The sequence below is a fragment of the Perissodus microlepis genome, chromosome 23, assembly GCF_051167445.1.
Source record: "Perissodus microlepis isolate ML-2025 ecotype Zambia chromosome 23, ASM5116744v1, whole genome shotgun sequence".
Classification (NCBI taxonomy): domain Eukaryota; kingdom Metazoa; phylum Chordata; class Actinopteri; order Cichliformes; family Cichlidae; genus Perissodus; species Perissodus microlepis.
In genome coordinates this window covers 6,427,032-6,557,636 of record NC_140482.1, presented here as the reverse complement: position 1 = coordinate 6,557,636, position 130,605 = coordinate 6,427,032, and the positions used below count along the sequence as shown (strand labels likewise).

At 41.7% G+C, this 130,605-nt stretch overlaps 12 protein-coding genes across 20 annotated transcripts in view; 8 read left to right on the top strand and 4 right to left on the bottom strand.

Moving 5' to 3' along the window:
• The first annotated feature begins 9,112 nt into the window (after positions 1–9,112).
• Positions 9,113–19,876, top strand: LOC146360889 (ATP-binding cassette sub-family B member 6-like). 4 transcript variants are annotated; one of them, XM_084921991.1, is made up of 21 exons: positions 9,113–9,440; positions 9,627–9,645; positions 9,799–10,322; positions 11,145–11,285; positions 11,389–11,578; positions 11,773–11,865; positions 12,000–12,192; positions 12,344–12,465; positions 12,629–12,738; positions 12,846–12,911; positions 13,485–13,610; positions 13,728–13,804; positions 13,903–13,966; positions 14,066–14,151; positions 14,244–14,301; positions 14,393–14,497; positions 14,715–14,889; positions 15,137–15,249; positions 15,317–15,411; positions 15,515–15,583; positions 17,864–19,876. In XM_084921991.1, the coding sequence occupies exons 3-21, from the start codon at positions 9,807–9,809 to the stop codon at positions 18,021–18,023; spliced, it is 2,559 nt and encodes an 852-aa protein (XP_084778117.1). In that variant the 5' UTR covers positions 9,113–9,440; positions 9,627–9,645; positions 9,799–9,806; the 3' UTR covers positions 18,024–19,876. The 4 variants fall into 4 exon arrangements, with proteins under 4 accessions (XP_084778117.1, XP_084778114.1, XP_084778115.1 ...); XM_084921988.1 differs by lacking the exon at positions 9,627–9,645; XM_084921989.1 differs by having other exon boundaries at positions 9,627–10,322.
• A 3,293-nt stretch (positions 19,877–23,169) lies between these two features.
• Positions 23,170–32,934, top strand: LOC146360888 (ATP-binding cassette sub-family B member 6-like). Of its 3 annotated transcripts, XM_084920921.1 has the most exons (20): positions 23,170–23,386; positions 23,699–24,222; positions 25,140–25,280; positions 25,393–25,582; positions 25,758–25,850; positions 26,786–26,978; positions 27,186–27,307; positions 27,478–27,587; positions 27,709–27,774; positions 28,697–28,822; positions 29,143–29,219; positions 29,395–29,458; positions 29,557–29,642; positions 29,737–29,794; positions 29,886–29,990; positions 30,202–30,376; positions 30,937–31,049; positions 31,126–31,220; positions 31,320–31,388; positions 31,607–32,933. In XM_084920921.1, the coding sequence occupies exons 2-20, from the start codon at positions 23,707–23,709 to the stop codon at positions 31,764–31,766; spliced, it is 2,559 nt and encodes an 852-aa protein (XP_084777047.1). In that variant the 5' UTR covers positions 23,170–23,386; positions 23,699–23,706; the 3' UTR covers positions 31,767–32,933. The 3 variants fall into 3 exon arrangements, with proteins under 3 accessions (XP_084777047.1, XP_084777049.1, XP_084777048.1); XM_084920922.1 differs by lacking the exon at positions 23,170–23,386 and having other exon boundaries at positions 23,556–24,222; positions 31,607–32,934; XM_084920923.1 differs by lacking the exons at positions 31,126–31,220; positions 31,320–31,388; positions 31,607–32,933 and having other exon boundaries at positions 30,933–31,046.
• Positions 32,935–33,201: 267 nt separating this feature from the next.
• Positions 33,202–39,485, top strand: cnppd1 (cyclin Pas1/PHO80 domain containing 1). The gene is made up of 8 exons (XM_084920927.1): positions 33,202–33,566; positions 34,062–34,164; positions 34,459–34,540; positions 34,645–34,765; positions 34,888–35,016; positions 35,110–35,171; positions 35,291–35,408; positions 36,273–39,485. Exons 1-8 carry the CDS (start codon positions 33,504–33,506, stop codon positions 36,915–36,917), a joined length of 1,323 nt encoding a protein of 440 aa, XP_084777053.1. The 5' UTR covers positions 33,202–33,503; the 3' UTR covers positions 36,918–39,485.
• A 110-nt stretch (positions 39,486–39,595) lies between these two features.
• prkag3a (protein kinase, AMP-activated, gamma 3a non-catalytic subunit) lies at positions 39,596–45,357 on the top strand. The gene is made up of 13 exons (XM_084920928.1): positions 39,596–40,834; positions 40,938–40,977; positions 41,178–41,278; positions 41,397–41,478; positions 41,565–41,623; positions 41,944–42,004; positions 42,093–42,147; positions 42,231–42,357; positions 42,447–42,612; positions 43,862–43,899; positions 44,004–44,150; positions 44,248–44,436; positions 44,561–45,357. The coding sequence occupies exons 1-12, from the start codon at positions 40,817–40,819 to the stop codon at positions 44,362–44,364; spliced, it is 1,011 nt and encodes a 336-aa protein (XP_084777054.1). The 5' UTR covers positions 39,596–40,816; the 3' UTR covers positions 44,365–44,436; positions 44,561–45,357.
• Positions 45,358–45,742: 385 nt separating this feature from the next.
• Positions 45,743–55,741, top strand: retreg2 (reticulophagy regulator family member 2). The gene is made up of 9 exons (XM_084920924.1): positions 45,743–46,081; positions 46,519–46,622; positions 47,223–47,253; positions 47,617–47,746; positions 50,181–50,265; positions 50,375–50,512; positions 50,810–50,898; positions 51,418–51,553; positions 52,900–55,741. The coding sequence occupies exons 1-9, from the start codon at positions 45,828–45,830 to the stop codon at positions 53,664–53,666; spliced, it is 1,734 nt and encodes a 577-aa protein (XP_084777050.1). The 5' UTR covers positions 45,743–45,827; the 3' UTR covers positions 53,667–55,741.
• Positions 55,742–55,846: 105 nt separating this feature from the next.
• On the bottom strand, positions 55,847–59,772 carry mdh1b (malate dehydrogenase 1B, NAD (soluble)). 2 transcript variants are annotated; one of them, XM_084920926.1, is made up of 10 exons: positions 59,679–59,772; positions 59,473–59,585; positions 59,257–59,391; positions 59,028–59,170; positions 58,778–58,868; positions 58,361–58,703; positions 58,120–58,261; positions 57,626–57,798; positions 57,375–57,514; positions 55,847–57,254 (listed from the first exon to the last, which is right to left on the bottom strand). In XM_084920926.1, the coding sequence occupies exons 1-10, from the start codon at positions 59,698–59,700 to the stop codon at positions 57,216–57,218; spliced, it is 1,341 nt and encodes a 446-aa protein (XP_084777052.1). In that variant the 5' UTR covers positions 59,701–59,772; the 3' UTR covers positions 55,847–57,215. The 2 variants fall into 2 exon arrangements, with proteins under 2 accessions (XP_084777052.1, XP_084777051.1); XM_084920925.1 differs by having other exon boundaries at positions 58,778–58,946; positions 59,679–59,771.
• A 312-nt stretch (positions 59,773–60,084) lies between these two features.
• fastkd2 (FAST kinase domains 2) lies at positions 60,085–70,103 on the top strand. 3 transcript variants are annotated; one of them, XM_084920798.1, is made up of 12 exons: positions 60,085–60,250; positions 60,497–61,146; positions 61,246–61,349; positions 61,449–61,557; positions 61,776–61,899; positions 63,200–63,339; positions 63,460–63,632; positions 63,913–64,070; positions 64,145–64,381; positions 67,926–68,022; positions 69,528–69,642; positions 69,978–70,103. In XM_084920798.1, the coding sequence occupies exons 2-12, from the start codon at positions 60,526–60,528 to the stop codon at positions 70,101–70,103; spliced, it is 2,004 nt and encodes a 667-aa protein (XP_084776924.1). In that variant the 5' UTR covers positions 60,085–60,250; positions 60,497–60,525. The 3 variants fall into 3 exon arrangements, with proteins under 3 accessions (XP_084776924.1, XP_084776923.1, XP_084776922.1); XM_084920797.1 differs by having other exon boundaries at positions 60,085–60,262; XM_084920796.1 differs by having other exon boundaries at positions 60,085–60,275.
• A 1,363-nt stretch (positions 70,104–71,466) lies between these two features.
• On the bottom strand, positions 71,467–74,157 carry LOC146360882 (uncharacterized). Its single transcript, XM_084920799.1, has 4 exons — positions 73,820–74,157; positions 72,703–73,008; positions 72,470–72,618; positions 71,467–71,577 (listed from the first exon to the last, which is right to left on the bottom strand). The coding sequence occupies exons 1-4, from the start codon at positions 73,908–73,910 to the stop codon at positions 71,467–71,469; spliced, it is 657 nt and encodes a 218-aa protein (XP_084776925.1). The 5' UTR covers positions 73,911–74,157.
• Positions 74,158–102,001: 27,844 nt separating this feature from the next.
• On the top strand, positions 102,002–118,391 carry LOC146360881 (ras-associated and pleckstrin homology domains-containing protein 1-like). The gene is made up of 11 exons (XM_084920794.1): positions 102,002–105,439; positions 105,650–105,727; positions 109,060–109,219; positions 109,426–109,547; positions 109,876–109,941; positions 110,048–110,191; positions 110,645–110,755; positions 112,934–113,032; positions 113,133–113,253; positions 113,743–113,879; positions 113,968–118,391. The coding sequence occupies exons 1-11, from the start codon at positions 105,407–105,409 to the stop codon at positions 116,590–116,592; spliced, it is 3,696 nt and encodes a 1,231-aa protein (XP_084776920.1). The 5' UTR covers positions 102,002–105,406; the 3' UTR covers positions 116,593–118,391.
• A 3,582-nt stretch (positions 118,392–121,973) lies between these two features.
• On the bottom strand, positions 121,974–123,354 carry spp2 (secreted phosphoprotein 2). The gene is made up of 6 exons (XM_084922072.1): positions 123,234–123,354; positions 123,024–123,151; positions 122,825–122,947; positions 122,412–122,525; positions 122,270–122,318; positions 121,974–122,155 (listed from the first exon to the last, which is right to left on the bottom strand). The coding sequence occupies exons 1-6, from the start codon at positions 123,283–123,285 to the stop codon at positions 122,052–122,054; spliced, it is 570 nt and encodes a 189-aa protein (XP_084778198.1). The 5' UTR covers positions 123,286–123,354; the 3' UTR covers positions 121,974–122,051.
• A 1,490-nt stretch (positions 123,355–124,844) lies between these two features.
• alg11 (ALG11 alpha-1,2-mannosyltransferase) lies at positions 124,845–128,819 on the bottom strand. Its single transcript, XM_084922070.1, has 5 exons — positions 128,690–128,819; positions 126,915–127,136; positions 126,460–126,831; positions 125,786–126,351; positions 124,845–125,697 (listed from the first exon to the last, which is right to left on the bottom strand). The coding sequence occupies exons 1-5, from the start codon at positions 128,734–128,736 to the stop codon at positions 125,414–125,416; spliced, it is 1,491 nt and encodes a 496-aa protein (XP_084778196.1). The 5' UTR covers positions 128,737–128,819; the 3' UTR covers positions 124,845–125,413.
• Positions 128,820–129,107: 288 nt separating this feature from the next.
• The window catches only part of cpb2 (carboxypeptidase B2 (plasma)), a 4,080-nt gene continuing 2,582 nt past the window's right edge, over positions 129,108–130,605 (top strand). Inside the window, exons 1-4 of the mRNA XM_084922071.1 lie at positions 129,108–129,237; positions 129,462–129,537; positions 129,622–129,746; positions 129,833–129,941. Coding sequence (XP_084778197.1) covers positions 129,161–129,237; positions 129,462–129,537; positions 129,622–129,746; positions 129,833–129,941 — 387 coding nt within the window. The 5' untranslated portion in view covers positions 129,108–129,160. The remainder of the gene's footprint in view (positions 129,238–129,461; positions 129,538–129,621; positions 129,747–129,832; positions 129,942–130,605) is intronic.

Below are 130,605 nucleotides of genomic sequence, written 5' to 3'. Positions count from 1 at the left end.
CTAATTACCGTTTTTGCAATAGTAATCCCTTACTTTACTCGTTACTTGAAAAAAGTAATCTGATTACAGTAACGCGTTACAAGTAACGCGTTACTGCCCATCTCTGGTGGAGACTGGGACCACCTTGGAAATGTAATCTCCATTAAATGGTTCAGTGTCTTTGTTTACCACTTGAGGGGTGTTCAGTTTAGTGTTTTTGTATTTGCATCTTACAGCATCTTACATCAGGCCGGGGTCTTTCTGTGTGGAGTTTGCATGTTCTCCCCGTGTTTGCGTGGGTTCCCTCCGGGTACTCCGGCATCCTCCCACCGTCCAAAGACATGCAGCTTGTGGGGATAGGTTAATTGGATAATCCAAATTGCCACTAGGTGTGAATGTGCGAATGAATGTGAGTGCGAATGGTTGTCTGTCCCTGTGTGTTGGCCCTGCGACAGACTGGCGACCTGTCCAGGGTGTACCCTGCCTCTCGCCCTATGACAGCTGGGATAGGCTCCAGCGCCCCCCGCGACCCTGAAAAGGATAAGCGGAAGCGAATGGATGGACATCTTTAAAATAATTATTATAGTTAGTAGAAAGCTGAAACAGACTATTGCTTCTTGCAGGAAAGGGGTTCATTAGATTGATTCTGCTACTTGCTACAAAGCATTGACTATGGCTACAGTATAGTCTCCAGTGAGTCTTACACAATAATATTTATTCTACTGTTTGTCATAAAATCTTATGCATAATGCATGTCAGCCTTGAGGTTTGAGTGCATAACACACACGATAAGCCATTTCATTGATTAATGCTCTGATAATCTGCATATTAAGGAAGCTACATGTGTTGCCCTGTTGCCACAATCTGGGACTGCCCCTTGTGGTAAAAGGACTCTAAAATGATTTTTTTAAAGGTGCCTGTCAGCATCACAGATTGCCATATACATCATTTTCAGCTTAGAAACCACGTCTAAATATGCTTGCATATCCATCCATATCTTGCATATCCATGTGTTTGTGTGTAGGGGGGTGGAGAAACAAGATCCTGCTGTAGTTTTTCATTCCGTTGTACCAGGAATGTGTAAACAGACTACTTCTGGGATTGTGCATCTTCTCTAAAGATGTCTCTGCCTCAACCTGTTTGTCACTGTGTCTCTGACAGATCCTCCACACTGTTGGCTCACTGTAGCTCCTTTAACCTGAGTTATCTTTCACACAATGCCTCTCTCTCTGTCTCTCCTCTGTCCTTCTCCACCACTTCTCACTCACACGCTGGCTTCCCCTCCCCCCCTCCCCATCCACCCTATCCACCCTATCCACCCTTGCCTTAAATAGAGGACTGTAGCTAGGGTTCAGTTCAGTAGCAGTGGAGTGAGTCCCTTTGTGTTTGTCAAGAGCAGTTTGACAGCAGATCTTATCCTCTGCGCTGTTCTCCTCACTGTAGAAAAGGTGGCTGAACTGCTCTCAGTGGGCCGCCAGGGTCAGATAGTTCAAGCTCAACCTCGGAGACACAATGTCAAGCTCAGTCCAGGTCCTTCCAAGTGGAAAGCTCTTTTTCGAACATTGCTTCCTCTGAAGGTCATCAACCCAAGTGCTGGGAAGCTAGTCATCTGTGTAAAAGGCTTGAGCTACATTTATAAAGCATCAGAAAAAAAATGACAAAGAATCCGTGACACGAGCAAACCACAACTCAGCACAGAAACTGTAGGCGGGGACGTTCGCTCAAGTACCACAGTGAGGGAGCAGGTTGAAAACTTCATGAATGGAAAGTTCCCTTTTTTCCCTGCAGACTAGCGTCAGCAAGGAAGCCTCTGGACCAGATGTTTTAACCAAAAAAATAAAAAAACTTGGCACGCTTGTCTTTTCAGGGAGAAATTCTGCATGTAAATGGCCTGTAAATGGCCTGTATTTGTATATTTGCATGTGATTTTTAACTGAGTGTTGGTTCTGACAGAAGTGCTTGCCTCTTTAAAAACAGGCTCATAGTCATCAGGTGCTGTAAGTATATAATTTGGAGTAAGTACCTAAGCACCTTGCTGAAAAGCAAAGTAGATGCTTGCCAGACTAAATCCACTATATGAAGAGGCTGTCTTGGTTGCCAGTCCTGCCACCCAAATAGATCACGGGTGATATGTGAGTATTAAAGGTAGCAAAGGTCATCTGCCAGTGAGCACAAGGCAAAGAACAAACTCACAAAGCACAGTCCTTCAGTGAACGCTGCATTCAGCAGACCCAAAAGCTTTATTGATCGCCCTTAGTACTAATGAGATCGGATGTAGCACTCCTAACACCACCAATATTCTCTTCTCACTAAATCAACGGATTTAGATTGGCATACACATCCGTCTTATCCCCGCCTGTTACAATCCATACGTGTCAGGCAGCCTCTGGCAAACAAAGAAGAATAAAGGAGAATGAGAGAAAAGGTAGGATTTAAAAAAAGAAAAGACACCTAAAGGACTTATAGGACTCCAGCTGAGGGCTGTATGCGCGGGTCCCCACAAAAGGGGGAGAGAGATGAGGTTTGTGATGGGCAGGCCATCACATCCACCGAAGGACAAAAGAGCGGGGTGACAAGCTGCCAGTGGACAGAAGGTCCATTTCCACTCGCTCAAAGGGACCGGGGAGATGAAGAAGATTAGCAGCTCTTTATGCCCATTGTGAAGGTTCTAAATGATAAGATTTACCCCTTTTTCATCCTCTGCTCCATGTGTGCGTGTGTGAGTGTGAGCCCCAACCAAAATATCACTTCACATCTTTTTTGCTTTCTTTTGCAGACTCCATCAGGAAATCCTTTTTTTCTGCGTTCATATGGGGGTACACACACACACACACACACACACACACACACACACACACACACACACACACACACACACACACACACACACACACACACACACAGGCCCTTATTCTTAAGAGTCTTCTATTCATCCCCATAGGAAGGTCACAAGAGCCAGGTGGATGTTTAGGGACTCCTCCACTTTTTATTAAATTCTGAATATATGGCAGGAGGAGAAAGACTCTTTACTTTGACCCTCTCATCACCACAAGATGTTGCTCCTTTTTAAAGTATTAAAGTTTCACAATATTCTTTTAGTCTGAAGAGACATGCTGACATAATGCCATCAGTCACCCAGTATCTCCCACAAAGTGTTTTTTCACTCTATGTGAGCATCATCATCGAAGTTTTGAACACTTGATGATGCGAGCTTCCTGATTATACCTTTGTATTTAGTGCCATCTACTGACCACCCTGTAACATTGCAGGAAATCATTCAAATCTATTTAATGTGAGACACGCTCAGCATCTGGAAACCATGAAACAGAGTTTCTAATAAAGGTTACTCTCCTATCCAAGTCACATACTGAAAACATCAAAAACTGTTGCTATTTTGGTGTTTTGTTTGTTTATTTGTTTTCACTTAGTGTGTCATTTTCACGTCGACCAATCATGTCATAGTTTTCAATAATGTACGAACCACTGAGCATGAACTCCAAGAACGCTCTCACTTTAGAAAGGCTCAGGGGAGACTTCTGCTGCTGTCTAATACAGCAAATATGATGATCTCTGTGTAAAGACTCCTGCAAACAGCTGTAAGCAACAGACAAAACTTCGGCTCCTGCTCGTGATTTGTCATGAATGTGTCAACATTCGGGCTTAACTTGTAAGAAAGAAATGAGTAAGACTCCTTGAGTACCATCGCCCAGGCTGTCCTGTAATTCACAGAATATGTTTTTGTTTTTGTTTTTTATGTGGGGCCACTGTAAAAAGTACATTAAAATGTTAAAAAAAAAAACAAAAAAAAAACAACAACAACTGAAATTTCTAGATAGTGAAAAAACATTTTTTAACTGTTTTACTTGTGTTTTAATTGTGTTGGCATATTAAGAATAGTCATGGGGGAAGGTCTTTATCAGTAGGGAAAGCTGTAAAGCTTATAAAAATACAGTCAAATGTCCAAAATTTATGCCCTCTTTCATATTTTTCAAAGCTGTCCAGTGGGCCAGATTGGAGTCTTTGTCAGGCCGGGCCAAGACTGGGCCTTATGTTTCCCATCCCTGCTCTACACTGTAAAAGGATGCATTAGAGGGAAACGATTTTTTATCCCTCTTGGATTATGGTGACAGAAATATTGCTTGTAATGTTGCTTTTTTCAATTGCAGCTCATAAGCCTTTGTTATGACTGCTGGTTATGACTACACTATTCATGATAGTTTTGTCTGGGTCAAGGCTCTTCCTCTGTGGCAGGTTCAGAGGGATGGCGTGGCAGCATAGACACTCACTATTTTTACAAGGTTACCTACTGATTCTCTACTTTGTTGCTGCCTTTCAGTGCAGACATTTATCTAACAAGGTCACATGATAAGATTATGTTGCAACTGCTTTCATTACTCACTGCACACGTAACCTGGCATAATATAAGAACGCAAGAGCTTGCCTCTTTGGAGCAATCTGTCTTGTAATTTTATTTCTTTCATTTCCAGGTGTGTCTCATCACCTCCTAAGCTTTCTGATTTGTATCTCCTGGTACAGTCCAATGGTGGTGATCAATCGGAGACCAGTGTGAACAGGGGTGAATGCTCTCATTTGCTCATTTTTAAAAAATCCCCAAAAAATAGAGTGAAGACTTTTACTAAAAGGATTTGGTCAAAATATGCAAACTACAGTAGCACTCCTAGCCTTTTAAGATTATCAGGTAAGCTAGGTTTATTTGTCAAATGTTGATCTGAAAGTGCACACCTATATGCATCATAATAATGAAATCTGTCAGTGTGTGTTTAAACGGTCTTAATTGGTCAAATGTTCTTTATTAAAAGCCTTTATAAAAGTGTCCCCTGTGGAGCCTCTCGTCAAAGCTGGTACAACCTGTCTTATGTATGAAGTATCAGCCCAACAAAGCAAATCAAAGTGTGATGCAAAATAAGCACGTTGGAGCCTTTTTTACTGAGTCATTGCTCTGTCTGACTTTCAGGTCCTAAATCCCTGTTAACCAATCAAATCAGAGGACAGGACCTTAGTCCCTCAACACTGAGTTCCAAGCCTTAAGTGAAACCTGAAGGTTACATAACTGTAAGCATGATTTGTAGTTTATGAGTTGTTGTTTTTCTACTGTTTGATTTTTCCCATGCTCATAATGCTTTTACTGTCCCATATTGCACATCACACACATTATGAGCATTGCATTAACATCTGTCCTCTGTTAACACGCGGTTTAACTGCTGTTCTGTATCTATACAGATCTGTGTGTGAACGTCTCTGAACCCCTGAGGTGCTGTTGTTCCTGTAGCTAATGCGCCTGCTTTTCTGCTCTTCTGGTCTCAAAGCTCCGGGCTTGCCAAGGAGATGAAGACGAGCGGGAGATATGTAGCAGACAGATAACAGTGGACAGATGCCAAGTTAATTGTATTTTCATTGCTGCTTTACTCTGTCTAATGCAGTTTTAAGCACTAATATGTTTGTGACAGGGCCTGTTGGGAAGATCAGAAGAGAACTAGTCTACCTGGCAGGGTTTTTGGGAGAAGGTACCTCTGATTGTTCCCTACAGTTTGGCAAACGTGTGATTGTTCATGCAGTTGAGGCAGAATTAAGAAGATAAATCACTCCACCAACTGGCTGGTTCAAGTGAATCTGTTAGCCCACCTGCACACCCTTTCTTTGTGCTGGTATCTGGGATGTAAAACTGGGGATGTACTAGAAGGCAGTGACCATGGTACCTCTTCCAATAATGGCTAAGATGGCCCTGGAACAGGATAATACATTTGTGTGAATGACAGAAGCACCTTGTGCTGGGAGTTAATGGCAGTTGCATTGACTATCATGGCTGGAAGCTAAATGATGAACAGACGCAGAAGCTGTCTTCATGTCAGTCAACCCAAGGGCCTTTTTTAAAAGAAATCTTATTTAGGAGCAGTTTCTGTAACAGCCACAAGGACGGCAGCAGACTCTGACTCAAGAAGATGGGAGGTGTCAGTGAAATTCAGGAAGGTCAGGTGACTCAAACCTGTCCGACTTTGTTTGTAGGCTGTGATTCAGAAACAATTTGTAGAGCAGGAAGTACATTTTTTGATTCAGGAAGAGATAAAACTGCAGCTAATTTAGAAACAGTCTTTGTGACGGGGGCCTGGGGCTGGTGTTGAGGCAGAGACTCAGGAACAGGCCAAACAGACTCAACGTGGTGCCATTAAAAGGCAGTGCCAAGTGCAAAATGAGAAAGGCAGACAAGTTAGCCATTCTTAGACTTGTTTAAAAACTTAGGCGGAAATGTCATTCACTGTATTGTTTACTGCAAAGTCATCATGTGACACGCTGAAAAGCAGTGTACAGCAGCTGTGCAGGACAAAGATTCAACAAGACTATAATGCGATGTGGCAGAAAAATAACAGAAGAAGAAAAAAAACATATTCTGTCTTAAAATGTCTTCTTTGTTGTTTAAAATAAAATTGAAAATACAGAAAAAATGTTAGTAGCACAGATTGTCAGGTGTATTGGTGTTTACTAAAGTGCTGTGATTTATTTTCTTTTTCGAATACAGAGCCATCTGTCATTGATATGGAAAACATGTTCAAACTTTCTGAAGAAGAACAAGAGGAGCATTGTTAACAGACAAGCAATGTTTTTATTTGTTCCTTTGTGAAGGATTCAAGATGAAGTACATGCGGGGAATCTCAGCTTTAACAGGGAAAATGAAGCATTTTTGCATTTTGATATTGTTTTAAGGCAAGGCGACTCTGAAGGAACAGTGCAGGTGTTTGTTCTGCTCTTCCAGGGCAAACAGTTGCACACTAATGCACCCCCATACCATCAGAGACACTGATAACAAGCCGGATGGTCCCTTTCCATCCATATTTTTTAAAAGGAAATTCACATCACATTTGTCTGACACAGAACACATTTCCACTTTGCCTCATTCCATATTAAATGAGCATTAGGCTGGAGAAGATGGCTCTCTTTCTGGATCATATCTTCCGATGATCTTCTGAGCATTTGTTGATGTTCACAAACAGAGCATTCCTGAGCCCATGCAGCGATTTCCGTGACAGAATTCCTGTTTTTACTGCAGTTCTGTCTGAGGGCCCAAAGATCACAGATACAACACTGATTTTGACCCTGTCCTGTGCGCACAGAGATTTCTCCAGATTGTTTTCTGAATGTTTTGCTGATATCGTTCACTGTAGATAGTAAGATATACAAAGTCTTTGCAATTTTACATTGAGGAGAATGCAGAATGCTAAACCTCTGCCTGTCTCTATTTCTGAGAGACCATAGCACGTTCTTGTGTTCACTGTACAGTTAATAGGTAAAACCATTGTTTTTGGTTTTTTTCTATTATACAAAGCTGATAATATTTAAATATAATCCAAGTCTCTCCAAAAAATGTATTTAGAGTTTTCAAAGTGAATGTGCAATAGCAGGTTATGGAGGAAAGTAAAGGTGCTTTAATTAAGGAGAGGAGATGTTAACAATCACAAAAGGTGGGAATGAATAAATGAAAAGCTTCACCTAAAGGATTTAAAAGGCTCCAGCTGAGGCTGTAAAAGGAGAGAGATGAAGGTTGTGGGTTGGCCACAAAAGAGGTGGGGGGGTTACAAGCAGCTGGTGGACAGGAGGTCCATTTCCACTTACACAAAAGACCTGGGGTAGATGAAGAAGATTAGCATCTCTTTGTGCCCATTCTGAAGGCTCCATTTGATAAGATTTACCTCTTTTTCATCCCCTCAGCCATCCTTTTTCTGTTCTGTGTATGGCTGTACAAGTATAAGCTCCCACAAGTCATCACAAGCTCTTTCTTTTGCACACTCCAGCAGGATATGCTCCATATTTTTTCATCATTTCTCTGCAGATGTATTGAAAGTTTTATTTGGTGTCATGTGGACTGTTTCCTTTTGAGACTTTTCTTTTTTGCTGGACCCTATAAGCTTTTCAGACCACCTTAAACTACACTTTCAAGTGAAATAAACACACTTGTTGCTGCTGCATAGTATGTTGATATTAATAATGTGGCACGTATTGCTATTACGTGCCGTTTCCAGGGTCAGCTCATCCTCGCCACAGTACTCATGAAAGCTCTTTTTGTACAAGACAAGGAGTAGTTTGTTAATTTTCTCATACTTTAGCTATATTATTCTCAGAGATGTACATTTTCGTGGTAACTTTCTGTGTTTGAATCATTACACATAAGCTAAACCTAATGGGGAATTTCTACATTTCTTATCAATTTTGATTTTAGTTTAGTTTAGTCTTATAAACAGTTTTTTTAAATGTGGTTTATTTTAATTTCAGGTTCATTTTGTTTTGTTTTGGTTAAAAATTGTATAATAGCTTTCTTTATTACATACATGTTGTGCATTTCGAAGAAGTACAACTGTACTGAAAAAAGGTTGTTCATATTATTTTCACATTTTTAGACAGAACTTTAGATTAGGGATCAAACTCATCCTAAATTGTGGTTATGAGCCACATACAGTCCACTTTAATATTAAATGGGCCAGACCAGAGAAATTCCCCTATGTCACTGTACAGAAGTTTAAATACTAATTTAATCCCAGAGATAGTCTTGATATAAGACAAGGAAGTGCAATTTCAGCATTTTTTTTCTACACTTAAGATTGAGAAATGCTGATGTAGTAAATTAAAAAAAAAAAAAACATTGTATTTAAAAAAATCAATCAATCAAAATAAAGAAAAAGTTCTGGTAGCTCACTGTCCAGACTGTCCTGTAATATTAAAACTGAAAGTTTTAGTTAATTAAAAGGAAATGTCCTTTTTTAACTATTATTATTATTATTATTATTATTATTGACACGCTACACAGTGAAAAAACACTTCCATTTTTTTAGCATTTATTTGCTTATCTGTAACTTAATTATGTTGATGTAGTATGAATGGTCATAGGAGAAGACTGTATCAGTGGTAAAGGTGTGAAACCTATGAAAATACTGGGCACAGTGCAAAATTTATGCCCTTCACATTTTCCAGAGCAATCCAGTGTGACGTTTGACACCCCTGCTGTAGCCATTTAATACTTGCTAATTACTTGAATATCTCAAAATATCATTTTAAGCTACTTGATACAGGTTAAGCCTGTCGTTCCCCTGTTGGTCTGCATGTTCCGTGGACGTCCTCTGGGGGGCGCTGAGGTTCAGGTAGAGCGAGCAGGTGCTGTTGTGTAACGTAATGCTGTCGAGTCATGGTAGCGGTTGTTTAACATGTGAACACATTACAAGGACAACCGCTTTGTAAGTATGACTACACACAGCTGGTGGTAGTAATGACAGACACATAGCTGTGAGTTATTGTGCTCTGGGTGTCATTACTAAAGGTCGTTTGAACTACAGTTAGAGACGATAAGCAAGCTAATAACAGCTCGGAGGACTCGCTCGTCTCCCTGGAGTAGCCTCGGTTACTAACAAGTGGACTGTGTACAGTGTTTGGACTTCACAGCTGCCTGCCTGGGAAAGGTAATGTTAAAAACTAACAACAACAGCCGACTGTTTTATCTCTAGACCCTCTGAAATGTAGTCTAATAGTTATAAGTTTCCTTTTCTTGTAGCTACATTAGCTTCTTGTGCCACTGAGCTGGTGCGCTAACCATTCACACTTTGTTTTCTCTTGTGTTTGCGCACTTTTCCGCCTACAATATTTAGCGCAGTAACAGGTACTGCGGTGAGTTTTTTACTACTATTGCACAAATCAGTGCCTAATGTAACAGAGCCAAAGCAGTTCCTCTTTCTAGGTATACTATAAAACACCTCGTACAGACGGGATGTCTTTGTTAGGATTTGCTGCTATGATTTTAAAATGATTTCTCTCTCCTAGCTGCAGCCATGGTGTTTGTGCAGAGCTACTGTGAAGCAAATTCCTCCATCTCCATAACCTGGGTGGATGAAGGCATCGCCCCCTGCTTCTACTTCACACTGGTCCCCACCATCCTGCTCTCCCTCTCCTTCCTCCTTGGCACCATCCACTGCATATGCTACCAAAAGTATGGCACGCAAATGGAACGCAAGTTCATTCCTCGCTCCTGCCTCTATGGTTTTCAGCAGATCCTCCACGTCTTTCTGATCATCCAGTTTCTGGGTGGAATGATTTGGAGAGCCACTAATGCAGATGAACTTCCAGGGTATGTGGTGCTGTACAGCTGCTTTTCCATCCTGGGATGGGCCTGGGCTATGGCTCTACTCAGGGTGGAGAGGCGCAGGGTCCTGGTGTCGGATCGGACAAGAGGACACAGTGCCGTCCTGCTGCTGTTCTGGGCTGTAGCTTTCTGTGCTGAGATCCTGGCTTTTATCTCCTGGTACAGTCCTCAGTGGTGGTGGGGCCTGGAGAACAAACCACAACAGGTGAACGCTCACATAAGATATTTTTTTAACCATTGTGTTCCAGGAACCTAACAAAGAAGTGAAGACTACTTTCAAAATATGTGTGCTTACACTTGCATTTACCTTGCATTATGCAGTTTATCCCCATTCCTACCCATTTAGGGTTAGGTTGATCTTAGATTGTAGGTAGAGTGCATTCCTGTATACAGCATTTTAACTGTTTAAACTTCAGTGTGTGTTTAAACCTTTATGAGCCAAAGTTTAAAGGTAAGTCTGCCTTCGGAGCCACTACTCAGAGCAGTGCAGTCTGACTCATGTATCAAGTTTCCGCCCAGTAAACAAAGCAAAACAAATGGGCAGTAAGCATGCTACAACCTTTTTTGCTAAGTCACTGCTTGTCTGACTTTCAGTTCCTAAACCCTGCACTCTTAACCAATCAAATCAGAAGACAGGATCTTGCTCCTCCCACATGGGGTTGAGTTGAGTTGAAAGTTTTTTGACTACATAACTGCAAGCATGACTTGTAGTTTTTGTCCTTTGCAAAGTTTTTTAATGTAGTTGTTGATTTTTCCTAAACTTAAAGTGCTTTTACTTTTACTTGCTTTGCAAAATGTTATTGTATTGCATTCTTCATCCCATAAAGTCAACATTATGAGAGCGCTATTTTAATAGTAAATGATATTATAATAGTAAACTACCTAGATATATGGTAACTGTTCAATAAAACACTTAACAGTCTTCAGCATATTCACATTACTGTGTTATTAGCATTGTGTTACCATTGTGTTAAACGCTGTTTTGTATCCATGCTGATGTGTGTGTAAACATCTATGAAAACTTCAGGTGCAGTTGTTCCTGTGGATGATGCGCTACATTAGCACTGGGCTGCTCTTCTTCATCGGTCTCAAAGCTCCAGGGTTGCCAAGGAGACCTTACATGCTACTGATAAATGAAGATGAGCGTGACGTAGAAAACGGTAGACAGGTAGTGACAGGGCACTTCCACTGTATATTAAAACACACGAGCAGCTTTGCTTATATACTCCATTAATGCTTTTTTAACGGTTTCATATCTTTCTCTGGGTCAGAGCCTGTTGGGAAGATCAGAGCAGAACCAGTCCACCTGGAAGGGATTTTGGAAAAAGGTCCGTCTGCTTGTTCCCTACATGTGGCCGCAAGGCAACAAGTTTCTCCAGCTGCTGGTCCTCTTCTGTTTGGGGCTGCTGGGAGTGGAGAGGGCTATTAACGTCTTTGTACCCATTTACTCCAAGAATATTGGTGAGTGATGTGCCTTCGTCATCATGCACTATAGACTCAAATGTTCAGTCACTCACACTGATGGTACTGCAGTGACATTGTTGCAGTCAGATTAAAATCTCATAATACTTTTTATTTATTCATTGATTTTTTTCACCACAGCTTGAAAGCCTGATTTTGTCTCCTTCTCCTTGATGTCTGTGTCCTTTTTTCAGTGAATGAACTGACTGATGGCAGCAGCTGGCACACTGTAGCCGTTACAGTGTGTATTTATGTCCTGCTTAAGTTCATGCAGGGTGGAGGAGCAGGTAGGACTTACTTCACGGATGCCCAGTGAACATTGTAGTACCACAGAGAGCTGCACAATGAGCATCAGCCTCACATGCCACACTAGCATTAAGCCTGCTCCATTATTTTGACCACCAACCTCTCTTCTTTTCAGGTTCCTCTGGATTTGTCAGTAACATGCGCTCTTTCTTCTGGATCCGCGTGCAGCAGTACACCAATCGACTGGTTCAAGTCAATCTGTTTGGCCACCTGCACTCCCTCTCTCTGCGCTGGCATCTGGGTCGCAAAACTGGTGAAGTACTGAGAAGTATTGATCGTGGCACAGCTTCCATTAATGGCTTGCTCAGGTAAGATGGCATCAAACAGGATCACAATAATTATTAACAATTAGTAATAACTCAAATAATGATTCTGTTAGGCAATGTTTTATCCTTAAATGCTCCTCTCATGTTAGAAGCTGAAGAAAAATTAAACTCAGTTATTGGTGTTTTTCCACAGCTACATAGTGTTCAGCATCTTTCCAACCATTGCTGATATTATCATCGCCATCATCTACTTCAGCACTCTTTTCAATGCCTGGTTTGGCCTTATTGTCTTCATCTGCATGACCCTGTATCTCAGTAAGTTATGCATGTTGAAGCTCAACTAGCTTCACTTTGACCCAGTTTAATAATGAAAAATAAACTTCAAGTGTGCAAAACATTTCTGTACTTCAGCATTGGCTAAGATAGATTTCAGATCCTCTTTGACTGTGTAGTAATTCCTTATTCAAATGTTTGCCAGCCTTGACGATCATCATCACTGAATGGAGAACCAAGCACAGACGAGAAATGAATCAGATGGATAACACTGCCAAGTCCAGGGCTGTGGACTCCTTGTTAAACTTTGAGACGGTAAATTAAATAAGTTTGTGGTTCATAAAGAAGTTTACTTTTCTTTTTATTATTCTTTCATCTTAAAATGCACTTTAAAATACAATTTGTTTTTTCTGGTTCCATAGGTAAAATACTACAATGCAGAGAACTATGAGGTCGGCCGGTTTGAGGGTGCAATCTTAAAATATCAGGTAAGTGCATTTATCAACCGGTTTTGGCATTCCACGGCTTGCCATGCCTTCCCCTGCTGTTTTGTTTTGTTTGTTTTTTTCCCTAAGCTGGTCTTTGTTTACTTTAACAGGAGTCAGAATAAACCTGCTCTCCTACAGTCTTTCTAGTTATTGCTACCTTTGAGATAGCTTTTAGCATTAAGATGCTGAGTGGAAGCAAATTTATGTCAGGTTTGACTTCAAAACAAAGACAAAATGAAATAACTGGATGTAGGAATTCAGTGGTTTTTGTGTGATTTTGCTGCTTTGATTTTCCTGGGACAATATTTAGTCAATCCATAATATTCTGCTGCTGAGGACTACCTCTAAATTCTTGGACATCGTTAGGTGTTATGTCACTAAATCATGGCTCCAAAATAACTTGCTAAGAGACATTTAACTAACTATTATTGGGTTTGCATGTAGATATTTGTTCCTGTATTTCACCAAAACTAAAATTGAGACACTGATCACAGAGGTAGAGAAAAATGTTTAATTTAGTATTCTCAGGAATGGAGTCATATATTTAATTGTTGTTTCCTTCTCCTGTTGTAGGAATCAGAGTATAAAACCCAGGCATCTCTGGCCTTACTCAATCAAACACAGAACGCCATCATTGGAGCAGGACTGCTGGCTGGTTCCTTGCTCTGTGCATACTTTGTCACAGAGGGAACGTTTCTGGTATTGACTTTGTAATAATGGTTTGCATTATGCCTCTCCACATTTCCAAAACTATGCAATTATGTTATTATTGTTATTATATTATTATAAGTGTCATAAAAACAACTCTAACCTCAGGTTGGAGATTATGTTCTCTTCGGTACCTACATCATCCAGCTGTACACCCCACTCAACTGGTTTGGGACATACTACAGGTAAAAGAAATAGAGAGATTATGTATTGCTTTTACCAAAACTCTGTTTGACTCCTGTTCCTTTTGCCAACTGTTGGTTTCTCTCTTCTTTCCCTGCAGAATGATCCAGACTTCCTTTATTGACATGGAAAACATGTTCCAACTTTTCGAAGAAGATCAAGAGGTATGTTTATAGATGGGTAAATATTTGCAGCGGTGATATCAGTGGGGGGGTTTTATGTGTTTTGAGTTTTTTATGGTCTTTATATGTTGCCTGATGCAGGTGAAGGATGAAGTAAATGCAGGAAGCCTTCTCTTTAAACTGGGGAAAGTGGAGTTTGAAAACGTTTACTTCAGCTACACAAATGGGTTGGTTTATTTTTGCGTTGATTTCTTTTATTAAAACTTCAGTCTCAGTGTGTTCTTGCATGGCTCTTATAAATTTCTTTACTGCTTTACAGCAAGGAGATTCTCATGGATGTGTCCTTCACAGTTCTTCCAGGACAGACAGTTGCACTGGTGAGTCTGAGACGAGATGTTTCCTGCTTTCCAGCATTACATTGAGCAGTTAAGGTGTTACTAACATTACGGATTATTAACATACCTTCAGGTTGGGCAGTCGGGATCTGGGAAAAGCACAATCATTCGACTGCTTTTCCGTTTCTATGATGTTCAGGGAGGCTGCATTCGCATTGATGGCCAGGATATATCAAAGGTAAGAGGTTTGGCACCAGAGCTACTGTGTGAGAAATATTTGAAAACTTCCAGTCATCCAGTCGACAGCTGTATATGAAATCTACATTATAATGAAGTCATTAATCCAGTAAAACACAAATCAGCCAATTCTCTTATTGCAGAAGTCATAAAGTCTTTTTTATTACTATAATTGCACAGACTAGACTTATTACTTTATCTTCATCATCTTTCCTCAGGTGAAACAAACATCTCTGCGATCTCATATCGGCGTGGTTCCCCAGGATACCGTGCTGTTCAACGACACCATCCGGGAGAACATTCGCTATGGTCGCACCACTGCTAGTGACCAGGAGGTGGAGGAGGCTGCACTCGCTGCTGATATCCATGACAAAATCATGACCTTCCCTGATGGTAACGTGCACATTAATCCCTCAGTTTATTCAGCATTGTGACTTCAAAGATTTGTTTTCCATACTTTTAATAAAATCGTGGGTGTTTAAATTGAATCTAAGTTTATATCTTTTAAATGTATATTTCTGAAGTTAGCCATATTTTTAAAATGTTCTGAAGTGTAGTTAGTGATGATCACTATGTAACTGCAGTCTCTTCTATATTGCAAGAAGTTTTTTCAGCCTCTTCCTGTGTTTCTGTCGGGCAGGTTATGATACCCAGGTGGGGGAAAGAGGACTGAAGCTGAGTGGAGGAGAGAAGCAGAGGGTGGCTATCGCCAGAACTATCCTCAAAGCACCACAAATCATCCTGCTGGATGAGGTATGTGACTGAACTGTCATCTCACGTGTAAACTCAGTTGCAGTTTTCTAATATTATCTCTCTGTAGGCCACATCTGCCCTGGACACACAGACAGAACGCAACATCCAGGCCTCTCTGGCCAGAGTCTGTGCCAATCGTACTACAGTGGTTGTAGCTCACAGGTAAATAAATTCATGTACTGTCAGGGTTTTTTTTTTTAAGTGAATTTATCCATCTTCATTTATTTCACCGATGACTTGTGGGTCCGTTATTGCTCTGTAATAGGTTGTCCACCATCATCGCAGCAGACCAGATCCTGGTTGTCAATGAAGGGCGGATTGCTGAGCGAGGACGGTAAGTGTGCCTGATTGTTTTGAATGAAACTCCTGCCATAACACATACAGTTGTGAAAAATAAAGCGTTCATAGGAATCTGTGAAAAGTTTACGGAGGGTCACCATGAGCATTAATGTCATGATAATTTGGGGCTAGCATCAACAAGCTTCTGGCATTATTCTGGCTTGATTTTTGCTCACTGTCTTCTTGGCAGAATTGGTCGATATCATTGAAACTGTTTAGTTTTATACTTTTAAGCATGGTCAGGGCTCTAGAGTGCGACCAATTTTTCAATGGTACAGCTAAATAAAATCCTGTCACACCGGTGCGACCAGCTGTTCCAGTTAAAAAAAAAAAAAAAAAAGAAGAAGTCCCGGCAACTCTGAAAGTCTCCGTGTTGTCAGCAACTGACAGACATCATGCCCCTATCGTGTGTCCCAATCAGAGATAGTCAGGAGCGGGACCTCTATGATTGACCGTGGTCCTGTAGTTGTCCCATAGTCCTTTGTGTGTACGTTTGAAAGTGCAGGTGGAAGAGGTAGGTGAGTAGCTTGAATAAAGCGATATCGATTCGTTAAATCCTGAATCGACTTTTAAATATAAATGTATTTTGCCAGAAACGCCAGAATCTCAGGTTAAAGCTCTCAAAACTATTTCAACAACCACCAAACAGCTGAAACAGTAAATGAGAGCAGCTAAACAGATTCCACACAAAGACGTAAACACAGAGCGCGGACCCGACGCATCAGAATCAGCTTTCTGTTTCTTGGCTTTCTCACCCGACGGCACGTACACGGACACGCCGTTGGGGCTGACCGCCGACAGCTCACTGATTCTGATGCGTCGGCGGGTCCGCGCTTTGTGTTTACGTCTTTTTTGTGCTAGATTCTGAGCTGCAGGTTTTGTCTCTCTCCAACCAAAATTCACTGAATCAGCATGTTTTCAGCATTATTCATTTGCTTATTACCCACCAGTCTACCATTGTTTGCAGCGCTTTTTTTTTTTTTTTAACTTAAATGTCCTCGGCCAAGAAAGCCTAATTTCTGCTGTTCAATACTGAAGAAATGTAAATTTTTTAAAATTTGGCTAATTAAGGTTATCTGCTATAAAAATCCAGGCCAGGAAAATCTCCTTCATGTTTTTCTGTGTTTTATTCTCAGTTACTTTGACACAAAGGCATCTGCTGTGATGCTCACACCTCTGATGAAGTCTCACATATGATCAGAGTTATAATCTTTCTGACTGTCTGAGGCAAAATTGACTCGAATTGAATCGGGACCTTGTGAATCGGGACCTCGGGTTGCAAATGCGACCAAATTTTTCAATGGTGCGACTAAATAAAATCCTTGGTCGCACCAGTGGGTGCACCTAACTTTTGTGCTGGTGCAACCGTGGCAAAAAGTTAGTCTAGAGCCCTGATAGTCTATAAATTTTCAGTTGGGCTGAGGTCAGAACTTTGGAAAGGCCATATCAAAAGCTTAATGTTTGCTTGCTTTATCCATTAAAAAAAACACCGATGTGTGCTTGGGATCATTGTTCTGCTGGAACATCAAATTGTGTCCTGTCTGTTCATTTAACGCAAAGTTGAATTTGGAGGTAGTCCATAAATTTGCTGATGAGTGGATTAGAGGAAATTCAAATTAAATTCAAACGTGCACCCAATTGTTGTGATTTAAAGTCACTAAAAATTTATGCCGTCCATCATTCTACCCTGGAAAAAGAAAAGTATTCCATGACCATGTAATTCATGCCCAAGGTACTGAGGTCATTTGGCTGCAAAACAAGCCCAAGTCATCACTGCTATGGTGCTGACAGTTGTTATGAGGTCTTTTGCCAATATTGTTTTTTGCAAAATGTGGTGTTGTGCATTATGGCCAAATATCTCCACTTTGTTTTCATCTGTCGATTGCGATTTTTTTTTTTTGTAATCACAATGTCATGAATTTTTAACATGAACTTTTAACATAAACATTTAACATGCTAACGGATGCCTGTAGAGTCTGAGATGCAGCTCTTTTTTGTGGTTTCTCTAAGCATTGCACGGTCTTACGTTAGAGTGAATATACTGCGACGTCCACTCCTTGCATGAATGGGCAGCTGTTTTGAAGGTTTTCCACTGTAGAATGATGGTTTTCAAGTTGTTTGGAAATATCCCTATAAACACTGCTTGGCAGCAGCAGCTGCTTCTTTAAGATGATTGCTGATGTCCTTCCTCCGTGGCCTTGTGTTAGCACTCACCTGAATGCTACAGACCAGCAAACCAATAAACAAATAAATATCAATCTTTTCTCCATCCTAGACACGAGGAATTGCTACAAAAAGGAGGTTTGTATGCAGACATGTGGTTGAAGCAACAACAGGCTCAGGACTCAGATTCATCATCAGACACTGAAACCAAAGATCGCCAGTCTGAGAAACTGCAGCCACCATCGACCTCCTCAGGACACCACGGGCACTGAATGTATTTGCTTTAAGAAAAATCTTTTTGTATTCTTTGTTATGGTTGTAAAAAGGCAATGTGTGATTTTAAATGTTTTGAACACTCAGCAAGGTGAAAGTGTTATTTATTGCTAGATTTTCTAAAGTGAATGTGCAATGACAGGTCAGGGTAAGGTGCCTAATGAAACTGAAGAGGTATTCACACCTTTTAGACTTTATATCCAATAGTTGTGATTCCAGCCACGGTTTTGATGCCAGGAGTTAACAAAAGATCTAAAACTAAAAAGAATTAGCACAGGAGAAGAGACAGATGATACTATGTGCTCACAAACTAAACATAATGGGGACCTGCTGTGCTTTTTCTCTCATAGATGTACTGTTACATGTGCAGATGCTCATTTAAAGACCGCCAAAGATCCAAAAGGATCAGTTTATGTATAATTATTCCTGTGAGCCAGATGTTCAGGTTGCAGACTGCTCAAATTCACAATTTGAGACTTTTTTTTTTCTTGTTGTGACTCTCTATGATGTCGAAGAGAGGGGATATCCCTAATTATCTCAGTCACACAACTCACAGTCAGTCAGCACTGAAACCCCACCCACCTGCTCCACCTGCTGGGCAGCCAGTCAGAGGAAAGTTAGATTAAAGAGTTGGACTATTGGAGCTATTAGAGTCTTAGAATACAAATATGGAGGTGCAAGAAAAGCATAATGGGTCCCCTTTGAATAAAATGTGGTGGGTTTCCCGTCTTTCCTCCACCTCTCTACCAAGTTTCATGAAAAACCAGTTTATTCGTTTTTATTGTTAATGACAAAGAAGCTATGGGGATTGTATATTTCTGCTTCTGCTGTGGAGCAATAATATGACCTGAGACACATGAAAAGTGAAATCAGTCTTGACACTGTATCTTGGTGTGCTCAGACTGTTAATTCTGAATCCTGCTGAATACTATAGAATGGTGTTAATGTCATCAGGGATTTTGTTTTGTTATTTAAAGCAGCGGTCCCCAACCCCCGGGCCTCGGACCGGTACCGGTCCGTGAGTCGTTTGGTACCGGGCCGCGAGAGTTGAGGCTCAAGTGTGAAATGTATGGTTTTCAGGGTTTTTATCGGTTTTCAGCGTTATTTTGTTATCGTTTTTATCGTTAACTCTGTTTTCCTGGGTCTTTTCACGTGTGTTATGAATAAATCTGCTTTTTTTCGGTACCGGTATTAGTTTTATTTTGTTGTATTTATCCGCGACACCTTAAAGGCCGGTCCGTGAAAATAATGTCAGGCATAAACCGGTCCGTTGCGCAAAAAAGGTTGGGGACCGCTGATTTAAAGTGTTGTTAGCTGAATTTTGAGCTGTATGTATTTGTACATTCTTGGAGCACGAGAGAGGAGCTGGTAGTGCGTAAATATATATCTCCATGTTTATGGTAGTAAAATAATGGGCATTCATCATCATTTTCTGTATTTTTTTTTTTTTTAATTTTCTTTGATAATAGCATTGTTGTGTCAGGGTTTGTTGATTGTTTTTGATCATTCAGTTATCTTTAGACATACTGATTCATGCCTGAAGTTGTACAGTCCAGCCTTCCATTGGCAGAAAGACCACAGACATTTCTCACGGCAGATGTTTCCACTTGGTATGTGGATGTAATGGGGCCAAGTTATCGATCTGCGCTTGTGCTCAGTTAGCAAGTCAAAATATCTGCATGAAAAAGAATGTCTATAAATTAAATGTCCATAGATCTAAGTACAGCCATACAATTTTAAATAAGTTATTTGCTGTCTTATATCTGCCTCACGAAAGGTATTGTTCATAGTTACAGGTTTTGAAAATACTGTTTTATCATGTAATCATGAGCAATAAATGGCATTATTTCCATCCTTTTTCTGTCTTTACATTAAAACAACATCCTGTCCAGTTTAGACTTTGAAGAAATGTTAATGTGACGGTATCTCACATCACTGATGCATTTAACAAACTATTATTTTACTTAGTCCATGGATGCAAAACTGCATCATAATGAGTTTACAATCTGAATTGTTATATCTATGGTAAGTTGTGTAATACGTGAATTTATTGGTAATAGGGATGGTCTGGTGTTAATTAATTCTGTGCATGTTTCACTTATGGGATATTAAAGTGCCGAAACCTGAAGCCATCCAGCAGTAAAACTTTAGACCTGTTGTGTAATAGCAGCAAACTGTGTCTGTAGATTGGACTGAAATACTGTTTGTTTCGAGAAGATTTGCTGAGACAGGAGATGATCATTTCACAACTCGGACCTGGATACACTGAATTTATTTATAATAGTAAGACACCATACTGGAAACTGTGTCTGTGGTGGACATTGGTGAGTTTAGACCCTTTTCAGAGGTGCTCAAGCATCCCTAAATTTCATCTTAGCACCCCTAAAAATAACTTTACTAATAGTCGGAACAATAATGTATTTTTGTATTATTTTTCATTTTCCTCTAATGCTACATATTCAGGGAAACTATCTATTGGACATGATGTTGTGCCAAAAACTCTTTTATATGTAATTTCTTTGCTTATATTTGTAAAATTAATTATTATTATTAAGGGTTATATATAAAATAAAGAAATGACCTGCTTTGCAAGTATCTTCATGACTAAAGTTTGCACTTACATTATAATCAATCCAGTCTTTTATGGCTACTTAAAATACCTTGATAAACCTGTGATGTTACATATGTTGCTATTTCAGCTGCCTTCGTGGCCAGATCTCTCTTCAAAAAGACATAAATAATAATAAAAATGAATTTAAGAAGGTAAGAAAAAAAGTGAAAAAGATTGCTTATGTCGACCGCCAGCAGTACAAGCCTGATACTCAGCTTGAATAATGCAATTGATATGGGTGGATAGGTGATATAGATAACTGAACCCTGCTTCAGTGTTACACCGACCTGTTGGATGACAGCACAAAGACTGAGAGAAGAGCCAGGCGAGAAAGAGAGACATCGGTGTGAAGATGGCAAAAAGAAACCTGCAAGTGTGGATGTGTGGCCAATGTCAAGCCGTTTGTTATAATACCAAGGTAGTTTCTGTTTTGCCAGCATTCACTGATGATGATTTCACATAAGTAAGCAGTGTTACACTCATATCAAGTGTGGATTCTCCCCAGCCTGCTTTTATAGTAACCTATGTCACAAATACTTATTTGCCTTATTAACTGATAGTGTAAATGAAAAATAATGACATGCATTTCATAGATGCTTCGTGTGCTTTTATAGCAGCACTCTTGAACTGGAATGCCTCTGTGTCTCTGTCGAGTCTTTACACTAAAATAAAGGTTTGTATGCATAAGCTTTAATGTAAAAAGGAAGCTTTCTAAGCAGTTTGTTCAGGTGTTTGGAGTGGCAGTGTGATTTCTTTTTCCGAGTGTCTGCACTGAATAATGCTGCCTCAGTTGCTTGATGCTGTGTTTAAGACTGACCGTGTCCTTGTTTCTGCTCTTATGTCCTTGGCTGCAAATTGTTCTTTAACTAACAGTATTGAGCCTTTGTCTCAGGTTTGATACCTCAAGGGTCCACCTTAAAACAGGTGCACTAATTGAAAGTAATATATTAACTATTCTTGCTTTTTAATGTATGAATTGCAGTGCACTGCAATGGCAAAGGTGTGAAGCTAAATTTGCTCCAGGCAGTGGAGAAGAAGAAACTACTGATCCTTATTAAGATGAAAATTATACTGGACCTGATTTAAAAGCTAGCGGTCCGTGTACAATTTCTAATACATTGTTTTTAAGACAAACTAATTTGATTTAAAAGGGGTTTTTTTCTTTTTTTTATTTGTTTTTGTGTGTTTGTGTGTGTTCAGTGACATTACCGTCCACACTCCGTGCAAGCTGGTAGCGTTACTCCACGGTTTCGCCAAGAAAATTTAACAAGAAGAAGAAGAACTGGGAGGACTCCGAACTAGTGATGGGATTTCCGGATCTTTTTAGAGAACCGGCTCTTTCGGCTCGCCTCACTAAAAAGAGCTGACTCTTTCGGCTCCGAACCGGTTCTTCAGGTTGTTTTGTTGCTTTAATTAATTTATTATTAACAATAATATAAAATTATGCACAAAAGGAATTACTAATGTAAAAAAAGTGGTTTTATTTATATATGTTTATATATAAATATATACAGTGGCCCCTAGAGACAAAACACATACAAACTCCAAAAAGCACGTACAAACACCAAAACACATTTCTAGTGTTAACTGAACTTCAAAACAGAGCTACCTAGATCACTTAAATTACACAATTGAAAGCATATGTGTATTGTTTGTGTATTTATACACAAGCACTCATATATATTCAAATAATTTAAAAAAAAAAAGTTCATTTACCTGTTACTACCACACACCAAATCCGGTTGTTGGTACTTGCTGGCTTGTGTAGCCTCTAGGTAACAAAAGCTCAACACTGCGCCTAGCATCCTGGAGCACTTCTGTTGTTTTTTGTACGCGTTTTGGAGTTTTTACGTGCTTCTGAGTTTTTATGTGTTTTGGAGTTTTTACGTGTTTTGGAGTTTGTACGTGTTTCAGGGTTTGAACGTGCTTCAGAGTTCGTACATGTTTTGAAGTTTGTACAAGCTGCTTTGTCTCTAGAGGCCACCGTAAATATACTTTTATTTATTCACTGCACATAAAATGTAATAAATAAATCATATAATACAAAAACCAACTAGTCACAGTTCAACTTTTAGCTATTTAAATTTTCATCTTTTTCCTTTTAAACAAATTTAAAGTGAAACAACACAAAACACTGCAAACCACAACACAATTAAATATAAATATGAAAAAATATGAAAAAAAAAAAAGAAGATGCACATTCTCTGTCATATGGGCCTGCATGAATAAACTTTCTGAATCCTTTATCATCGGCAACTGAAAATAGTTGTGGATGATTACTATACCTTTCTAATGTGACGTTGTTGTCCCTGGCTCTCTTTCTCTGTCTCTCCCTCCGGCTCTGTTCCTGTGCTACTGAGTGTAACTACCGCCCCTCCCCCCTCTGCCCAGCGCAAAGCACAAGGCAGAAAAAAGTGCGAGAGAGGGTGAGAGAAAGAAAAAAAAAAAACACAGCTTGCGATAAGGAGCCGGCTCGCGTCGTTCACATCAAAGACCCGGCTCTAAGAGCCATTTCGTTCGAGACCGACACATCGGCTTCATCAGTGTAACACACAGCTGGTGGTAGTAATGACAGACACATAGCTGTGAGTTATTGTGCTCTGGGTGTCATTACTAAAGGTCGTTTGAACTACAGTTAGAGACGATAAGCAAGCTAATAACAGCTCGGAGGACTCTCCCTGGAGTAGCCTCGGTTACTAACAAGTGGACTGTGTACAGTGTTTGGACTTCACAGCTGCCTGCCTGGGAAAGGTAATGTTAAAAACTAACAACAACAGCCGACTGTTTTATCTCTAGACCCTCTGAAATGTAGTCTAATAGTTATAAGTTTATAAGGTAATAATTATAACTGCTTACACTATTTGTTCTTTATCTGCCTACAGTATTTATCACACATTTTAGCTGTATGTCGGTATTTATTTACTACTATTGCATAAATCAGTGCCTAATGTAACAGAGCCAAAGCAGTTCCTCTTTCTAGGTATACTATAAAACACCTCGTACAGACGGGATGTCTTTGTTAGGATTTGCTGCTATGATTTTAAAATGATTTCTCTCTCCTAGCTGCAGCCATGGTGTTTGTGCAGAGCTACTGTGAAGCAAATTCCTCCATCTCCATAACCTGGGTGGATGAAGGCATCGCCCCCTGCTTCTACTTCACACTGGTCCCCACCATCCTGCTCTCCCTCTCCTTCCTCCTTGGCACCATCCACTGCATATGCTACCAAAAGTATGGCACGCAAATGGAACGCAAGTTCATTCCTCGCTCCTGCCTCTATGGTTTTCAGCAGGTCCTCCACGTCTTTCTGATCATCCAGTTTCTGGGTGGAATGATTTGGAGAGCCGCGAGTGCAGATGAGCTTCCGGGGTATGTGGTGCTGTATGGCTGCTTTTCCATCCTGGGATGGGCCTGGGCTATGGCTCTACTCAGGGTGGAGAGGCGCAGGGTCCTGGTGTCGGATCGGACAAGAGGACACAGTGCTGTCCTGCTGCTGTTCTGGGCTGTAGCTTTCTGTGCTGAGATCCTGGCTTTTATCTCCTGGTACAGTCCTCAGTGGTGGTGGGGCCTGGAGAACAAACCACAACAGGTGAACGCTCACATAAGATATTTTTTTAACCATTGTGTTCCAGGAACCTAACAAAGAAGTGAAGACTACTTTCAAAATATGCATGCTGATACTTGCATTTACCTTGCATTATGCAGTTTATCTCCATTCCTATCTGTTTAGGGTTAACAGTACAGTGATTTAATACTATTTAGTAGAAAACAAATAATGTATTTATAAATATACGATGATTACTGTGTAATTGCAAAGTACATTCTTATGAATTTAGAATGAATCCCTTCAAATCTCCATTTCTATTTATTTAGCGTTAAGATCAGTTGATCAGAGTGTGTTTGCAGCATATTAATAAAGCTCTTCGGTGTGTGATTAAATAGTCTTTATGAGCCAAAGGTTAGTTATATATTAAAAATGAGTCTGCTTTTAGCGCCACTCCTCAGAGCAGTACAGTCAGGCTCATGTATCAAGTATCTGCTCAGTAAACAAAGGAAAACAAAGTGCCATGGAAAATAAGCATGCCTGAGCCTTTTCTGCTGAGTCACTGCTCAGTTAACTTTCAGATCCTAAGCCCTGAGCTGTTAACCAAATCAGAAGACACTACTCCCAGACTGAGTCACGAGTTTGAAGTGTAGCTTTAAGGTTGCGTAATTGTAAGCATGATTTAAAATAGTTTTTAATTTAAAGTGCTTTAACTGTCCCATATTGCTTTGCAAAATGTTATTGTATTGCATCCTTCATCCCATAAAGTCAACATTTTGAAAGTGTAATTTTAATAGTAAATGATATAGTAAACTACCTAGATATATGGTAACTGTTCAATAAAACACTTAACAGTCTTCAGCATATTCACATTACTGTGTTATTAGCATTGTGTTACCATTGTGTTAAACGCTGTTTTGTATCCATGCTGATGTGTGTGTAAACATCTATGAAAACTTCAGGTGCAGTTGTTCCTGTGGATGATGCGCTACATTAGCACTGGGCTGCTCTTCTTCATCGGTCTCAAAGCTCCAGGGTTGCCAAGGAGACCTTACATGCTACTGATAAATGAAGATGAGCGTGACGTAGAAAACGGTAGACAGGTAGTGACAGGGCACTTGCAGCACTTCCACTGTATATTGAAACACATCAGCAGCTTTGCTTTTATACTCTATTAACGCTGTTTTAATGGTTTCATATCTTTCTCTGGGTCAGAGCCTGTTGGGAAGATCAGAGCAGAACCAGTCCACCTGGAAGGGATTTTGGAAAAAGGTCCGTCTGCTTGTTCCCTACATGTGGCCGCAAGGCAACAAGTTTCTCCAGCTGCTGGTCCTCTTCTGTTTGGGGCTGCTGGGAGTGGAGAGGGCTGTTAATATCTTTGTACCTATTTACTCCAAGTATATTGGTGAGTGATGTGTCTTCATCATCATGCACTATAGACTCAAATGTTCAGTCACTCACACTGATGGTACTGCAGTGACATTGTTGCAGTTAGATTAAAATCTCATAATACTTTTTATTTATTCATTGAATCTTTTCACCACAGCTTGAAAGCCTCATTTTGTCTCATCTGTTTTCAGTGGATGAACTGACTGATGGCAGCAGCTGGCACACTTTAGCTGTTACAGTGTGTATTTATGTCCTACTCAAGCTCATGCAGGGTGGCGGAGCAGGTAGGACTTCATGGATGCCCAGTGTAGACAGTGAACATTGTAGTACCACAGAGAGCTGTACAATGAATTTCTGCCTCACATGTCACATCAAGTAGAGTTAACGTTAAAAAATTCAAGGAATTACAAGTAACCCAGCAGAACGAAGTGCTCCACTTGTACTGATACTGTACTGTGAGGACTTAAAGATAAGATCAAATGAGGCCTGATAATTCAAGACCTTGTTTTTAAGGAAAAGGGTTTTAAATCTAATTCCTGATTTAACAGGGAGCCAGTTAAGAGAAGCTAATATGGTAGAAATCTGCTCTTTCTTTCTAGTCCCTGTCACTTGTCTTGCTTCAGCATTTTGGATCAACTGAAGGCTTTTCAGGGAGTTTTAAGAACAACCAGCCTAGAAGTAATAAATGCACAAACTAGTTTTTCAGCATCACTCTGAGACAAGTTGTGTCTAATGTTAGAGATATTGTGCAAATGCAAGAAAGCAGTTCTACATATTTGCTGAATATGTGCATTGAGGGAAGTATCCTGGACAAAAATGATTCCAAGATTCCTCACAGTGGTTAGACACCATGTTTCTAAGGTTTTTTAGGGCTGAGTATAATAACGCCAGTTTTATCTGAATTTACAAACAGAAAAAATTGTCTTTTAGACATTCCTTTAGTATAACTAATTTGTGTGTCATCAGGCTTCATGGATAGATAAATCCGGGTGTTATCTGCATAGCAGTGAAAATGTATGCTATGTCTTCTAATAATATAGCCTAAGGGAAGCAAGTATAATGTAAACAGATTCGGTCGTAGCAAATAACCCTGTGGAACGCCATAATTAACCTTCGTTTGTGAAGAAGACTTCCCATTAACGTGAACAACCTGTAGTCTGTTAGGCAGATATGATTCAAATCACTGCAGTACAATGCCGTCATCTTCTCTTCTTCTCAGGTTCCTCTGGATTTGTGAGTAACGTACGCACTTTCGTCTGGATCCGCGTGCAGCAGTACACCAATCGACTGGTTCAAGTCAATCTGTTTGGCCACCTGCACTCCCTCTCTCTGCGCTGGCATCTGAGCCGCAAAACTGGTGAAGTACTGAGAAGTATCAACCGTGGCACATCTTCCGTTAACAACTTGGTCAGGTGAGATAGTAACGGTCAGGATCATAATAATTATAAACAAATGAGTAACTCATAAACAAACCTGCTGACAAAATATACCAACCAACAAGGTTTACAACATAAATGCCCAAAACATTAATGCCCAACATAAATGTTTTATCCTTAAATGCTCCTCTCATGTTAGAATCTGAAGAAAAATTAAACTCAGGTATTGGTGTTTTTCCACAGCTACATAGTGTTCAGCATCTTTCCAACCATTGCTGATATTATCATCGCCATCATCTACTTCATCACTTATTTCAATGCCTGGCTTGGCCTTATTATCTTCATCTGCATGACCTTCTACCTCAGTAAGTTATGCCTGTTGAACCTTTTGAACCTCAACTAGCTTTGCTTTGACCCAGTTTAATAATGAAAAACTTCAAGTGTGCTAATCTTCTGTGTAGTTCCGCATGGCCTGAGATAAATTTTTCAGATCCTCTTTGACTGTGTAGTAATTTCACACTAATGTGTTTGCCAGCTATGACGATCATCATCACTGAATGGAGAACCAAGTACAGACGAGAAATGAATCGGATGGATAACGCTGCCAAGGCCAAGGCTGTGGACTCCTTGTTGAACTTTGAGACGGTACATTAAATAAGTTTGTGGTTCACAAAGTTTTGTTGTTGTTTTTTTTTTATTCTTTCATCCTAAAATGCACATAAATTACAGTTCGTCACTGTTTGTGCTTTTTATTCCTGTTGAAAAGGTAAAATACTACAATGCAGAGAACTATGAGGTCGGCCGGTTTGAGGGTGCAATCTTAAATTATCAGGTAAGTCAGGTCAGGCAGGTAAAGCATTACAAGGCTTGCCACGCCTTCCCCTGCTGTTCTTTCTTCAGCTGTATCACTAGAAAATGTCTTTGTTTACTTTAACAGGAGTCAGAGCAAACCTGCTCTGCTACAGTCTTTCTAGTTATTGCTACCTTTCAGATAGCTTTTAGTATTAAGATGTTGAGTGGAAGCAAATTTAGTAGGTTGCCTCACACCAGGTGGCCAACCCAGAAAATATGAGTATTTATGTCAGGTTTGATTTCAAAACAAAGACAAAATGAAATAAATGGATGTTGGAATTCAGTGCTTTTTGTGTGATTTTGCTGCTTTGATTTTCCTGGGACAGTATTTGGACAATCCATAATATTCTGCTGCTGTTTCGCCAGTAGAGCAAACCTGTTAGCTCACTGGGAAATTCTGGGCCCATAAAGCTCAATGTACATAGACAACAGCCTGTATGTGTGTGCATGTCTACACAAAAGCAGATAAACATGGACTTTCCTTTTGTCATGTTCATAAAGCTGTGCATACACATGGTCCTTTCTTTATGGATCCCAGTCATTGTGAAATTGTATGCATGTGCAAAAGCCTGATATCCATACCTGTCTCTTACCACAATTTATATGCAGTTTAATCCTTTGCATGTAACGTGCTGGCATCAGGGGTCCTTGAACATACTGATAAAAATCAGAAAAGCAGCAGCATAATTTCACCAAAAACAAAACTTACACTTGTTGTCTGATCTGGACAAAAGTGTTTTATTTAGTGGTCTCAGTTCTGGAGTTGTGTACTCAATGGTTCTTGGCTTTTGTTAGCATCAGAGAATAAGACATTTTTGCAAAGATACCAGTAGCTGTATATTGGAAGGGCACGTACTGTGCCCATTTTTGAAGTCTTGACTCATGTTTCTGATTGTTTTTAGGCTTCAGAGTGGAGGGCGCAGGCTTCTCTGGCCTTGCTCAATCAAACCCAGAATGTCGTCATTGGATTAGGACTGCTGGCAGGCTCCTTGCTCTGTGCATATTTTGTCACAGAGGGCAAGTTTCAGGTATTGACTTTGTAATAATGGCACACACTATGCTTTTCCACATTTCCATAAGCCATTAGGTTGGTAGACACTGATAATGAACATGCCCAAACTTTCAAATACTAGGATCATCATCTGTGCAAGTAAATCCTTAGTATATCGCTAATATGCTTATCTCAGACAGCTCCATCCACTCATTTGGGAGGGGCAGCCGATTAAAAGAAAGTTGTTTTAAAAGGCGGGGCAGAGAGCTGATTTGCTTATTTCAGAAAGTGGATGAAATACAATGCTAGTTGGAATTGTCCAATTCAGTTTGACCATAAAAACAACTCTAACCTCAGGTTGGAGATTATGTTCTCTTTGGTACCTACATCATCCAAATGTACATCCCACTCAACTGGTTTGGAACATACTACAGGTAAGAAAATACAGATAAGTCATTAGATTATAAATAGTTTGCTGTTTTAAAGATATTGCTTTTTTATGTATTTTTAAGGAGGATAACACATTATATACTGTAAGCTATTTAACCACACTCTGTTTGACTCCTGTTCCTTTTGCCAACTGTTGGTTTCTCTCTTCTTTCCCTGCAGAATGATCCAGACTTCCTTTATTGACATGGAAAACATGATCCAACTTTTCGAAGAAGATCAAGAGGTATGTTTATAGATGGGTAAATATTTGCAGCGGTGATATCAGTGGGGGTTTTTATGTGTTTTGAGTTTTTTATGGTCTTTATATGTTGCCTGATGCAGGTGAAGGATGAAGTAAATGCAGGAAGCCTTCTCTTTAAACTGGGGAAAGTGGAGTTTGAAAACGTTTACTTCAGCTACATAAATGGGTTGGTTTATTTTTGCATTGATTTCTTTTATTAAAACTTCAGCCTCAGTGTGTTCTTGCATGGCTCATTCTTAGATTTCTTTACTGCTTTGCAGCATGGAGATTCTCATGGATGTGTCCTTCACAGTTCTTCCAGGACAGACAGTTGCACTGGTGAGTCTGAGACGAGATGTTTCCTGCTTTCCAGCATTACATTGAGCAGTTAAGGTGTTACTAACATTACGGATTATTAACATACCTTCAGGTTGGGCCGTCGGGATCTGGGAAAAGCACAATCATTCGACTGCTTTTCCGTTTCTATGATGTTCAGGGAGGCTGCATTCGCATTGATGGCCAGGATATATCAAAGGTAAGAGGTTTGGCACCAGAGCTACTGTGTGAGAAATATTTGAAACTTCAAGACATTAACAAACAACCAGTAAAATTAATAATATAAGCAGAAGTCATAAAGTCTTGTCTTTAATATTACTGTAACTGCATGCTTATATATACATATATATATACACACACACATACATGGAGTCTAAACTGCTTATTACTTTCTCATCATCTTTCCTCAGGTGAAACAAACATCTCTGCGATCTCATATCGGCGTGGTTCCCCAGGATACCGTGCTGTTCAACGACACCATCCGGGAGAACATTCGCTATGGTCGCACCACTGCTAATGACCAGGAGGTGGAGGAGGCTGCTGTAGCTGCTGATATCCATGACAAAATCATGACCTTCCCTGATGGTAATGTGCACGTTAATCCCTCAGTTTATTCAGCATTGTGACTTCAAAGATTTGTTTCATACTGTTGAAAACATTGTGGGTGTTTCTATGTATCTATGTTTATACCATTTACATGCATATTTCTGAACAAAGCTTTCAGATAAGGCCCCGTCTTATCTGAAAGTCCTTATAGTACCACATGTCCTCAGACTCCGGGCTTACTTGCGGTTCATATAGTATTTAAAAGTAGAATGGGAGGTGGAGCCTTTAACTTTCAGGCCCCTCTTATGCTTCTTCTTTAATCACCTCTTTTAACAGTGTGTCTTTTGTTCTGTCTCCCTCTCCTCACCCCCAACTGATTGCGGCCAATCCTGCCAGAAGTTTCTTACTTTTGAAAAGAAGATTTTCTTCCCACTGTTGCTAAGTCCATGTTTGTAGGGGATTTGATGTGACTGTTGGGGTTTTCGCTCTGTTATTGTTTGGTCTTTAGCTTACAATATAAAGTGCCTTTGAGGTGACTGTTGTATTTTAATACTTTGCAAGAAGTTTTTTCAGCATCTTCCTGTGTTTTTGTCAGGCAGGTTATGATACCCAGGTGGGGGAAAGAGGACTGAAGCTGAGTGGAGGAGAGAAGCAGAGGGTGGCTATCGCTAGAACTATCCTCAAAGCACCACAAATCATCCTGCTGGATGAGGTATGTGACTGAACTGTCATCTCAAGTGTAAACTCATTGCTGTTAGTTGCAGTTTTCTAATATTATCTCTCTGTAGGCCACATCTGCCCTGGACACACAGACAGAACGCAACATCCAGGCCTCTCTGGCCAAAGTCTGTGCCAATCGTACTACAGTGGTTGTAGCTCACAGGTAAATAAATTCATGTACTGTCAGGTTTTTTTTAAGTGAATTTATCCATCTTCATTTATTTCACCGATGACTTGTGGGTCCGTTATTGCTCTGTAATAGGTTGTCCACCATCATCGCAGCAGACCAGATCCTGGTTGTCAATGAAGGGCGGATTGCTGAGCGAGGACGGTAAGTGTGCCTGATTGTTTTGAATGAAACTCCTGTAAATAACATCCAGTAACATACAATCTTTCTCATGGTGGACTTAATTTCCTGTGGAAACAGTAAAGGCGTACTTAGTTTTTCACGGGACTTACAATGAGTACTGGGTAATCTTTGTGTTTCGCATTAGCACATCTCTGTGTTCACTGAACAGTTAGTAAATAACAACATTTTCTCCATCCCAGACATGAGGAATTGCTACAAAAAGGAGGTTTATATGCAAACATGTGGATGAAGCAACAACAGGCTCAGGACTCAGATTCATCATCAGACACCAAAACCAAAGTTCGCAAGTCTGAGAAACTGCAGCCACCATCGACGTCCTCAGGACACCACGGGCACTGAATGTATTTGCTTTAAGAAAAAAAACTGTATTTATTTTAAAAACCAAATCAAACTGCTAAACAGGAGTGGAGCTTGAATCATGCCTTGCTTTGAGGTTGTTTTCTATTTAGTTTTTGTTTTGTTTTTTTAGTATAATCCTCCTAACCCTACAAATCACCTCCAATTACTTGACATTCCTCATATTTATTTTTATACTTACCTTCATTTATTTTATTTTATTTTACTTTACTTCGTATTTTCTTTATTCTTTTTCACAGTTTTAAAAGAGGACCTATTGTGCTTTTTCTTTCATAGATATACTATTTGTGGATGCTCATGTAAAGACAGCCAGAGATTAACGTATACAGGAGACCAAAAGCACAGGCTTCAGACTGCTCAGCTCAGTTTGAGACTTTTTTTTCTACTCATGGCTCTATGATGCCAGTTTCATGAAAATCACCTTACTAATTTTTATTTATTTTTAATGAAAAACTGCAGTGATCATATAGTTCTGCCTCGACTCTGGAGCAATAATATGACCTGAGGCATAAGAAAGGGAACTCAGCCTTGACACTACATCTTAGTGCACTGAGATACTAGTGAAACCTTGTGAATGATTTGTGGATAAGAATAGATTACATGCATGCCATCAGGGATTTAGTTTTTTTTTCGTTATTTAAGTTTTGTTTGCTGAATTTGTGTTGTTCTTTAAAGTGACACTAGTCTTTTAGAAAAGCGTATTTGCACATTGAGGCTTTAGGTCATCAGCTAGGCAGAAGATAAAGCAGGATAGAAGAGCTGGTAATGCATTGATGTACATCTCCATTTATTAAGGAAATAAAACAACGGGCACTTATCATCAGTGTTTCCTGTGACACTGATTAAAAATAAATATTTTATTTTCTTTAATGATGACATAGCAATAGCATTATTTATATGTGCCTGTGCTGAATTAACAAGTGAAAATATCTGAATTAAGATGTCTTAAAATCAAATGTCTATGCAGTAACAGATGTTTAATTAATTATTAATGTTTAATTATTAAGTAAGAACAGCCATACACTTCTAAGTAAGTTAATGTGCTGTCTTGTATCTACCTCACGAAGTATGTTGTTCATGGTTATAGTTTTGTGGAAATATTTCATATTCATATTACATTTAATTTCATTGTGTACACATGAGCAATAAATGATATGTTTTCCACTTTTTTGGTTTTTTAATTAAAACAATTTCCTGTCCAGTTTAGATTTTTTTTTTTTAATATTAAGGTGGTAGTATATCACATTACTAATAGATTCAGGAAATTATTATTATGGGCTGGACTGTGTGTTATAATGAATTAACTGAGTTGTATATCTTTGGTAAGTCATGCCATACCATGTGAATTTTTTGCAACTGATGGCTTGATGTCAGTGAATTCTGCTCAGTTACAATAACAACAATTCAAGTTTCTGAGGCTGTGGTTTCATCGAAGGGTTAAATAGGCCACATATACTCAAAAAATTACAATAAAATAGGACAAAATGGAAGAAAAACTTTTGACCTGCATTTAACTTTCGTGTAACAGCGGCAGACTGCGCCCCCTGGAGTCCCAGCATCTGTATGTGCCCGGAAAGAGAGGGAAACAGCTGGAGGTTTCAGCTGTCACCGTCTGTGTCCCTCTGTCAGGGCGTTGCAAGCTTTACCAAACAGGAGGGAGCCAGGCCAAGTTGTCCTTTTCTCATTATTTGGCGGACTAATGTTTAACCTGTCGTAGATATGGATTTCGACGCTTTATTTAACGAGAATACATTTCAGTTCTCGGATTTCCAAGAGTTCACGGTAAGTTGTTGAGCTAACACCACGCTAGCTAAGGCTAGGCGCTTTAGCTAGCGTTAGCTGACTTATGCGAGTAAACTTTGAAGCTCCTGTCCCAAAATATTGGCCGAGTAGGCGAAGACAGATGCTTTACTCTTCTGTGTGATACGTATTCACCTGTACAAATAGTCTTACCATGTGTAAATCTTAAAAACCTTAAGGTATGCAAGTGTCCGTGGGTAGCATAATGCTAGTGGTAGCTGTTATTTTAGACTTCCGCCGACGAGCTGCGGGCCAGCCCAAGCCTAGCAGTAGTTATGGTAAACAAGAGCTACTCTCTGCTGTTAGCATGTTAGCATTGGTTTAAATATGCTAAGCTTGTTTTGTTTGGTTTTTTTTGTATCATTTTTAATTGTTTAATTTTTCTTTGTCGATATCGCCTACCAGCTTAAGTTCACCCAACAGTTTCCATAATAGTCAAGCTAATATACCTAATTTGGGATTTTGTGTTTCGTATAGTTTCTTCCTGGACACCAGAAATTGACCGAAAGAGTGAGAAAGCGATTATATTATGGCCTGGACAATGATGTTTCTTTAGATGCCCTTTCCTGCCCTGTTACAGGTAAGCAAAGCGTCTACTGTCACTTAAAGCTTTAGCCAAATTAATTATACATATAAAGTTTTTGGCTCTGCTTTAGAAGTAATCTGCTCCGGATGAATTCTTCTTTCTGACTTATTATAAGACAGTTTAATGTTGTTGTTAATAGAATTTCAGGTGCTTAAAGCATTGTTTGTATAATAAGCAATGTCTTTTTTCTTTTTTTTTTAATGATCAGAACCACTGATAAAAGAGGGTTAGAAAAATCACACTTGGAGCCCACTTTCTTTTTTACTTTTTCTGACTTTCTGCTTTCAGATATTGCTGTCGAAATCTTCCAAAAGTCTGCCCCAAGCCCAATACGAAAGCTCCAGAAGAAGTATGCTGCCCATGTTGCCAGGTTTGTGCTGTACTAAGTAAACGTAGACAGATATTATTCATTCTTTTAGAAATGGGCGATTGCACTTTGAATCATGTACCTAAAACAATTTGTTTTTGTTTCAGGGAGGCCTGCATTTCTCCGTGTGCCATGATGCTGGCTCTTGTTTACATAGAAAGGCTTAGACATAGAAACCCTGAATACCTCCAAAAGATCTCCTCCTCTGACCTCTTCTTGATCTCCATGGTATGTTTTTAGGGTTCAGACGTCATTCTAAGTGAGATTTTGTTATGATTTACTATTTTTTTAAGCCAGCATAATGTCGAGATAGTGCCATGAAATACTGTAAACTTTTATTCACGATTTAGATGGTTGCCAGCAAGTACCTGTATGATGAAGGTGAAGAAGAAGAGGTTTTCAATGATGAATGGGGAGCAGCTGGGAAGTTGGATGTCAAAACTGTCAACAACCTGGAGATGAACTTCTTGAACGCCATTGTAAGTGATTGTGTGTGCGTGTGTAAATAAGGTGTGCCTGCACGGACATTTGCTTCAAATGATGTGTCCAAACCTTCCTGTCATATCTTCAAGGAGTGGAGCCTCTTCGCTGACCCGAATGACTTCTTTGATTTACTAAGTCAACTGGAGACCAGGTTTGTTGTAACTCAACACTAAAATGCAGCATTTACAAGAATTTACATTTAGCCTACAAAACACAACAGGATTGATTAAAGCCTTTCATTTCAAATATATCTGTGATGTGTATTTCCAGCATTGCGGAGCGGCAGGGGATGAAACGCGGCTGGTTCACCTACACTGACCTCTGTGTGCTGCTAGAGCACTCTGTATGGAGTCAAGCCCTCACAGCCATCTACCAGCACTTTACTAAGGTAGGAAGAGGACACATATTTTTAGAACGTTAATATTTAGCCTTTATATTTAAGTGCTTTTTTTTATTGATCCATTTTATAGTTTTACAACCAAGCAAAGTGCACAAAGTATTGAAGGAGACCTTTTATGCCCATTTCCAGTTCCATATTTTCTCTTCCTCGAAGGGAAGGAAGTACATATTAGGATCAGTTTGTTTGTTTGTCTGTCCCAGTTGTTTTTTTCCCCAAGGTCAACTTTAACTTTGGGGGAAAAAACAGCTCAGAAAAACCATAATGAGTAATGCATTATATTAAAGGGCATGGAGAGAGCTCTTTAACACACTTTTTATTTTTTCAATACAACGCCCTGCGATGTCACAATGATCCCATAACAGGCTGACGTATTACAATAAAAACATCATAAAACATCAAAGTTTTAGTATAGCCCTTGCTCTTTAGGGGGCAAAAGCTATTTGGATATTTTTTACCTTCTTATGGGCCATCATGTGGGCACTCAGTCAATTTCTTGTCTGAAATAAGCCATCAGTTTGCTGTCCCTTAAATCCACTCTTTGTCTGATTGGCTGCACCTCTCAAACATATGGTTTGAAGAAAAGGTCGGTGGGGCTTCGTTGAGCTGTGTGTCTGAGCTGACGAATATCTTTCTTTGCCATCGTAGACATCCAAGAGTACCGTCTCTTTTGGTTCATAGAGAATATACATAGGTTGACCTCATTATTTAAACTTTGAGCCTATTAAATATCAGCGTTCTTCATTGTAGCAGTGTATATGTGACAGAAAATAAAGAAAACATAATGGGTTTCCCTTCAAGCCAATAATGCAGTTCTGCGTTTCATCATAAGACTTCATCTCAATTCATTTTCAGGTATCCTGTATGCTTGGCCTGGTCTATCTAACCAGTGTGGCTGGCCTTATTGCCACCAGTGCTGTGATTCACCAGCTCAGTCTCTCTAGAGGAGGCCAGTCTCTTCTTCCGCCAGATGAGATCAGCCTGACCCACTTTTTGGCTTCCAACCTGAGTCCAGAAACCTCTTCCTCAGCCCGCCGCCTTCCTTGTTGTGTTCTGGCCAACAAGAGTGTTAACCGTCAGACTGGCTCACCTGGAAGCAGGCAACACCACAGTCAAAGGCCTCCATCGTCTTCCACACAAACATCTGTATTGTGTCTCTGGGGTTCCCTGCTTGCCTCGATGGGTCATATACACCCTGAAACGAAACCTGATGTGGAAGCCTCCCAGACCTGGTCTCCTGTGTCCTTCATCTGTCCTGGCTGTCTCGCAACACTCCCTCCTCTTGCTTGCGGGCTTCGAAACACCTCATCAGTCCTCCCTCACGGCCCCTTTGAAAACCATCAGCCTCATTTGTCGTGGTTCTCCTCCAGCCTCCTCGGTGCTACCAAGCCAAGTGTGGACTCTCATCTAGATATTTTTCCTCCTGTACAGCTGCGACCTTGCCACCCAAAGTCTATGCTGCCAGTTGACAAAGTCCAAGCTCTGCTTATGCCTGGCTAGAAATGGCAGAGCTTTTCATCCTGTAGTAATGGACTCTGGAAATGAAACCAGCATTGTTGTTGTCACTCATCTACTGCTTCAAGGCTTGTCTTTTTTTACATTTCCAGATCTAGAATACAGGAGAAAAGACGAGAGGAGTTGGGCACTTTTCCAAGAGGTTCACAGGGAGGAAATTTCTATATAGTTAAATACTGCAGGGTAAATTTGATTCAATTCAAATACCACAATGCTTGATTAATCACAAGCGTTGTAAAGTTTAGTTCATTTAATTATCTGCAGCAACTAAATTCACATTATCACCCTTCTGTTTTAAGAGTTCGCCACTGTCGCTTGCTGTTGTAGGGCTTTTGAATTGAATGTGTTCAGAGTTGCTGTGTCACAGCGGTAATTTTTAAAGTGGACATGAACCACTATATGTGTAAAGGCTAATTTACACGATGGAGTCCTGCTCTCAACAACTGACATGGATGTAATACTGTCTGTTAAGCTGGATTTACGAATTAAGTGAAGTTAAAGTTTATAAAACATGTTTAGCGCCATCTTGTGTCAATATAGACCGTGATATCGTCGGGTTGGTTGCAGTAAAAAAGACTTACATTAGTTTATGTTAGTTGATTAATAACTGAACCAATAACTCAGGGGAAAACAGGGTCACTAAAACTAAAAATCAGTGTAGGGGGTTACTTTTGTGCTGCCACTGGCTGCAACAATGAGTTTTATGCTAACAAATCGACTCCACTGTCACTCTCTGTCTCTTAAGCAGTAAGTGGTTTTAGGTAGTTTGGCTGGCTGCACTCAAAACAGGAAACTCCACCTGTTAGTCGTTATGTTTCGGTTTCTGATGCATTTTATAAATGAGAACAGTGTGGAGGAGAGCCTGTTTGAATCACCAGACTGACAAGCTGGAGTCCAACACAACAGCTTTTTCTCACCAAGCTGTGCAATCAGCTGACAAAGCAGATGTTTGCAAGATGTGATCAGCGCTGTTTTATCTAATAAAATGTCCTGTCTTTTCCCAAGCACAACTAAACAGTTTATATCACAGGTTACATCCACATTACAATCTCCTTCACTTACTTTTCCTCATTTGTAAGATTTAAAAAAATGCATAAAATAACGCTGATCACATCAGCTGATTGTGCCGCTTGGTACACACGACCAGACGAGGAAAAATCAGAGTTTCTGACTTCCGGTCGTCGGTCTGCTGAAACACCCTCCAGCTAACTCAAACAGGCTCTCCTCCACACTATTCTCGTTTATAAAGAGCTTTAAAAACCTGCCCTTACAGTTAGCAGGTGGATTTTCCCATTCGGTGCAGCTAGCCAAACAACAATGAGCCATTTACATCTTAAGAGATGGTGAGTTAAAGTAGACAGTATAGCCTCATTTCTAACATAAATCTCATTGTTGCAGCCAGGGGCAGCACAAAAGTGATCCCCTTAAACTGATTTTTAGTTTAAGTGTCCTTATTTTCCCCTGAATTACTGTTTCTGTTACCAGTTAGTTTACATGAACTACAGTGACATAATGTTCTGTACTCACATAAGATGGTGCTAAACATATTCTAAAAACTTTCAATTTAGGCACTTTTGTTTTTTAAAGCCAGTTTCACAGACAGAGTTACATCTACGTCAGTTTTTGAGAGCAGGGCTCAATGGTGTAAATTTGCCTTTATACATGTAGTGTTTCATGTCCACGTTAAGCTGTTCACATTTGGCAGGTTAATGAATGTGTGTGGTGGTTACCAAGCATATATGAAAGTTGAAAGTTTCACAGTAAGTTGTTTTATTTTTTTAATGAAGAAGGGACTTAAACCAGGCTAAATTTTCTTATTCATATTCGTTTCGTGTAGCCATATACCTTTCTTTGATGCAGCTTGAGGATTGCAATAGACACTGGTCATTCACGTACACATACTGTTGGCACTGATAGCTAGTTATAAAATCCGGTTGTCTTCTAGGTTTGAGAACGTTCCACATCATGGAAGAGAAATGGTTGGACAGGAGACCAGACAGTTGAAACCGTGTCTTTGTGTTACTGTCACATGCCACACCGTTTCCACATATTCTGGTTATGGTGGCTGATTTTTGTCTTTTTTCTGTTTTACCAGATGTGATATGGCAACAAAATATAATACTTACGTCACTTTCCTGTAACAGGGTCTTAGCCAGGTGGAACACCTTTGTAAAGGATATGTTCCTGTGATTTCATGCAGTCTCTAGCTTTTTGTTTGTTTGTTTTTGCATGTAATGTCTTAAAGGAAAACGTCAACCTTCCTTTGTTGCGGGAGATTTGCACTTTTTGGCTCCATTTTCATTGATGTAGAACATCATCTTGCATTGTTACTGCATTATTGTCATATTTTCAACACCAGAAGGGGAAATGGTTATTTTTATCTACACCGCTACAAATCAACATTTACTTTGTAATTGAACCTTTAACAAATTGATCTGAATTTTGAATTTGATACACTTTGGATCGTGAACCCCTTAAATTTTGTACATGTTATAAAATGCAAATATTGTAAAATGTGTAGCAAAAAAAAGAATAAAGACCGCATTTGTTTGAGATACTTTGTATATAATTCTGTGTCAACATACAATGAAGCCAAGCTGAATCTCAGTAAATGTGAAACAGTATGTTTGTTGTATGTTTGAACTTTTAACCTTTAAATGAGAGAAAACAGACTAAACCAAACTAATGTCCCAAGCATTAAATAAGGGCACCAAACTCAAGGAATTAACAAATGTTGTATATAGACATAACAGACAACTTGAGTCACTTTGTTAGTAGCAGCCTACTGCAAAAACACATTATTTATTCCCATTTCTTTTTACAGGTATTAAATGGTATTTTGGGGTAATTCCCAAAGAGCTGTTACCTGAAATGTCTTGGCATGGGGTGCAGTGTATCCTCAAAAAGTTGAGGAAACTTGACAAGTGAAGGGGAACAAATTTGATTTTTCAATTATTTATTTATTTTTTGTTCAACTCATCCTCAGTATGTATGGAGGAGGTCAGGAAAGAGGTATAACAGTTAGTATCTATAGCCATGTGCAAAACACTCTGTCATGGTTTGGGGCTGCATTACAGCCAGTGGTGTTGGATATGTGGTGAAAATTGATGGAACATATTTTAATCCACTGTGCAATACCATCTGAAAAGTGTCTGATTGGCAGTGGGTTCATTTATCACAAACACACTGCCATTGCAGTAAAAGCGTACCTGGGTAGGAAAACACACACGGATAAATTCGCCTACCTAGACCTCGGACTTCAACATTATTGAAGCATTGTGGGATCATGTTGACAGAGAACAGAAGAAAAGGCAGAAACAATCAAAGAAGAGCTTTGAATGTCCTTCAAGAAGCCTGGTGAACTATTCCTGAAGACTACATAAAGACATGACAAGAACGCTGCCTAAGAGAGTTCAGACTGAATAAACGGTAGTCTAATACTGACCAAATATTGACTTTCGAGCTTCTTAGAATTGTACAAACTATTTTTGCCTTATATTCTGTATTTCCATATATATATATGTATGTTTGTATATCACACTTTCCTGGCAAAATATGAAGAAATGAGGGGTTATGGGATTGCACTAAGTGATCCCATAAGAGTTGAAAAGCTATTCCATGTTTTTAAGGGCCAGGATAAGCCTTATGTTTTGGATGAGCGTTTTTACAGAGGGGGAAAACAGATGTCTGGTTTTGGTTGAATATGGGATGTCCCTCCCCCCTGACTCTATGCCAAGCTTCTCTTACCCCTCCCCTACACTCCTGGCTTGACACATACCATTTGAGAACTCCTAATATAGACCCAGCTGCTTTGTAGAAAAGGCTAACAAACGTCTCAGTTTCCTGCTTTGAAAACCACTTTTTCATGGACACAAGACAGAGTTATGGAGCCTCGTTCACAGGTGAAATGTATATGATTGAGGGTGTCTGGGAGGTTGATAATATTTTTGAAACCAAGGAAATGAGTAGCCATGGGGATTTTGTTGACAGTGATATATGTTATAGGTGTCATTCCCAGAAAAGAAGCAGGAAATACAGAGTCAAGGTACAATGCCTGGCAGTTGTCTGGGTTTGGATCTGTGCATGGAAATGTGCATATGTGTATTTGCATTTGTTGGCTTTGTGCTGTTAGCACTTTCCTTCGTTTTGTAGCTGTGTGTGTGCACGCATGAATATGTCCTCGTCTATAACTGCTGAACCCTGTTCAAACAGTGTGTTGTGACCAGCTGGTGTATTTTCTCCTAGAGGCTGATGCCACAGTCTACATGAAATTCATGAAAAGTCACCGCTGTTATGATGCCATTCCAACCAGCTGTAAACTGGTCATATTTGATACCACACTACAAGTGAGCCTGAAGCTTTTCCATGAGTTGTTGCACATCTAGATTTTCATATTGAATTGTCACAGAGTAGTGTTATTTACCTGTAAAACATCACTGACTGAAAAATCTTTAACCCCAAAAGGTGAAAAAAGCCTTTTATGCACTGGTGGTAAATGGCTTGAGGGCTGCACCACTATGGGACAGCAAGCTGCAGAGATTTGTGGGTAAGATGACGGATTAATGGGACAGATATGGTAGACTGGGCTCACTCGCTGGTAATAATGGGAATGTGAATCCTCCTCTGCCACAGGTATGCTGACTATTACAGATTTCATCAACATCCTTCACTGCTATTACAAGTCCCCCATGGTGAGCACTAAATTCCCACAGTTTGAAGCCACTCAGGTTGGACGCCCCTACTGTAGAGTCAAACAAAGGACTGGGGGGCACAATCAGCCCAGGAAAAACTCCAGTCTGGCCCACTGGACGTTTTAGAAACATGTGAAAGAGGGCATACATTTCTGACTTTTAACTTTCGTAAATTTTACAACTTGTCCTACTGATAAAGACCTACCGCACAGCCATTCATACTACACCCATGTGACAGATAAACTATTAAATGACAGAAAAGTTCCTATTTTCTTGCTAGCAACTATAAAAATGCCTGTCGTCTTTTTTGTTTTTTTAAGGTTCAGATGTATGAGCTTGAGAGCCACAAGATAGAAACATGGAGAGGTGATTCCCTTCGAAGTAAATATGCAAGCAGGAATTAATGGCATTATCTGTGCCCAGAGGTCTATGAAATTCATCTGAGCCATTTCTCTCCTCTTCTGTTTAGATGTTTATTTGCAGTATTCCAATAACTTCCTCATTAGTATCTCTCCAGAAGCCAGGTGAGTGGACACAACACTCTGAGGCACCTCTGTTTCAAATTCCATTTGGCAGGCATTCCTCTTCTTATCTCTTCTCCATCCAGCCTCTTCGAAGCCATCTATTCCTTACTCAGATACAAAATCCACAGGCTGCCCGTAATCGATCCAGAGTCTGGGAATGTCCTGCACATTCTGACCCACAAAAGAATCCTCAAGTTCCTCCATATATTTGTGAGCAAAAGCTTTAGTTATGATGTTTTTTGTAGCCTTGAGTACCATGATACTTTGTTTTTCAAATATGGGTGTTTGGATTTTTTTAGGGGAAAAAACCTCCCAAGCCTGCATTCACAAAGAGGCCGATCCAGGAACTTGGGATAGGAACTTTCAGGAACATCGCCACTGTCCAGCAAACAGCATCGCTTTATGATGCCCTCTCTATATTTGTGGAGAGGCGGGTGTCTGCGCTGCCAGTGGTGGATGAACAAGGTACATTATACTCAGCTGTCGCTGTCACCATTTATATATTCTACAAAACCACAAGAGTAGCTCTGCACGATTCACTGGTCACAATAATGCTTATCTGCCTTATATTGAGATGGTGCCGTTGTCATTAGCACTGCTGCCTCACAGCCAGAAGGTCTTAGGTTTGAAGTGAGCAGTCAGCCAGAGGCATTTCTGTGTGGAGTTTGGATGCTTTCCCTGTGCTTCCCACAATCCAAAGATAGATTGATGCTTCTGATTGCCTGCCCCTTGTAAACAATAGCTTGAACAGCAGGTGGGTAGGTCCTGAGGGATATCCACTGTATATGATGTGATACAGAGCCAAGTGAAGAAAAACCTACTGGAAAGAATAATTTACGCCAGTCTGAAGCCTGAGCTTTTGGCTCACAGTGATCACTTGTATGTACACTTGTCAAGGCTGACTGTGTGTTGGACCCAAATGAAGGACTTGGAAACTACGTTTACTCTAAGAAACAGCTTTACTGCAGAACTTAAACTGAGTACAAAATAATCCAGATCAAAACCAACCACTACAAACCTTCAAGGAAGTGTGCAAGGGAGGACACAACGAACAGCAGGAAACCGAGGACTTAAATACACACCAGGTAATTAGGGAGATGGGGAAACACCAGGGAAGACAGCCGCAACAAATCAGGATAACAAAGCAGGGGAATTAAAACAATATGAAGCACACAAAACACTATCAAAATAAACGCGGGCACACACAGAGAGACCCATAGGAACTTGACAAAGAGACAGAAGATAAACAAACATGGAGATAAGGTAGAAGGAACAAAATGGAAATACAAAAGAGGAAATCAGAAAGCCAGGGAGTCAGAACACAGAGTGACAAGGCAGACCCGGAGACATGCCGGAGGAACAGGAAGGGAGCACAAAGCACGATAACAAAACATTGTGTAACCTAGAAGAACAAGAAGATAAACAGAGACTAAACAGACGGTATAATAATTTCCAAAGGAAAATATTGACTATACCAATATCCAAAACAGCTCGATTAAAACATAAGTGATCCTCACCAAGAACACAAAGCCCTGGATCCAAGACCCAGGGACCATGACACCTCACCTCTCACCTCCTCATTTGACACTTTGGCCATGCTTTAATGTGTATCCACCACTGAAACAGTATACACATGACAGAAAAAAACTATAACAATAAAGACTGTTAGACCTGTAACCAGGTTATTACATTGTCAAACTATTTGTTTTCCCAGGCAAAGTGGTGGCACTCTACTCAAGATTTGATGTCATTGTAAGTACAAATCTAACATGACTATATTTAATACTCCACTTATTTTCCTTAAATATCAAAGCACTGTTCACACACACACAGATACCGTTTTTGATCCATTGCAGAACCTAGCAGCCCAGAAGACCTACAACAATCTGGACATGACGATGCAGGAGGCTGTTGAAAAGCGGATATGTTGCGTTGAGGGAGTTATTAAGTGCTATCCATATGAAACCTTGGAAACCATTATAGACCGTATAGTTAAAGCTGAGGTATTATTATTATTATTTATTTCAGCCTCTTTAAGATTTATTGTGAAATTATGAGGTCAAAGGATAATAAAAGATAAGTCCTTTGTACTTATCCCAGGTCCATCGGCTGGTCCTGGTGGACAGGGCTGATGTGGTGAAAGGCATCATCTCTCTGTCTGACCTGCTGCAGGCAATGGTATTAACCCCTGCAGGTATTGATGCCCTCTTGTCCTAGCACCAGGGGAAAGAGGGTCCCCCTCCCCTCCTTTAGCACCTGTGTAGGCTTGAGTCTTGGCAGTGCACCCAGGTAGGTAGGCTCATGACCCTCTTTTGTGTTTGTGCTGTTTGACTGATGCTTTGTTTCATTTTCTACAGACTCCCAAGTTCATTTCTAAGTAGTGTGATTAGAAATGTTCTTTTTTGTTTTACAGAAATTGACATGTGACTGAAATGAGCGCTCATACCAGGAAGAAATAATCCCCAACTCTACTGCTGTTTATATGCTTTCTGGACCCTAATGCCTCAATGCATCTGCACAGCTCCACAACACAAAGCAGCATTTGATCAGCTTGATCAGTAAATGTTTACTGATTTTGATAACATTTCTCAGTTAAATTTGTATTTAAGCTTGTTGTGTTGTCTTTTCAGTGCCTCACCTCTAAAAAAAAAAATCAAGTATTTGGCCTTCAATTTATCTCACAGATTTTCAGTGGCAAGTCACTCCAGTTCTTGATACTTGAAAAAGCTCTGATAACTTTGTATATCCATCTCCTGCTTTGTGAGCATCAAAAGCTCTTTTTCCTCAAGTCTAATTTCCTTTGTTTTTTTCACAAGTGACAGCTCAAACCCTTAATGAAATTTTAAATCTGTTTAATCTTTATAAGCGTTGCTATTTAAAAAATAATTCTGTCATGTGCAAATACAAATAATCTGTTTTCTAAAGAAAACTAATATGAAACTAAAATAAGCACGTGCGTGAGGAAATCTTGATAAAAAACGTTAAATTTAATAGTTTAAAATTGTATAAAATGTTGCATAACAATCAGTATCTCTAACCACGGGGTGGTACTCTTTGGCTTTCTTTAACCCCGTCTTCTCTACACAGTAAACAAGGAAACACGTGACTCTATTTTTTCTGTTGACGGGCCGTATGATCCGTCCGCCCATCTGTGTACCCGTCTTTGCGACAGACTGGGATCGGAAGAGGAGTTACCTTCAAAATAAAATACACTCGCAGGTCGCAGTCTGCACCCCCCCACCCACCCACCCCCCACACACAAAACATAATCAAGTTTTTTGTGTAATTGTTATAGGAAATGGAAATGCATCTGTATAACTTCAGGTATAAGTTGGCGTTTATTTAAGTATTTGTTTATTTATTTTTGCAGTTTTGCATTTTTCTATTCTGTTTAGTTAAATTTAGCTATCAGAGTTTCATGGCACGTTTCAGTATCACCTTTATTTTAGTCATTTTATTATTATTAGAATATATTATGGCGGTCTTCACAGAAGCAAGGTCAATTTTTCTTTTAACATAAACTTGACAGAAAGACGTGACTGTGCTCGTTGCTCTTTATCAACCCACTTTATTTTGAAAGTTTTAACCGGAAGCTTTATCGTTTTCACTCTGCCCTGCTTGACCCTCATCTTTCCATATACCCCGTGATCTCCAAAACAACATAACAAAGTGGGGGAAACATGGCGAGCGGAGAGGAGGCCAGAAGACGCCCCTCGGTTACCTCCTCTTCGGTCGGCCTGGAGGCCCTGTTCCCTGCGGGGACGTCGGAGCAGGCGTGCGGGGACGGAAACCCGGAGCTCGTTCGCCTGCGGGAGAGTCTTCAGGGTTGGCTATCGCAGTATGAACTCCTGCTGCTGTGGGTGCAGAGGCTGCTGGTCTGGGAGAGGCCGCTGTACAGCATCTTTGTCGCCCTGACACTGAACACATTATTCTGGTAAACGTCGAGTCTGCGTTTAATCACGCTTGTCTCTCACACTGATAAGGCTGCTTTGGAGTGCATTGTTAGCTATCTGGCTAACGTCAGCGAGGGTATTACGAGTGAATGTCAAGATAAGTTAGCTAATCCCACGTCTTTAGCCTAATGCTAACGAAGGTTGCAAGCCAGTTTAAACTTCCTTTTCGGCACGGCATATGTTCCCTGCTAACTATAAGGAATTATATTATATAGATAAAGGTTATTTTGAGGTGTCACACCTGTTAATACCGCAATTCAAGAGAAGACGTAAAGATGAGTGGCTCAGGCCTGGTTGACCAGCTGTCAGTTTGCTGTCTGATTACTTTCCCTTGGCTCATATTCAACCAGAGCAATAGGGCTTTAATAGATTCCCCGTGTTTGAATTTATATACATGAGTGTGTTTGTGTTTCTGCAGGATCCTGTCCTCCACCTCCCTGCGGCCTCTGTTTCTGATAAGCGTGTCCCTGCTGGGGCTCATGCTGCTGGAGAGATGGAAGCCCAAGTTACCCATCATTACTGGTAAGGTCTCAAAGTAATCACAATGATGCCTTCCTCTAATAGTTCGCGTAATGTTGTCTGTCAGGTATTGCTGACAAAGCTAAAATTCTATTCAAGTTGAAGTTGTTCCTCCACTCACGCACATCGTGTGATTTCTGGTATTATTTTAACTGAGTAGTCAAACATCCACAAAATATGTTACAAGGCTGAAAAAATTCTGTTAATATTCAATGTGAGAATCATTAAAATCTGAAAAAGTTGTGATGCTGTTTGAAAGTGCAAACCAAACCTGCATGCAGTGATTTGCAAATCTGCCCAATTTTATTCACAATAGAATGTAGAAAACATGTTTAAGAAAAATATGAGCTCCTTTTGAGTTTGATGGCAGCGACGCGTCTCACAACTGTTGGGACAGGGGAAGGAAAAGACTTTAAAAGGAAGCAGTCCTTAAAAAGAAACAGCTGGAGGAACTTTTTGCAACTCGCTGCATTCTGTTTATATTTTACACAGCAGCCCAACTTTTTGTGGAACTGGGGTTGTAGGAGAAAAAAAAAGATGTTTCGACAGATTCTTTGCTAATTGTGGGTTGTTTTTTGTTTGTTTTTTGTGTCTCTTCTACAGTTCAACATGTAGACGCTCATCCTGCACAAAGGTTTGTAGTGTAATAAGTTGCTTTTGTTTTCTTAAGCAGTGCTTTTTCCTGTGTTAATGTAGTATCAAAGTCATCCATTAAAGTCTGTCCATGTCGGATGTTATGACCCGTTTGTCACACAACACTCTGTCATTATAATTAATTTCAGGCTCCCTGCCTCATTTAGTGTGTTGTGTTTGTGTTCACTTGTGTGCATCTGTCTCCCTCCATCATCATTACGCAAACATGAAATCCTAACCTGCACCACTCACTAACATGAGTACAGCCTGAACTGCTTCAAATACAGATCTGTGTCCGTCACAGGTGTTGAATTTTTTTTTTCTTCCCGTGTGTGTGTGCATGTGTGTTCTTGTTTGATCATAGTGAGACAATGAGCGCGGAGCAGCGTCTGCTCAGCATCCCCGAGCTCAGCCACCACCTGGCTGAGAGTTATCTGACCTGTTGCATGTATCTGCAGGAGATGCTGCAGTACAAACGACAGAACCATGGCAAGGTACGGTGCTTTGGTGTGACCATGGAAACGCATATGCACACATGTTATTGGGGTAAATCTCTAACAGTCCAAGTATAAATGTTTATGCGATTGTTGTCAGGTTGTGGTTTTTCTTTCTTTCTTTCTTTCTTTCTTTCTTCTTTTTTTTTTTTTTTAAAGAAAAAAGCCAATTCTTCTAGCCATCTTTCCAGCTCTGTATTTTTATTCTCAGACTTTAACAGACGAGCTTTGCATGATTATTTACAAAGTTCAGAATAGTACTTATGTATTACAATGGGACTTAGTTCTTAGTTCCTGTCAGTTTGTGCACTGAAACTTTACTTACTTTAGAGCCACCCACCCTTCAAGCCAACTTTCTGACTGAAAACCCTGAAATGAAAAAATCTCTGAACAATAGGTGCGTGGGGCCCTCTGAGAGCTGTATCCCTGAGATGACCTTGTCAGGGATATCCGCTCAGTATCTGAGTGATTAGTGGAGTCTGAAGCTCAATGGGACTACTTGTATATATGCTGGCCTCATTACTTGAAGGGTTGAGATTCATATTCAGGTTTAAGATGAACTAAGCTAAGACTGTCAATAAGGAAAGGCAAATTTAGCGTAGTCATGAGAAGTGCTGGGGTTGTTACACAACAAAAGTAATGTATTAGGAATTGCTTATTACTTTTAGTAATGCAGCATATTACTTAATTATTCCTCAAAGAAAGTAATTCATTACACTACTCATTATATTACTTTCTTGTTACTCCATAAAATGCCCCTAAACACACACTCATAATCACCAACTTACAATGTAAAGGTGAGGTTACAGTTCATCACATCAGCACAGATCCCTGTCCGAATAAGGAAACACACACAATCTTTCTTTGAGTTTATATTTTAGTTTTTATGTGTAAACACAAAGCCAACAACACAAAGAAAAGTTGAAAACCAGCCCAAAGAGACTTTTAAGCAACTGCCACAATGATTCCGCTGTAGAAATGTGTCCAGATGCAAGCCTGACTGCTGCCTTTGTTACCTGATGAAGTTCAGGTTTTAGCTGCTGGGCTGAGGTCTGCATATACTCAGCTATAACGTCCCTCTGGGTTCTTGGCTAGCTTTGTGTTAACATGCTGTATGTGCAGGTCTTGCAAAGAGACAATGTTGCATTAGCAGCATAATGCAATTGTTTCTGTCCTGGAGACAGTTCCCACTTCACTATCATGTTCTTGTGCTTTTGTACATTAAAAATAAAAGTAATGTCCACATCTCCACTCCTCCCCTTCACCGTTTTCCTCTCGCTAAATGAGTCTGATTGTAGTGCAAGACTACAGCAAGAAAAAAAGCAAACACATGACTTGGACTTGGACATTGGACTTTGGGAATCTCAAACAAGTAATGTAGGCTTAACAACACATTAAACAACCCCTTAAATGTCCTTTTAAAGTGTTTTTGATAATATGACAGAATTAGAATATGTCTGCTTTATGTCTGAAAGTGCACCTTGGTTACTTTTTGGAAAACTCACAATGGCGGTCTTCCAAGGTAAATCTAGTCACATTTACACATTACTTTCAACACGGCACAATTCTTAAAGAATGCCATTGTGTCAGTTAATAGACACGCACGAGATTAGACTGTGATTGTTCCCCTTCTTGAGCGAGTTGCTCAACTAACTGAAAAACTGGATCCTTTTGGAGAAATAACTGAAAAAGCTTCCAGTTTCTTTCTCATCATTCTACTCTGTCCAAACCTGTCTCATAGAATCAGTCCTTCGTGGTAAACAGCTTTTTTTCCCCCTGCAGTGAACATGACATCTGCAATATTAGGCTTTGGCCACATTTCACCCAGAACTTTACATGTTTTGATAACGGAGGTCAGATAACAGAGAGATGCCTCTAATGAAAATGAGACCGTTACCCTGTGATGAAGTTAGTTTGTTGCTTCCAGCTGTTTACAGAAGTCTTTCTCTTTAGTTTTGAGTTGTAGGTATTTGCACACGTGGCACAAAGTCGATAACCTCATTAATTACAGTGAATTATCTTCAGTCGTTACAACTTAATATCCATCATAAAGACTGAATTGTAAATAGGATTGTGGGCGTTGTGTGAGGCGAGTGAAGTGACACACACAGCCAGTGTTTTTGAGCTGCACTTTAATAATCACCTGATTCCTTTGCACAGCTTTACTAGTGTTTGGATGCATTTCCATAAGTACATGTCGGATGCAGGACCTTTTAATCATGGGTTTAAAAAAATAAAACTTATGAGTAGTGCTGTTATTCCTTTCAGCTGTGTTTTGGGGGAAAAGTCAACTATATGAATAGCATCACACTAACCGATTGGTAATGCTAGTGATATAAACTATCCCACTTTTAGAAAGGGCTATAGTAAAGTGTTCTCTATGACATAAATACAGCACACACTGAAGATATCTCTCGCTTTCTCTTTTGTCCAGTTCTGTGTGATGATGTGCAGTGGCTGTTTTGTTCTGGCTGTGGTTGGACATTACGTACCAGGAATCATGATCTCCTATATTATAGGTGAGCCATAACAGAGGGTGTCTGGCAGTGAGTAATAATAGGAGTCAGTGCAGCAATTAAAACAACAACAACAAAAAAAACCATGTTCATTCTCCACGCTGCTTTTCAGCGCTGAGCGTTCTGTTGTGGCCGCTGGTGGTGTACCATGAGCTGATCCAGAGGATGTACACTGGTCTGGAACCGATCCTGATGAAACTGGACTACAGCATGAAGGGAGACACGGAGCACCGCAAACACGACAAGAGGAGTGAGTGAGAGAGCCACTTTCAGCCGCAACGTGCTTTCAAGTGAAGTCGGCGTTGTTGCGCAAGAATCGATGTAGCTCACCTTTCTTTTGTCCTCTCAGCGATACCCAACATCAGGGGCTCTGCACACACAAACAAAAGGAGCCATTGTAAAGCCGCAGTTTCCCTTGGTTACTTGATTCTCATACCGCAGTCTTTGTCTTTGAATCACTTCCTTTAGTGGTTTGTTGTTGTTGTGGTGGTGGTGTCCTTCATGGCATGTTGAAAACACGTGTTTGTGTGTGGGGGGTTTTAAACAGAGATAAAGAAGGAGGTAGAGGAGGGGGACGAGCCCAGAGCTGAAACGGAGAGCGAGAGTGAGGAGGAGCTGTCCTGCTTTGCTCCAACGGTAAGGACCCACACCTGCAACACAACCCACAACGCACAGAGAGTACGTATATGCAAGGGTGCCGCTTTAAAGTGTAAGACTAGCAGAGGAAGCTGCAGCAGCAGCACAGTGTGCTGAAGTCAGCACCGACCTTTATGAATGTGGTGACGTGTTGATGGGAATGGAGCTCTGCGCTGTGCCAAATGACCTGAAGGATTATCTTTCCAGTACAACTGCATTCCATTAGCGCAACAGCAGAAAGTACACGGTTCAGTTCAGTAACTGACAGTGTCATGCCAGGTATTCAGTCGCTATGCTGTGAATGAACACCTGCAGGGCATGGTGCAAACGTAATAAAATAAACAAACTAGTATAATCTGGATTACTTCTGCGAGCTATGAAGGTTATAGTCCTTGTAATAAATTCAAACTTGTTGCATGTGGAGTAACCAGAGGAGTCTGGTTATCCTTATCTTTTTCAGGTTTTGAAATGTGGAAAATAATGCGTCATTATTTTATTTATTTTGTTTTCTTTGGTCAGGTGGATGTGAAAACTACGGCTCTGGCTATGGCCATCACAGACTCTGAGCTGTCAGATGAAGAGGCATCCATCTTGGAGAGTGGAGGCTTCTCGGTGTCCAGAGCCACCACTCCTCAACTCACTGACGTCTCTGAAGGTAGTTGTCATGTGTCAATGTTGAACTTTTATTAAAGCTTGTTTAAAAAAATTTTTTTTTTTTGATCCAAGTTGACAGCACGACACAGCTGCTACATCCATGATCTGAATCTCCCGTTCCACTGCATCCCAAAGGTGCTCTGTTGGTTTGATATGTGGAGGCCGTTTGAGTTCAGTGAACTGTCCTGTTCAAGAACTGAGTCTGATATGATTTCAACTTTGTGGCATGGCGTGTTATCGTGCTGGAAATGGCCATCAGAAGATGGGTACAGTGTCGTCACACAGCGATGGACATTGTCAGCAACAGTACTCACATGTGGATGTGGTGTTTAAATGATGATCAGTTGATACTAAGGGGCACAAAGCGTGCTAATAAAATATTATCGTTACACCACCATCTTTGACCTGAACCACTGATAAAAAGGCATGTGGGATCAATGCTTTCACATGAATTATGACCCTACCATTCGATTTGTGGCACTAGAAATCAAAACTCATTTGACTAGGCAACATTTTTCTAATCTTCTATATTCCAGTCAACCTGCCGAGGCACCTGACGAGGTCTTCTGCTGCTGTATCCCATCTGCTTCAAGGCTAAACGTGTTTGCTTTCAGAGATGCACTTCTGCACATCTTAGTTGTAACGAGAGGTCATTTGAGTTACTGTTGCCTCCTTATCAGCTCAAAGGAATCTGTCCTCAAGTTTCTTTTTTCACTCAGAACTGCTGCTCACTGGATTTTTTTTTTTTCTTTTCAATTTCAGCCCACTCTCTGATTGTTTGGGAAAATCCCAGTAAATCAACCGTTTCTGAAATAGACCAGCCCGTCTGGCACCAACAGCCATGTTCAAAGTCACTTAAATCACCTTCTTTCCCCATTCTGCTCAGTTTGAACTCTAGGAGGTTGTCTTGGTCATGTCTGTACACTTAAATTCATTGAGTTGATACTGTTGGACAGGCTGATTAGATAATTAGGTCAACAAGCAGTTGAAGAGGTCTATATAAGAAATAAATTTGGATAGTGAGTGTGTGCAGAGGTGTGTGTGCTGCTCTGTGCAATGTCATTCACCAGTATCAAATTTTTAGAGATGCAGACCAACAGAATTGGCGAAATAAAACAACAAAACTCTCTCTTGGCCAGACCAAGTGTCTTTCCTTTGCTCTTTTCAAAGAAAGTACGACAGTATGTGGGCAAGTGTTCCTTTTAGATTGTCGTGTTTCTGTGCATCAGATTGTTATCATAAGGGCAATGTCACCTCATCCTCTCATCGTTAAGATATCATTATGAAAATTATATGTGCATGACTTGCATTTATTTATGGTTTTATACTGTCTCTTGCCTACTGCAGATTTGGACCAGCAGAGTTTACAAAGTGACCCAGAGGAGTCGTACCTGCGGGATCTCCCTGAGTTCCCCTCGGTGGAGGAGTTCCCCTCCATTGAGCAAAGTCTGCTTCACTTTCCTCTGCGAGGTTCAGGCCAGGGAGAGGGAGCCCAGGCTGACGCTCAGTCCGAAGGGGAACCGTTGAGCCCCGCCAGCCTCCTTATCCAGCACCTAGCATCCCCCCTCCATTTTGTGAACACACATTTCAACGGACACGGTCGACCACCTGGGGGCGAAGAGGGCACGCTGCCTGTGGCGGGCGTAGATGGGGGAGGAGAGAAGACAGAGCCTGCAGTCACCCAGGGTGCACAGCGTTCCTTGGAGGCCCTGAGCGAGGAGATAGTGAGCACCGCCATCTCCACTGTCGTGCAGAACACTCTGTCAGCCCTGCTGCGTTCCAGCGAGGCCAGCGAGGAGCCCTCTCTGGCTGAGTTTCTTCCCAGTGAAACCCCACCGGGCGCTCTGGAGACACCTGCCGACACCACTGCTAACACTACAGTTACCACGGCAGAGGCGCTCGGTCCTGACGAGGAACCAGATGAGGCGATCACAACGGAAAGTGGCACCGGCGAGGAGTTCCCCGACGACACACTAGTTCCGACCGAGGAAGAGGACTTTGAGCTTTTGGACCAAAGTGAACTGGATGAGGAGTTGGACATCAGCCCTGAAGGACAGGTGGCGGGAGAAACTCCAGACACACCTCCATCCCCTCAGCATCAACCACAGTCATAGCTGCCCTGCTGCGCCCCTCCCCCAATGTTTTGCTTTTATTTGTATGTTAAAACAACATTATATTCATGCATACAGCTATACAAAACCCATTTATCAATGAGTTTGGAGTTAAAGGGTGTTTGTCAGTGATTGTGTGGCAGATGGTTGAGATACTCGGTGCGTTCTGCTTTTATAGCCTCACGTCAGAAGAGTCTGTTAAAGTCTCGGGAGTCGTGTCTACACCAGGACCATCATTAGCTTCTATCGGGCAGCATTCATAATTACACAGCTTTACTTTACAATTAAATGCACCATTTCATATTGCATTTATAGTAAAGAGGTTTTGTGTTATGCTGAGTGCTCCCCTGACAGGAGTGTATTCAATGAAAAGCAGGTTCGTGGCTTTAATTAAAAGTTTAGAAACTTTTTTTTTTTTTTTTTAAAGAACCCATTTGATTTCAGTCTTTTTAGTACAACAGTGATGCCTTTATTTTGTACCACGGCTAAAAGCATCCACCTTGTTTTTTCATTCAGAGGCAGATGTCTATCTATATAGGTGGCGTTAGGAAGAGTTGGAATGTTGGATTAACTGTTAATATATGCTATAAATTATTTAATTTAATGGTCAGTTGATGAAACTTTATAACTAAAGCAGAGGGGGAATTTAAGAGTCTATTTTATCCCTTTGGTTACCCATATAAAGATTGTATGTAAATGTTTTAACGACAACACCAGGTTTGAATCGTAGTTGCACATTCCCACAGTTAGACGAGTAAAACGACGCCAATCCGCGTCCACACCTTTAGGGTTCAAAGTTAGAAATTCCCATTCAGTCGTTGTTGGTTTTTTCACTCGTTGCCTGAAAACGGATTCTCTGACTTCATTGGATGTTGACAGCTAGTAGATCTTTACCCACATGCGAGTGACTTTAACGTGACACGATAAGAGAAGTGTTCCCAAGTTTCCTCTGTGTGATCAATGCCTCATTTTTATTTACATTTGTAAGTAGGATTTAATTTCGTACATCCACGTGTAATTGAATTTGTTATTTATCTACAGACCTGTTAGATATGCCCGTGTACTATTTGTACAGTGATTACTGGGATCTGTATATTTACCAAATAACCTCCTTTGTGCCATGACAAGTTCATGCATGCCATGCATCACGCATGTATTTAACATCAATATTTGAGGTTAATTTTTGAGTTTTACTAGAGCAGAATTTTTTCTGTTCTTGTAGGGAATAATACTGTCATTCTGCGTCATGTACCTGGGCCAATGTTTGGGATCTGTATTCAAAAACAAGATAAAAAAAAAAGATCATCAACAAGAATTTTAGCACCTTGTTCGACTGTATGGAAAAGCCGATTTTGCTCTTGTGAACCACTCAGCATCCAAGTCTCAGGGTTGGGTTGTACAAAGTGAACATACCATTGCGCAAAATGTGTCTGTTTCCCCCAACTTGTCGTAGTGCACTGCATTTGTACTAACCTTCTCCTCTTTTTCAGTCAGCGCCTCCTTGTGCATAGTGTAGAAATGCAAAAAGTGTACATTCTGCATGTAAAAACGGCACCCTGTTCAAGTTCTCCTTGTCGGCTGACAAAGTACTGCACAATTTGTGAAGAAGAAAAAAAAATCAGTTTGAATGTTTCAGGTTTAAAGAGTGCATTAAATTCAGCTTGTTTAATATTTCATTATCAGTGAGGAGAGTAAACGTTTTGATGTGTCCTTACTTTTAAAAGGCCAACCATCTGTACGTGGAGATGGACGGTGAGCGGTGACCTCGGCTTTAGAGAACGATATTAACTGACTAGTTTATGTACGGTAGTACTGTGATTTATGTTTAAAATCCTGCTTAAACGTTTAAAAAAAAAAAAAAAAAAAAAGTAACTTACTGAACTGTAAAAATTTAAAAAAAGGAATATATTTTCTAATTTCTCCTTTTTCCATAAAGTACTCAGTTTGATCTTTTATGTCTAAAAATATAACCTCTCTGGACTGTTTTACAAAGCGGAACAGGTTTAATGTCATCAGACTGTGATATAAAACTGCAACTGCACATGTGAAAATAAAAGAACAAACTGAAACAAACTTAATATGTTGCAATGACACGTATCTGGATTACTACCTTTAATCATTAACTGGTCTTCAAATTCTGTTTTTAAGAGTGTCTGTTACAGTATTGTGCAAACATAAATGGAAATGCAGTATATAACAAGCTTGAACGTCAATATTTGGTATGACCACCTTTATTCTTCTACACATGCTGAACTCTCTTAGACAGCTTTCTTGTTATTTCTTTAAGTAGTCTTCAGGAATAGTTCTCCAATGGAGGACATTCAAAGCACTTCCATTCGTCACCAAGCTGATCCCATCCTGCTTCAGTAATGTTGACGTCGTGGCTCTGGGGAGGCCGATCCAAGTTTGGGATCATTGTCATGCTGAAAAATGAAGCTGTTTTCGCTAATTGGATACTTTCTAGATGGTATTGCATGGTGGATCAAAATCTCATGATAGTTTTCTGCGTTCATAATTCCAAAATTTCTAACAAGCTTTCCAACACCACTGGCCGAAATGCAGCCCAAACCATAACAGAACCTCCGCTGTGTTTTACAGATGAGTGTAAACACTCATTGTTGTGACCTTAAGTATATATTATTGATAATTTTTACCAAAATTCCACATTTGGATTCATCACTCTATCAGACCTGTTGCCACTGATTTTCAGTCCAGTTCTTGTGTAATGTGGCATACTTCATCCTTTTCCCCTGTTTCTCACTAAGAATGGCTTAATGAGGCCGGCCTTCCACTGAGACATTTCTGATGAGGCTTCAGTGAACAGTAGATGTCTTGGACTGAAGAGCCAGATGTATTTCTGCAGGTCATTGCTTGATTTCTCCTATTTCTTAAGGTTATGGTACTGTTCATCGCCTGTAGATATTTGTTATGCCTGTCACTTCTTCCTTTTGTCATTCACTTATCGAGTTTCCTCAAATATTTGAAAGAAATTTTACATTTTCCTCAAGTTATGCCATGTTTTTGGCTAATATTCCTTTGGGAATCACATCGTTGGTGCAAAAATACTAGTGCTGAAGAAACTCTGGCCCCTTTGGGGAAATAAGTAATACACACATATATATTTTATAAAGAAATTTGGGTTGGCTCAAGACTTTTGCACAGTGCTGTATATATGCAAGAGCTTGCTTTATGATTACAGGAGAATCATATTCATATTAAACAACATAGTCAAAGCATATGTAAAAGGAGTTGCTTGAAGCCAAAGGTCGGGCTTCAGACTGCTCTGAATTCACTTACTGTTGTGCCACGATGATGTAAGCTTTACACAGATTTCCCTATTTGGTGGTCAAAGTGGGCGGGGCTTACTAGCTAACTGGTTTGCCAGAATATTTGAAGAAAATGAGCTAAAACAGCTTGTTTCAGAGAAAAAAAACCAAGGGCCAGGGTAATGTAAACATGGATTTAAAAAAAACATTTGAATGATGAAAAGTCCCGAGATAAAAATATAAAATATAGACGTGGAAATGAGCATGCTTGCTTTAAACAACAGCTTTATTCAGTTGTGCCGCTGTCTGATCCAAACTGCTTTTCCTGAGAAAGAAAAGATAGTATTAATACATTTTTCTTAAATTACCTAAATTATGTCAAAATGTTAGCAACATTTCAAGCAACGAGAATGTGCTACATCTAATATTATTGGTTTAACTTTACCTGCAGCAGTTCACTTGCTGAGAGCTCAAGCCTGTACTTGAGCTCATTTTCAACAGTCAACTCAGACACTACTGACCATTTGCCATCTGTGAAGGTTAATGGAACTGAGAAGACAATGCCATCAGGGAGACTGTAATGCCCTAAAATAACCCCAAAACAATCACATTTTGAAACAAGCTAGATCACACTGAATCAGAGAATCTGAATCGCATTTAAAAATCATTCTGTCACACTGAAAACCAATTCTCAACCTGGGCAAGCTACACCCGAAGACAGAACATCTGGATCACTACCACCATTCCAAGCTTTCAAGACAGTGAGGATCCCATTGGTAGCTGATGTGGCGGCTACTTGGCCTGTCTTTGAAGTCACAGCTAGACGCCGCCTGCGTACCAAGTGCTGAAAGTCTGTTTCCAACCATTTCCTGAAAAGGAGAAGAAGATTATCTTGTGTGCCAACACAGGATGTTTTTTTTCCCCATCAGAGCAGGCAGCTTTCTGGAGAGATGTATTGTGCAATCAATATTTGCACAGACTGAAAGCATGCCAGTGGCTGGCCAGTGTCAGACCTTATCATATTATATTTGTTTACCCTGCCAAAGCCCCAGCTGGGTTGAGCTTACCAATGCGGTAAATCTAGGGCACCAGGAAATAGCCACCTTCACGTTTGAACAAGGAGTCTGGAGAATTAAAAGTGCACTGAAAAAAATACAAATTAAAGTCTTTATGTTTCCGTGGTAACAGACCTGTCAGGAAAAATGCTTAGAAGTGGCTGGGAAAAGAAAGCTGGTCCTGTGATTGGCCCATCGTGGTTGAAAACTTTTGCCCTCTGCAGGTCAATGTAGAAAGTACCGCTGATATTTCCCCACACTATTACATCTGTAATATCTGCAGAAGGAGAAGACATAAGAATTGATTCATCTTTTATTTCAGGGGCTGGTGCTAAAATGCAACGTGAACATGAGTCAACCAATTCACACAAGATACCTGACGGCCTCATTCTCATCTTCTTCCCAAGTACAGCCTTGGCTTCGTTTTCCAGTTGAGCTGCAGCAGCGATAAACTGGTGGCTGTCGATGGAGCGTGCACTGTCCACAAGAAGTGAGCACCTCAGGTTGAGAAACGAGTCGCCGGACACGATCACCTTCACCGTCTCCTTGGCTGTTGCATCGATCAGTTGCCCGTATTCTTTGTAGCGCTCTGAGATCACCTTTACCTTCTTCTTCTTTACTTCCTCACCCTCATTTTCTCCATCGTGCCCACCGTCATCTAGAAGGAGGATGACATCCGCCTTCCTGAAGGCTCGCTCCAGATCTGTGCCAGTAGTCACCTGTAAATAAATTTAATGACATGGTTTTGCTTTCCTCTCGATGTGATCAAACAAATAAGTGAGTCTTAGTGCACCTGGTGGAGCATGCTGATTGCCAGCTCCTCGATCTCCAACCTCAGGCTCTGTAACTGCTCCTCGTTTCCCTCCAGGTCCAGCAGGTGGAGGCTGATTGCAGAAACGTTGGGAAACACCTCGGGGGAGAGCAGACTGGGGATCAGGACTTGGCATGTTGGGTTGAGAGCACTATAAAGACACACTAAAGTCCTTAAAAGTTTCCTAAAAGAGGAAATAGAGTTTTCTCTTTAGTTTTTACAACAGACCCACCCAGTTATCCAAACATGAAGTGGTTGAATAAGACTGGCGCGATGCTGCTCTTCTTTGATGAGATTCATTTTGGCCTCCAGATTCTCTGCTGCAACACTCAGCATCACATTTGTGGTCATGTCTGACGTGATGCCATAGTAATCCTACACAACCATTGTTCAATTAATGACATTTCCAGTTTTAAAAGTTTAAAAGTTATTGTAGCTGAGAAAATCTATTTTTTGCTTACCTGGCAGTGCTCTAGGAAGTCATTGAAGCCCCCCAAGAGCATCCCTTTGCCCCCTTGCTCCACTAGTTCCCTCCAAACCAAAGGGGAGCCCTCATGTTTCCAGTTATTTTTTTCACACGTGGCCCCCAGCCATTCCTGCCCAGAGAGAGGTCATGCTGAGGTGATAATACGTCCTTAAATTTATATGCCTAAAACGATCGCCTGAAAATATGATACCTTCCATTCATCTGGGAGGATGGAGATCTTATGGATCTTGAAGTCTGGCAAACACTGCTGGAGGGTGTCTGCTAAAAGCTCTGCTTTGGCATAATAAGGGCAGTCTGTTTTTCCTGTTCGAGTTCAAATTGCACAAATTAATGCACGTGTATGTACCGGAAATACTGGCAAATATTAGAGAGATTAAAATGAAATTAAAGCTCTACCGGCGAGGACAAATTTTGCCATGATGTGCGTCTAGGTGAAAAAGGTTTGTTGCTAGGAGACGGATGGACGGCGTTGCACTTATTTGAGTCCGTGTATGGCAAACCCCAGAATACCAAAGCCACTTTTTGTTACTCCTTTGTCCTTAGAGATCACCACAGCGGGTTGAGTTTTACTTTGGATTACCTTCCCGATGCAAGCCCTAAGGGATTTGTGTCTTCAGATGGAATCGGACCAGCGACCTTTTGCTTGTCAAACAAATATGAATACTGCCACACAAAATGCAATGACAATAAATAAATACATATATAAAAGTGTTATATTTTTCGTTAAACATATTTCTACTCCGCTCATTTAAAATAGGGTTTTTTTTCTACTATCTTGACGGTACATGTTGACGGGGGGGGGACGAATTATGGCGGTGCACACGACGCCTACTAGCATGTGTGAGAAAACTTCAATGGACTGGCCTAGCACTGATGAACTCTGTGGTGTCATGTAGCTGTTTATCTCTTTGCTGAACTACGTTTCTCTCCGATTTTTCACGGTCTGGAAACTACAATGCGTCGCTTCGGTATACGTGTTTGTATGTGTCTAAGGTTAGCATCACTTAGCTAAAAGCAGCTAGTCAATGTTTTCATAACTTGAAGGAGGCAGTTTATTGACCTTGTTGACTTTGTAATTAAGCAGCATTGGTAGCCACGCATAATTTAAGAGCATTTGTGGCTATGAATGTAAAGTGTCAAGCCATTTAATTTGTAAGAGCAGTGGTATTATTTCTAATTTATTTGGCTCTGTCTCTGTTTATTTTTTTCAATAGTTGCTAGCGCTCTGTGTTATTAAAGAACCATGTCTGTATGGGTGACAGAGGAGGTCATGAGACGGGGCCTGCGCTTTTGCAGCCGCGGGTCTCTTTGGCAACACCGCAACTTCCTGTTGTCTGCGCCAATCAAAGACTTGTGTTCTCCAGATAAACAGTTCTTCCACCTTTGGAGCCCAAGACAGAGTCAGACGTGGCTTTCTAGGAGTCCTGTCAGTTCAGTGAGGTTCTATTCACAGGGAGCCAATCATGGAGATGATCTGGAAGATGGGGAGCGTCTTCCCTCTCAACCTGCTGACACAGCATCAGCTGAGAGACAGAGGAAGTCTCCTTTCTTGGAGCTCCTGGAGAGCTGCGGCTCCCCGTCAGACGTGTTAGACCTCACCGGCAAGTACTCGCCCACAGCCCGACAGGTCAGCCACTGCCTGACCCACATGTGGGCCACCACTAAGAAGATGACAGATGAGCAGCGACGCTACGAGCTGCAGCTGATGTTTGAGCATCCCGCTTTTGACCAGCTGCTGCAGAGGGCCATGAAGACTGTGGTGCACATTCACAACGAGGACGTGACTTACTCTCTCCTGAGTGTGGTCAACCTGGGCGTTCCCCAACGTAGCCGAGTGGTCCAGACTTTTCTCCGAACCTGCCAGGTAGACAGTCCACGACCACGTGCACAAATTATTCTTCATCTTAGTGATGTTTTTGTTTTTTTTCTGTGCACTCAAATGTGTCTTCTTGTTCACCAACAGGAGAAACTGAATGACTTTGATGAGAAGAGTCTGTCCATCTTGGCCTCCAGCCTGGAGCAAATGGAGGATGGAGCCAATGTTCGTGCGCTCAAGGAGGGCATGAGGTATGAGATCATGGGAAGAAAAAAAAAGTCTAGCCTCAAAGATGCCTTGTATCATAAAGTCACGTGTTACATTGATTTTTATTTTTTTGTGCGTCTTAGGCTGGTGGTGGAGGCCCGTCTTCCAGGCATAAAGAATGTAATGGCTCTCCAGACCATGATGCGTCTGCTGGGAAAAGATGCCCCAAAGGACCTCAAATGGAAACTAGAGGTTAGTTTTGATCTAATTTGGCATTCTGTCTCGCTGTTTTTAAATATTCTCCACATTTATGACTGAGCCCTTGTGTGCAGCTGCCCTCAGCTGTGCTTTTTGCATGATATTTGCTTACCTGTGTAATGCACGGCTGAATTAACAGACAATCGTTCAAAACTAGTTAATGTTTAAAAACTGCTGTTGCTGAATCTTTTCCGTGTCTGTGCTTCCTCCAGAAAAAGGCCTTATCTATGACAGACCACTTCAGCCTGCCCAACGCCCAATACATGATTTCCACTATGGCCACAATGGGCTTCTTCTCTAAGCCACTGCTGGATGTCTGCAGTAAAAAAATCACGGGTAAATCCTTCTCCACAAGAAAATAATGTCCAGACAGTGTCACCCTGCCCCAGCGTCTAGATGTTGTTGGTGGTGGGAATGAAGCAGATGGGGGCTTGGATGGGGTGTAGGTTACATTAGTGAGAGCCTGAAAGGTGAAGTGACAGAAGAGAACAAACAATTAAAGCACAGGAAACAGGGCGACTGGCTTACAGAAGGTGGACAAGAAAAACTGAACGAAGGATAAAGAATAGATTTGACCGCCTAGGAAAGCAGGCAGATAAGTGAATACAGGTCGTCTTTATTCAACTTGGGTTTTAATCTTTATTTACCTGTAATCAAATTTTCATACATGTTTGAGTGAGACTGAGGCAGGTGGAAAGGTGAAAATGCAAGGAGCTGAGGTAGTGAAGATAGATGAGTTTAAATACTTGTGGTCAGAAAGCAGCAATGGTTGAAAGAGAAGATTTATGAGACAGCAGTGAGACCTGCTATGATGTGTCTCTGACAAAAAGACAGACAGCTGACCTGAAAATGTTAATATCTTCATTTGGAGTGATCAGAATGGACAGGGTTAGAAATGAGCACATCAGAGGGACAGCTCAGGCTGAGCAGTTTGGAGACAAAGCTAGATAGACAAGACTGAGATGATTTGGGCATGTGCAGAGGAGAAACAAAGGATGCTGACGATGGAGCTGCCATACAGGAGACCATTGGTAAGATTCATGTATGCAGTGAAGGAGGACACGCAGAGGGTTGTTGTGACACAGGAGGATGGTAGGGATAGAGTGAGACGGAGGCAGATTATCTGCTGTGGTGGACTATAAAAGGAGCTGATGTGAGAGAAGAAGAGCTGTGATCTACAATAAGATACACTGCTGTAGGTCAATTCAAAATAAAATGCTTAAATATGAGAGAAAGGAACCTGCACCAGTGCCTGGACCAACTTTACAATACAGAAGACGACGATGATGGATAAACCATCCTGCCGGTTTAAAGAAACATCATAAGATAAATTTCTACTCTCGGCCATTAAAGTCAGTGTTTGGAAATGCTTATTAAACAAAACACAGCGTACACTCCGATACATGGGCAAAATTCTTGAAGTCAACATGTTTAAATAGAAAAATATATACCTTCACTTTCCTTAACAGTGATGTCAAATCAGTCTTCATTTGAACCTGCTAATAACCAGAAATAGCCTGTAAATAGGTGATGATTGTAGAAATTACAAGAATTATATTTATTGTGGATTAATTAAAAAAGCGCCTTAAATTAAATTTAACGATTTTCCTTTTCCTACTCCCGACTTCTGTGTTAGAGAACATCCATGGTATCCCCTTCAACAGAATATTTAAATTGCTGCAGTCCTGTAGGGAGCTCCGCTACAGAGACGTTCATCTGCTCACCAGCATTTCGGACTATGTCGCTTCCTCGCTGGACATTTGGACCAACAAACAGGTGACAACTATCTTCTGACCTGCCTTCTTGTCCAAATAGTAAATACGAGGTTTCAGGAGGAGGAACTAAAAACATCACACATGACATTTATTACTGCTCCACTTCTTTCTTTCTGTTTAGCTGCTTCTCTTTCTGTCTGTGTTCGAGAACCTCGTCTTCTGCCCTGCTGCTCTGATGGATGCTTATGCTGACAAAGTGATCGCCAACCCTGACGTCCTAACACTTAAAGACCTGCTCTGTGTCCTCAAGGTGTACTCCTCTCTGAGCTACGATCTGCAGGACAGAAGACAACAGTACGTAAACCATTTGTCTCATCCAAATGTGTCCCTGTGGCTGTAGACATGGAGTAGAGGTTCAGGGAGAACAGTGTGCATGTTTATCCCACATCTGTCAACACCGAGGCCGATCAGCGAACACAGACAGCAGCAGAAGTAGAACGCTAAACGGCTGATCACAGTTGAAAACAGGCACAGCTGTTAGTTTGCTGGTTTTTGAACTGTAAAATAAACACATTTTCCTCGTCTGTGACTGAATTACTGTTGCTTGTCTTTGTTGGGTTTTTTGCTGCTGCAGGTTTCTCGACAGTCTGAGCAGAGTCCTGATCTCCTATTTGCCCAAAATATCTGCGTTTGAGTTGTTGAAGGCTGTTTACTTCCTCTGTCTGTTGGGCCACTTCCCTTACGCACCACTGGAGCAGCTTCTGCAGAGCAGTGTGCTGGAAAAGCTTGCAGGTAAAACAGTTCACTTTGACTGCTCTTGTCTTACACCTGGGTTTGTGGCCTTCACCTGCTTCTTTTCTCCTCAGGTTCGAAGTTTCCAAAGAGCCAGGAGAGAATGTTTCAGACGGTGGACGTGTGCCTGCGTGTTGACCGTCCTCCTCTTCCTCAGCCCCTAACTGTTCCTGCATCAGTCCTGGGAGACCCCACCCCCAGCACTCCATCGGTCAACCCGAGGCTCTTGCTGGACTTGCAGAGTCTGCTGGAGGATCAGGTGCATATGATGCTGCAGGATGGGGTGATGGTGGAGAATTTGTACTTCATAGGTAAGAAAAATTTGAGAAAAGAATTTAAAAAATGAACATTTCAGCAGCATACTGGATACTTGAACTGTCTTGCTATAGAAAAGCTTTTCAAGTGAAAGCAATTTTATTATTATAACATATTGTATCCATAAAGGAAACTCAAAGTATTTGACATACTGTATTAAAATGTTGTGAAAAAGGCAAATGGAAATTTGATGGTGCAAAAAAATAAAACAAACAAACAAAAAAATTACATGTAAGTCTAAAGTGGCAGTTTAATCTAAATGCAGACTTGCTTATTTTTCTTCTATACAGTTTAATCTTTCTAGAGCGGGATGTGAAACTCATTTTACATTGTGGGCCACTTGCAGCCCACTTTGATCCTAAGTAGTCCAGACCATTGAAACTCCCCTTTTTGTTGTTTGAATGAAGTGTAACTACGTTTAATCCCTAAAGAAGAAGTGCAATTTCAAATATACGTGTCAGTTGTTTTACACAATAAAAAAGTACTGCTGTAAAGAAAATCGGGCTTGAATTGTAATAAATAAATGTGTTTTTGTGAATTCAAGGCAGAGGGCATTTCCGACCTCTCTGCCTTGTGTTTGACACAATTTTTCAAAAGTGTTTTTGTATGAAATGGTCACTTTTGGGGATATCATCTTTAGAAAAATCTGTTTTTTCTTGAATATAATGGAACTGATGGGCTCAAAGTGCCTTTATAAAAAAGAAGGCCCAGTGTAATGGCTTGTACCCAGTTTGCTGTTCACTACATAAATTGGTTCCCATTTAAATTTAGATTCTGAATTAAAGCAACAATGTGTCTTTCCAGACAAAATGACCCAATAATGCAAATGATTCTACAGAGCTTATTGTGAGCACTTTACATAGAAACGTCTTCATGCGCCAGCCAGAAGAAACTTGCAGCTCAGCCAAGGACGATGCTGTTAAAGCTGCTGTCCTGAACATTCTCCTGTTCAGCCCATTTCTGTTGCGCTTTTTTCAAGTTTCATTGTTTTTTGTTTTTGCTTTTTTCCCTTGTTTCTGTAGTTTTTTCCATTTCAACTGGGTTTTATTCAACTTCCATTATTGTTTTTCAATATTTCCATTGTGTCTTTTTAACTTTTGTTCTGTTCTTTCTACTTGCGTTGGGTCTTATTCAACCTCTGTTAGTTTTATTCAACTTATTTTAATTTTTGCTATTTTCATTGTTTTTTTTAATTCAAGTTCTCTTGCTTTTTCCTATTTATGTTATTTTTTTTTAAACTTTCATTCTATTCTTCAGACTTCCATTGTGTTCTTTTCAACCTGTTTGTTTTTATTCTATCTATATTGTGTTTATCCTGTTACTATTGTGTTCTGTTCAACTTGTTGTTTTTATTTCTATTTCCATTTCCCTTGCATTTTGTTTAACTTCCATTGTGTTTTTTTCTACTTCATTGTATTTTATTTAGCTTATATTGCTTTTTCTATTTTGGTTGTGTCTTTTTCTACTTACTCTGTGTTAATTAAGCTTTCAATGTTTTAATCCCGTCAACTTCTGTTGGGTTTTTTGGAATTTTTTTGTGGTTTTATTCAATTTCTATTCTGTTTTTCTTACTTCCATTTCATTCAACTGTTGTTGGTTTTTTTTATATTTCTGTTGTCTCTCCCCCCCCCCCCCAATTCCTTCGTTTTATTCTACTTTCGTTTGATTTCTTTTTTAATTCCATTGTGTTTTATTAAACTTCTGTTGTTTTTTTTAATTGCCATAGTGTTGTTTTTTCTATTTCTGTTGTGCCTTTTAAACTTTTGCTGTTCCATTAAGCTTTTATTGTTTTGTTTTTCTACTTCCATTAAATTCTGTTCTGTTTTTCTTATTTCTATTCTGTTTTATTCAACTTTCATTGTATTTTTCTACTTACGTTAGGATTTTCTTTCCACAATTCAATTGTGGGTTTTTCCCTCTATTTTCATTGTTTTTGTCAACTTCAGTTATATTTTTTGCTACTTCTGTTGTGTTTTTCTAATTGACATTCCCAATTTTTCAAATTTGCTCGTTTTTTCTTATTTATGTAGTTTTTTCCCATTTGTATTTGACTTGTTATTTTTTTTCTTAATTCTGTTGTTTGTTTTCTTATTTCCAATCTGTTTTATTCAACTTTTGTTTGATTTTTTTTTTCTACATTTTTTTTCCTACTGTGTTTTATTCAAAATCCATTGTTTTTGTGTTTTTTGTTGTTATCTTTTGGGGGGGGAGGTGGGGGTACTCTTGTCACTTTCCGTTGTGTGTGTTTTTTTTGGGGTTTTTTTTTAACTTGTTTTTGTTTCAGTTTCTGTTATGTGTTATTGAACTTTAACTTTTTTCTGTTTCCATTGTGTTTTGTTCAACATTGTTTTTCAGGTTTTGGTTAAAGGAGGTTTGACCTCTCAGGGCCACCGCAGAGCTCAGCCGTGAACTATGTTAACATCTTATCAGAGAATAGAGTTTTGTTTTAAGACTAATTTTGACCTGACCCATGTCTTTTCGATTTCTGTTGTGTTTTTTGCTTATGCTGTGTTTTATTAGTCTTTTACTGTTTTCTTTTTTACTTCAGTCAACTTTTTTTTTTATTGTTTTGTCTAACTTCTGTTCTGTTTTTTATTCAACTTTCATTGTGGGTTTTTTTTTTTCTAATTTTGTTTTGTTCAACCTCTGTTCTTTTTTTCTTATTTATTTGTAACTTCTGTTGTTTTTATTTCTATTTCTGTTGTGTTTTTTCCATCTTTCATTGTTATGTTGAGCCATGATGATTTCTTAAAAAGCTAAATGTTCAGAATGAGAGCGCTCATACAGAAAAGAATTGCAACTTGAAAATGCAACAAGGTTAGGAGACATTTCTTCTTGAGGCATTACTGCTGTCACTTTAAATCAGATTTCACAGAGTAAGTGGCAGAAAGAAATGAGAAAAGTCATAAAACCCTGAGTTTAAATGGGAGCTGATTTCAGTAGATGGCAGCATAATGGCAAAAACCCATTAGATCATGTCAAGTTTGATGTCAGGGCACCACCAGCTAAGCATTTCCTGCTGATCTAAGAGCCTCAGTAGGCTTTCATTTCATAAATGAGACATTTATAGACGAACAGAAGGCCTTAAATTAACTTCTGTGTGTAAGTGGAAGCCAGTGAAACACAAGAACTGGAGTAAAATTTGACAGAAAAAGGATCCAAACCTTTGAGCAGATGAAATTAAGCAAGACTGAGAAAAACACTGGCTCTTAAAAACAACAGTATGTGGTCTCCTCAGGGCCCAAATTCTTGCAGGTTGTCATTAAAGAAGTGTTTGAAGCAAAACAGCGAGAAACATATTTACAAAGTCTGGGACAGAACTATGTGGCAGAATTCACAAATTCAAAATTCTCTTAAATTTAAAAAACAAAAATAAGAAAACTATTCAATTTGAAAATTTCAGTATCTGACATGTTGGGTTTTTTTTCCATCACACATAAAGCCCTGACTTTTTTGTCACAACCAGCTTCTCTATATTCTCGATTTAACCTGCTTTTGAAACTGTGATGCCAGCAAACGTCTGTGTCTGCTGTCTCCCAGATGCTGCTGTAACCAAACCTACGCCAAACCAAACCTCTGTGTGTGAAGCACGCATCGGTGGAGGGGAAGGGTGTTCTCCAGCAGAGAGCAGTGAGCGGTAAGATATCAGCATGAGCTTGCTGCTGACAGCATCACTGCATGCATGTCTCGAACGCACGTAAAGTCGTGTTTAAGTTCCTCATATTGTTCTTGATTTAATTGTGCTTATGCAACATTTTTTGAAATGAAGGTAGGTGAAGAGGATGTTGGGACTTTTCTGTTCCTCCAGTGTCGGGCACTGACGTAACTATATTGCGTGATAGGTAATATCTGACTGAGCTTGCAGCAAAGCACCATGAATCTCGTTTTCAAACTAAGACAAGCATGTAAAGACCTCATTCAGGCATGCAAAAGCAGTCTTTGAAAGCAAATACATCAAGCAGGAGTGCATGCTTTGTTTGCTCTCTTTGAACACCGTTATGTATTACAGGCGATACTTTACCGCCTCTTTTAAACATATTTCCATTCTTGGCTTTCAGGCACTTCTTTGCAATAAGCAGCTGAAACTGAAAAATATGCGTTGTGGAAAACTTCACCTTCTTAAATTGGACACGTTGTTGGAAAAATGTGTGTAACTACTGTATTCAACATTTTTTACATGGACTACAGACTTTCCTAAAATTGCATGTGTTCAATCATGTAGGATACATGTAGATTAATATTAATATTTTTATTAAAACTTGAAGTTTGAAACTTGAAGTTTAACTTTGCATTGACATTTTTTGTGTTTTTGATATTTTTATGCCCATCTGAACTTCTTTTTTTTTTTTTTTTTTTTTTTAATGTCCATTTTCTTTATGGTGATGCAGGTTTTAATGTCTATTTTTGTTTAGCCCTAAAGGGGGGAGGGGGGTTCCTGAGCTATACTTTATATTCTTCATATTATAGTAAAATAATGTGCAGAATAAGTTTTTAATCTTTTTTTTTTTCCACTGTGTTGCTGCAGCCAAAACCTACTTCCAGTAAAACAGCACAGCTAAAAATAAATTTGTCAAAAGACAGACATAAATAAATAAATAGAAATAAACATAAAAATGTATATAATGAGGGGGTTTACAGGTAGAAGTCTAAGAAATGCATACAGGTTTTTTGGTGCAATGTAAAGGTTATGTGTTATCTGTTTCTGCTGACATAATCGATGTTACTGAAAGTATCAGAGCGTAATCAGAACTATCCAACTGTTATTTATTTCCATACAGCACAGGCACGTTCATTTATTGGAACTGAGTCAAACTATTGATTAAAACTGAATCAGCTCTTTTAAATAAAATTTCGTTGAAATTTTTTGTCTGGACTTTACAGATGGTTTATTTAATCAGTAAAGTAATTAAAGGGAAAAAATAGATGTCAGCATCAATGAAAAGTAAAATCCTAATATCAGATTCATGCTGAGTAAAGCACATAAAGTCAGAAAGAACACATTGATTTTCATCAGTGACAATAAACCCATAATCTTCTCCATCTGTCAGTTTTCAGATTTTTGTCTCCCAGTGATTTTATTCAAATTTTGACCTTTTTTTTCTTTTTGGTAAAGCTGACAAATCATTTCTCTTTATTTCCCAGAATTGCAGTAATGTATGCACCGCAATCTGGTTTTTGTTACGGCACGTCCAATCCCCGTGGTCCGCTGGCTGTGAAGATTCGCCATCTGAAGATCCTGGGATATAACTCTGTCCTGGTGAGACTTTGGCACCTTCAGAAAATAATGTCGCACTCACATTTTTGCACAATCTCTGCTTATTTCACTTCTAAACCTTTTTGCAGCTCATGACTAATGCCTGTGTTTACATATCCAAATCTGCATTACCTGTTTATTAGAATTCAGGTCTCTTATTTCCTATACTTGTATCATATGTTTAAACTACTAAAATTAAGAAGAGAAACTCAAATATTATGTCTTCAGATTTGCTCCCTGTAGATTTTAATGGTAGGTTATTCTCTCTCGATTGTAGTGCAAGTAATGAAAGAAGTATCAGAGTGGATGATTTACATGATCCTAATCCTATTTTCCAGGTAACGGAGCAGGACCTGCAGTCTGTATCCGAGGAAGCTAGGATAGATTTCCTCAGGGAACGGATTTTTCCACAACACCACAGACCCGAAACACAGCCTGATGAAAAGGAGCACCTGCGATCTTAGAGCCAGATGTCAGCGTTAAATGGAAGGAAAGAGGCTAATCATCATGGTGACAGACAGGTTTTGTGGTAGTATTTAAGAAAGAGAAAATATATGAAAGTTTTTAAAATGACTGTTTAGCTTTGGATGCATTTAGCTAAAGAAAGATGAGGGACACGTGAAGAGCAAATACACACTTTGAACGGCCGTTCAAAATTAAGAGTAAAACTCTTTTGTTTCCATTAGTAGATTGTTTCATCTGTGCGCACATAGTAGGACATCATTTTGTATTTTTTTTAATTAAAAAGATGCTGAAAAGAGTTAAAAGTGATTCTCTGGTTGCATGAAAGTAACTTTGCAGATTTCAGATAAGTTTTTACTGAAAACCTGAACTTTTCTGTGCTTACGCCTCCAGTTTTTTTTTAAAGGGTGCCCTTCTTCATAGGAGAATTGAGTGTGTGGGAGGTAAAAAAAAATCTTTTATAGTCAGCATTCGTTTTTAATCATTGCTTAAAGCCCTAAAAATTGTTTCAAGGCCTAACAGAAACTATGTCTATCTCGCTCATGCTTGCGGTAGCTGTTGAGTAAAACCCTGCTACTGAATAAAACCAGTGAAACCCGGTGCGAGCGCCTGCAGTGACTGCACAGAAAGTGCAAGGTGAGCAAGGTAAAGGTGGCGTCCCTTTGAAGCTGCTACATCTGCAGAGTGCACGACGGGTAAAAAAAAAAAGGAAAAACTAAGAGCGAGGAAGGCAGGAAATTGTGCACGTTGTTATTGTTTCAAGTATCTGGCTTTCATCAGCCCCGGCGATATCAGCTCTTTGAGAGAGATGTAAAAGTAAGAGCTCGCTGAAGTGAAAGAGAAGTCAAACACTTTAATAACAGCTCGCATGACATTTAGATTCTTGATGCTGCGGTTTTGTGAGTTATCTTTAACAGATTGAGCGTCCATACTATAGCACATTGATTTATGCTTCAAATGTGGTTAAGTCCCCTCAATCAGACACCACCTTCTGTTTCGACCACAAAGATAGGGGTTCCCAATTACGTGTGTGTGTGTGTGTGTGTGTGTGTGTGTGTGTGTGTGTGTGTGAGTGAGAAAAAGAGAGACAGGCAGACTTAGTAACTGAAACAGGAAGTGAGCAAAACCAGAAACCCAGGGTGTGTGTGTTGTTTTTTTTTTTTTTAGTTTTAATACAGCCATTGCTTTAAAGAAAAATGCTACTTTTGCTGTGTAGGTACAGATTTACTACAGTGTTGACAACAAAATATGAAAACACAAAAAACAAACCTCACAATTATGTGTTTGACAAAAATAAGCTACAGCGAGGACAGCCTGAATGTTTAGGTCTAAACTAAAGCTGTGCAAAATGATCCGATGAAGTCATTAGAAGTGTCTTTGTATATTCTGAAGACCTTTTTTCTTCTTGCGGTCCCTGGGCGCTCTGGGTTTTGTGTTCATGTAGTCACTCTGGTTTTCTGTGTTCTTCAACTTGAGCTGCAAGACACGTGAAGAGAGATGAGCAACTGTCTCAGAGACGGAAAGGGAAACGAATGTCATACCATGTTAATGGAGAACACCTTCAATTTGAACATTTTAAACGAAAAACAAAATAAAATCTTCATACTATGCAGGGGGGGAGGGTTGTGCCTTTTTTCCTAAAATCTGACAAAAAATAGTCAATTCTAAAATGTACAAAAGGCTTAGGATTTGTCTATTGGCTGGATAGAAATGTGTAAAACTAACAAGAACACAAAATGTTTCTCTTACAGTTGATAAAAGACGATAAATGTTGAACATTAAATAAATATGCCAAGGTTATCAGACCGTATCAGCCCTAACAAGGCGTTGCCACAGTGAAAAGCTCTGCGTATTTGATTTGGCAGAATTTTATGATTGATATCTTTCCTGACCCAAATACCGAGGGATTTGGTTCTCCTCCCAGTCTTTTGTGTGTTAGGTGAATATAACACACATGGATCTGCCGTTGCAGATACATCAAAATCAATGTATTTTTTTTCTCTGACACAAAAAAATCTACTTGTTTTTGTCTCTTTAAAACAAACACTTATGAAATAGTCATTTAGAAATAGTGTTACATGATAGTTCATCCCCTGCAACACCTGCAGCGCTGTCTGCAGCACATGTAGCAGAGTAGCATCGGAGCAGATTCAAATGGGTCATCAGTGTTTGTGCGTAGCAGACTAGTAAACCTCAATGTTTCCTTGTTTTGGCGTTGCTGTTGTGTATATTTACATGTAAAGAAAGTACATATTCACTCATAAACTTGCAGTATTGGCCAGGCTTCAGTAAACATTAAGATAATTTGCTACAAACGACTGTTTTGAGCTCTATTTTTTCTCTTCCTTGTGGATCAAGGATATCTTACCCAGTTAAACAGTGCAATGATGGTGACTGTTACACCGTAGATACTGACAATTGCAATCACCATTATCCAAATCCATGGAAATTCTTGGCATGTGTTTGGTGCGACTCCTGTGGGATTGCGTGGGGGTTTCGGGCACTGGTGAGGGAATTCTGCAAGAAGCATATTCAGGAAGTGTTTAGTGTACTGCACTGTGAATTACAGACTGTTTAAAACCTTTTTTAGGACTCTTTTACCTATTACAAGCACAGGATCGCCATCGTCTTTCGTAAGAGGAGGAGGGTACGTCTTTGTGATGTTGCATCTGTACAGTCCTCTGATATTGTGTCCTAATTTGACTGTGAAAAACCAATGTGATCCATTTGTGTGCAGTTCCACAGCATCCCACTTCATCCCAGTGCAATTACTTGTCTGTTTGCACGTATGGTTGTAAATCATGTCTTTATCTTTCAGAAGGTAAAACGAAATTTCTTCATCCTTGGGCAGTATCAACGGGCACATTACAGTCACGTTGTCATTTGGAGAGTCATGAAGCGTCAATCCTGGAGAGACAATTGTGAGAATTTGTGTGATCATAAATGCCTGTTACACGTGGCATGTTATACTTTTAAAAAAAAGTCATTTGTTTGCTTTTTTTTCCAAAAGTTAACTTGATCTAAGGCTTGGAAAAGTACCGCCAGTAACCAGCACCAAACGCTTGGCAGGGGAAACGGCTTCATAGAGCCAGAGCTCCTGCAAAGATTCAGACATTTGCATTTAATTCCCCTTACTGAAATTCAGGCTTTGAAACCAGTCATTTCAGAGCAGCTCCTCCCCCGCATGGAATTTGTTTGATATCAGCACATTTACCTCTTTCGGCCAAACTCACATTTCACATGAAAAACAAGATGTGTGATACAAATGGCAGACTTGAGTCAGACGCACATTTAGCACTGTAACACATGAACCACATGCAGTTTTGGTGACGTATCCATCTATTGCATGGATATATGTTGAAACACGCTTTCTGAACTACGGCATTTGTCGATTTAAGGACGATCTCGGGCGCCACACGGATAAATGTGTGTGTTGTTTTTAAATTTAACCCCTATGTGTTTTATGTGTCTTAACCACAAAACAAAACAAACTCGAGAGCAGCTGAAATCTCAAGCCAGGATACGTACTTACACAACTGATGTAGTTCAGTAATCTAAAGGCATTAAATACTCAAGTACTACTGCGGTACTCATTAGAGTTTGAACCTCAGTGTTTACAAATGAAAACAAGCAGTTTTGTTGTCCCTACGTATGCACAGATCAACCTGCAATAATTAATAATAATGCTAATGGTGTAATCATAATAAAGTCCGCTTACCGCTCCAATCACACTTGGAGTCACTTTGATCCTGAGCACCATGCGATGACTTGCAAACCAGAAGGCACATGAACATCCATGAAATCCTCATTTTCTGCAGCAAGGGCGGTAATTTGCCTCCAGTAGAATGATGCCCCCAGGGCTTCCCCTCATCACCTAAAACCTCCGAGCTCCTCCAAGCGAACCTGCACAAAAAAAAATCTGATCCGTTACTCCGATAACATCACGCACGTGTTCTTTTGACTGTAATGCCTTCTATCCTCTCTGCTTCTGACTAAAAACACTCCCACACAGTGCAGCAGTGACTGAGGCTCACAAACACACCCTCTCTTGACAGAAAACATCCTGTGGCGAAAAAAAAGAAAAAAAACCCGCCTCCTCCACTGAAGTTTCTGCTGTTTCCCAGACCTTTTATGCCATCAGCGTGCTTAACTTTAGTTTTGTTGGTCATGTAGAGCGATAAAAACTCAGGTTTTGTGTTTTAAACAATAACATGGAACGGGTGTTAACATTAACATCTGATCTGTAGTAGGGTAATAAGACTTGTGCTGCTCCTCTTGTGAAGGTGGAGCGTTCAATAGTGCGATGACCTTGTTTCGCCTGAGAAAATTTACTGAACAGGATTTTTTTAAAAGATTAAAATGCACTGGCAGGTACTGAAGTGGTTCGTGTGAGAGCCAAAGTGTGATTACAGGAAAGGCTGACTGGCAGAGAAAAAGGCACTTAGGAGAAGTCTGTACACTGTATGAGTCACAGTCGGTGTATGGCACAGTCAGTGACACAGTTACTGTTTTAAGGAGGGAAAAAAACATGTGAATGTGCTGTGCCATACAGGTTTCTTGTCAGTACATTGTAACTGTTTCCCAAGAGGGATTACCAAGACTTGAGATTAAAAATTTTAAAAAGCCGCACATCCACAGAAGCTGTAATTTAGGTGCAATGTATTCTCTTGTCCACTAGATGGCCACATAACATTTAAATCCGACCCCAATCTTCTTCCAGCGTAACAGGTTATGGGAAATAGTTATTAAATTGCTTTTCTTTTTGTATATGCAGATAAGCATAGCTTCTAGGCATTAATAGGCGTGAATGGCACAATGGTAACTATTTATTTTGTTTGCTGACACATTCACATGGGACAATATTCACATGAATTAGGAATTTTAACTCAAAAGATGACTGAGAGGCTGGAAGGGTGGACGGATTGGGAATGTAATGCATCCATATGGATAAAAATAATCCCCTAATCTGGAACATGCCCCCTATGTCTGATGGTGGTGGTCGTGGCGGCTTTAGGTGGGTACAATTAAATCGGTGCATTGTGGCCGCCTCAGACTTTTAGATGTTTCACCTGAATTTCTCTTCAGACGCACTGAAAAGCGTAATTATTTTATTATTATTATATTTATTATTCGTATCATCATTATTATTATTATTTAATAGCTCTTGAATGCTGATGTTGCCTTTACAATCTGTAAATAATAATACTTTAGCGACCGACCCTGGAAAAGCAAAACAGTATAGGCTGTCATTTTTATTTATTTATTTTTAATTTAGGGGCAAATAATAACTTTACATTGAAGAATTAAGCATAAAACCATGCTTATTGGCCAAACAGGGAAGCTTATCGTTTCTCCTTTCATCTGCCTTTTAGCTATGCCATTCCTCGTCATCTCTAATCCACAATATTCCCGGCAGATCCTGAAGGCAACGCTGGATCCTGGGCTGGACAGGAAACGACGGAGACGCGCAGCGTGTCTCCGGCTGAGAAGAATGGAAAAAGGGGATAGAGTAGTGGACTCTGTGTGTTCGTGTAGACGAGGGCAACGCGTGGAAAAAAAGATGAGGATAATGGGCAGAATTTAAATAGATTTTATTTAAAAATAGATAAATACACATATCAGGAGTTTCCCCTCTCGCTGTGGACGTTTACTCCCATTGGAGCGCAGACCAGAGGAGAGGAGCCTCTTTGTGAATCCTGTTTCACTGTAAGTGGATTTTTTTTTCCCACCTCACTACTCTGGCATTTTAAAAAATATATCCCCCTCCACTTCCTTCACTTCTAACTTATTAACTTATACAGAGAAAATGTCAACCATGGTAGGGAATAAAAAAACCTAAATGTCAGTTAATGTTTCCAGCCCATCCTAGACTGTATCCTCAGGGAAAGGGAACGGACACACTTCTTTAAAAGATGAACCGCTAGATATTGGGAAAGAAGACATTCACTTGTGAATGCGTCGTTAGCTGTTTGTTAAAGTGTTTGTTGTGGTAGGGCGTTTGTTTGAATGGGAGGGGGGAGGTTTGTGTGCCCCCCCCTTTATGCGGCCATTGAACGCTGCTTTTCTTGGGGAGGAAGGGTGTGCGGCGTTTGCGCCGACTGGGAAAAGAGCCGCATTTTTTTTTTTTTTTTTTTTTTTTTTAAATGGGAGTGCCAGCTGAACACGAGCCCGTTACTGGTGTGATGTTTTGTTGCCAAAGCTGAACCCTGCGCCTCTGTCGTGGACGTCTACAGGTATTTCCAGCCTCATTTTCATCCTCTGCCTTCAGCTGAACAGAAAGATGTGTGGCTAGTCTCCACCCTGTTTAGCGGGGAGGAGGCTACAATGGCCGATGGTATTGTCGCGCTAATGTTTTTATCTTCTTTTTTTCCCTAATGAAATACGATAGTTTATATCCCTAAAATCAGGTAAAATGAGGGGGAGAGGTGTGTTATTGTTGCTGGTTTCAGCCCATTGTCGCCTGCCTCCCCACTGCAGCTCATGGGCACAGCTTTAATTCCCTTTGTTGGGTGACGCCGCCGGCAGCAGATTGGATAAAACATGCAGCCAGTTTGACCAGTGGCTATCGCCAGTTTTATGCTAGCATCCACCTTAGCTAGTGGACACCTTGGTGGGGGGGTGGGGTGAAGGAAAAAAAAAAAACTAGCACTGTTCGTGGAGTCTTAGTTGAAGTCTGTGGGAAAAGTTAAAGCTCAGACACATGTTGTGCTTACACTAATTTAGCTTCATAACAAGCCTTTTCGCACGCATGGCTTTGAATTTTTACTCTTACAATTAGCTTGCAGCCAGATGCTAATAGTGCAAAGATAATGAACCGGCGTTGACTGGGAAGGTTCAAAGGTCATTGGCAGAGGCTGGCTGGCAGACGTATGCCTTTTTCTTTTCTTTTTTTTTTTTAAAAAAAAGCATGTTATTTATATTACCAAAGCCAATTGAGGACAGCTTTTTTCCCTTATTTTTTTTCTGAACACACAACAAAAACAAGCAGCATTTCTCTTTTCCAAAATGAGCCACTAAAGCATCCCCCCGACAGTCTTTATTCCCCACAGTGGCTTTATAATAGACCGTTTGTGTCCTTAAGGCACGCCTGATTTGCATCCACAAAGCACTAGACTGGAAGTACTATTATTCCGGGCATTGAGACAGTGCAGCAACAATGCAGGCCGTTTGCTTACAGTGCAGTCAATGAGTTGAAAATAACTACTGGACTTCTGGTTTCTCGCTGTCAGGCACATGCCTTTAAGGATGGGGATTTTTGGCAGCAGACCAGAGTCAAATTTCACTCCCTTGTCATGTCAGTGACATAAAAGCAGTCCTGAAATGAATGATGTCCAAAACACATCTGGAAAACCCAGCATATTCCTTTGGGCAGTTCAACTGAGGCTCTGTTTCCTGTTATGAATGTGCTTCTGGAGAACTTAATTATCAGCTGGCTATGTAAAATGAAAGGCCCAAAAGATATTTGTTCTGTTGTTTTGGATGTTTTGGGTGGCCAGCCACATTTTTTTTTATAGCTGCAGCAAAAAACATACACAACCTGTTTAATTCAGTGTCATTATTCATGTCAAAGTCATAACTAAAAACAAAAGGTGTTCTAACACAAAGGCTTGTGTCAAGAGAAAATGAATGCAGACTTTCATGTTGTACTATGAGATGGTAAACTTGCTTCCAAAGCCACAGTGTATTGGCAGTATGGCATACTGCTTAGTAATAATAAAAAAAAAAAAACACCAGTTGTGGATTAAATTTTAAACCATGTTTTAAGGTACTGTGTCATTTTACTATCCTTGTTTTAAAGCATTTTTTTCTTTAACTGCAGTGCAAGCTTTCTTTTTGGAGAAAAACAGGACATAGTGAGAGAGAAGGTTATATTTTAGAAAAACCATCAGCTTCCAACAAAAATATAGAACATAAAACACGTTTTCTTATTGGTCCATGCTGTCTTGTTTTGCCAAAGATGAAGGGGGGGGGACCTCTTATGTTTTTCCCCTGCTGCCCCTCTGCTGCTTTTCAGCCTTTTTTATTTTTTGCTTGATTTCCCCAGGATATAGTTGATTAGATGGGAATAACAGTTGTCAAAGAAAATTCAGGCTTGAGGATTGATCTCCAGAGACGGGAAAGTTTTGAAAGCTATTCTTGGCGTGTATGTGTGTGTTACCATCTCTTGCATGCTCGTCCATCTGTCTGTCAGCACTTTTCTGGCTCTGTCGTGCAAGCTGCGACTGCATCCACCCGTGTCCCCGAGCAGGAAACTTCCCTGCACGAAAGCTCAAAGATGGTGTAAGTTTACCCAGGTTGTGTTACAGCCGCAGGTGTAAGTGGGTAATGGAGGGTCGGGCGGGGTGGATGCCACTTCAAACGTATCTTTCAGCTGACCCTGATGGAGAGCTGGAGGGGAAGACTGTAACCCGATGTAACCACGCCAGTAAGAGGCACCGCTGCTCGGGTTGGACAGCCCAGAGTAAACTTGAAAAGGCCACCAGCTGCATCGGAGACTTGCCCAATGATCCCAGCAGGATGCCTTGTTGTGGGTGTGTTGCATTTGAGTGAATACGCAGAAGGAGAAAGTGTGTAGGTCTCATTCCACTTGGGTGTGTCCCCCCTCCTTGTTGCAGGCACGTGGGCTTAGCCTCTATAGGGCCTTGTTCTGGTAACATTTTGCTGACCTTTGGTGACAGCTGCCCCTTCCATTTGCAGACAAAGACAAATGGCTAGCCAGCCTGTCTGCAGCCTGCAAACACTCTGCTGTTCCAGATAGCAAGAGGCTGTGCCTGTTAGCCTTTATATAAATGTAGAGACTTGTGTCAGTGCTTTCTTTGGCTGGAAATCAACTGAGATTCTGATCATATTTTCTTTTGTCGATTGTTTTTTATTCTCTTACATGGAAATTGATTACAAGGCTTTGCATGCTTTAAAACAAACATAGACTCTTACTATCTCAAAGCTCAGCACTCAGCTGTTGTAGCCCACCTGTGCTACAGCAGCACATAGACAGTGCAGCCTGCTCCCTGTATGCTGTACTACTGATTGGAGTAGGCAGAAGGAGGGCATCAGCCTCTCCTCCTGCTCTCCTCTCGGGCAGTGCGTGGTCTTGGTCCTCGTTCGGCAGCTCAAGTGCACAGACAAAATACACAGCTATAATTGACCTACAGTCGTATCTCTTTTCCATGTTAGGTCTTATCTGTGCTAATGGATGAGTGCAGTATCACGAGTATGCATTTTTAGTACGGGTCAGTTCTGGTGGGATTTCAGCTCTTAAAGGAAAAGCCCACTCTGAGGCACTGAAACTCACGCTATATTCCATCAATCACAAGTCAACGAAGCAGCAGCTTGATTTATCTTAACCGAACTTTGTATTTGAACTGACGATGCCTTTTCTGAGGAAACACTTGGACCCCTTCACTTATTGCAGGGGGAGGGGGCTTCAGTAAGTCATGATGTGTTTTGCTTTGTAACTGTCGATGTGTTTGGCAAGACTGTGGCTGTTCCTGAGGCCAAAGCATGTCAGCGTGTGATGTTGACAAGTTTGTTGTAAATCCTGCATCAGATCTTTTTTCTCAAATGTTTTTTAATCTATATGGCAGATTTTAGATTTTTGAAACCATTGTTATTTATAGCCAAGTAGGCAAAAAGGGTAAGTGTCCTGGGATTGTTAAAAAAAGATTGCATTGCATTATTCGATAAGTGGGCAGATGCTTGCCAACTTTTGTTGTTTCAAAGGGCAAGTCACTGAGACCATGCTACTCTGGTTAGTCTATATAACTACTTAGTCTTTATGGTCACAGAGCCTCTTTCCTGACCTATTTCCGATATTTCATCTGCTCTGCTATGATACGTGTTTAGCCTTTTGTATCCTTCAGTCATTAATTGTCTCTTTGTTGTTGCCTCTTTTACTGTACAATTTGTTTAAGCAGCTTATGCAGCTATTAATCACTATGACTTTGACAATGGCAGGTGGCTGATTCTCACAGCTGGGTGGCTGGTGACGACCCCGCCTCCCCTCTTAACTGTACTGCAGATGGTTTATTTCACTGCTTTGTTAACTTTATGTTGCATTGTGTAATGGAGGGGGGGGGGGACCATTTGGGGTGGAACTTGTTTGATATTTTTCACATTCTGCAACCGATTGCAACTTGTGGTGATTAAATGGTTGCCCAGAGCTTGAGGGTGTTGGACACGTGTATTGCTGTATTATCAGAAACAAATTGCTTGTAATTGCCAACTTGACACCATTCAACGACAGACTGATATCAGATCCATCTTATGGCAACATTTATGGCAGGTTTTAGTGAGAGAAATTCATCTTATTGATTAAAAGAGATATTGACAAAGTTTAACTTTGAGCACATATCTAGCAGTTTAAAAAAGATAATAAATCACAATATATCTTACTGCAATACTCTCTGCAAAATGCTGTCACAAATATATTGTATCGAGAGTGAAGTAGTGTGATAATATCGTATCGTAGGGTGATTCCAAAGGCCACAACAGTCACGGGACTGTTTGATGGATGAGATGGCTGGTCTGTGTGGATGGACAGCCTTTAGAAGTTCACAATGCCTCTTAGACAAGAAGACAACAAAAAATGCTTCAGACGAGCAGGAGTAGTATGAATACTGTGCAAAGTGCAGACTTGGAGTGACGTATGATCTGTCTGCCCTAAAAATTACATATGGAAGGAGAAGGTGGATTTATTTCCTGCTCAGTGCATGTGAAAGCAATTCACAATTTTGCAACTGAATTAAATTAAACGGTTGAATCTTTTAGCAGCGGCCCCCGGCCATGATTTCTAGCCTGGGATAAACATCAGCAGAGCCATTCAGTGTTTCCTCTCTGCTCCCCATCTGATCAGAGTTCACTTGGTTCTCATGAAGCTGTGACAGCAGCGTGCGTGTCCTCGTGGTCACGTGCATGCAGGCTTGATGTGTTTGTTTGCATTCTAGCTGATAACTGTTCAGCATAGATGTGGTTTGAGAGGTTTGAAGCATCGCACGCAAATGCAAACAAATTTCATCTGCACTGTGTCCCTTCACCCACTGTGAAATGCCTTCCTTTTGGGCCTGAAATGTTTAGATTGCCTCTGTTTGGAGGAGCGCACGCCTGCTTGTTGCTTTCTAACCATCGACCTCCGGGTTACATACCAGGGAAATCCACTGAGGATCTGGGTTTATTTACCACTTTGAAAACACTAACAATATTGCCATTATAAGACTGTCAGAGAAAACCAAGGATGTAGTTACAGCAAATACAGTGTTCTTTCTTGGAGTCTCCTTTGGGAGGTAAAGGATGGCTTTGCATTGTGATGGAGTGTCAGATTTGTGTGTATGGTTACAGTGGCAGTTGTGGTATGTCTGAAGCATTGGAAAAAAACGAAATCTTGCTGCAAATAGAAAATATATTCCAAACTCAGGCATGCACGCGATTTAATTTGTCATCCACTTGAGCTCCAAATAGTATTCTGCTCCAAACACACACTGTTAAAATCTGATAAGATGGTTTCATATTAAAAGAAAATGCAAACTCGTTGCCTCAGAATTATTAAATAACAGCAACACCGCACACCCAAGGGAGACAGAGAGGTGGACAGTTGAGATCTTGTTGCTTAATGATGTTTTAGTATAAAAGAACGTACTTTGCATTTACCAGGGGGCATGCATCAAATAACATTTAACTTTATTTAAATACACCCCTGAATCACTTAAATATCTTAATTGAATTGAAGTTTATTTATAGACCACGTTTCACACACATGTACTCACAAAGTGCTGTAGAATTAAAATAATAATTTAGGAATAATAACATTAAAATGTAACAGAAAATCAGAATAGAGTTGATAGCAATAAAAAACTTAAATGCATGTAGATTGATATCAGATGAGCAAGTAAAATAGTTTCTGAGCTTTGTGACATCGCGTGTTATCCTGCTAGAAGCAGCTGTAAGAAGATGAATGCACTGTGGTAATAAAGGGATGGACTTGGTCAGCAGCAGCACTCAGGTAGGTTATGATGCTTAAATGATCCTCAGCTGCTACAGGGCCCCAAAATGTGTGAAAAAATATCCCCTACACCAATATACTGTCACCTTCAGCCTGAACTGTTGATACAAGCCAGGATGGATCCGTTGTTTATGCCAAATTCTGACCCTATCGTCTGAGTGTCTCTGTAGAAATCAACTCATTCGACCAGGCTACGTTTTATTTCATTGTCCAGTTTTGGTGAGCCTGTGTAAACTGTAGCCTCAGTTTCCTGCTCTTAGCTGACAGGAGTGGCACCCAGTGTGCTCTTCTGTTGCTTTAGCCCATCTGCTTCAAAGCTGAACACGTTGTGAGTTTAGACGCTCTTCTGCTTACCTTGATTATAGCAAGTGACATAAATTTTCAGCCAGAGAACTGGCACTCACTGGGTATTTGTTTTCAGTTTATGAAACATTCAGACTAGTCTGTCTGGCATCAACTACTATGGTCAAACCCAGTTAAATTACCTTTCTTCCTCATTCTGTTGCAGAGTTTTAACTTCAGCAGGGCATCTTCACCATGTCCACATGCCTAAATGCATTCAGCTGCTACCATGTGATTGGCCAATTAGCTATTTGCATTAACAAGCAGTTGAACAGGTTTACCTGACAAAGTGGTTGCATAGACTTGGAAAGTATCACTATGAATAGCTTAATTAGTTTTTAGAAAGTTTTGCAATATTTACATTTGGTGTTAAGAGACCATAAACTCAGGTTGTCTTCTGTTCCTGTGACCCATACACCGCACGAGTACAAGAACAATGGGTTTATAATAATTGTGAACATTTGGTGGCCTGTTGCTAAGCTGAACTCTCACAAACATTAAAACTGCAGTACAAATCCTGAGAAATCAAAGTCTAAACACAACATAAATAACATCACGATTACAGCACTACTAAATTATAAATTTAAAGTTAAACATTAACAGACTCACAAGTCTCTGCTCTTGCAGAAGAGTTCTGTACAGTCAGGCAAAAGTTATTAAACGAAACATGTATTTACAGCTAAGCTGCTCAGTTTGTGGGCAAAAAGTTCACATAGGCATTAGTTAAGTGGAACCCACTAGTTTATATTATGTAAGGATATTGTTTGCATTGCATACAGTAAAAGCAGAAACAGATGCATCCCTACATTATTGAAATGCTCCAACTCTTTCAAGTGTTTCTGTTCAAGCAGCAAACAAGCAGCGCAGCAAAAACCGGGGCTTAAAAGTCCTGCTTTACCATTAAATATGCACTGTAGCCTATTTTCCCTTCTCAGATGTTGTAGCTACACCCTCCTCCGTAATCATGAAAGTTACCCCAGCTCATGTCTTTTTAGTAAGTAACTACTCTCTGCAAGTGGTACTTACAAAAGGACTGGAAAGCAGCCTGTCCTTGTCTCATTGCCACAGGGCTCACCACACATCCCCGTGACACTTACTTCACAATTATACAGGCTGCCAAAAAGACTTTGGGAAGTCAAAGAAACACCTGTGAGGAAGAGAGTTAAGGGAGAGAAGTAGCATATGGAGGAAGAAGACAGATGAGAGGGGTTCATGAGAACCTATAAAATATTGTTCAGTGGAGCTGATGTCATATGAAATACAACAGCCTGGAAACACTGAGGTCAGTCTTCCTATCCTCGCGTCCTTTGCCAATGTCTGGAAGTCACTTTTTCACAACGCTTGGCTTCAGTTTCTGCATTACTGTACCGACTGATCTTGGCAGGCTGCTCCATTTTTTCCTCCTTTTTTTTGTGCGTGTTAACATCAGGGTTCATGTAGGACACTGAAGGAATCTAGAGTTTCAGTTAGTAACTGCAGTGACCTACAGCTACAGCGCAGTGAGTGAAAACAGCCGTGCTCTGTGCGGTAAAAGTGGATTGACACATTTTTCTGAGAGAATCCCCGGACGGTTAGTCAAACCTACAGGCTTAATCTCACAAAATAACGTGTGTGTGTGGGTGCTTGTGTGACTGCCTCTTGACAAATCGCATTCACTAATACCCCGGCAGCTCAGCAAGCGCCTATTGACTGCATCTCTGGGTTAAATTCGTGGCTGAGTAGCTTGCTAATCTCTCTCTGCTCCGTTGATCTTCACTCTCTAGAGAGTCCTGATTATTTTGACCCACGTGCCACACAGTCAACCATGTTCAGTGTATGAGTCGAGAGCTGCCCCTGAGATTGTCACCGCAACATGCCTTTGGGGCGACAGGGAGGGTCACTGTCATGTTTGATTTGTCAGCTTCACCCCTCACTGCTTTTTGGTGATCCCCATCAAGAGATTATTCAGATGAAATGGTGTAAATAAGAAGTGAGATTTTAGGCTTTAAGCTGATCAGCTGTGATCAAGCTGTGCTAATGATGAAGTCTGAGAGCTCGACACACGGATTTGTTTGCACTTAAATGACAAGTGTGCAAAAAACGCTTTGAAACAAAGGACCATTTTGATCCAGCTGTGCGCTAACACAAGAGGCATTTCATCATGTAATTCTGTATGTGTGTGAGTGTTACATTACATTTGCCAATAAACCCTGTCGGCAGCTAGCCAGCTGGTGGGACCTCCATCAGATCCCAGTGGCCATCGTGGGAACATTCCTGACGCAGCGTTATTCCATAATTCCCACCATGTGTGGTTTTTCCAGAGCCCAGTGCTCACTGCATGGGCCGTGGAGAATCCCACAGAGGAGAGGAGATCAGCTCCTTGTAATTGCAACCAGACTTGGCCGTGTGTGAGTGGGTATTGCTAAAGAAGCCTGTGAGTGATAGTAACCACTGGGAAAAGCTGCTAAGCAGGGCAGGTTGTGTTTCTAGCTTCAGTAGAGTCTTGGTGCCATAATTTGAATAAGGATTTAGCTGTTTAAATAGAAAAAGTAAAATTAGGGACCCACATGGGTAGTATTTTAATATTAGAAAGCAGTCTTCCCAGCGCCCTGTACTGACAGTAAAAGGGTGATATGAATAGAGTTTTGAAGGTAGTAAGAAGGTAATTTGAGGGTTTTTTTTCTTTCCCAGCCTCGGCTGACATAAAAGTTGTAATTTTAGTCCTGACCCACTGAGGAGGTCATGCTGGCCTCTGCGCAAGAAGGAAAGCAGCTACTTCTCAGAATTGCACTTGACTTGGTATAACTGCATTGCATTGATCATTACTAATGCCTTCCCGGTGAGAATCAGCTTTGGATCAAACCATGAAAGCAGCTGATTAATTGATTGTTCATCTGCCCTCACAAGAACGCATCTGCTCTCTTGTTTTGAGAGCAGATGAAGGTGTGTATCTATTATGTGTCGCAACAGTTACATTTTATACAGTAAATCCATTTTCCAGAAAATAGCTTGTCATCCAACCCACACGAATGAGCCTAATGCTTTAAAAAAAAAACAATTAATCTCTAGTTTGTATTGTGTCACCTTGACATTTTGTTTGTGAAGCTGAGGTTAGGTAAGCTGATAGGTCAGCGTGTGATTATATACCACTACAACCAGAGCAGATGGGGCCTGACTAGTGAGACACACAGCAAATTCTGGATACCAATGCAATGTATTAATCTTATGTTAAAGTTAATGTTTTTACACTGGATAGCGTGCTGCTTTGAATGTAGTGGTGTTGTTTTGTCAACACCATTCAGCTGTTTAAATGTGACACAAGTTTGCACGTAGTCCACCAAAACTTTGAACAGTCTACTTCAGCTGTCTTTGTGCGTCAAAGTTTGTGTGTCAGAGTCAGATTGTTGTTCATGCTGGAGTCAAAGATTGTGGATTTGATATAGTTACCAAGAAGCGTAGTGCACATGTGTCATGCATTTATCCCTGCCCTCTAACTCATTCGCCCGCTTGCTCATTTCACCTACAACAATCTGAGTCTTTATTTCCTTCTGTGACATCATCACTCCATGCTCTCCGACTGCACTGCCCTTCTTCCCACTTCCTGGCCCGATAGGAAATGAGCCGCCCCAGAGGAGTGCTGCTAATCGGGGAAGTGTGGGTGGACAAGGACACACCTGTGTCCACTACACTGGACTCTGTGTTTCCCCTCAGTCTGGTGTTGAATGGGGCACCAAAGTAAAGCACATAAAAAATAATGAAAGAAAAAAAAAATCTGCTGATGTTGTTGACAGCGAGACACAGAGCACCTTTTTGGGGCAGTTGTGGGGGTTTTTTGTTTGGGTTTTTTTTGTAGTGCCCGGTTAACAACTTGAGTTTCCAGTCAAAGGAAGACAGTGTTGCTTGGTAGTTACTAGTTTGTTTGTTGGGGGGGGGTGTTTCTTTGTTTGCTTTTTTTAATACACTGGGTCCATAAATGTGCACTTACCTGACCATTTTATACCTCTCATAGCAACATCTGTTTAAATGCGTGGTTCAACTCTACAACAACACTGTCTGTTCACATCAGAAAGACCCTCCTCTTCCTCCTCCATACAGTGCATCTCCATCATAACTTGGTCATGTTTGTCTGTGCATGTGATGCAGGCCTGCCTTTGTTTTCAGCCGTGGAGCAGCTGCCCCACCGGCCGCCGCGCTGTTGTGACTGAAACAACTGTGTGTCCCCCCCCCCCCCCGCAGCTGCACAGGCCCGTGTGTCACTGCCGCACCTGTTCAATGGCCCTGTGTTGACTGAGTGATATCACATGTCGACTGTGTGCAAATTACACAGAAATGGTGGGGGGAGGGTGATCTGTAATTTGAGCAGGCAATATGTTTTTTATTGTTTGTTTGTCTTTTTAAGATGCAAGTGTCAGTAATGCCGTGCATGTGCACAACGCACCCATGAGATCTTTCATCCCCTTTAACACTCTTCCCTTGTTACATGAAGTCTGTTTGCTGTGAAAACACACACACACAGTTACACAGGCCAGGTTTTTTCCTCTTTCTGTTTTTGCTCCCGGGAGGGGCCTCATGCTGTGGCTCAACAACAGTTGGTGCGTAGAAAAATGAAGGAACAGCTGAGACCAGCGGGAATAGCCATAACATCAGCTGCCGGCCTCTCTTTCTCTCTCACACACACACACACACACACACACACACACACACACACACACACACACACACACACACAGTAAATGCACACCAATATACAGCATTTATATTTCCTGTCTTGCTCAGCATGTTCTAACCTTATACTACCATTATTTTTCACTGTCAGATTATGATTCAACATCTAGATTGATTTTTAGATCTTAAAAAAGGGGAAAAAATGGGCTGGTGTGACTCAGCGGTGTTGCAAATGAAATGGTTAAAGCCTAGTCAGCGTTATTGCCGGTGACTGGTGAGTCACAGTCGGTGCACACCTAAGAGTTTTGACAAGGTTTCTACTCTGACTCATGCTGTGAAATGATTAGCCTGTGGCGGTTAGACATGCTTATTAGGTTTTAGCTGCACGCGTGTGTTCATGCGTGTGCTGGCGGGAAATGCTTTGTAGTAAAATGAAGGCGGCCTCCACAGCTCAAATGTCACATTGTTAATCTCGCCGTAATGATGGAGAGAGTTTATGATGGAGAGCGAACCGCACTTGATTGCTTTCAGAGCTTTATGATAAGTGTCTCTCTGGCCACGCGCGGCGTTTAAGTCTGTGCTTGGTTAAATCGCTCGCTCTCGAGCACCCTCCGGTTAATCCCCTGCATTCTTGTGACAGTGAAATCACCCTGCTCGTCTCCAGCTGCTGGCAGCCGTGCCTCTCGATCCTCCTGCAGCGCAGTGAGAGCAATAGGAGGCGATCCACAAGTTTGGGGTTTCACTGACTAATAGCTTTCGATGAGGTGACCAAAAGCAGGGATTGTATTTTGCCATTGCAACTCAAAATAGGCACTAAATCATATCTAATGGATTTTCTTCTTCTCTTTGTTTCCACAGCCCCAGAGTGAAGTGGCAGTGTCATCTGACCTTTAACCTCAATAGAAAGAAGGAAAAGCCACTTCAGAGGTAAGACTTCCTGTAAAGCAGAGTGACTACTTTTTGTGGGTTATAAACTCTTGAGTGTAGGAAAAAGGAAAAACTGTTATTGACGCTGCTGCCAGTAAGCTTTGCGAAACCTCTTTGCACACATCACACACGCAGATTGTTGTTTTTTGTGTTGGTGTAGCAAACTCAAAGAGAAGTTCTATTTAAGGTGGTTTCAAATGCCTGTTTTATTGCAGTGCCCCTGACATGCATGTCTGGCGCACCATGTGCTCAAACCATCATATCGCCTGTCGTGTCACTGGTTTACAGTTTTTTCTAAGTTAAGAGTGTGGATCTACGTTTATTTCGCAAAGCTGGAGCAAGTGGGGGTGCACAGAGGGAGGCTTTGCCCCCCCTCAAAGCCTTGATTCAGAGGACCTTGAAAATCAAAGCCAAATCAAAGAGAAGTAAAGCCTCTGAGGATCTTGTCAGGGGAGAGTCTTCCTCGCCGAAGGAGATAATTCCCGATTTAAGTGGAACCATGTGAGTCGAGCCGCGGCTGGGGTCTGTAGTAAGAGATGCTCCTCACAGTAAGCTTTTATTTCTCTCACTGTTGCAGATCTGTGTTGAATTTGCAATCTGTGGTCTCAAAAGTTTCCACTCTAATTTACACTGAGATTGTTGACTTTACTCTCCCACCCCCACAGATCAAGTACTGCACTTATTTTCTGAAAAGTTGCACATATGCAAACTAATCTATTTTTAGCTACTGTGTTAGCCACACAGATGTTAGTAAATGCACAGATGACTACAGACATTCACACCTCTGATTTTTTTTTTTCCATAACACACTGGAATAAAACAACAAGATCCAGGAAGTTTAAGAACAGCTTTGTAAGGGGAAAAAAAAAAAGAAAAGCCGCTCTGCAAATATTACGGCTTGCTGGCTGCTATTTTCCATACTGGTTTTTATTATTTTTGTTTATTGAAGTGATTCACAAAAACAAGCTAATTCAAATCTTCTGCTCCCAGTCTGGTTGGGTTATTGTTGGTTGCAAATGATTTCTGCTAGAGTGGGACACAGGACAGAAACAATCTCCTCTTTGTTGATGCTGTTATTTGTACAGTAATGCCCTTTATCCACTCATGGCACTGTCTATTACCTGAAGCCCTTCCAAATTTAGTACCTAATGTGTTTTCCATTTGTCCAAAGGATTGCATACAGTGTTCCTATTCATGTTTTTTTTTAATCAGATGTGAAAAGAGAGGTCTGGTCAATGTATTTGAAAAATGAAAAAATGTCTAAACAAAAAAAGGGAGGAAAATGTGAAGCGAGAAAGAGCCAGACACACAAATGTATGTGAGAGCTGGATATTTAAGAGGGCCCCTTGCAGAGATGCAGCCTGGGGCCTAAAGAAGGAAGTGTCCTCGCCCTGGAATTAAAATGTTCCAGGAAGTAGGGATGCTTTTGTGTCTGTCAGGGAGTGGTGACACAGTGTGTGTCACTGTCTTGTGTTTAGAGTGGGGCTGCCTCTAAAGTTCACACTCAGCTGTCAGTTTCCTTCTAACATGTCCATCACGCGCTTTGGGGGCATGGTTAACGAGTGATTGTTCTGGGTTACGGTTGTCTTGGCAACGCCTTCGTGGAAGGCGGATGTTCTTAAAAAGAAATGTCCTTGAAACAGTCTCTCCGACTTGTCCCAAAGACATGCAAGCTGCAGCCACAGAGACCTCTCTGAAATGAAAAAAATTATTTAAATGTGTGCGCGTTAATGACACAGCAGGAATGCAGGAGCTGGCGTGCCAGGAAGAGGGGTCTGTCTCATGAGAGGCAAACGCACACCAGCTGCAGGGGTTATGGACAGAAGCAAAGACCAAGAAGCAAAGACCAAGGGAGACATGGGAAATGTAGTAACGGAGGAAGTCATTCCCAGCTGCCAGTGGGGTGTGGGCATGCATATGTAGTTTTTTCTCAGCCTTCGTGCAGGGTGCATCACACATGGCTGGTTTGTGTGTCTGTGTGTGTTTTAGCATGTGGTGTTCGTGCAATTTGTTGCACCCACTGTGGGCTTTCTTTTTTTATTCCCTAACAGGTGGCAGATGTAAACATACTGTTCAGCTTGACCGAGTAACCAAATGATAATGAAGAGGGAAAAATGATTGGCACTATAATGATTTCATTTGTCTAAAGTGGATGATTTAATTATGGAAAAGTACTTAAATGAGGCTTTTGCATATATCCATTTTCATTTTGGAGCCTGGGGTTCTTTGGGGGGCATCTGCATCTATTTTCATCAAAAATGGTCTGTTGTAGACAGCAGGCAATATGTTTGGTTTTTTTTCCCCTTTACTTCACCATAATGCTAATTTCTGGCTTTGCATTTTTGTTTTTTCACGTTACTTGAATAGTAGAACTCTAGAAGAAGCATCAGAAACCAAGTGTTTAGAGCATTCTGAAGGCTGACATTTTGGCATTGGCGGATAATCGGCCCATAATTAATTACATAAGTAAGAATTATTGCTATATTCTGCTGGAAGGGCCTTAAAGAATACCTCTAGGATATAGTGTGGCATTAAAAACTCCTACTGTTGATGAGTTCATGATGCAAACACACCCCTTTTTATTGAAATGACTTGCCCCAGGTTCATATTTGTGTCTGAGCAAGCACAAAATAAGACTGCATGCAATGCCAACCAGCGAGCATCAAGTCAACCAAAAGAAAACAAGAGAAGGAAATCGGTAGAGTGTTTACGCCGTGGCTTTGCAGCTCTTTATATGCTACCAGATCAATGGGTCTCATCTATTTTTTAAGCACTGCCTGTTTGTTTTTTGTTTTTTAATGTCTGACTTATACTTCTCGACTCATCGGCCTCTGCTGTCTGCTGCTGCAGTGCTGCATCATGTTTTACAAAGTTTGTGTGGGTGTGTATGAGCCCACTGCAGCAGACCACCTGAGCCCCTTCATCTATGTGTGTGTGTGTGTGTGTGTGTGTAGTTGGAAGTGTTGGACGTAACCTGATCTCTTGAGGGAATGGACAAGACTATGGATTTCACATTTGGGCCGATGCCCTGAAGGAAGCAGGGACGCTGACACATCGTTGCTGTGTTTCTGTGTAAGGGAGAGTGACACAGACAAATAAGAAGAGACTTGCCCATGTGCGTGCTCGCTGCTTCAAAGTGACGTCAGCTTTTTCACCAAGCGCATAAATGACTATATTATGAAGTGCTGATCGACTGTATGCTTTGTGGTCATGGCTACAAACAGATGTTCAAACACTGTACTAACAATGTAGGTTGTTACAGTGTATGTGAGGCCCGTCAGCACAGAGATGTGCGTGTGTGCTTGTGTGTTGCCATGGCAGTTTCTCTTTGAATAGATGCAGGGCAGCTGAAATTTGGCTCGCTCTGATGCTGGTGAGCTGTTGAGTCCTCGCACCTTACCGCCCACCAGTGTGACCGTGCATTTTCACACTCCCTCTCTTTTCTAGTCTCACTTTCTCCTGCTCTTCCTCTTTCCATCTGTCTGCTTCTGACATCCTCCCCATCTTTCTCCTCTCTCTGTCCCCCATCTCTTTCTCTGCCCCTCCTTCCTAACTGGCTGCGTAAGCTGGAGTGGTTGAGTGATCCTGAATGCACTCAAGCGTGTGTGTGTGTGTGTGTGTGTGTGTGTGTGTGTGTGTGTGTGTGTGTGTGTTTCTTCCCTGCTTACAAGCTGTTGCTCGTGCTTGACTAATAACATGGGAGCTGTTGTTTCGGCCAGCCCCCCCTCCACAATCTAATAGCTGGCTCCGTTCCTCCATTATTATTGTACCCATCCATCATTCCTTCTCTGCTCTCTCTCCAGCCTGTTAAATATCTCATATAACCCGCCCCCCCACCCCCAACCAACCAAGTAGTCCGTCCCCTTGATGTGCTTGCTTTCATGTGACACATGCCACTTCTTATTCGTGTTCTGTTTTTGACTTATGTTTACAGGACTGTCTCAACATTTGAGACAATGCTGAGATTTCGGTGCACATTTCCATCAACGCTATCTTGTGTTTAGTGCTGCCGTAGTCGTGTGTGAAAGAAGGCTGTAGCCCCACCAGTTTTAAAGCCTAAAATTTACCATTATGTACACAGGCCGTAGATTTAACATACAAGCGCAAGTTTACTTTTTTTTACATTTATTTTAGGAATTTACAGCTTGAATACAGGCGTTTGGATGACTCAGGGCAAAATATGAAAAAAATACTTCATTAAAAACAACAATGTATTATATAACGTAATGATGTGGTAGTCTAACTCTTACACATCTGGCAGTGCTGACGAATCAATCGACAGCAGGCAGTGGGAGTGTTAGTTTCATTTTCAGGTATTACTGGTGCTGCTGGTCATGACATCAGTATGTAAACACTCCTTGTGTAGCATAAAACAGAAACTATCACAAGTGAGGCTTATTTCTATTTTGGCATGGCTCTTACTTTAATGTATCTTCCTTGTGTAGTGTACAGCTTTGAGTGTTCCCCATGCCACAAATAAGGAATGAGCTCCACCCATACTGTATGTCCCTCACCCCTTCTTAAATTAAACCTGTAATCATCTTGTCACAAGCTTTCTTCATTAACCTTTAGGGCTGCAGCCACGCTAAATTTTCCCATTCATCATGGGCAAACAAGCACAGTGTGTTATGTCGTTTTCTGAGTCAGACATCACAGGCTACTACAGGTCAGCCAAGGCTGACAAACCAGCCACACCTAGTTGGACTTTTGGTCCAGCCACTCCCTTGTTCAAAGAGTTCTTTTACTGGCACTTAGAAGTTTCCTTTTTTCCTTCTTTTTACTTGCATAATGCCCACATGTTGACGCAGGGATGGCAGCTTCTGGCTTTCATTTCTCGTCTCCTGGTGTGACTTTGTATATGAAGGGAGGGGACCAGGAGGAAAAAGGCAAGGCAGGGACAGAAAGCAGGGATGGGAGTGGAAATGAGCAAATAATCCCCATCTGCATGGCAAATGCAAGCCTGGAAATGACACGCACTCGCACATTTACAAAGAGATCGTATCTATTTTTTATATCTTAAAGGTAGTGAAACCAAGCATTTGTCTGCTCCAGGCTTTGTTCTTTGACAGAAGACCTTATTTCAACTGTCAAGCCACAAACAAGATTACAAGACGCGCTCGAAAGCGCCTATTGCCTTCAAACGGCTACAGGATGTCATTATGATATTTTGACACTTGGCTTTTCAGCGTGGTGTTTTTACTGTGATGACACAAACACATGCATGTGTGAAAGGTGAATCATAGTCTGACAGGTTAGAAGTGCAGCTTGCACCAGATGATGGTCTGACATGAGGGGGAGAAGATCAGAGATGAATGCATTAAATTTATTTTAAAGGAGTGGGTGATTTTCAGAAACATTCAATTAACATGTAGTTTCCCTTTGTAAGTACCAAGAGTTTGCAAATGAGCTGTATTACATGGAACAGACAGGCCTTACAACTGCTGAATTTTTAACAAGGAAGGCGATCACCAGGAAACCTGCATGAGGCTGTTTTTGTGTTTATAGATTTGCATGTTTTTCTACACTACAGTGCTAGAATATACAGCACTTATTTTATAAATACATTGCTAAAAAAAGAAACTTTTTTTTTTTAATCAGAGTGCAGCATCAAGTCAGTTAAACTTGTGGGATATTGATCTGGTAAGTAGCAGAGGGGGTTTGCTCATCAGTTTCAGCTGCTTTGGTGTTAATGAGACTAACAGCAGGTGCACTAAAGGAACAACAATGGCACGACCACTAAAACAGGAATGGTTTTTACAGTTAGAGGTCACTGACTTTTTTCCCTCTCCATCTTTTCTGACTATTTTTTCACTAGCTTTGCGTTTAGCTACGGTCAGTGTCCCTACTGGTAGCATGAGGCGATACCTGGACCCTACAGAGGCTGCACAGGTAGTCCAACTCCTCCAGGATGGTGCATCAATTTGTGCCATTGCCTGAAGGCTTGCAGTTTCTCCCAGCACAGGAGACAGCGATTTCAGGAGACAGGCATTTACTTTAGGAGAGCCTGACAGGGCCGTACAAGACCCTTAACCGATCACCAGGACCGCTGTCTGCTCCTTAGTGAGCAGACATGCAAGAGCACTGCAAGAGCTACAAAATGACCTCCAGCAAGATGCTGGTGTGACTGTCTCTGACCAAACAATCAGTAGCAGTGCAGCCAGAGGGCTTGACTTCCTCTTATGGGCCCGTATGCTCACTGCCTGGCACCATGGGGTTTGATTTTTAGGATGTCTTTAAATTCAGCCCTCTGTAGGTTGATAATTTTAATTTCCATTAACTGATGTGGTATCCTTTCGTTTCTAAGATTACCCAATCCATATCAATATAAATAAGGTGGATTTAAAAATGGCAGATATGCATAATCACATGGTTTTGTGTTTGTTTGTTTGTTTTTCCCTCTAGATTCCTTCACTTTTTTTCCACACACTACATTCCCCAGAGGTTATCAGCAGCATTTACAGCACTGGGACATGCATTAATATTCCCAGGTCCGATGACCGACTGTGTTTGGAGCTATCCCTGTCTATGGGTGTTGTAGATGCTTTGCCTGCTTCCTCTGTTTCAGCTTTGTTTGCATCTGCCCCCAGAGACCTTTATCGGCATGAGCATTTTGTGTCCCATTAAACTCTCAAGAATTCCCACTCTCCATTTAGAGCCAAGCACCACGACAGTGTGGGCATCGCAGAAATTCAGAGTTTGTTATTGTCACGCTGTTTCTGGTTTTATTGCCTCATGTTTCTCATTTTGGCGTATTTTGAAATGGTGATATAATGTGTTGAGAATATTTTTAGATGAGAGGTGTCAGACACTGGCGTTAAGCTATTTTTGCAAAGATCGTTTGAGAGAAGAGAAAAATAGCGGTGAGGAATAGGTGGCTTTGGAGATGACCCCTACACTCCTCACTGCAACATTTCAGCACACATACAGTTGAGGCTTGGTGGAGTTTTTTGTCCAAAAATAGCATATTTAGAAGTACTTGGGGAAACATTCAGTCAGTGGAGTATCTGCTCACAACAGTGTTTACACAGCTCGAGTCATTTTCCACCTCCCAGCCCTCTGACTTCCTGTGCAATGGAAATATGAAAGGCTTTATTTGTAACTCAAATGTTGAGAGTAGTTGATCATTTGTATGTCGACTGCAGGCAGAACAGGTGCTGCTGAAGCTGTCGGTGCATTACAGTCGGCACTTGTTTTCCCCTTCTCTCGTACTTTGAGATCATATGAATTCATAACTTTCACAAAATAACTCTTGATCTTAATGTAGTACATTTTCATCTGAATATTAAGGGAATAAAGACCCAAGACTGCAGCTATTCCTGCATATTTGTGCTTCCCTACAGGGTTTAATATTGTTAATTAAACAACAGTTTAACATCGAGTTTTCATATTGCTCCCTTTCTAATCCTCTCGATACGCTCTGATCTGGATGACTTGGACTAAAGATAGACACGTCTTTCTCTTCCTCCTCCTCCCACATACTCAACCTCCTCAGCACTGGGTGCTTACTGCGCTTTCTTTAACAGTTTGAGATTTTTGTTCTTAGAAAACACTCTGCATAAAGAGATGAGCAGCCACTGCGAGTTTACATGAAAACCAAAAAAAACAAAGAGACTCCAGAAGGAGACTCCACGGGAAAAGGCCTTTGACCTTTATTCTTTCACCCCAGACCTCTGAGCTGCCCAGCAGTCACAGGAGACAGATGAATGGCGGTCATGCTCAGACAAGACAGACGGGACCATGCAGCATCAGCAGGGAAAAGGCCACGGCTGGTGTTTAGTTTGCGATGATGCCTGTAGGAGTGCATTTGCAGACTACATACACACGCATAGATACACAAACACAACCTCCTATCCCCATGTCTCTCTCAGGTCATGCTCCATAAGCTTAAAAGCAGGGCCTCAGGTGGTAATTCACTTAAACCTGCAGCAGCATCTGCTGTTAAGGCTGTGATTCCATTAGAATGACAGCAGCTATTTCCAAAGTGCTCTTTGTTTTTGGCTCTGCATCGTTTTTGCTCTATTTTTACTCTTTCTGCATCTGGACTGAATACACACCTACAGCATATCTATATATATTTGTACTTTTAGACCTGACCACAAGTCTGTGTGTGTATGTGTGTGGAAGAGACTCTTATAAAGGACTCCAGGCCATTTACACACAGCTGTTAAGTGTCCTGCAGTGCGACTCATTTCCTGTATGTGTATTTACATATGGAATAACCTCAGGGAATAATGGCAGTGCAGGCTCATTTGATTTTTAGTCATTTCCTCTTGCGCTCGTCTTGATGCCATAGCTTGAGATACTCACCTGATTTTACAAAATCATGGCTGTGACTGAAGGGTCCCCATATGGAGCCACATTTCATGGTAGCCAAGGAGACAAACGATTCAAATTGTGTTACGATGTAACGTGTGGGCATAAGGGTGGTGATGTCTGGATCTCACTTTCAACACCTCAAGTTTCTTCCCCCCCATTCCTACAAGTGTACAAGTGCCACCCCCACCACTACCGTCACTATAAGTGGTATGGATAAGCTGGACGACAGCTGGAGCTTCCTGCAAGGAAACAAGCCATGTGGGAAATTAGGAATTTTGCACATCCTGGCTATTTCCTGTTCTGACTGCCACACACGTTCATGAGTGCATGGATGTAATTTTAAGCGCACATATACACACTGGGTTGTTTTTGTTTACATTGACTCCATTCTTTCCTCCACAAGATGACAAGTTCATGTTTCTCATGTGTTTTAATGAGAGTGCCGGAAGAAGGAAGCTATCCATCATCTAAAGTATAATAAACACTCAGCAGTGACAGCTTTGGTCTGTAATACAAGCTTGTAGCACCAGCTTCAGGGTACGTCTTCTACATACACCACATACAGTGATTTCTAGTAGTAAGCATGCTGGAATTTGTCTGAAATAAGCACCCCTCAGCTGCTTAGCTTTTCATCTTTTATCTAGTTTGCTACCGACCTTCATCACATTCTAACAACAAAGCATAGCTTTCAGATCACCAAGTGTTCATTTTAGCCATAAAGGCAACGGCACACAAATACTCACACATACAAGCAGACGTTTTGCTAGATCAAAAGAACAGGGGTCGTCAGCGGGGTTAATCCCAGTTTGGTACAGTCCCCTCTAGTGACTGACACCACATAGCTGGGATAACATGGAATGACACCCTCTGAAAACATCAATGGGATTACTCTGGAATATTCCATCTGACTGGCCTGTTTTGGGGGCTCCAGAGTATGCCAAGACAGGAGTGCACACCAAGGGAAAAACAGGTTGAGCGTTCTGCTTTAGTTTGTTTAATATCCAGTGTTGAATATACAGTGGTGTAATATTTTTCTTTGTGTGTGCCAAGCTGAAAGTGTGCAGTAAGAAAATGTGTTTCTGCACTCTGTACTTCCTCTGGCATCTGACCGGGTATCAGAGCCATGACCTCCTCCTCCTCCTGTGCTCAACCGTACTTTGCTTCCACTTGACAGGTCTGTCACCAGATTAGTGAACGATCTTCCTCGGTGCACATCGGCATTTGGGTGAACATATTTTTTTCACATGGACCGGAGACCATCGCATTAGAAAGAGAAGGAAATGAGGATGAATGTAGGCACACATCAAGGCTGCAGATTGTTTTGCGTTGTCAGTTGGAGCCATTTTCTGTTGTTTGCCTCCTTCATATCATTCATTCAGTGTTTTGTCTACTGTGGCGTCCTTGTGTGTATGAAAAGGATTGGGTTAGACATTTTAGCTTTGACTCTAGAGCGTCAGATTTCCTCCTGATTTTATTCTGATTCTGTTTAATTGTTGGATATATGAGACTCGAGTCGGCCAGGCAAACGGATGCATGCTGGTGTTGCGCCACTTTCCATTTAACCCACTAGAGGGAGCTCTGCCATCACCTTTGACTAAAAACAGCTGGGCATTCTCAGCGAGCCAGCTATGCTTTCCATCCTATTATCCACCGGCCTTTAACAGCACATGCTATTGCTCCGTGTGGTCTGATTAATATCTTAATTCAACAGTGATCTGTGGGTCTCCAAAGAAAAGAGTGGGGTTTTTTTTCTGCAGACATGAGGAAGATGCTCTGCTCCTCCCTCTGTGTTGGCTCTTGAACTGGTAGTAGAGGTGCTGGGCGTGTCAGTGATGCACAGCACACAAGACACCACAGGGTGATTGCACAGCACAGGGTGCCCGCTAGGGGTCTGCGAACGGTTGTCATGGTAACAGGCAGTGAGGTTGGCATGAGATTAAGTTGTTTTTGCGTTTTGTTTTGTTTTTTCCCCCCTCTTTCCTCATTTAGATCATTCCTGCTATGTGGGTGTGACTTGTAATCATGTGAAATTGTCTATGTCTTATTTTTTTTCCTTTCTGTTTCTTTTGCATTTGTGTGTGTGTGTGTGTGTGTGTGTGTGTGTGCGTGTGTGTGTAGATGGACCAGGTATCTGATGATGAGTTGGACCATGGAGCAGAGGAAGACAGTGACAAGGAGGACCAGGACCTGGACAAGATGTTTGGAGCCTGGCTGGGAGAGCTGGACAAGCTCACACAGGTTAAAACACAAATACACTCACACACACTAAGGGGGTGGTTTGTTACACAAACGTAGACAGAGCACCGAGAAAGGATGGGGCTGTATCCATAGCAACCTTAACACTGCTAATCCTGTCTCCCTTTACTGTATCCTAGCAACTCCACTCCCACCACCACCACATAGTATTTGTGCAGGTCTGTGGGTAACTGAGGAGTCTGGCAGGCAGACGAGGTTGTTACGATGCGCTTTGACTGTAGTGTCAGAGTGTGAATGTGTGTTTTGCAAATGTGCATCTTATGAGTTTCGTGTGTGTGCGCACATTGCAGAGTCTGGATGATGGCAGGCCGCAGAAAGCACTGCAGAAACCTCCTCTCAGGCAGGAGACGAACATGGCCAACTTTTCCTACCGCTTCTCAATGTATAACATAAATGGTAAGACCTCACTTCAGAGTCCCCATCAGTATAACAACAGAACAGAGATGCACTTATTAGTATAACCCTCTCTTTGGCAATAACTCTTGCTTTGCTCCTTGCAGAGGCGTTGAACCAAGGTGACACAGTGGACCTGGATGCCCTGATGGCTGACCTGTGCTCCATCGAGCAGGAGTTGAATACCATTTCCAAACCAAACTCAACTTCTCGCAGCCAGAGCAAAGGCCAGCAGAGGGCAGCTGGAGGGCGCAGTGCTAGCACTAAGCACACAGGCACCAGTGGAGGAGGAAGCAGCGGAGGTAGTCCTGCTGAATTATGGGCTTTTAAAACAAAAAGTGCAGTTCCTAAACAATTTGATACTCATTGTGAAGAAGTGAGACTGTTATCATTTGGTATCCTTTCAGATAGTAGTCAATTGTAAGGCATGATGTCTGAGATTGTTGTACAGCAGTGGCTTCCAGCTTGCAGCCCAGTCAGATGAGCTCAAGAGCCCTTCCATCACTTCCACCTCATCTAAATTTAACCTCATTTTAAACTTGATCGGGAATGTTTTTAGTCTTCTTCATCTGTTATTGAACCATCACATTCAGCTTACCTGCTAGCCATATTTTACACCATGGGTGGCCCACATAGAATATAAGAATAACCCTTTATTGTCATTGTCCATGTACAATCATATTATGGGTTCTCCACACCAACTGTGCAGGAATAAAATATAAATAGTAAGACAGCAGGAATAAATAGCAATCAGGAGGAATATATACAATGCAGCCCACTTTGATCTTAGGTACGCTGGACCTGTGGAACTCCCCTTTCTTTAACTACACATTTAAAATCCCTGAAATATCTTAATGTAAGAAAAAGTAGGGCAGTATAAGCTGTAAAACTAAAGTCTGAAATCTTCAAAAGCCATCGAGCGGGCCAGATTGGAGTCTTTGGGAGGGGAATTCTGTTCCCCTGGCCTTATATTGACACCCCTGCTCTACACTGCTGGTTTCCACCTTTTTATTCATGCTCTTAGCCAGCTTGTAGTTTTTGCTGTTTATTCAGCAGCTGTATTTGTATTCCATATACATACTGCATTTAGCAAACAAGTTCAATTACTTATCCACATTTTAGGCTACCTATATCAACCATTTTTTCACATTTTGATCATGTTTAGGATTTTGAAATTGATACCATAGGTAATCTTTCCATGTCCCCCCTAGCTGCAACACAAATATACCCCCTGTGGTTAGGAAACACTGCTGTGCATCAAAAAGAAGGAAGTCTTTGTGGGATGAAACAAAAGTGTAAAACTGGGGTTGAGAGAAATAAACACCTGCAAAGTTATAACAGAGAGAGAAAAGGTGAAGCGTTATAGAAAACAGTCAGTTTTGTTGAGATCTTTCTTCTTGTGTCAATATTTAATTCAATCAAATATTAATTTCACTGTCAAATTGAAACCCGCCCCAACAGGAAGTGCAAGCAGCAGTACTCGAGCATCACCGGCCAACACGGTACGAGGTGGCAGCGCCACTGCTCGCCCCGCGGCCTCTAACATCTCCCTAGATGACATCACCTCTCAGCTAGAGAAGGCCTCCCTGAGCATGGATGAAGCGGCACGTCAGACGTCCTCCTCTTCCTCCTCCTCCTCCTCATTTTCTTCCAGCACCATCCGGCGGCCCTCGTCCGGATCGTCCGGCAGCGGAGGGCAGCATCGGAGGACTGGTTCGGTCGGTGCTGTCACCGAGCAGGACACACCATCCCAGCGGTCTAGTGTGAACTCAGCATGTGCCTCAGCTTCGAGCATGGACTCCCTGGATACGGATAAAGTGACAGGAGGAGAGGTGGAGAGCCAGGGCAGCCCAATCTCACAAGGACAAAACCAAACCAATACAGAGGTACGAGCCACACTGAAACACACACATAGACGTATCAGACGGTTTAAATGAGTCTTTCCAGATGTGACGGTAAGTGTAATGTACACAAGGACTGCGGTCAGTTCAGTTTGTAAGTCAGGAGAAGTGAGAAAGTACTAAGCATAGACCTTAACGAAGCCAAGCATGTTTATACACACATACTGATTGGAAGGAACTGCATGCCTGAAGTCTATCCAAAGTAAATGCACAATGCAGCCTCTGTATTGTGCATTCGATGCTGTCTGTGAATGCATTGCAATCTAGTCAAGTGTGACTCGGATTACAATGTCAACACCTAACAAATGTTCACTAACAAAAGCAATGCCGTGGTCGGACGGCCATGACAGTCTCTCGCATGTCCCCCCTGTTTTCACCTGCATGTGTTTACACTGTCTGTGTTTGCATCCTTTCTTATATCCACGGCCTCTGTCCTCACACACGCACACACCCCACCTGCCTGCACCCACCCGACTTTTCCAGCATGTCACGCTACGACGAGCCAACAGTAAGCCGGCCAGACGGCAGCTTGACTTCACCTCGCGAGAGGGCGAAGTGGATCGGGCCACCGTAAGTGTGTGTGTTTGTGAATGATTGAGCAATTTCTCCAGTTGGTGTGCACAGTTAATTGTTTCAAGGTTAATGGACGTTAGGTGCAACAGAATTTTTACAATTGAGCTGTCGTGTGTGTGTTTGATGTGTGTGTGTGTGTGTGTGTGGTGTGATAGTGTAGCTGTGGAGTCTAGGTTTCAGAGAATATACCGTGTATTCACGCTTTTCTCTCTCATAATCATTGCCTCTTTTCCAACAGCTGTATCTAATGACAACCATCGCTGCTGCGCATTAATGAAACCTTCTCTCGCTTCCACGCTTCTCTGTACAAAAACAGATCAAAACACTTGTGATTAATAAGCCTCACAGAATCACCTGGCACTGACTTCTCTATATTTTGTCTCTTCTTCTGCTCTTATCCTCCCCCCCATCTTCTCCTCCACCCAAGCACTCCTATCTGGACCAAGAAACCTCGCTCATTCTGAAAAGCATAGCTGGAAAGCCTTCTCACCTCCTGACCAAGGTGACTTCCTCATACACTTTTTTCTTTCATTCCTCTCCTGTGCATTCGTGTTTGTGTCTGTGTGCATTGCTCCTGTCTTCTGCTCTGCTCGTCTTTGTGGTAAAGTCCATGCTGAGAGTGATTATAGAACAGAGGATTTTTTCAAACATGCTTCCACATGTGGTGTTTTGTCTGTGGGCCTTCATTTTGTTCGATCCTTCTTTCTAACTTCATGTTGCTGGCTTTTGATTTGCACTCAGTCTTCTCTGAGCAATAAAAGCTTACAAGGGGAAAATTTATTAATGTATTAGCATTTATTACGCAGTATTAAATCATTACTTTTAATATTTTGAGTTGTTTAGAAGTCTGAAACAGAAACCAGTGTGTGCTTGCAGGGCTTTAAATGGCATGATTTGTTGCCTTTCTCTTATTTTGAAAGGTTCATCTGTGCTTTAGAAAAACTGGCTACACAAGAGGCAAAACAAATGTGAACAAAGTCTACTTGATAGATTTCTCTATGGGTTTTGGTCACATGTCACAGTTCAGCAGATGGAGCTTGCTCACAATGAGTTTCTCGCATTATAGAGACTAAACCATTACTTGATTCACCCATAGTTGAGATAATAACCCTACGTGCTAGCCAAAAGTGGAATTTGTGTTTAACTGAAAAAACAAATCTAAGTTGGACTCCAGCTTAGTTTTGTTATTCAAATGTCTCTATAATCCAAGTCGTGTCTGATGCTCCCATCACCTCTTTTAACCTCTGAGTAGATGCTTTGGCCGCTGCCTTTGGCTTCTTTGCAAAGTTTATGTTGAGCATATGTGTGCATATTTGTAGTTTGGAGCTCATTGCTTGTGAGTTATCCCACCTTTAATACACAATGCATAGCAAGAAAGTACAAATCAGCTGATTCCAAGTTGGTTGGATATTAAATCCTTAAATTCTATAATGCTGATGAACTAGAAGAGAATGTTACAGTGTGTGTCTTTAGAAACTGAAAGTTTACAGTTTTCCACACAGAGATCTCCATTAGTGGCTGTTGGCAGTAAATTGTGAGCCCTTTCAGTGATGTCCTTTATTATTTGAATATAATGGGTGACGGCAGCGACACTGTCAGCTCATCTGCCCTCAGGTTTTAGAGCTGGATATAAGAATTGCAGTCACCTTATCTAAGAAGCTGGGAAAGAAAAGCGACTGGACTTCTTTAAGTTTTTTGATGATCATGTGCATCGTCACATGAGCTAAGGTGTGAAAAAGGGTTATTATCAGCAGAGGTTTTGGGTGGACTTTGCCTCACCCTATCATGTGACCTGTTGCGATCGACTGACGCAAGATATGAGTGGGCGTTGAGCCGTCCTTAATTTTAGGTGTTAGACAGTTGGTGCTGTAAGCCATCCCCTCTGTTCGAGGATGGTCGTTCACATTGGACATAGATGGCTCCTTTCGCTCCTCTTCCATCTGTCTTCTCTGTCCAAAATGTGGACATTGGGATCCTTGAAAGAGTGACCTTTGTCCTTTAGATGCAGACGTACAGCTGAGTCTTGTCCTCTCGAGGTGGCTCTTCTATGTTGTGCCATAGACAAGGACATGTCCCACTAGGGACATCCACCAGTCGCCTTTCTTTCCAAGCTCCTTAGAATACCAGGATAACTGAGATGCTACACGGACATAGTCACCAAATCTTTTGGATTGATTCAGTGGTTCAAAACATTGGTGCCTGTTGCTGTAAACAGAGCACTCAGCTGTATATTATGTTGTTGTTGTTTTTTAAGGGGAGAGGAGTGATAGCCTGCATCTTTACAGGCTGTGAGGGGGTTTATGTGTTAGTGTTACACTTTCCACCAGAGAACAGAAGAAGGCGAGCCGCGATCGCCTGGACTCACAAGTTTTCTCCCTCTCCTCGCTCGCGAATCAGAATACTGAATGAGCGCGGGATGCTTGGGAACAAGCGAGGCGGGAGAGAGTGGAAAGACATCAAAGGAAGTGGCTGCCAAGATTTTTTCTTTTTTCTTTCTTTCTTTTTTTTTTTTTTTACAGACTAGGCAGAAGAGCTTTTTTAAAAATTGGCTCTGGTGTGGCTCAGTGTGGAAGTGGAATGGAAAACGCCTGTCGAATCGGAGTCGGTCTAATGTCTAATAAAAAGCAGGGAGTATGTCTTGTGTAGAGAGGGAATAATAGATGAGAGAGCGAGGGGGGGGGCGGGTTGTCCACGCTGACATTTCTGAGGCTGAACCCACAGTGGGACTCAAATTGACTCCCGACTGTAATCTGTACAACTTGCGTGACCTCTTGATCACTGTTGCTCTTACTCAGTCTTATACACACACACACACACACATTGGGGTGGGTAAAAGCCTGCCACTATGTGTTGGCCAAACACACTCTTGGTTTTAAAGCTTTAATGTGTGTGTGCCCTAGAGTCGGTCATGTGGAAAAGGTAGTCTGGGTCAAGGAGCGGGCAGGGGCTTCTTGAGATAAGAGGCTTGGGGAGCACTTGTTAATACCCCTCACCCTCTCTCTTTGAACACACATGCTCGTGTGTACACATGACTTCAAATATTCAGCACCTCAGCTTCTCATTCACCCACTCTCCGTCCTTGTCTCTGTGAGTTAGCTTCAGGGCCATAGTCGGTCATGGTCTTCCCCCGCCTCGTCCCGATTGGCTAAAGGGTTCAGGGTCCTTTAAACGGAGTTTGCTGGTTGGGCGGCCCTTCCTCCTGGTACCTTTTTTTGTGGGGATTATGCTCCCCTCGATTGGGTACGCTCCCAAACCCCTACATCTGCTGTAAAGAGAGGAAACGAGTGATGGAGAGGGGAGGAAGCAGGAAGGGGGAGGGGCATTTTCCTCCCTACTGTCTCACTTGCCGTTTTAGTCAAATTGTGCTCGTCTTGGCCACACATGTCTGCGTGTCAGTGAACCCATGCCATCACTAAAGTCCTCGCTCAGCACCGTCTCAGCTAGCTCGACCGCTGTCATCTCTGGGTGACGGCAGATGTGAATGCAAGGCGGACTTTGATCGACTGGGAATCACGCTGGAATAACTTTTTGTTTTTTAATCTTGGTGTGAAAGGTGGCAAACAGATTTTTGTTCATTTGAATAGAAGAAACCGCTTTTGTCATATTTTTAAATCAAGTTACGGACACATCTGGATATTTCCCATTTTGAGCATTTTGGGGGGGGCATCTTTAAGTTGGCTGCATGGATGCTCTTTGAGCTGATTCTACATTCATCTGCAGCCTCTCACCCTTGGGGGATCTTCTACTATTGTCTCCCCTTCTGCTGTATAGCATGATCAAAAGAAACCGCCGCAGCTTCACATGAATCCGGCATGAAACCATATACAGCAAGCGGAGCACCATTTTTGAGGAGCCAATGCCGCCACGGCGTCTTTTATCATAATTGCGTCTATTTGTCTAATTGAACAATCACGCTCAAGTAATAAAACACACGTGGAAGCTTACACAACCTGTAGGAATGGAGGTGATGGCATCTTGTTGGAGGGGGCAGGTAAGTAGCTGGAGCATGGGGGAAATTTAGATTTCTGCCCGTGACACAAGGCGCCATCATTCCAGATGCTTTTTTTCATGAAGTTGTGCATAGCTGCATGTGTTATTCCTGCCAAAGGAGTGACGGATGTATGACGAGGATGAGGCTATAAAATCAAAAGGCATTTTTTATGTGTGTGCTGTATTAACACACTCCTGTGTGTTCATCTAGGAGGAGCAAGCTGCCAAACTGAAGGCGGAGAAGATCAGAGTCGCCCTGGAGAAAATCAAGGAGGCACAAGTCAAAAAGGTAGGACCACCTCTTAACTCGCTGACTCTTAGAAAGTGCAGGGATATGAAGCCCTTCTGACTTTGAATAATTGCCGTCTTGTCATATTTCGTGCACGCCGCATTTCTTTGTGAACTTCATTCACAGCGAGGCAATGAAGCATGCAGAAAATAGGTCATTGCAGTGTTTGATTATGTGTGTGCGTCTGCTGGAGGAGGGAGCAAGGAAGCGGAGACGGGCTTCAGAAATATAACGCAGATCCTCATAAGACATGTTATTTATCCCGCGTATCAGCTGAACAACAGGAGCGCCTTGCCGCACTGACAGTTTGCTTCCACTGCGAGGTCGATACGGGACTCCTCACACAGGCAGGCCTTTTGTTTTGTTTTTTTCCCCCCCCAGGCCGGTGAATGAACCGTCTCTTTGAATGAGACCAATGCCATTTAACAGAATGGTGTCCTTTTTTTGCATGCAATGAATGGTTGAAGCCCAATAGTGTTACAGCGAACAGGGCTAGAGTATGGCTAGATAAAGGGTACTGGTACAGACAGGACACGAGAAGGAAAAAAAACCTCAGCTAACACAGGAGAGCTTTGATGTGCTAAATTATTCGTGCCCTGTTGTCGGCGTTTTACACGACCAGCAATGATTTGAATTTCACCGAAGCAGTTTGACTTCATCTGGATAAGAAATGGATCTTAAAGGATTTAGATGTTAGATTTAATTTAACTTTTTTCCCTCTGAGTGGTGAGGGGGGGGGGGTCTCCTGTGAGAAATGTAGGTCAGACTCCCCCCATGTCTGAGACTCATCGCTGTCCCTGCGTTCTCATTGGTCTGCGCTTCACTTCAATCATCCGTACTGGCACGCGATTGGACGTCGGGGTCGCAGTGGGAGGTGACATGCAGGAGGGTCAAGGAATCCGGGGCTTTATTTGGTTTCACACATCGAGGCTGCGATTGTGTGATCCAGGATTTGGCACGTGTGCGAGTGTGTCACATTCAGATTAGTTTAAGCTTTCGTGTTCTGGTTGCTTAAAGATGCCCAAACTACAGCCATATTCGTAGTCATGTTTAGTGGCCATATGTGGGACATGGAGATCCAGTAAATGTTTAAAATGATCCTCATGAACACATGATAAGATGTCATTCTTTCACTAAACTGAAGCTACAAATTGGAAAATGTTCAGCTTTTACACAAAAAAATACTAAAAATCTCGTGCGAGTTAGAATTTCAGTGACCTCAACCTAGAGGTCAGAGGTTAAGTTTTCTGAAAATCTTTAAACACAATAAATTGAGTAAGATTGCTCCCAGGATTTTCAAATTGATACCATAGGTGTATCTACTAAAATACAAAATGTGGGGTGGGTCTACTGATCAGTAGGTTGGCGATTTAATCCCTATCTGCTCCAGTCTGCATGCCAAATATCCTTGGACAAGATACTACCCGATGTATCCACTAGAGTATGAATGTGTGTGAATGTTGGATAGTAAGAACTTACAAGCTTTTAAGAATGGTAGTGTGAATGATTGAATGAGGCATGTTGTATAAAGAGCTTTGAGTGCTCCGGGAGAGTAGAAGAGCGCCGTATAGGAATCATCCTGTTTACCATTTAAAAATCTCAGAAGAGTTTGAATTCCAGTGACCTTGACATGAAGGTTAAAGGTCAAATTTCCTGAAGATCACCTGAGACTTCCAAATTCTTAGCATCTACAGGGCTCTAGAGTGCGACCAATTTGGTCGCAAATACGACCAAATTTTTCAGTGGTGCGACTAAAAAAAAATATTTGGTTGCACCTGTGCGACCAACTGTTCGGGTAGCGAAAAAAAAAAATCTGCAACCTTCCCATGGTCAACAACAGACACACATTATGCCCCTATCGTGGACTAAACCAATCAGAGATAGTAAGGGGCGGGACCTCTCTGATTGGCCGTGGTCCAGTTGAAAGTGCAGGTGGAAGTGGGAGGTGAGTAGCTTGAATAAAGCGATATCAATTCATTAAATCCTGAATCGACTTTTAAATATAACTGTGTTTTGCCAGAAACGCCAGATTCTCAGATTAAAGCTCACAAAACCATTTCAACAACAACCAAACAGCAGATGAGAGCAGGTACAGGGATTCCACACAAAGACGTAAACACGGAGCGGACCCGACGCATCAGAATCAACTTTGTCTTTCTCGGCTTTCTCACTCGACGGCCCGTAGACGGACACGCTGTCGGAGCTTAGCGATTCTGATGCGTCCGGTCCGCGCTGTGTTTACGTCTTTTTGCGCTGATTCTGAGCTGCAGGTTTTGTCTCTCTCCAACCAAAATTCACCGAGCCAGCAGCAAAAGAAGCAGCAAAAGAAGCAGCAAAAGAAGCAGCAAAAGAAGCAGCAAACTGCGCGTCACACTTGATCAATGTCGTCATGAATTTTGCTGTTTTGCTTCCACGACTATTAAAATCACACTCCATGCACAGCTAGCTCTCTCTCTATCTCTCTCTGTACTTCAAGAACAGTTTCCCGTCTCCAATCTCTGTTTTCTGTATTATTCATTCGCTTATTACCCACCAGTCTACCGTTGTTTACAGCGCTGTCGGCTGCTGTCTTTTTCTTTTCTTTTTCTTTTTTCACTTAAATGACCTCGGACAAGAAAGCCTATTTTTTCTGTTGTTCAATACTGAAGAAATTTAAACTTTATATGCAGAACATTGTAGAATATTTTTAAGGTTATCTGCTATAAAAAGCCAGACCAGGAAAATCTCCTTCATGTTTTTCTGTGTTTTATTCTCAGTTCCTTTCACACAAAGGCATCTGCTGTGATGTTCACAATTCTGATGAAGTCAGTACTGATAAATGATCAGAATTATAATATTTCTGACTGTCTGAGGCTAAGTTGAATCGAATCGGGACTTTGAAAACCGGAATCGAATGGATTATAGAAATCAGTGATGATACCCAGCCCTAGTGAGCAGCCTAGGCACGACAGAAGTGGATGTAGCTGTAATAGGAAAAGAACTATTGCTAACTTTTCTGTTAAGTTAAGGCCTGATCCTTCTGAAATTCATAGCCAGTGCTCTGACACGGTGTCATCAATCTTTGAATGCTGAAAAAGCACAGTGTATCCAGAAAAACACATTATATTATATAAATTATTATAAAATTTGTGTGCACCTAACTTTTGTGCCGGTACGCCGTTCCCTCCGCATTTTCCAAAGCTGTCCAGTGGGCCTTATTGGAGTATTTGCTGGGCTAATTCTGGCCCCCAAGCCTTATGTTTGACCCCCCCCCCCCCGATCTAATGCATGCATGACGATAAATCTTACATATTGATATCATGTTTTAACGTTTCCCTCTTGGCCTTCCTCAGCTGGTGATCAGGGTCCACATGTCCGACGAGAGCTCAAAGACCATGATGGTAGACGAGCGGCAGACAGTCAGGCAGGTGCTAGACAGCCTGCTGGATAAGTCCCACTGTGGATACAGCCCTGACTGGTCTCTGGTGGAAACCATCACTGAGCTGCAGATGGGTAAGGGAGCAATCGCCTGAGTTGAATAAACATTGTTTATGGTTTTGGTTCAATCTGCGCTTGTAGCATAGGGTCGAAGTTCAGGGGTTCTCGCAGCATAATACACAAAGTAATATGTAATAGTCACGGCCCCAGTTCCAGGGCAGCAAAAGAAACCTGTTCTCGCCTGTTCTTCATTACCTGTTCTCGCTCCTCCTTTTTCTCAGAGCGTATTTTTGAGGACCACGAGAACCTGGTGGAGAATCTGCTAAACTGGACCCGGGACAGCCACAACAAGCTCATGTTCATAGAGCGCATTGAGAAATACGCCCTCTTCAAGAACCCTCAGGTGACCGCCCATTACGTTAAAGCTACACACGTATGGTGGCGTGTTCAACAGACCGAGGGGCAGATAACATCCTCTCCTCTTTTAACTGCTCTGCGTTCGGTGTGCAAATGCCGACTGTGTATGTTATACTCGCAGAAGCATTGTTTATGCATGCTGAGTGCCTGCATAGAGCCAGAGAGTGAATAACAGAGTGTGTGTTTGTGTAGGAGTGTCAGAAGTAGGTCAAAGCAAGTGAAAGTGAATAATTTATTTACACATAGGATAAGGTGAGACTTTCTCCCCCTCCCATCCCTCCACTGACTTCACTGTTTTACTCAATTGCTTCCAGAACTATTTGCTGGGGCGGAAGGAGACATCAGAAATGGCCGACAGGAACAAAGAGGCTTTATTAGAGGTAATATGGTGTTTTATAAAGCAAACCGCAGACGTTTGTATCATTCCTGCTAATATGGAGCGTTAGTTAGATGAATTATTTAATGGGTTTTTGTGCAATACTTCAGGAATGTTTCTGTGGTGGCTCAGTGTCTGTGCCAGAGATCGAGGGCATCTTGTGGCTCAAAGAAGATGGGAAAAAGTCATGGAAGAAGCGTTACTTCCTCCTCAGGGCTTCGGGGATCTACTACGTCCCCAAAGGCAAAGCCAAGGTCAGTGACGGATGGTGTACGATCATTTGATCATCATTTGAGTGCACATGCTCCCTTTTTAACACCACCATCCTCCCAAGTAATTTTCAAATTTTAACACTTGCAGTTCACAGTGGCACCATGGAGACATTTATAAGTCCCATAGTACATTTCAGTCCCAGCTTTGATACTGAATAGGGCATTCTAGATGTAAGTTAGACCTTTAATAGCATATACACACAAAACGTGGACAAATGAAGGACTTTGCATAATTATTTCAAGCCATTCTGCAACTGTTTTACTCATGCACTAAAACGGCATGAGTGAAGCTCCATGTTTCTATACAACGACAGCACAAATGTGGTGGGTAAAATTCAGTTTCTTCACACAGAGCAGCAGCAGCCAACAGCGGTCTCTTTTAGGTCAACCACGCATCAGTACATGACACCGTCCCCTGCCTCTCTTTCTCCACAGGCATCCAGAGATCTCGTGTGCTTCCTGCAGTTGGACCATGTTAACGTGTATTACGGGCAGGACTACCGCAGCAAATACAAAGCTCCCACTGACTACTGCCTGGCCTTGAAGGTGAATCCCTGTAACTACATGGTGAAACGTTGCGTTGTCCTGATTGGCCTGCAAATAACAGCAGATCTTAATGTTCCTCCAGAGACCTAAACCGGCACAAATGAGCACTTGGCTAAGAAAGCTACGGATGATGTCCAGTTCTGTGTGTGATACAGATCTTGTAAACACATTTTGCAAGTCAAATAATTAGATGTCTGCATATCTGAAGAAATCTATAACAAGAGAAATGAGGCATGATAACATGGGTGGGATGTACACGTGTCCTCCTTTGCATCTGTTTAGTAGAGGTTTGAACACATCAAATAGTTCTTGTACAGGGAGTGCAGAATTATTAGGCAAGTTGTATTTTTGAGGAATAATTTTATTATTGAACAACAACCATGTTCTCAATGAACCCAAAAAACTCATTAATAGCAAAGCTGAATGTTTTTGGAAGTAGTTTTTAGTTTGTTTTTAGTTTTAGCTATTTTAGGGGGATATCTGTGTGTGCAGGTGACTATTACTGTGCATAATTATTAGGCAACTTAACAAAAAACAAATATATACCCATTTCAATTATTTATTTTTACCAGTGAAACCAATATAACATCTCCACATTCACAAATATACATTTCTGACATTCAAAAACAAAACAAAAACAAATCAGCGACCAATATAGCCACCTTTCTTTGCAAGGACACTCAAAAGCCTGCCATCCATGGATTCTGTCAGTGTTTTGATCTGTTCACCATCAACATTGCGTGCAGCAGCAACCACAGCCTCCCAGACACTGTTCAGAGAGATGTACTGTTTTCCCTCCTTGTAAATCTCACATTTGATGATGGACCACAGGTTCTCAATGGGGTTCAGATCAGGTGAACAAGGAGGCCATGTCATTAGTTTTTCTTCTTTTATACCCTTTCTTGCCAGCCACGCTGTGGAGTACTTGGACACGTGTGATGGAGCATTGTCCTGCATGAAAATCATGTTTTTCTTGAAGGATGCAGACTTCTTCCTGTACCGCTGCTTGAAGAAGGTGTCTTATAGAAACTGGCAGTGGGACTGGGAGTTGAGCTTGACTCCATCCTCAACCCGAAAAGGCCCCACAAGCTCATCTTTGATGATACCAGCCCAAACCAGTACTCCACCTCCACCTTGCTGGCGTCTGAGTCGGACTGGAGCTCTCTGCCCTTTACCAATCCAGCCACGGGCCCATCCATCTGGCCCATCAAGACTCACTCTCATGTCATCAGTCCATAAAACCTTAGAAAAATCAGTCTTGAGATATTTCTTGGCCCAGTCTTGACGTTTCAGCTTGTGTGTCTTGTTCAGTGGTGGTCGTCTTTCAGCCTTTCTTACCTTGGCCATGTCTCTGAGTATTGCACACCTTGTGCTTTTGGGCACTCCAGTGATGTTGCAGCTCTGAAATATGGCCAAACTGGTGGCAAGTGGCATCTTGGCAGCTGCACGCTTGACTTTTCTCAGTTCATGGGCAGTTATTTTGCGCCTTGGTTTTTCCACACGCTTCTTGCGACCCTGTTGACTATTTTGAATGAAACGCCTGATTGTTCGATGATCACGCTTCAGAAGCTTTGCAATTTTGAGACTGCTGCATCCCTCTGCAAGATATCTCACTATTTTTGACTTTTCTGAGCCTGTCAAGTCCTTCTTTTGACCCATTTTGCCAAAGGAAAGGACGTTGCCTAATAATTATGCACACCTGATATAGGGTGTTGATGTCATTAGACCACACCCCTTCTCATTACAGCGATGCACATCACCTAATATGCTTAATTGGTAGTAGGCTTTCGAGCCTATACAGCTTGGAGTAAGACAACATGCATGAAGAGGATGAAGTGGACAAAATACTCATTTGCCTAATAATTCTGCACTCCCTGTAGATATGCAGTCTTAGCACTTCACTGTTACCCCCATGCACTTAGTACCATTAGTCTGCTATTAGAAAATGCCTCTGGAGATCTTTTCCAAAGAAGTTGATTGGATTAGTTTAATCTGAATAGAAAGTTTATTTACTGACTGCATTTAATGTAATGAATAAGCACTTGTCTAATAAATTGCAAGAGGATGCTTCGATGTCAATAGCACATCTTATTTGTTTAAAAAAATCCTTTTATTTTGAATCGTTTTGCAGTGTCTGTGCAGAGCACTTAATGATCATAATACTTGTTTTATTTGCAGCATCCACAAATCCAGAAGAAGTCCCAGTACATCAAGTATCTGTGCTGCGATGATGTGAGGACGCTGCACCAGTGGGTGAATGGAATCCGCATCGCAAAGGTTGGTTTGAAGCAGAGTTACTGTTCAAGGCAAAGAAATAAGCAGATAAATGTTTTGTTTTAATTTATCAAATGCATCTGTGTTCTTCGATCTCATACAGTATGGGAAGCAGCTGTATTTGAACTACCAGGAAGCCATGAAGAGGACAGAGGCAGCCTACGATTGGTCCTCTCTCTCTACGTCTAGCATCAGATCTGGCTCCAGCTCCGCCAGCATACCCGGTTCGCTCACGAGCTAGGCTAAGCACCACTAATGGCTCCTTTAAATGCATCATCATGTCCAGTGTATAGTTAATTCAACATGGAAGCAATTTAGCTTTAAAAACAAAAGCGCTTCCATTTTTCTTACTAAGTCAATGCTAAGTTATGCTAGTTATGCTACCAGATAGAAGTGGAGCATATTGTAAAGTGTATTCAGACATGCTCACCTACCGCTGTTAGAGGTCACTCTGAACACAGAACAAGAATGCAAACACACACATATTAACAAACAGGCACTAGACTTTTAACTCGCTTGATTCACTAAAAAGAAACACATTTGTGTTGGAGAATGCTCAGAAACAGCAAAAAGATGTACATAATAAATATTCTATGTCAAATCTTTTAAATTTTTAAGAAGGACTTTTGACTCATCTATGATGTATTTCCAATATTACTAATTGATAAGAGGCCTTTTACAAAAGGCTTACAGTTTTTCATTTGTTTTTTCAGAGTCCCAGTCGAATCATTCGGGCCATTCTGACAGCGGGGTGGATACGGGCTCCTCTCATGGGCGTTCCCAGAGCGTGGTGAGCTCCATATTTTCAGAGGCCTGGAAGAGGGGTACCCAGATTGAGGAAAACTCAAAGGTATGAGTTTCAGCGTGTTAAAGTCGCATGTTTGCAGGAGGATGTGTGAGTCACGTGACAAAGCTAACACTCGCTCTGTTCTCCGCAGATGAGAATGGAGGCATCCAGAGGGGCCACGCTGCCGCACGGTTCCCACAGCCACCGGCATCACAGCCAGCATTCAGTTGACCACTCAGCCCTGACGCCGCCTCCGCAGCAGCCTCAGGCGCAGCCTCCATCACGGCCTCAGTCTCAGCCCCACCCCCAGCAGCAGCAGCAGCACCACCCCCCACAGCATCAGCACCCATTGGTGCAACCCCAGACGCCAATTCAGCTGCATCAGCAGCACCAGCACCCGCCCCCCCAGCATCCGTCTCCTCAGGAGGTAGTGCTGCCACCGCCACCACCGCAGGCAGCACCACCGCCACCGCTACAACCACCACAGTCTGCTCAACTACATCAACAGCAGCTGCAGAAGCAGCAACAGTCACAGGCCTTCAGCAACTACAACCACATGCCCCCACAGGAGCAGCAGCAACCAGCTCCCGCACCCCCTCCACCTCCGCCACCTCCACCACCGCCTCCCCCACCCCCTCCACCAGTCCAGACGGTGTCATATCAGTCGCCTGCTCTCACAATGTACAAGTACAGCACCATCACCAGGCTGCAGAACCAGAAAGGAGGCAAGATACCCTTTCACCTCCCTGCTACAGCCCAGCAGGTTCTGCCCACGACTCTGACACCACCTGCACTGCAGCCCATCAAACCAAACGTCAATCACATTGCCGCAAGGACTAATGTGCCCCCGCCTCCTCCACCACCACCTCCCCCTCCACCGTCCATGCCAACCCCCGGGTCTGCCATGGCTGTGCTGAAACTGGGCCCACCCAGTCCGGCTACTCCACCGGCTTTCATCCCTCCACCGGCTTTCATCCCTCCACCGCCAGTTCCTCTGCCTGCTCCACAGACCAATGGAATTGCATTTCCTCCCCCTCCGCCGCCCCCACCGCCACCAGCTATTGCAGCTGCTCCCGTGAGTCAGCCTGTCTACCACAGTGGACTCAAGCAAGCGCTGAAGGAGCGGTTTCCCAGCCCGCCGCGGGACCTCCCGTCTCCAAACGGCGGGCTCGAGGATTCCCCACCACCTGCCCCCACACCACCACCCCCGCCTCCTCCACCTCCACCACCGCCGCCACCACCTCCTCCTCCTCAACAGTTCCAAGTACCGGCCCAGTTTCCACCTCCTCCTGCACCCCTGGCAGCACCACTGAAAAACTTCAACCCAGGCTTTCTCCCTCATACTGCCCCCAAGCCCATGTCACCAGTCTCCCCTTTCCCTCCTGCCCCGCCTCCTGCTACAATGAGTTGCCCGACCCCAGCTCCACCACCACCCCCTCCTCTACCTGCACCCCTTAAGAAGCAGTTTAGCCTCCAGACAGGCCACACCTCCACTCAACCCCCTCCAACTCTGCCTAAGCAGCATAGTTTGTCTAAGCCACCAACCATTTCCACAGGAGCCCCTCCCACCATGTCTCTGGTGAAACAGCTAGCCAGTCAGTTCCCAGGAGCTTCATCCCAAGCAGGCAATCAAATGGAGACTTCGAAAGCCCCACTCTCTCCCCCTGCAGTTAAAACCAAACCAAAATGGCAGCGTGGGGGTGGCCAGCAGCTGCAGTCTCCCGAATTCCCTCCTCCTCCTCCAGACAGCAACACCGGCTTCCCTGCTCAACCACCACCACCACCTCCTCCTCCTCCTCCACCTCCCCCAGCACCAGTCACAGGTCCGACGCCACCTCCTCCTCCCCTTCCTTCTGGAAACATGGGCTCCCCCATAAGGAGGTCACCCTCTGGTTCCTCTAGTTTTGGAGGCAAGAAACCTCCTCCCACCCCCCAGAGGAACTCCAGCATCAAGTCCAACGCCTCAAACTCCTACGAGGAATCCAGGAGAAATTTGCTCAGCAAGTTTGCTCCCCAAGGCAACACCGCCCCTCCCTCCTCATGTCCTCCCTCCAATGGATCGCCTTCAAAGGAGCCCTCAAATGGACCTCCTGCTCCCCCAAAACCAGGAAAGCTCAACCTGGCTAACCTGCCCCTGGCACTGCAGGCCAAGGTAAGCCAGGCAAAGCAGTCTAGTGGCGACTTCCCTTCCCCACCTCCTGAGTGCGCCTACTTCCCACCTCCTCCACCTGCCTCCGAGCTCTTCCCCCCTCCACCACCTCCAGGTAATGACGCCCATACGGGCGGACCTCCTCGAGTAGCAGTGGTGAATCCCCAGCCCCAGGCTCCTCCTCCTCCACCACCCATCTCCCTCGTCAGTAACTCAACATGGGGAAAGAGCTCCCTGAAAAAGACTCCTCCGCCCACGCTCGGGCGGCGTAGTAACAACACCCCAGAACCACCTCCGCTCTCGCCACCTCCACCCACTTCCCCAAAAGGTAGCTCAGGCCAGCCCAACTTCTTGGAGGATCTGAACAGGACACTGAGGCGAAAGTCAGTGGGACGCCAGGGCTCCACCAACTCTGCCGGCCTCTCAGGCAAGTTGGACCCCGCGGGGACCATGGACGACATGGCGCTGCCCCCGCCGCCTCCTGAGCTGCTCCTGGACCAAGGAAAGCAAAGCAACGGAGGAAACGGTGGCTATATGTCCGGAAACATCTCAGGCTATGCAACACTACGACGAGGACCCCCTCCTGCCCCACCCAAAAGAGGGGATGGCACCAAGCTTACTGGATAGTAGTTGAACTTGTCGATAAGGACACGATGAAGACGAATGAATAGACAGTGAAATGATATACTGAAGTAAAAATGCATTAGTGGACTACTCTTTTCTTCTCCTGGGGACACGATAATAAATGACTGTGTATATACTAAAAGCCAAACCAGACCATCTTCAATTAGTGTTTGCTAGTTCTCCATTTTTTTTATTGCTTGGCTTTCTGGATGAGTGAGGTTTACAATACTGGGACACTTTAGACTCAAACAGGTTAAGTTGGAGGTGTCTAAACTATCCAAGCTCTCTGGAACATGAAGTTTTTGCCCCGTACGGTATAACCCCACTTGTCTGGTACACCAAGCAGCTCTGAGTAAACACTAATAATAAGACTTTGTGCAAATATTATTGGATCCAGGTCTGAGCCAAATCATGCATCTGCTTCTTTGCCACAAGTTTGTGCCACGTTACTGGAGACGCAACACAGAAAACAACAAAAACTCATCATGATCTCTCTGCTTTGGTACTGCATGGACAACATGTAAACAACAAGCTGTAAAACATGAAGCTGTGTGCGTGTGTGTGTGTGTGTGTGTGTGTGTGTGAGAGAGAGAGAAATGGACTGAACGTGCATCCATGCATTGAGTGCATGCATGCGTATGTGATGGTATGGTGGTAGTAGTTAATCATCATTAGGGAAGGCCTTCATGGAACAGGGATTGTCAGGTTTGCTTTTATATAAAATTATTTAAAGATTGGTAAATGGAAGGATTTTTTTTATATGTGTAAGTGTCTTTTAAATAGATTAAAGCCTAGAGAGGAGCAGATCAACATTAGCGCACAATGGAATGTATCTGGAAGAAAAGAAAGGCAATGATTCAGTAAAATCTTTTGTCTTAAGCGTTTCTAGACTGTTTCACCACTTGACAAATGCAAATCAGAAGGAAGCCTTACTCTTAAAGTCTTGCACAGAGGTCAAAACAGAAAGGAAGTATCTTCTAAAGGTTTCCAAAAAAAATGGCATGGATTGTGCAGCTGGATTTAATTTAATGCAAAACGTGTACTGGACTTTGTAGAAAAGGAGAGAGGAGGAGGAGGAGGCCTGGGGTGGTTATCTTTGTGGACTGTGTGAGTTCCCTGTGTGCTGGCTTGATTTTGGACCTTATCCTTCAGTTTGTATCTGTACAGTTGCAGCTGCTGCTCCGTTACCGTTGGTTCCCCCCGCCGCCTTCTTAAGTTCACCGTCCAGGAAGTGGCGAGCACCGGCTGGATTCAGCCACGTGAAGTATCGAAGGAGAGATGCATTTTATCCGGTTAATGTACAGAGCGTCGAATCATGTAGTTTATTATAACACAAATCATCTGAATGTTCAACTCAACTTTGTGTCTATGGAATCTCGTTTCCTCATGGTGCCATTGCTGCTCCATCTCTTGGTGCACAGGGTCAGAGGTTATCTAGAGGGTCGACTATGAAGGGTTTCCATTTCTAGCAGCGATGCCTTCGTTTTTAGGGTGCTAGTGCTGTCCTTTGACATGTCCGTGCGTGCCAGGATGACATATCATGAATATTTCAGATCATTTAGACTGGCTGTGGTGTGGGGTGGTGTAGATTCCATACAAGGCCTTGAAGACAGTGTATCTTTTTTTCTTATAACTGAACGTCATTGTCCTTACCGGGATGTTTGCTGCAGTACAGTATGTAAGTTATATCGATGTGCTGAGGCGAACACGTGGGGCCAGATGAAGAAAAATGTTTGCAGATGAGAGTAAATGTTTCCTCTTGCATATAAACTGAAAATCACAATATAAATGTTTAAACCAGACCTCAACCCGTCTCTGTGTCGTTTGTTCACTTAATTTAAAGATTATGTGTAGTTCAGTGCAAAAGTCTTGAGTCACCCCTCATTTCTTTTTATTTTGTTTCCAATGAGCCTTTCTTCAAAGTTTTTATTTGGATATTGGCTCCTTTTTCACTCATTTTCATTCCAGTTGTTGTATCTGACCATTTTTCTGAAGAATATTTTTGTTAAGCTGCCAACACTAACCTATGAGTCATTGAAGTATAAAAAAGCAACTAACTCGTGGGATGACCAGTGTTTGTGTCTACACAAAAAACAAATTGGAACCAGTTTTAAACTGTCTCTTTGTTGCTAGCAGCCTGTCACAAAAACGCATCATCGTTTCCATTTCTTGAGTTGAATTTATGAAAAATGCCACAGATAATGGCAATATTTAATGGTAATTTATTTATTATTATTTAATAAATAATGGTAATATTTATGGCAGATGAACAGTGTCTGAAAGACATCTTTAGAAACAGGACAAAAGACCTGATAGATGTATCTGGCCCCTCAGCTGATTCCTCAACTGTTCACTGAAGCCTCAGAAATGCTCTCAGTGGAAGGGTGGCTGCCAGGAAGCCATTATTATGGAAGGGGAAGTGGGAGAAAAGGGTGAAATATTAAAATTGGACTGAAAATGAGTGGCCACAGGTCTTATGGAGCAATTAACCCAAATTTAAATCTTTTGTTGAACTAATAGTCAGTATGGAGGTGATCAGGCAAGAGGTACAACAGTGAGTATGGACAGCTACATATAAAACACGATGAAAGCTGTGTCATGGTTTGCATTTCAGCCAGTGGTGTTGGAGTGAAAACTGATGAAATTATGAACATACAAAGCACATAACACTTTGATCCATCGTGCAGTACCATCTGTAAAGCTTCTGATTGGCAGCAGCTTCATTGTCTTCAGCAGGACAGTGATCCTAAACAACACAGTAGAACCATACCTGGATTGGCCTCCCCAGAGCTTGCACCTCAACATTATTGAAACAGTGTGGGATCATGTTAACAGAGAACAGAACAAAAGGCAGAAACATCCAAAGAAAGCTCTGAATGTCCTTCAAGAAGCCTGGAGAACTATTCCTGAAGACAATTTAAAGACATGACATGAAAGCTCCCTTAGAGGGTTCAGACTGTGTGGAAGAATAAAGGTTGTCATGCCAAATATTGACTTTAAAGCTCATTAGAATTGTACAAACTCTGTTTTTGCCTTACATACTGTATTTCCCTGTATGTTTGCATACTTTTTAATAAATAATTGCACCTACTTCCAATTTTCCCACCACAATATAAAGAAATGAGGGGTCACTTAAGACCTTTGCACATCTCTGGATGTTTGTTTGATGTGTTGCATTCAAGTGCAATTTACAAGCGACTTGTTTGATTGGTAGGTCACACACCCCCTCTAGTGGTTTTATCCTATCCTACACTACACTCAGTAGCGGTTTTTGATATGGGCGACACGGGCCGTTGCCCAGGGCGGCATAGGCAAAAGAAAGTTTCTTGCACCCATGCTGCCCCGACATCATGACAGCGCATTTTGGGGATTGCATGGGCACTGGTCGGTTTTCTATCGCCCATTTGCGAGGACTAAGGGCGCCATCGGTTTGCGACGTGCGCCTTCTGCTTGCGGCACAGGGAGGACAGGACGGGGCGGCGGGGGATTCTCTGGCTGGCTGAAGCGGCATCTAATAACCAGCTCGCAAAATAAAACAAAATAAAAACAAACCAACAAACACGAAAACAGCAGACATTATGATACAGACTTATAATTTGCGCTGCATTTAATGTTTTGTTTCTAAATTCTATACGCGAAAAGTGAGCAGAGCCCTCGGTGCGCCTGCTCGCTGCTGCTGAAGTCAAAGTAAACTTTATTGTCATCTCCGCTACATACAGAACAGTATATAGAGAGAATAGACGACGAGTCTCCAGTTACAGCAGTGCAAGTAAACAAACAATATATATAAGAAGAGTAAGAAAATAAATATACGTTTTAGGACTCGGGGTAAAGGGATCAATAACAATTTAAAATTTATAATTTACAGTTTGATGATTTAAAGTCTCACATACAACCTGTCAAAAGGGGAGGGGGCGGCTGCTTCCAAATAGAGCACATTTCATTCATAATGTAAATGAGAGCCCATTATGTATTCATGATTTGTTCCTGGGTTGTGCGAAATCCCAGACATAAAATAAAGTGAATCTGTGAACTAAGGTGTAGGTGTGTTAGATTATGTTGTGGTGATCCTCGGGCTGGGGGATGGGTGTTCATACTGGAGTGCAAAATTAAAACCAATGGAAGATGGACAAGAAAAGTTCAAAGCCATCAGGTGCTCAGTTTAGAAAAAAGAGAAAAGAAGAGGAAGAGAAACGAGCAAAAGATGCAGGTAAGCAGATGTGTCATTGGATAATGGCAGGTCATCCTGAAACAATCAGAATCAGAATACTTTATTAATCCCTAAGGAAATTATGTGAGTTACAGTTGCTCCAAGAAGAAATGGTAAAAATAGTAACAGTAACAGACTAAACTCCAAATAATACATTATGTTACAGATTTTAAGAAATAGCACTAATATATACAGATCACTCAATTATAAATATCAAGGATTAACAGAGGTGATTATAAATAAATATCAAGAAAATTGACAAGAATATTACAGAGTAGAAAAAAACGTGTGCAAAAAGAGTGTATTAGATGGAGGCGTTGTACAGGGAGATGGCCACAGGTAGGAATGGTTTCCTGTGTCGGTCAGTGGTGCTTTTTGGTAATATCAGTGTCTCTCTGAGCGTGCTCCTGTGATTAGCCAGCATGCCATGGAGTGGGTGGGAGGTATTATCCATGATTTTCCTTATCTTGGACAACATCCACCTCTCAGACACCACCCTAACGGAGTCCAGCTCCATCCCCACAACATTACTGGTCTTGTGGATAAGTTTATTTAGTCTGTTGGCGTCTGTGACCCTCAACCTGCTGCCCCAGCATGCAACAGCAAATAGGATAGCACTGACCACAACAGAGATACAACAAGATAACATTAATTAGTAGGTATAGTGATGTTTGTTAGCCACTTGGTTATGATAGTAAACAGTAGACACTAATGTAGCTTATTGAATCTTTTGGACTGTGTTCGGCACAATATTAATTAGTCATTGTCAACTTTTGATTTGTCCTATTCTCATTGTATGACGAATTATAATGGCTGTTTGTTAGCCGTACTACTATGCATACTTGCTCTCTCCATATATATATATGTGTGCGTGTGTGTTTGTATGTTTATCTGGTTAAATTCAGCATGGTTCCAAAAACAGTTTTTACAATAAAATATGTAAATGTACAATCCTTAATATGTTTTATGTGTGGGTGTGGGGTCAGAGGGAGTGTTCGCCCAGGGCACCAAACAGGCTAGGACCGCCCCTGCTTACACTCTAAACATATTGGTGCTCAATATAACGTTTGACGAATGGAAATTTAAAACATAAAAACAGGTATATTTTCTTCGTGTTTCAATAATCATTCAGCAGCTCTGTAAATTAAATGAGAATTAAAGGGGGACAAAAAAATTTGCAAAATATCTTAATTCAGTTTTTTTTTAATATATATGATCAGCACCTAAAAGAAAGTCATGGATAGCTGAACTTTCACACTACATAGTTGCTGAAAGTGTCTCCTCTGGGTCGGTCTTCTGCCAGCTGGTTGTACCGGGAGCCACCAGGCTGGGCTGAAGGTGCAGCTGTAGCTGGGACTGCCAAAAGTTTTGAGGTTGTTAGTCCACTTATTTGCACTTAACATCCAAAAAAAGTTTTAAATAAAGATCAATGTAAGAAAAAGACAAAAGAAAATGTGAAAATGTGCTTACCTCTGTTAGCAAATGGGGCATTGAACTGCTGTCTCCTTCTCAAGAACACCTGTGGAAACAAAGCCTGGGTATTCATGCGCTGTGCATAAAGGGCAACAACTGTTTGGCTCTTTAACTTGTGCCACTCTGACTCTTGACTCACCTCCTCGCTGCTCTCTGAGCTGGAGCTGGAGCTGCCATCGTGGCCGCACCTCAGAGAGACCACCTGGGGAGATCTGGCCATCATTCGTACCCGGGTGGAACAGGTGAAGGAGGGCTGAAGGTGGGTAAAAGAGAAAGAAACAAGAAAAAACCCTGCTTTATTAGTCTGTGTGATATTTCTTTAAATACCTGGTGGCCGCTGTCCCGTCAATCACACAGGGGCACATTCTGGCCCAGTAAACTCGTGCCAATGTAAACAACAGGCTGTAGCACTGAGTCAACATGTGTCCACTCCAGGATACAGATATCAGCCCTTCACAGGGAACCATCCACATAATATTCCAGCTTCTGACGTGGCTAATTTATTTATTATCTCACTGAAGTATTTGGAAAGCATTGGTTTAAATGTCTCACCACAAAGAAGCCAGGCCTGAAGGCACAGGCCCGAGGGTCGTCTTGGGAAGTCTTTGCACACTGAGTCTCCTTAATCCGAAAAACCATCAGCAGGTCAACGGTGTCCAGGCCCGTGGGAATGACCTGTCACACGTGGGATATTCAGGACAAATCAGCTGTTGCCATACTGTTAAATGCATTAAGCACACAACAGGCTCACCTTTGTGACAGAGCCTGTAGTGACCCTGTAAAGGTGGCTGGCAGCATACACAGAGTTGACCTCTGCCAAAGCTGCTTCCAGAGCGCTGTCTGCCGCAGACTGCAGCTCAGAGTTGTGAAGTGGGATGCCTTCAAAGTCACAGACAAGGAGGGGGGAAAGGTGAAGTTACTGAATCTTATTTTGAAGTGATCAGGACAGAAAGTTACTCACCTGTGCATCCAAGAGACAGCAGCAGGGCTGGGAGGAGCACGTATGACTTCATCTTGACGATGGGCACCAAACCAAAATGCCTCAAAGTTTCATTTACTTCTCTCTAAATATACTCAGCACTGAACCTGTGCACCGCCTCTTAAACTCCATAACCCCAAAAACAAAGCCTCCCTCTCTTGCACTGTCCTGTCTGCCCAGCTTCCTTTTATGTCCTTTGGGTGCATTCCAGTACCCATACTACCATACGATGTCCTAATACACTGTACGTCAAATGCAATGTGACAAACAACCGGGATGTCCTGCTGCATGCAATATGTTAGGCATGCTTTAGGGCCATTCTGATCCTGAGTCCTCTACATGAATGGTAGGAGGTTCAAAGTTCAATATGATAAAGCAGTCCCAGTCACATGCCCATTGTAAGGATGATAGAAATGTGTACTGAGTGTAAAAACGAAAAAAGGAAAATAAGGTGAGCCCAGGCTGATGTGCTAAATTAAATTAGTAAATATTTGTGCATCCTCTATATGAGACTTTCTTAAATGTATGAGAAAAATTCTGATGATTTAGAAGCTACTCGAGACCCTTTATAATATATATTTGCAGACTTATGATGCAATTTAAGGAAAACTGTCTCAATCCACCTTATATAGCCACTTGTTCTGCAGCGATGACGAGACTGATGATAACAGCTCTGAGAAACGCTTTTGCATAAAGTGGTTTTTATTTCAGTCATGTTAATCTCCCCTCTGTTTTCTTCATCTTTACAGATCACTGACCCCATCTGTCACAGCACATTTCAACTTCAGGTCAGGTTCGGGCATTTTGACAATTTATAGGCCTGATAAGAACAGTCCAGACTGTAGTTCTTAGCTGTTAGCAGTTTATATAGTGAGACACAAAAGCAACAATCCCTCCCACTCACTGTACGTTTATTACATTCATCCTTGATATCAAAAATACATTCTGGAAATGTGAGGAACTCGAACTCTTGTAAACAATGAATGTTTCCTGTTATTTTGCTTCCTTTTCAGCATAGTTTAGCACACGATTTGTTCCCCTTCAGACACAGTTCACCCCAAAAATGACTTGATTCTATCTAACAAACAAAGAACAAATGTTCAGTCAAATTAATTTCGCTTTAATCATGTGACAAACTACAGAGATTTCCACGTCTGTTTTTTAGGCTGTGGGGAAGTATCGTTTAAAGTTTCAGAGCACTAATGTGCAGCGATCACATTAGAAATAAAAAGCAGCACTGAGAGCGCACTCAGCGTTAAAATAACGAACTTTAATTCAAATGTTTATTTTACCACTCTGTGGACTAAATCACCATATTAATGACTTTCCCGCTTTACTTGCAATTTTAATGTAAATTTTTAATCATCATCTGATAACATCTCTGATTGGAGTACATGATGCTCATCCTCATTTAATGAGGGATTTAGGCTTCAGTCAGACACTATAACATCTTAACACGGCTCTGTTGTGCTTTTATCCAGCTGTTTTGGAGGCCTCTTGAATATGAAAGAATATAGTTGCCACTGGCCTTGTAGTACTCAAATGATCAAAATGCTGCTTTTCTTTAAAAAAAACAAAAAATTACGATGATGCTCAAAGGACCATAAAGCTTTATTACTTTATTTATACGGTCTATGGCAAACCTACCAAAACAATCCAGATGGATAAATGTCATCACAGTAGATCCACTTTGGGGTGAAACATCTGTTTAACACGCACCACTGGAACAACACACAACTTTTAACTACAACTTCTAAACACAGGATTGTGGATGAATTCACACCCACTACATGAAGAACATTTTCATTACTTACATTAAGATTTATTATCTGAGTCATATTCACGTTTTATGGGAATGACTTTGATCCTTGAGTTGAGCAGTGTGCTCAAAACATCACTTAGTTTTGTTCTGTTTTGTGGGTTTTTCACCCCAAATTAGAGCCTTCAGTTGTTCTGATTCAAACTTTATTCTCTCTCATTTCTACTTTTAGGAGAAATCCTGGAACTAACCTTTCAATACCTGTATTTGGGAGTCTTTTATCCACAGCTCTCTGCTTGAGCACATGACTGATCTGCAGCCCTAAGTGCATGAGAGGAAAGGTGCTCCAAGTATCAAACATCACAACATGTGCACAAACACACATGTAGAATAATTCCTCCTCTCATCGCTCGAGCGTTCCTATGAGTGGCTCAACAGCGGCTAGAAAGCAGGCTTCAAACTCCTGATCTGAGAAGCGAGCCACAGACTGACGCGCGTTGCGCCTGATCTGCAGGCGGCTGGTTGACGGCATAGCCAGAATCCTTTGGATGGCTTCTGCATAGCCGTCCTCGTCATCAGCAAGAAAGCCAGTCTGACCCCCCTCAAAAGGTACAACAATGTCCAACTTGGGGCCGCCAGACTTGTGAGCCAGAATCACCTTCCCTGCTGCCATACACTCCACGACACCTAGAAGGGGGGAAAAAAGAGAAAGAAGTTGGATATTTTCAAGAAAATCCCATTTTAAAATAGACATTATGTCAAACGGATTGATTACCTATTCCAAAGTGTTCATTCCACATGGTATGAAGTCCGATTGTAGCTTCCCCCATCTCTCTCTTCAGCTCCTCAAAGGGTACGTTCAGCTTAAACTCCACCCTGTCAGCCACGCCCAGCTCCTGGCACAGCCCCCTCAACATGAGCACTCTGTCTTCATCTTCCTGGTTCCTGCATCCACCAATCAGAACCAACTTCAGTGCCTCTCTTCCTCCTAACCCCTCCCTCCTCCTATCAAGCACCTTTTTAAAGGCTCGAATCTGCAGCCGGTGGTCTTTCTCCGGCCTGAACTGCCCAATAGAAATGATCGAGTGGCACTTCCTGTCCCCGTCCTCTTCGAGCAGGATGTCTGTGAAAGCGCTGACGTCACAGGGCGGGTAGACCACACAGGTGCGGTTGGGGGAGCGCCACAGTGATAGGATATGATCGAGGGTCCAGGAGGAGTTGACCATGATCAGGTCACTGCAGGAGCCGGCCATGCCATAGAGCAGGGCGAAGAGACAGTAGTAGACCACCTTAAAGGCACTCAGGAAGAGGCTGTTGGAGATGTAGTCTGGGTTGTTGAACCTGAGACATTAACAGTGTGAGACGGTTAGAAAACAGCTGTTTAAAAATAAATAAATAAATAAATAAAGAACACAATCAGTTAACGTGCTCTTTGAACACAGCGTATACCTGGGGTTTCTCTCTCTGACTACAGAGAGCATGTCAGTGCTGATGGTGGGGTAGTGAACATAGCTAGCCACGCTGCAGCCTCCCAGGTAGCGGAACAGAGGCAGAGTAAAGGCATAACCCATGGAGTCGATGTAAATGTCTGGAACAAACTCTGTCAGTGCCTCCCACCCCAGGAAGACAGATCCCACGCTCTGTCCCAGCAGGGTGAAGTGAGGAAACAGTCCGGGCTCCACGAGCAGCCGGTGCCTCAGGAACACAAAGTGAACCGGGCGGGGGAGCAGGATGTTGAAGCGACGTCGCGCTCCCTCCAGAATCTGCTGGCCTGTCACCCCCAGGTCCCCTGTGTACACCACAAAATTGATATCTGCATACCTGTGGAGACATCGAGGTCTTTTATGACTTTTGAGAATCACCTTAAAATTGTGCAGGAAAAGCAAAAAGACACCCAGCTCTACCTGTTCTGCAGCGCTCTGATAGCACACCAAAGCACCCTCTCTCCTCCTCCCCCAGCATTACAGTAAGGGTGAAAGAAGGCCACAGTGGGACGTCCGTCCCTTGCTCGCCGCACAGTCCTGTTGCTCTGCAGCCAGAAACGCACTGCCAGCACCAGCAGGACCAGGACAGCAACGAGCAGAACACAGAGGAACAGCAGGGGCAGCAACAACTTCCACAGTAAACTGAAAAACATGGGTAGAAAATGCTGAGTAGTTCTGTTAACCTGGGTTATAATTCATAAACACACTGAAGATGAAGCTTTAGAGAAAGAAGCAGAAAGGAAAATACATCCAGGAGATAGAGAAGACAATACATGGTAAAATCCACAAAGTAAAAGACATCAGAAAACAAGGTATAAACCTTTGTGCAAGAGAAGCTGAAAGCCACACAGGGACATGGAGAGCATTCAAACCACACAGAAAGGCTCCAGCTGTGACGTGACAGTGCTAACCCCTCCACCGCCATGCTCTCTTGTCCGCGTCAAGGCACTCTGTGACCCCTGTATGACCCCTGTTTCTTTTATGCACCATGTATGATCACACCTGTATGACTTTACACTGTTTGAAGATTTCCCTATGAAAAGCAGGTTCTGCGGGAACCTGAGCAAATGTGAAACACAGGCAGTTCTCGCGATAGTGTCAAGGTGTTTTGCCATAAAGTGATAAAGTCTTTCTACATGTAATATTTGTTTACCTTTGGTTAGTCAATGGGATTTACAAAGGGGTTATATATAAAATGAAAAAACAAATATAAAAAGATTTGTTTGGCAAGTATCTTTATAACCCTGCATTATTGTAACTATATTATAATCAATCCAGTCCTTTTTAGACAATTTGATACAACTGTGAAAAACGCATTGTTTTTAATGTCAATGAGACGACTTTGCAGGAAAAAAGTGATTGCAGTATCTACCTTGTATCAGGAATGTTTTTTTCTGGCTCAAAATGATTTGACATCATTAATGAGATATGTTTGGTATATATTTTTTGGCAGGCAATCACTTTTTAGAACAACAGGTTCCTCTCGACCTCTGTCACTATTAACCCGCTGGTGGAGCTAAAATTCAACAGATATGGGTCAAATTTAACCCGGAAGAGCCTCAGTATAGAAAAAAAAAATGTAGCACACGTACAATACTTTTTTTAAATGCTTTTATTCTTTCTTTCTTTTTTTTTCTTTGTATTTTGGGGTTAGTTTAAGAAATAACATCAAATTTGAAGTTAAAGAAATGACGTTTAGGTTGTTTTTACTGCTATCATATGTCAAATCAGGTCAAATTTGACGCGAACAGTTTTATGAGGGTTAAAGAAACCGTGTTACATATTTATAATGAGTGTTCAACTTGCATTACATTTTTAAATAAGGTTAATATAATATATTGTTATAATTAAAGCTTATTAAAAAATCTTATTGGATTAAATAACTGTCCACCAGTCCCCTTTTGGATTTTATAGAGACGTTATATTATATTGTTAACAAACCGGAACCCCCCCGGTCTGTGCACATACATTTCCCCCCGTACAGGGAAATTAGCTCAACAGCTAAATAACCAGAGCTTTGTGCAATATTTCACCGCTCTTAATCGTTTGTCTTTGACCAAAGATCGTCTCTGCTACTACAGAACTAGCAGCAGCACCCGAAAAGAAAACGACACAAGCTAACTCGGTTTCCCCACGCGACCGTTTATCCTGTTATCCCGGTTTGAGCGCGTGCTTTACAAACAAATATATCCTACCTTGTTAACTCACACAAATAGTGGGCCAGCTGATCGTGGCCCGACATCTTGGCAATGGAAATTTAACAACACATCACAAAAATCGCTTCCACTTTTCCCCTATGCTGTTTTCTTCCCGTTTCCCCCCCACATGAACCTCAAACTCTATAGTATTTCCCTTTTATCTGGCGCCACCCACAGGCGAGGAGGTGTTACGCCACTGGGGTTTTCTACGATTAAAAAGAAGACGTGCAGAGCTGACGTTACTTTAGACTTTTGCGATTTGTACTACATAAGTTAATAAAGTTGTTTACAATGTAACAGTAGCAGTTAACTAAGCAGAGGGCTCTGCCTCAGCTGACCCGTGCCCTTGTTCTTCTCTAAAAGTAAAGTTCAACTTCTAAATAAACACAGTTTCAATCAATATCATCTCCCTGCCCTCATACTTTGAGCGGATCTCTGCCTTTTCCAGTCCAGCTGGACCCTGACATCATGTCGACTCCTTTGATTTGGTTTGTTTTCATGAATTTGAGCATACTACTGAAGCCAGGATACTGCACAGAAACAAGGTGAGGCATCTTAGCAGAGATTTCTGTCTGTCTGTTTTTTTTTTTTTTGTTGTTGTTGTTGTTGTTGTTTTTTTTAGATTATAAGTCTTTACTCTCATTTTGAACCGTTTAAAAATGGTTATGACACTCTTGTGTAAACACCTGCAACCATATTGTGACCGAGTGAGATCGGTACTATAGGCTGTATCTTAACTGCATGAGTATTTTTTATTTTTTAAATTTAGTGACCAAGTTCTATCAATCACCCCACAAACACAAGAACAAGTGGACATCTTGAGGAATGTATCCACACACTATGAGGTAGGCATTAAAGTTAAGTGATCATACACCTGTAATGTTTTGTTTTTACTTCTGTGATTCATTACATCAGATATTTTCTCACAGACAGTCCTGTGGCAGCCTGTTTCAAATGAGTACATCAGTACACAAATGCAGGTCCACCTCTATGTCCCTGCAAACAGCTCTGTGACAGTCAAGGCTATACTGCAGAAACATGGCATAACACACAAGTATGCTGCTTAATGCACACCATTCACTAAGCATCGGGTCACATTTCATTCCAAGTGAATCATTTGTGTTTGCATGTTTATTTTAGGGTCTTACTGGCTAATCCTAATGTGCTGACCGAAATGCAGATGAAGAATGACTCCACTGACCCACGAAGCGGTTCAACTTTTTATGAGAGATATCACACCCTTGAGGAGGTATACATTTCCTATTTAAAAGAATGAGATTGAAAGGAGTCCTGATGTGCTCATTTTCAGCTCTGTAGTTTTGTTTTCAGGCTCTGCTAGAGTAGCTTTTCATTGGTCACAGTTCGATATAATCCCTATCAGTCTTATTCTGGGCCTTGGTGCTCCCCATTGGTTCATCACTTAACTCCACCTCATCCATTTAAGCCAGCTTTCTTCTGGTTGGCTGCCCCATGTGAACAAAAGATTTGAATGACAGGTGGGTGAAGTTCACAGCCAGAGCTGTGACCATTAGTGATGTGCGATACTGCAAATTTTGGTATCGATCCGATACCAAGTAAATCAAGAGCAGTATTGCCGATACCAATACTGATACTTATACTTTTAACCTATAAAGGTTATGCAGGGGAGAGCAGCGTGTCATGATTTATGTGCTGAATCATTATACATTTGCCAAATAGTTTAGAGGGATACAGTGAGGTTAGGTTAATTGGTGATTCTAAATTGCCCATAGGTGTAAATGTCAGTGTGAATGATCTCTTCTTGGTAGCCCTGCGATAGATTGGCGAGCTGTCCAGAGTGTCCCTGCCTCTTGGCCTAAGACAGGTTGGATAGACAGTTTGGATTGGATGAATAATAAGTCCGCTTTAAGCATGTTTAGTGATGATGATGATGC

Bases quoted from the DNA above. Each gene is read 5' to 3' on its own strand.
- fastkd2 (XM_084920798.1), top strand. From the start codon at position 60,526: ATGTCTGTATGGGTGACAGAGGAGGTCATGAGACGGGGCCTGCGCTTT. The intron at 68,023-69,527 runs GTAAGATATCAG...TTTATTTCCCAG, and splicing joins CCAGCAGAGAGCAGTGAGCG to AATTGCAGTAATGTATGCAC. The intron at 69,643-69,977 runs GTGAGACTTTGG...CCTATTTTCCAG, and splicing joins TGGGATATAACTCTGTCCTG to GTAACGGAGCAGGACCTGCA.
- LOC146360888 (XM_084920922.1), top strand. From the start codon at position 23,707: ATGGTGTTTGTGCAGAGCTACTGTGAAGCAAATTCCTCCATCTCCATA. The intron at 25,851-26,785 runs GTAGGACTTCAT...TCTTCTTCTCAG, and splicing joins CATGCAGGGTGGCGGAGCAG to GTTCCTCTGGATTTGTGAGT. The intron at 29,991-30,201 runs GTAAGAGGTTTG...ATCTTTCCTCAG, and splicing joins ATGGCCAGGATATATCAAAG to GTGAAACAAACATCTCTGCG.
- mdh1b (XM_084920925.1), bottom strand. From the start codon at position 59,700: ATGGCAAAATTTGTCCTCGCCG. The intron at 57,515-57,625 runs GTTGAGAATTGG...GGGTTATTTTAG, and splicing joins TTCGGGTGTAGCTTGCCCAG to GGCATTACAGTCTCCCTGAT. The intron at 57,255-57,374 runs GTAAAGTTAAAC...TTTCTTTCTCAG, and splicing joins CAGCAAGTGAACTGCTGCAG to GAAAAGCAGTTTGGATCAGA.
- LOC146360881 (XM_084920794.1), top strand. From the start codon at position 105,407: ATGGAGGTGATGGCATCTTGTTGGAGGGGGCAG. The intron at 105,728-109,059 runs GTAGGACCACCT...GGCCTTCCTCAG, and splicing joins AGGAGGCACAAGTCAAAAAG to CTGGTGATCAGGGTCCACAT. The intron at 109,220-109,425 runs GTAAGGGAGCAA...CCTTTTTCTCAG, and splicing joins CATCACTGAGCTGCAGATGG to AGCGTATTTTTGAGGACCAC.
- retreg2 (XM_084920924.1), top strand. From the start codon at position 45,828: ATGGCGAGCGGAGAGGAGGCCAGAAGACGCCCCTCGGTTACCTCCTCT. The intron at 46,082-46,518 runs GTAAACGTCGAG...GTGTTTCTGCAG, and splicing joins ACACTGAACACATTATTCTG to GATCCTGTCCTCCACCTCCC. The intron at 50,513-50,809 runs GTGAGTGAGAGA...GGTTTTAAACAG, and splicing joins CCGCAAACACGACAAGAGGA to AGATAAAGAAGGAGGTAGAG.
- spp2 (XM_084922072.1), bottom strand. From the start codon at position 123,285: ATGAAGTCATACGTGCTCCTCCCAGCCCTGCTGCTGTCTCTTGGATGC. The intron at 122,948-123,023 runs GTGAGCCTGTTG...CACGTGTGACAG, and splicing joins CTACAGGCTCTGTCACAAAG to GTCATTCCCACGGGCCTGGA. The intron at 122,156-122,269 runs GTAAGCACATTT...AACTTTTGGCAG, and splicing joins TGCCCCATTTGCTAACAGAG to TCCCAGCTACAGCTGCACCT.
- cnppd1 (XM_084920927.1), top strand. From the start codon at position 33,504: ATGGATTTCGACGCTTTATTTAACGAGAATACATTTCAGTTCTCGGAT. The intron at 34,541-34,644 runs GTTTGTGCTGTA...TTTTTGTTTCAG, and splicing joins TATGCTGCCCATGTTGCCAG to GGAGGCCTGCATTTCTCCGT. The intron at 35,017-35,109 runs GTAAGTGATTGT...CATATCTTCAAG, and splicing joins TGAACTTCTTGAACGCCATT to GAGTGGAGCCTCTTCGCTGA.
- LOC146360882 (XM_084920799.1), bottom strand. From the start codon at position 73,910: ATGAGGATTTCATGGATGTTCATGTGCCTTCTGGTTTGCAAGTCATCG. The intron at 73,009-73,819 runs GTAAGCGGACTT...TTGTCTCTCCAG, and splicing joins CTCCAAGTGTGATTGGAGCG to GATTGACGCTTCATGACTCT. The intron at 72,619-72,702 runs GTAAAAGAGTCC...TGCTTCTTGCAG, and splicing joins CGATCCTGTGCTTGTAATAG to AATTCCCTCACCAGTGCCCG.
- alg11 (XM_084922070.1), bottom strand. From the start codon at position 128,736: ATGTCGGGCCACGATCAGCTGGCCCACTATTTGTGTGAGTTAACAAG. The intron at 126,832-126,914 runs GTAGAGCTGGGT...ATGTCTCCACAG, and splicing joins ATCAGAGCGCTGCAGAACAG to GTATGCAGATATCAATTTTG. The intron at 125,698-125,785 runs GTAATCAATCCG...CCCCCCTTCTAG, and splicing joins GAATGAACACTTTGGAATAG to GTGTCGTGGAGTGTATGGCA.
- prkag3a (XM_084920928.1), top strand. The intron at 41,479-41,564 runs GTAAGATGACGG...CCTCTGCCACAG, and splicing joins CAAGCTGCAGAGATTTGTGG to GTATGCTGACTATTACAGAT. The intron at 42,005-42,092 runs GTAAATATGCAA...TCTTCTGTTTAG, and splicing joins GAGAGGTGATTCCCTTCGAA to ATGTTTATTTGCAGTATTCC.
- LOC146360889 (XM_084921988.1), top strand. From the start codon at position 9,807: ATGGTGTTTGTGCAGAGCTACTGTGAAGCAAATTCCTCCATCTCCATA. The intron at 10,323-11,144 runs GTGAACGCTCAC...TGAAAACTTCAG, and splicing joins TGGAGAACAAACCACAACAG to GTGCAGTTGTTCCTGTGGAT. The intron at 11,579-11,772 runs GTGAGTGATGTG...TCCTTTTTTCAG, and splicing joins CATTTACTCCAAGAATATTG to TGAATGAACTGACTGATGGC.